The following is a 144,179-nucleotide window of genomic DNA, read 5'->3' as shown; positions in this document are numbered from 1 at the left end:
ATACACCAGATGGGGGAATTGCTGCTAATGTACACAATGTGCAGAAGTACAATAGTCACACTATTACAATAGATGTGGAATCACTGCTAATGTACACAGTGCACAGAAGTACAATAGTCACGCTACTCACCAGATGGGCGAAATGCTGCTAATGTACACAATGCACAGAAGTACAATAGTCACACTATTCACCAGATGGGAGAATCACTGCTAATGTACACAGTGAAAAAAAGTTCAATAGTCACACTATTACACCAGATGGGGAATCACTACTAATGTACACAGTGCACAGAAGTACAATAGTCACACTATTCATCAGATGGGAGAATCGCTGCTAAAGTACATAGTGCACAGAAGTACAATAGTCACACTATTATACCAGATGGGGGAATTGCTGCTAATGTACACAATGAACAGAAGTACAACAGCCACACTATTGCAACCGATGGGGGAATCCCTGCTAATGTACACAGTGAACAGATGTACAATAGTCACACTATTCATCAGATGGGGGAATCGCTGCTAATGTACACAGTGCACAAAAGTACAATAGTCACACTATTATAACAGAAGGGGGAATCACTGCTAATGTACACAGTACACAGAAGTACAATAGTCACACTATTACAACAGATGGGGGAATCGCTGCTAATGTACACAGTGCACAAAAGTACAATAGTCACACTATTATAACAGAAGGGGGAATCACTGCTAATGTACACAGTACACAGAAGTACAATAGTCACACTATTACAACAGATGGGGGAATCGCTGCTAATGTACACAGTACACAGAGGTACAATAGTCAAACTATTGCTACAGATTGGGGAATCGCTGCTAATGTACACAATGTGCAGAAGTACAATAGTCACACTATTACACCAGACGGGGGAATTGCTGTTAATGTACACAGTGTGCAGAAGTACAATAGTCACACTATTCACCAGATGGGGGAATCACTGCTAATGTACACAGTGAACAAAAGTACAATAGTCACACTATTCACCAGATGGGGGAATTGCTGCTAATGTACACAGTGCACAGAAGTACAATAGTCACACTTTTCACCAGATGGGGGTATTACTGCTAATATACACAGTGAACAGAAGTACAATAGTCACATTATTCACCAGATGGGGAATCACTGCTAATGTACACAGTGCACAGAAGTACAATAGTCACACTATTCATCAGATGGGGGATTCACTGCTAATGTACACAGTGAACAGTAGTACAATAGTCACACTATTCACCAGATGGGGAATCACTGCTAATGTACAAAGTGCACAGAAGTACAATAGTCACACTATTCACCAGATGGGGGAATTGCTGCTAATGTACACAGTGCACAGTAGTACAATAGTCACACTATTACAACAGATGGGGAATCACTGCTAATGTACAAAGTGCACAGAGGTACAATAGTCACACTATTCACCAGATGGGGGAATCGCTGGGTTGTACTACAGTCTATACAGCACAATCTGCAATAACAGCTTAGTGAGGTAGAAATGTAGTTAAATTTCATGTTTAAACAGTATTCATAAAAATGTGTCCTCATTGTAGAATGCAACAGATCTGTGGTTATTACCATATTATAATAATGAGGGATCTTGTGGTTTGGAACTGCTACCAGCAGGACCTTTTCTGGCTCACTGTGTAAATTGGAGGAAATGTGCCATTGATATTGCCTACAGTATGGGAAACTCTGTTGTAAATAGAGCTTATCCCACTGCGTAGAGTTTGGACTTTTTTTTTCCATTTTTTTTTTGTTTTACTACAGTGCTGATATGTTGCTGAGCTCTGCTTAACTTTGTATGCTGAGCAACACATCAACAGGAAGGAATAATTTCTGCACTGACAAGCAAAGTGCCATCTAATTGCATATGGTTAGAGTCCTGTCGATTACTTTGTTGGGACTAGCTCATATGTATATAGTGCTGTGTTTGTGACTCGTGCTATTGGATGGGGATCATTTACATGTAGGTCTATGCATGGAATACTATATGATAAAGTTGCATACAAGGTTTTACCTCATTGTGTACATTTGCCCATGAATGACGGATGACTTTGGCATGTCATGACCTGTCATCCCTACTCTATGAGGAACAATATTTATCAATAGTGCCTTAAGTTGTTGGAGCAATGTTTATATGAATTATATGGATGAGATGAACTGTGAACCTGCATAAACTAGTAAATACTCACACTTTTTGTCCCTAACGAAGTGCTGTTTTCCTAAACATAGCTATAAAATTAAGTTCATCGTCAGAAAAAACTGTCAGCTGTCATTGGCCTTACTGGCTCTTAGAAGTGTAACTATCAGCTGCCACTGAACAGTCTTGAAATTGAGGCATCAACAGCAGTTAAACCAGGGAATATCACAACTTTGGCAAGTTAATACTATAAAAGAACATTTAAAAGCAAGGAAACCAAAGAACAAGGCAAAAGCCCTCACAGTCCTTAAGGACTGTGAGGGCTTTTGCCTTGTTCTTTGGTTTCCTTGCTTTCAGACGTTTGTGGACTTTTTTCAAGTGTATAAAAGAACATTTAAAAATTTATTGTGAAAATTAGAAATTGTGTCAGAGCAGAATGAAATGAAACATCATCTCTCATTTTCAGACTCAGACCCAAGATCCCCAGCATTCCTTGCTGGCATTATTATCACTGTATCCTTAACAGTGGCTAGAGAGACAGGTGGTGAGTCGTCTCAGGATAGGCAGTTATTTAAAATATTCATGACAAACATTTACTATTGGTGTGATTATTAAGTCAGGGATACTGCTCAACTCTTAACTCTATCTATCTATCTATCTATCTATCTATCTATCTATCTATCTATCTATCTATCTATCTATCTATCTATCTATCCATCTATCTATCTATCCATCTATCTATCTATCTATCTATCTATCTATCTATCTATCTATCTATCTATCTATATCTGTCTATTTTTTGGGGGAAGTGGACTGGTGCAAGAACCCTTTTCAGTAATAACCTGGACTAAAGATTCAAAGGTAAATATTGCTTATAAAATGAGAAAGAAGTATAAATCATGATTCTACAAAAGGCAGCATAACTAGTTAAAGGAATAAAACATGTACAGATATGAATTCTTAGAAATGTTCAGTTAGCTATTAGATGACAGCTAATATAAATACTCAGACTGGATTATATATGAAACTCTTCACTATACTGTATATGGCTTGCAGACTATTTGAATTATGCTTAATCATTTGCATTGAAATAATGACATTAACAAATTATAAATCCTTCCAAAGCATTGTTTTGAAAAAGCCAATGGTATTCTCATTCCTGATTTGTTGGCCAATCAATTTCATGTAGCTGGGACAATTTTACGAAATGCCTTTTACCTGGCAACTTGGATAACAGTCACCCATTTTAATTTTAGTACCCCAGATCTTGAGTTTTCAAAACATATTGATGTGATTAATGTTTAATTCCAGTGCATGAACTAAAGGGGAGCAAGATTCCAGACAGAAGGACCCGTGTAAAGTTAAATCAAAGAAAAATCAGGGTTACATGGCATGATAGTGACTCCGCAATCTTTTTTGCAGAGAAAGACTATAATATTTGTGATATTCTGAAAGTCAATACATTTATAAATCTTGCTGAGTGCTGTTTGTAAATAATCTGAATTATGTGCAGATGTAACAGTAATCATTGGCAGACATTATTCTAGCTTCACTGTTAAAAGATATCTACAACAGTCGTTCTTGTCTGACTGTAAGAGAAGTAGTGAGCATACAGCCCTCTTTCAGTTGCTTCAGCTCCCCAGCTGCATAGGATTATATGTGGTATTGAAAGGAAAGATTCAGGTCTACCCCAAAATATTAGTATTGATTAACTATTTCAACAGAAATGTTTAATTGGTCAATTATATTGAGAGTTTTAGCTCCAATCAACCTTTGGGATATAAAAAAGTACTGAAGTACTTTTCCATTTTTGGCATCCATTACTAAGCTATTGCAGGAACAAAACAGTGCTAAAGTAATGACTATTGCTTTTCTAAATTCCTTTGTAATTCATCTTTGGCTTTGTCACTTTTGAGGAGGGCCAGGTCATCTTCATGTAAGATTATGATTACATTTGGTAAGGCAAGGCTAAAGTGTTTCTAAGAAGAGAGAACAGAATAAGTCCCAAAACAAAACCCTAGGCATCTCTTAAAACGCAGTTTCCAGCTTCTGAGGTAAAGTAATGTGTACCCATATTGCCAATCCTACCATTTAGTTAGTGCTGATACAGTTGAGTGGTTCTTCACCCTCTTTGATATTTCTGAGTTTTATTATTGATTTGTCATGGCTGACCCCAGAATAGTAACATATATGTTAGAGAAGCCAAAGAGGATGAACACAAGGATGACAGAAGATATGACAAACGTTTCAAGCGATAACCAATGGCTCACTCTCTTGTTGCCTTGCCTGGCAGATTACTTTCAAATATGCCACTTGTACATTTCGAGTGGTAGGCATTCAAAATATTTAATATGTTAATGATGACTTAGAATATCCTGTATTGCACCATTTGCATTTAAAGTTATTTGCCCATTAAGATCAATGTCTAATTCAGTCTATCAAAAATGAAATAAACACATTGTCCTATTTGTCAGCATGAAATGCAACAGCAGTTATAGGCTACACCTGTTTCGGAAGAAAAGCATAAAATGACATAACGGAAAGAAGAGGCACTAAGGTCAGAGCAGTAAAAGAGTGTCTGTGTGATGCCCCATCCTGATCATATTGTGACTGCAAAGTCAAAAGTACAAAGCTGATAATTTCTCTTTTCTACATTTTTTTTATGACAATAAGATAAATTTGTCAAGTCATGTGGTCTGAATAAGGATTATATGGTATCCTTCAAGCAGGACTTTAAAGTACAAGTCAATATGTGTCTTCCACGAATGCCACATGACTGTCATTAGTGGTTTAGAAGTGACTGAAGACACTGCAAATGTCAAATGGACAAATATGGTCAATGTCAATATGGTCAAAGGAGATTAATGGCGAAACCTGACTTGAGCAAGATATCTTCATACCTCAATATGCATAGCTTTCTACAGACCTTATACATTTGCTTTTAATCATCCAGTCATTCACTAACATCTGATATCAGTGTCAAATTGCAATACATATTTAAAAAGTGGATTTGATTGCTCTAGCAGCCTCTCAGTGATATTATACACTGAAGTCAGAGTGACAGCTGGCATAACCTATGTCATCAGGGTTAATACTTATCAAATGTATGGCATTTTGATCAGTGTGGCTGCTATGTATGAGTGTCTGCAAGACTGTAATATTGTGGTACTATCTGTGGCTGTACAAAGAATAACAGTGAATGTTTCAACTTTAGGGTAACTCAAAGAGATAAAAATCCCAGAAAACATTTGCAGAATTAATTATGCAGCCAGCATGGTGAATGAACTAGAACCCCATCTCGGGCAAAGATGTCATTGCAACAGAGGTTTATTTTGTGTTAGTTGTACCATCACAGATAGGCTCCTAGGGACATATATACATTTATATTCTTGAGTAAGAGTAATTTTACCATTAAGCATTCTGATTGGGAGGGAGGGTGGTCTAATGGTTAAGGTGTTTGCCTTACAAACACAACGTGCAGGGTTCGAGTCTCACAAGGGATAATTGGCTAGGCTTAAAATGGCTTGCAAGGGCAGTTAGCTTAGTACTAACCTATGAACCTATGAACCTATGATATACATGTCAAACAGAGCACCTCACAGGCCCTCTTCAAGAGAAATCTTGATGAGTGGATGGGAAATAGAAAATTCACCCCAGGGATCACTCCAGTGGCTTTACTTGACAGAGGCACTGGGAACTAAGGTAGGGTGGCACGATGCCAGGGTAATCCTATGGGCTAGGCTTGTAAAGGCTCCAGGGCCATTAGCCTAGTACACACCTATGAAACTATGATAAAAAAGATACATGTCTTGATTTTGTTTCAAATTGAAGATACTTATGATTTAAGTTTGGAGATGAGTGTCACATTGACTGCTGTTTATATGAAGGTTTTGAAGTGATAAAAGTCCATATACATTGGCTACAGTTTGTTTTTTACAGCATACACTTAAATAAATAAACATAAAATCCAAATAAATGCAAGAAATATGCAATTACAAGAGCAATTCACTGTTATTCATATTAATGAGATAGGTGGTATACTAATAGGAATACTAATAAAGAAATATTTGGATGAAGACATGCAATACAGAGCATAATTATTTTGGGAATAAGTAATGCCTGTCAGCAATGAATCAAATAGTAATCATTCACATCATGTCATTGTTGAACACATGCTAGGACAGATATCAGAGAGATGAATATCAGTCATGGATGCCACAGAAATCTACATATCAGTTATGTCATGAAGGACATCCTTGAAGAGCTTACAGCATTTTCCTATCATAAGGAGAATGGATAGCCTAACTTACAGGACAAGGCCTGAAAAAGGTGGCCCTCTGACTGTGCCATAGTTATGTTCTGTGTGCAAGTCACTGCTGTCTGACAGACAGATGTTACAAGATTCAAACCCATTTATGATACAAGGCTCTTTACAGACATATGTACTGGCGGCATGTGCCGCAGGAGATAGTAGTGGAGGCTGTCACAAATAACTGAAATCAATTTGTGAAGTGAAAATGAGTTACCAATATAATGTCAGCAATTTGATTTGGTCAGAATGCTGAAAAGGAACTACACATATTACTGTCCACACAACAGTGAGAATTACAACAACCATGCTTCCTTACCAAGGAAGTTGTTTCCATCATGTAGTGCACACACGTTCCCAGAACTGACCCACAATCTGTCTTTGTAGGTATACTATACAACTGAGCACTCAATGCACATGCCACAGGAGCACTCACACCACAATGTGCCCTGAATAACTATTCCACTGTCATACAGTCAATATGTGATTATACATCATTGTCCAACATAAAATGGACACAAGTAGCTAGATGCATCAGTGTTTTTATATAATGTTGCCCTTTTTGGGAACTGAACAGTAAGCTATGTAGGTTTACTCACTAATGATGAGTGGATGAAGGGCACCCATAACCCTTATAAATGGAAAGTGCTGTAAACTGTTCAAGGGTGTTTTTCATTAACACAAACGGATGCAGAATTCTGTGGCAACAATGATTGATATTCATCTCTCTGATTTCTGTCCTGGCGTGTTCAAAAATGAAAAGATGCAAATGTTTATTGTGTCATTCATTGCTCACAGGCATTGCTTATTCACAAAATAAGTATACTCTGTATTGCATGTCTTTGTCCAACATTTCTTTATTAGTACAATTATTTATTTATTTTTTTTTGCATTGTACAGCTTTATGGCACATGAGGGCTTACATAAAATGTTTCTTTCAGTATGACATGCTATCAGATCATCAGAAAGTGTGATTGGCCATCTATTATGGCATATTCTTATGTGTTGGTGATGTTGAACTGCCCAGTATAACAAGATATGAGATGTGTGACATTTACTGATGAAAAACTTGAAATCATGAAATGCCATCAGATCGATGCTGTCATTTATCATTTATGTATGCTGAATCCTATTATAGTACCATTTAGCATTAACATGAGTATACAACATATGCTTGTGTATTACATGTTTACATATGATAAACCCCTTTCTTATGGGTGCAGATAACACTTTCTTGCAAAATCCTGCCACTTTATGATGTACATTACACTTTACAGAAAATGTGTAGAGGAGTAGAGGACTTAAACAATTAGGGCTATTAATAAGGTCAATGTTTTCCAGGAAATCTCACATCCTTACTAGTTTATTTATTAGTCTAATGCATTGCAAGGCTAACTTTAGCAATTGTGGGGTCCAATTGGGACCATTTTTGTTGAGAGTACCACACTAACCCTCCCACCTATTATCTCTAACACCCTCTCCACCAACTGGCCTCCTGAATTTACTATTATTTCAGATTGGGAATCAGGAATATATGCTATTACTATGTACTAAAACTAAATAATATATTGGCTTATTAGTTTATATTTTTGTCATAAACATGCTAAAACAGAAGTAGTCTACTTTGCTCCTGAATTACCCATAAAATCAACATGTCCTGCAGTCCATCTATCTCAGGGTCTGCTTAACCTATAATGGGTCTATATAATAGGATGCTGGGACCCTGTGTATTGATTATTTATTGACACGTGTACACCCAGTAAATATGTCCTCAAACTCCTGTAGAAGTGTCATGATGTCCTGAATTTGGGTTGGAGTTAGCTGCTGTTAAATAGTTCTCCTCCTTTGAGATAGTTTGGGAATAATGGCCAACAGACATGTGGTATGTATATGTCTGACAGCATCTAAGTACATGCCCCTCAGTGCTGTGTGTCACCACAAATAAAATGTCTGATTTTATTTTTCCCTCTGTTCCCCCCCATGCACACACATACACAGACTTACACACACACTGACACTGCCTCTGAAGATGTGCAGGCACACAGACATTCACACATGCTCACACCGTGCTTGTCTGAAGGCAGGTTGGACAAATACCAGTTCAGCTAAGGTGTGTTTTGTGTTGTGGAGGAAACTAGAGCATCAAATAGAGACAAGGAAGGCATACATATTCTATACAGTAGGAGCTATAGCCAATAACTTAAACAGAAAAGTAATTCTGTGAGATAGCAATGTTGTTCACTGCAGCACTGTAGCAATAATTAGTTACTGTCACACACAGCCTCACCAGGCAATCAAAGGCAGCTAAGTGCACTACACTTATTGTGTATAGTGCTAGTATTTGACTGTGATAGAAAATGAAATAAATTATGGTAAACTAGTTACTCATAGATACACTGCTCTCTCATAACAAGTGTGCATAAGCCATAGCAGCAATTATTATCTTATTTTATTAAACGGATTACATTGTGTGACACTGCACCTGTAAATACAGTTTGGTGACTATACAACTGTGATAAAATAACAAGGATTAAGTCACATTTATGCACAGACAGTCTTGTACCCACATTATTGACTCTGTGAATGCACTTTGAATGTCTGATTCAAATTAAAAAAAAATGCCACAGCAAACCATTCCAACTTGCTTCTCACAAACACAAACCAGTCCTGCAAAGGCAGATTAATGCCTGTTTAACTTAATCAGACAACAGCAGTATAGATCATTTTCATCTACAGATACCCCTATACACAGCAGTTATATGTATTTTGTTGACTTGAGTACACCTTAGGCATCTGATCTTAATAAAAACAACAATTACTATATCAATTGATTCTACATTTGTGTCATAGTAGAGCACTCCAGCTTGCTTTACACAAATACACATTAGCACTGCAAAGCCAGAATAATAAATGTTTCACATTGACTAACAACATCAGGCCAGGGCCAGTCACCTTCATTCATAGACAGCCCCCATACATAGTGATTACAGGGACTTTGTGAACATCTTTGATGTATCATTGTAATGAAATAAATTTAAAAAATGGCCACAGTAATTTATTTGGGCTGTTTTAAAAATACACTATAATCAGCCGTATCAACTTGGTTCACAGAAATGGCCAGAGAAATATATTTTAGATATGATAAAAATATTCAGTTTCTTCAGGTAGTTGAAGCAAAAGGAAAATGATGTGCTGCATTTCTGTGCTCAGTAGTTTACCACAGATCCACTGCGACATCAGAGAGTTCATTTAGTTGAACAGTAACTCTCTGTGGATACTCAGTTAACTGCATCTGCTTTTACAGCTAAATGAAATCCATGTCTGCAGTCTGCTTATTAATAGGATCATTAGAATGTCTTTCTTTTTTAAAACTGTAAATGATGAATATTCCTCATAATCAGATACACTTGGGAGATATGCATCTCTGGGTGCCTGCTAAATTCTAAAAAAAATAAATAAATAAATCATCTGACCTGATATGTTCTACAAGAGCTACACCCTGATGACAGCAACTCTTGCAGATCCTCTGCAGATCCTAATAGTTCTAATGCCTGCAGGCTCCTGTTCTTGCAACAATTATCAAACATCATTCAAATTTCTGGGTTTTTCCTATGAACTAGACCTTTGAGGCTCTGTGATTTGTTGGCCAGTTTTGTGGGTAGAACCAAGCAGGAAATTAAGAAATGTGCATCACTTTCTTTACCAGGTACTAGAGCCAGTGTTACTTCCAACTGTGTCTCTGTATCAGGGTCCCAGGGTGACCTATGCCCAAGAATGGCCATGGCTGCATGGTCACCTGAGGGATTGGCTTAAAACCAACCCTGATGCATCCAGCACTAGAATACAACTCTAGTTTTGAAGGTAGTCCAAAACTGAGCTCTGATAATTGGAACCGGTGAGGAGAAGATTCACCAGTCTCTTAATTATCATCAAAGTTTAACATAATTTAACTTGTACAGCTTATTATGAAAGATTAACAAAGCTTAACTTATGTAGATTATCATGAAAAATTAACAACAGTTAACTTGTAAAGTAGGATGAGAAATAAACGGAACAGTTGTATAAGCTGCTGCTTCAAACACCACAAAGCCAAATAACTTCTTAGCGCTTTCTTCCACTTTTAATATGAAATGTGAACTTCATCAGAAAAGATTTTCTACAACTGTTCCGTTTATTTCTCATCCTTTCTTACGTTTCGGCTAGTCCGAGTTTTGTTTATTAACTTGTAAAGTATAACACATTAGTACAATAGGGGTGAATGCTAATTGGCCTACAAAGTTTTAAACAATGGAACATTAAGAGAGTTTCCAGTATTTGAATTAAATATGAATGTAGAATTATAGGCACACAGCTTTGAACTTCATTATTGTAAATATAAAAGCTTAAGGAGGGAGAAACTCACATTAGTTCTTAGTCTGATATTAAGAAATAGACCACATATTTATCAAACAATCTGATTCTCTGGGACCATTTAAGACGCTAATAAATAACTGGGTTAGAGGTCAATGTCTTCAAAGAAATACTATGGAGTTTGTGTTCCATGTTGGCCTAGAATAGTCCTGCATGCATCGTACTACAACATATGATCTATGACTTTATTAGGGAATAAGATGGAGGATAAGTTAGCACTGGTGACTGATTGTTTATCTACAAAGTGAAAGCACTGCACGGTATATTTATGGGAAGTCTCAACTATGGATGAGAAAGGATGTATCTTATTCTTGTATGTTGTTTGGAAAATTTGGAGAGAAAGATATGTTTCTTATGTAGTTTCACTTGATATATTGAGGAAATGCAATGCAGTACCTCATTCTATGTTACATGAATTACAGATGTAAGTTTATTATTTTGATTTGATTTTTAAAGTGCATATAAATAAATTTAGATCATACAATAAGAGCCTCTGTTCTTTTTTATATACCTTCTGGCTATTAGCCCCTATGATCTATGTAGCCTTGTGTGAAAGTCATCGCCAGCCCATTTGTTCTTCTTTGAGGTAGCCAATCACAGGCACATTTTTCAGGCAGACATCAGGAACTACCCTCCAAACCACCAAACATCAGGAGCACCTAACACAGTTTCCGAGAGATGCTAGAACTGAAACTCTTGGGTGAGGAACACAATAATTTCCAATCATGATTGCCCCTTCCCCCTTGACATCCATAGCTATACCATGGTAGCCACTCCCTCTGGCCCAGACTCCAGTTGCTGTAACACCCAGAGCTCACAGTGGATGCTGCCTAAGTGGTGAGCCAAACCACCTTCCCCTCTACAGTTTTGGTCTGTAGTATGCTGCTCACACCCATCTTCCCAGCAGCTCCCATGTCAGCTAATCAAACATGGTTACTCTGTGTCATAATTAGGACTTTATCCCACTGTATCACTGGAGTGTGGATGCCAATATTCTTTTGCTTAGCACTGTCAGATCTTTTTCATTCACTCTTTAATGCCTCATCTGAATGAAAGTACCTCAGGAGTTCAGCACCTCTATAATACTCTTCTGTAGTGTCAGTAACGGAACACTAATCAAAACACCTGCTGATGTGATAGAACCCACACCCTCTATAATACTCTTCTGTAGTGTCAGTAATGGAACACTAATCAAAACACCTGCTTAAGTGATAGAACCCAAACCCTCTATGATACTATTCTATAGTGTCGGTAACAGAACACTAATCACAACACCTGCTGATGTGATAGAACCCACACCCTCTATGATACTATTCGATAGTGTCAGTAACAGAACACCAATCACAACACCTGCTAATGTGATGGAACCCACACCCTCTATAATACTCTTCTGTAGTGTCAGTAACAGAACATTAATCAAAACACCTGATGATGTGATAGAACCCACACCCTCTATAATACTTTTCTGTACTGTCAGTAAAGGAACACTAATCGCAACACCTGCTGATGTGATAAAACCCACACCCTTTTGATCTTCTTGACAATAAAATCAAATAAACGTACTGTTGAGCCATGGAACTGTTGTCACTGATATTGATGACAATAATGAGAAAAAAGAGAGGGAAAGAATAAAGGCAACCCCATCGACATTGATGGTCACATAGTTTGGAGAGTTAACAGCTAGACCACATATTAGCAGTACTTTTCACTTTTGCCACTGAACTCATCAGAGCAGCAGCATGTATCTCCATGCAATAATTTCTGTTCAAATCCAAAATGGTAAGCCTTAAAACATGACTTTGACCAAGTATTTTAGTTCTGGTTTACTAATGGATGAGACATTAACTAGCTCAGTTGGCTGCATCAATGCCACCACCAAAATGTGTTTTAAAACCAAGGTCAGGATTCAATAAAGCTTACACAAAGCTAATCTCTCTGTAAGAATAGTGGCATGGCTTGAACACAGAGTTTGGAGCCTGTGCGAGCCAATAAACAAGGCTGGAGGCATGCATGAGCCTCCCAGCACTATTCCAACATGGACACCATGGAATAATGCAAATCACCTGGTGAAAACCATGCAAATGAGGTGAATTAGCAATTCAGCAAGCAGACAGGCATTCGTGTTGAAGCCGTGTCCGCAGCAGAAACGTATTCGGTTACTAACCGTGTACATGTCTGCAAAACACAAAACAGGGGCATATCAGCTTAAAGTAAAGCAGGTATTATGTCTATTAGGCATACCAATGGTGAAACCTATGGCCATTGGCATGCAAAAGTGTTTTAAAATTGCAAAAATAAAATTTTTTTTTTGGCTGATTTCGGCCATTTAAGCAGAGCGCAGCAGCGTGCAAATGGGATTGTGCAGAAAATAAAAAAACAAAAACTGTAAAAAGACAATTAAAATGTGAAACATGAATTTTGCCATTATAAAGGGCAGCATGTAGACTCATAACAATTACAGGTAACAGTGGTTGCTAAGGACATAGGATTTGATGTAGTGGTGTAACTAGTAACTAAGGCAGTGCAGTATGTAAATGAGCTAAATTTATAGAATTGCAAAATGGGAGACTGTGTCTGTGGGTACCTAACTCTTCAGCAGCTATAATGCGGTGGTGTAAGCAGAGGAAGCAGCTGACATGAGAAGGGGGTGTGTCATACTTAGTGTAAGCACATTGGAGATCTGCAGCTCCTATTTGCACTCAGCTAAGCACAGCTAAGTAAGGGTGTGTGTCTGAGGCTGCTTAACTGTGCTTAGCTGGTTCAAGAAATGATCAGCATGTTCATGTCCAGAGGACACCTTTTTCTGCTCAGCAATGTTTACACTAGCTAAAACAATTTGTGCAGTATGGCGTGGGGGTTAAATACAGCAGAAATAAAAAAAAGGAAATAACAGAATAAAGGAAATGAGCTACAAATCACTAATACATACTCTGCCACTCACAGTGGCCCATTCAAACCCCTCAGTAATATACCTGGCAGGTGGAATGTATCATAGTCAGCCACACAGGCAGCATCTGCAGCACACCAGTATAAAGTATACAAACACCTTTCAGTCTGATTTTTTCCAAAACTCTGCATCATTGGTGTACACACTTGGGAATTTTAACTGACAAAATGTTAGGGGCTGCTGCTGCTTTGCGACATCTGTATGTGCTACAGGCTGAGGGTGGTGATGGGAATAATGCTGACAACTGGCCCAGACCAAGGAGGAAAAGAGTGTTCAGTTCCAGGGTAACCTACCAGGAGCTACATGAGCTGGAGATACTAGAGTGCTACAGGGTGGACAGGGACATACTTCAGCAACTCACCAAGCTCTGCCGGCCTCACCTCAGACTCAGAGCCAACAGAGGGGAACCCATCCCAGTGAATATAAAGGTATGCGTAGCCTTAAGAATACTAGCTACAGGTACTTTCCAAAGACCTACTGGGGACATTATGGGGGTCTCACAGGCATCTGCATCCAGGGTACTCCACCAGTTCCTAGATGCCATGCGACCACATGCAGGTGAGCACATTTATTTCCCCAGCACCCCTGAGGAGTGGACCATCAATATGTGTCTCTTCCACCATGTAGCAGACTACCCAGAGTTACTGGGTGCCATAGATTCCACTCATGTCTACATCAAAGCACCACCTAGTTAAGGCAGTAGTGTGTATATCAACCACAAGGGCTATCACTCCATCAAATGTCAGGTCATGTGCAATGGCCATGGCATTATCATGAATGTGTTTGGTGGCAGCCTTGGCAGCTAACATGACTCCCACATCTGGCATGCCTCACAGCTGTACCAGGCATTTGCCAGGGGGGACATCCCCTATGGCCATCTCATGGGGGATGCTGGCTAGGCACTGGACATGTGGATGATGACACTCATCAGAAATTCACACACACCCACTGAAGAATGCCATAATGAGGCACATGCACAAACTAGGAGCATTATAGAGCATGTCTTTGGGATGCTGAAGTAACAGTTCCGCTGCCTTGACATATCTGGTGGAGCCTTGCAGTACTCTCCAGCCACATGTGTGCACATGTTCATAGTATGTGCCATGCTACACAATATAATCCTGCAGAAAGAGCTGTGGCAGGAACATCACAGGGAAGGGGCACACAGCCCCCCACCATTCCCAAGGCCTCCACAGGCACAGGGCGGACCCGGAGGATGAACTCCCTGAGCCTGCACTTATAGGCAAACATAGGCATGCCCAGTATGCCCTGGCCTTGACAAAGAGGCAACACATAGCACATACACTGACACCCTAGGAACCCAGGGACTGAAACCTCTCTCTGATTGCACACACATTAAAATGGATGCCACACACATCACACTACCTGCACCTTACCATGTATAGGCCATGTACTGCATGCATCCAACAGAGTTAGCCCTCAAGCACCATCCTCACAACTGCCACAGGCACAAGGTAAGTCATGTTTCTTAATAATATATGGATGTAGTAGTACATTTTGGTAGCATGTCTCAGGTATTGCTGCATTCATGCAAGGGGAATGGGGTGGCCTACCAGGATAGCAGCAGACAACTGACAGCTATGTGGGACAACAGGAAATGTCTGCCCAATACTGGCTTCTGCAGAGTATGCAGTAGTCGCCAGCTGACAAAACTCACTGCAGTGTATGTGGGGACAAATAAACTGTGGGAGCTCATAGGTCACATGCATGGATGTCAATGTTGGGGTCCCATACTCACCCTGCAGCCCCTCCCAGCAAGTCAGCCATAGAAATCCAGTAAGATATGTCTGGCAAAGGCCCACAAATAGGCACAATGATGAAATAGTCCTCTTAAAGACTTACACAGTGATATCACAGCAGGTCTTGCAGTGGCATGAAGTCTCTGAAGGGTAGGAAGTCTGAAACTCAAATGTTTGCCATTACATCCTAACCTTCAGTCTTTAGTGATATGCCAATATTCCCCAAGAAAGGTACAACACTATGCTAAATGTCATCAAAAAGTAAAGCCAACATCTGCACAGTCTGTGCAAAATGTGTACAGTTGACAGGTATGCCCCCTCACAACAGACCCATGTCCCCATAGAAATGCAGTAACATGTATGTTTCTAGGGTAACAGCAGCAGAGCACACATTCCCAGGCCTGTCCCAATCAACTTGATAACTTGTTGTATGTCCACAATATGCATTGGTCAATACTGTCAGGAAGTGGGCAGCACTTACACTTGAGTGTAGTTGCTCAGTGGCTTAGGTACAGTACTGTGGTCGACATGGTCCATGTTTCAAGACTTTCTGTGCCAACTATTTTGCATGTCAGCTGCACCTAAAGTAGGACCTGTAGACACTGTCCAGAGGTCAATATTCATTACTGCAGGAAAGATGGACAAGTCAGGGACAGGGGCCAACTCATATAGACAGTACACAGCTCAGAGTAACCTACACAGTGCCTAGCATACCGCTCAACTGTACAGATTTTTGCAGAATGTCCAGTTTTGCATCATACATTTGCTGTTTGTCATGAAATTGTGGCTTACTGGCAAGTCATTGGTAAAGCATGAAAGACTAAAGTCAGAAAATAATGAACAGATTTTAGTTTCAGACTTCATACTCTTTAGAAAAATGCATGCTAATGCAAAACCGTTTATTGTAGCAGCTATCTGTTTGTAAGGGCAATATTTAACACCTGTCCATATTTTTGGCCCTTTGTCACCCAATTATTTATGGCTTTCTCCAGATTTCAGGCTGTAAGAGGTTGAGAGGTACGATGCCTAGTAGGACAGCAGGTACCTGAAAATTAGTGTACTGCCAGGTTATAAATGGCTGCCACCTGTTGGTGTCAGCACTGACAACAAGTCACTGGCCACCATCCATACCCCTGGTATGACAAGTTGTCACAGACAGACCACAGGTATGCCATGTATATCTGTTATGCTTGTCCTAACATTGCATTTGCCTGCCAAACTATTTGCAAAACAAGAAAGGTCCATGTCAAAACATCAGTGGCAGACAGTGGAGAAGCAGGCATCATACCCATAAGAAAAAGCAAGCAAATACCAAACTGATACCCCAACTGTCTATGTTTGGCAGAGCATTATTAACACCCTGTCCCCATGTGTGTCATCTGTGTCTGACTGTCATATATGGCCCTGTCCAGATGTCAGTCAGTGACAGGTTGACAGCTAGGGCCAGCATGTAGCCTTATAATAACATAGCAATACAAACCATCTGAGGACCACAGCAGATGTAGTGGTGCAATTATGGACAAACTGCTAAATAGGTACACTCAATGGTGTGAAGCCCATAACCCTGTGTGTGATGTTATGGTGTCTACCCCGCTCACACCAGAAATACAAATACATAACAGCAGCCACTGTGTGCAAAGCCTGTGACCGGACTACAGAAGGACAAATAGACACTTGTAAGGGGAAGGGGAACCACTGGCCAGACAAATGGAAAATGTGCACACCAGAACAAATTGTGCAGTAACATAGGTACCCTGCAGGGCATGGAGTCAGTAAACATCACCCACAACTACACAGCACACACCCAAGTAAGTGGAGGTCCACAACAAAACAAAAACACAAACAAAGGACACCTCAGAGGCAAAAACACATGGGAACTCCACAAATCTACACACTACATAACATGCATAGTCCACACATCAGTGTCTCGCAACCACTAAGAGCTTACCATAAACCCAACATATTACTCATAGGAGACTCCATTGTGAGGCACACAGATGTGCTTCTCACCAGGCTGGATAAGGAGAAAGGCATGCTCACTTGTCTGTCAGATTCCAGAATCCGCCATGTCACACATGCACTCAAATCACTCCACAACAGGTACTGTTATCACTCTGGTGTATTCCATGGCAGTGTGAACGACATCATATGTACCTCTCTGGACTATAGGAAGACAGACATAATTCAACTTGCTGAATATGTGTCCCATGCAGATATGTCCCTAGCCTTAAGCAGCATTTGGCATCACCTGGAATGATGGCTCAGTACAAACAAAAAATGATTGCCGGTAACAATTAAATTACTTAATGGTGTCATCCCAGGGGGATCCACTGCCTGGCAGCCTGGGAACATAGGACTGACAGACCATGCTTCATCTGTCTCGCTTGGCCTTCAGATCTCTGGCAAAAGCCCTTGCCTCACCCATAGTGCCTGTTTAGGGAAAGTCATGGGGTCAATCCTACCAACATATAACACTAAACAAAATGCAAAGTAAAGCCCATGCTGTTAAACACTAGGAGTCTAAACAGGCATATGTACTCACTGGAAGCATTCGTAACCCTAGCAGATGGTGACATTTGTGCACTTACAGAAACCTTGCCCAAATCTGTGGGGAGCAAACCATCCTTACCTGATCACTCATACTATCACACAGCCAGACCCCAAAATGTGGGCAGCAAAGCCAAAGGAGGTGGAATATAAAGATATACTAGACAAACACACACCTCCATGCTGGTCAAACAGTCTGGCACACACAAGATACTCAAGTGCAGTCAACCAATGACAAGACCCCTATGCAAATTATGGGTAGCTACAGGCAAACATATCTGACTCAGGATACCCACCCCACATATCTGGCCCTCTACAAATCTATCAAGATTCAACCCTTTACCCTGATCCTGGCTGACTTATATTATCCAACCACTAATTTGTAAACCAACCATTCCAGAACAGTAATGCACAGAGATTCCCCGATCTTATCAATGCTAAATCTTTAGGTCACCTACTTGATACCCCCACAAGATGTGATACATATGTTGGAGTAAGCAGTAACCAACATTATTACCCACTGTAGCACTCCATTGGTATCATTCTCCCTGGCAAGATCCAGCAAAAAAATGGTCATGTTCAATATCTCCATCCCTCCTGACCTAGCCATGGTAAAATGAAAATGTCCCCAAGCTGAGCACAACCACCAGAGGGATGGAATAAACATCTGAACAGCCCCCTACCTTACTGGAGGCACAGGAACCAATGTTCAAATGTACACAAAAGTACTATACCAGCATATATATATATATATATATATATATATATATATACAGATGCATGGAATCAGGAATACCTGACAGGACAACATCATCGTCCACAAGGGAGAGCAGACCTGACCGCAAACATCTGCAATAAAGGAATTATGTAACAAAAGGATGGCATTGCTGTCTGAGATGGAGAAGGAGCAGCTGCACAATTGGAAGTAATCATCCCTAGCCTGAGCAAGCAAATACGACCACCACTGAAATCCTCTAAAGGCATCTCCAAGTCCAAACTGCCCACATCTAAGATAGACAATCATAAGGCCTTCCTCACATATGTCTGCATTTACAAAGGAAGCTCCCAGATCTGTGCAGAACTGATGGTCAGGGACACCACATACACATATGCTGTAGATGTAGCCAATCTACTGGCTGACAGATTCAGCGGCAATGTCTCTCCTCTGCCCCCCATCAGGAAAGCAGGGCTTCCCAGTACCTGACCACCCAACCCTTATCACTAGGGAACAGGGCATCACTGCCCTCTCAAAGCCAAGAAGACAGCCTCACATGACCTGAACGCATCACAGCTTGCAACCTACATGAACCCAGGCATGAACTGGCAGCATCAGTATGCACCCTACACAACCAAGGCCTGAGTACTGCCCTTGTCAGAGCTGAGTGACGGAGAGCCACTGTCAGCCCTGTACACCAAGGTAGAGTGTTCACTGATCTGGGAAATTAAAAACCCATCAGCCTAACTATCCTGATCTGCAAGGCCATGCAGTGGATCATCATGGACCTCGTTAACAGGGACATTGGCAAACTCCAAATACTTGACCCTACACAGTCTGCCTTTCTCAAGGGGAGGTATGTCAGTGAACTCTGGATGACATCCCTGAGACAGCAAACAAAGGCATAGATGAGGGAACCATGGTGCACTCCAGCCACGTTGATTTGGACAAAGCTTTACACACTACTCCCCACTTGGCCATAGTACATGAAGCCTGTCAACTAGGCAGCAATCTATATGTTACCAGATAGGTAGCAAACTGGTTCATTGATAGAACCCACATGATCATAATAGGGGTAGCCAAACCAAGCAGTACACCCGTAATGAGTGGCATACCACAGGGATTGGTCAGTGGGCCTCTGGTATATGGTATATACTCCCCTGAGGTGCAGGGCAAAAACACTGGCTTATGGCTGACCAACTTGCAAGATGATTGCAAGCTGGGAACAGTCATCAATACCCAAAGAGATGTGGATGCCCCACAACAGGGTCTCACCAATAAAAATTACTGCTGCCAGAAACATGACCTCAAGCTGAATGCCTGCAGATGCATCATCATCCTCATCGGGGAGACTGATTTCCCCACATATTATCACATTAACAACAATGTCCCACCTACACAATTAGTACTGAGGCATTTGGCCACCCAGGTTGATAGCAACTGGAAGTTTGTGCACCATTTCACTTCCATTGTACAGAAAGCTTCACAGATGGCCTAACTCAAAAGTAAGGGTATCTCATCCAGGGACAAAGCGGTCATAAGATCCATGTATTATATGCTTATAAGGCCAATTATTTTGTACAAAACCCCCTTCAACATGTACCTCACAAAGCACATGCAGCAGCTGGAGAGACCACAGAGGTTCCTCACCAGGAGATTCCAGGACCCCAAACACCTACGCTATACAGATGGGTTAATAGCATTGTCCCTCTATTCAGTTCCAGACAGACTCCTCAGAGGTGACCTCTGTCTGGCATACAAAGCAATCCAGACTCTGCTGTGATGGGACTGTTGAACATCTGGAAAGCAAGTCTCACTCGAACAACCTGTAGGTGCACCATCAACCTGGTCTGTGATATCAATAGGGCTTGTTGGTGTGACAGATATGTGTTCCACAGACTCCCCCATATGTGAACTATACTCCCTGTCCTCATCAACTGAGTGCCTCAAACCCCTTGTGAAAAGCTCCCTGTATAAGTGCATGGGAAACCGAAAATACAGTCCTGTAACTCCTCCTGTGTCCCTGCTGGACAGGGGCTCTGGGGGCTGGCATGTCTTAACATGGGCTACACTCTTGTTTTCAAGGGTTATAAGGGCTTCAAGTCCAATAGCCTAATAACTGCATATCAACCTATCAACCTATAAACAAATGTTTGTCAGTGGTTCACCACATTATTCTGTACTGCTCTGCCACTGACATAGCTGGAATATACCACACATACAATGGACATCTCTGCTCAGTAGAATGCACTCTGTACCTACACCAGGATATGGCTTATCAGTTAAGAAAAATACCACACAAGCAAGAAATCTCCAGCCAGTATATCACTGAGGTGCTGGACTGTTTACATAGCTTCATCAGTCAATCAGCTGTAGCCACACCTCTCAAGTGGCCATATTGGGGAAGAATGTTATAGTTTTGCTCACAATTTCAGCCTGTGCATTATACATCTTGTATTTCCCAGGTAAATCACTATGATGATCTGAGGATATCTGTCAGTAAGTAATGACACAATAGATATCAGTGTCAGATGATCTGAGGATATCTGTCAGTAAGTAATGACACAATACATTTCAGTGTCAGATGACATATATGTCAGAAAATGTCTGCTAAAACAAACCCTGTTACCCTAGCATCTTTCTACATTAATAAGAGGGATATTTACAGTATCTCCCTATGTTTGGGCCATTGTCCCCCCATTTCAGCAGGATATCTCCATATTTCTTGCACTAACTGGTTGACAGGTATGGCTGTAGCACACAAAATACCGGACTGGAGTACAACTATCCCTGGAATGGAGTCCCACTATTACTATAGAAGGTCATACTGGGCATGCTCATATACTTAGAGAATTACAGCCCATGTCTAAACCCACATCAGAGTATATAACTGTATTGTGCATAGATGTCTTTGTATGCAGGCAGCTATGTACACCTTAACTGTCTCCATCCACACCCATCAGACAGGAGTACCCTCAGCTAGCTGTATGTGGCCCATATGTGATATATCTGCTTCTGTTGCATGTGATACACATACATTATATATGGGCAACATAGAATAATATTTCAAGCATACACACGCACACATAGACATGGGAAGGAAGATACAAACAGTGATAAAGAGAGTGACACAGGGAGACACTCAAACAGAGTGAGTCATAGACAGGGATACCCTGAAAGGCATAGACTGATGTCCTGCTACAGACAGTTGTATACCAGTTGTAATCAGTTGCATGTGCCAGCATGAAGGTGAGCCCCATTTTGTAATAGTACTGAGGTAGGGGTTGTAATCTCACATCACCTGCCATTCTGTGCGCGTGTGTTTGCAGGTTAAAGTATTATAAGGCCTTACCCCCTCAGTAACATACAAAGGCCCAAGTGTACAAGATCTGCTGATGTCATTCACCTTAGAAGCATCTTTGGACACTTGGCAGCTCTATAAGCTCTCTGACATGTGCAATAACTGTGTAACACTATAATTTTTTTTTTATTTTTCATTTTATTTTTTTTTAACATTTGTTGACCGGGAATGTCCGACTAGGTTCCACAGATCCTGTTTTCAGCAGAGGCCCGGGGAGAAATGCTCCAGAAGCATGTCTTTAGAATGTCTTTAGAATTTAATACAGATAACTAGATAAGTAGGGGTTCTAACCGCAGTCTTACCAAATGTAAGTGTATGTGTGTCTGCAGGCTAAAGAAGTTTAGGCCATTTCCACCCAGTACACTGCCCATTGCCCTGCCTTACAAGGGTTGCTGATGTCATTCACCTTAGAAGTACCTTTGGACAGTTGTCAGCCTTATACTCTCTATGGTGCATATGATAACTTAATACTATAGTACAAATAACTAGATAGGTAGAGGTTCTAACCTCAGTCCTGCTAAATGTAAGTGTGTGTTTGTTTGTAGGTTAAATATTTTTAGTCCATTCCCACACAGTAAATTTCCCAATTACCCTACTTTACAAGGGCTGCTGATGTCATTCACCTTAGAAGTACCTTTGGACAGCCCTCATCCCTGTAAGCTCCATGGCATGTATAATAACTGTGTAATACTGTAGTACCAATAACTAGATAGGTAGGGGCTCTAATCTCAGTGCTGGCAGTTGTGTGTGTGCATGAAAGTGTGTGTATGTTTGTAGATTAAAGTATTTTGAAGCCTTTCCCACCCAGTACACTTCCCATTACCCTACTTTGCAAGGGCCTCTGATGTCATTCACCTCACATGCAATAACTGTGTAATGCTATAGCACAAATAATTAGATAGGAAGGGGTTCTAATCTCAATACTGGCAACTGTAGTAGTGTGTGTTTGTGTATGTACAGCATATCCCATGTGGCTGTTTTGTATATGTTGGTAATACCAAGTTAAGGCCTGTTGACTCCCTCCCTATGGCATTACATTAAAGAGGCAGTTAATGCCATCTGCCTTACATGCACCATGTTAAACTATATAGGCCATTCCGGGCATCTGTACAGCTGTATATGGAATATCCAGATGTTTGCAACCTATATGTGGTCTGTGTCCCCTAACAATGGGCTTTTATGCATAATCATTGCCAAATATGTCACAGTTACCATAGTGACAGACATAGCATCAGACATCATACCTGTCTGAAACATCATGTTGATACAAAGTCTGTTACTCTATCACTTATCCATGTATGTAAGAGACATGTATGAGACAAGTTGCTAATTTGGGTGTTTTATCCAATCAGCAATGAAGGCATTCCCAAGATTACTTGTTGCAAGATGTAGTAAGTTATGTCCCCAGCATATAATCTCTGTGGTGCATGTAATGTGTATGTAGCAGTTTAGTACATACAAGTGGATACGTAGGGTTACTACTCTATTGGCAACTGTGTATATGTTTCTGTATGCATATCCCCTGTGACTGTCTTTACTGTGTGTATGCTATGGTTATGCCATTTTGTGTGCCTCTTCCACCCTGTTAACTCCCCCATTGCCAACCTAGTTGCAGCCCCTACAGATGTCAACCACCTTACAAGCACAGTTACACAGTTTCTAACACAAAGGGACTGTGGTGCATGCAATAGTCATATCACTGTGTATTGTACATAGATAGTTGGGTCATCTAATATGGGAAGTGTCAACTCTGTGTGCATGTGTGTTTCAATGCATGTCCCCATGCAGCAGTATGTGTGTGTGTTTCAGGTAACACTACCATGTTAAAGGCCTCTGAACTCATCATTGCAATCCTAACAGCCCCTGCAATTGTCACCCACTTGAAAAGTACTGTCAGACACTACAACACTACATTACCTCTGTGGGGTTTCTGTTATGTATCTAGCAGTATTGTTTGTAAAATTGGCCCGGTAGAGGTTTGGCTATCAGCAGGTGCAGGTCATGTGTGTGTGTGTGTGTGTGTGTGTGTGTGTGTGTGTGTGTGTGTGTGTGTGTGTGTGTGTGTGTATACCAGCATACCTCTCAACCACTCACAGAAAGACATCTAGTTAAAGCCATATGGGAAGCTGAGGCAAACAGCAAACATCAAGCACGCTTTTCACATATTGCTGTGTCACACATGGGAAATAGATAGCAGAACAGGTCATGCATGTGAATGCACCTTACAGAGAGTATGGGTTGTTACATGATAATATCCGTCATTAATCTGCAATGTCAGTCTGTCATGGTTTTCCAAAACAATGGTCAGAAAACCACAGGTTTATGTCAGATGGAAAGAAATTATGTCTCAGACATCAGGATACCCTGCAGACATATGCAGAGGTCTGAGGTATGGCCACCGTCTGTACTCATACATCCCAAGCTTTTACAGCAGGAAATGTTCACAAAGCCATAAATAATGTGGTGGCAAAGGCCACATAATAGAGACACTTTTCAAATATTGATCCTACAAACTTATAAAGGTGGCAGAAAAACAGTCTTTGCATTAGTATAGATAGTCTGCAAGGTATAACATCTGCAACTCATAATGTCTGTCATTATTTTCTGACATCAACCCGCAATGATCTGGCAACAATCTGCCAGAAAAACACAGGTTTATGAGAAAATGGACCAAAAATATGAGATATGAATCTGGACATTCTGTGGAGATCTGTTCAGCTGAGAGGTATGTCTTTACCACCCTGCAGGTTGCAGTCCATGTTTGGCAAGGTGTAACCTGTGATAACAACTGAAACAATGAAAAGAGGTCCCAAGACTGTAGGACAAGAAATATGTCATACAGTTCTGTACTGATAGCATAGAGCAGTTATTGCACATTAGAAGCACCTTAATGTTATGAAAAATACTGTAAGCTAAGGTAATGTCACACAATGAAGGTGTCATAATAGCAAACCAGAAGAAGTCCTGTGTGTTGCACTTGCCATGGGCATGCTATTTCCTGCCAACTGTCACATTACTATACGTTGTGTGACACCCTCCACATTTGATAATGTCACACGCACATTATGTGTTACCTATGTGTGTGTAATTATGTAGATATGTGAAGGCCCTGTGACTATCTGGTGCCCACAAGACAGATGAATCTGTTAGGGTAAAGTAATGGCTAGGCTTGTGAGGGACCTAGTGCCAGTGCTCAAGTAACCTCCTCTGTATGTATGAGCCTGTGGTACTGCAGAACACCCAGGTGACATGTACGAAGGCTAGTTGGCTGTGTCAAGGTGTATGTATGAAAGGACACACTGTCTGCCCCCAGTGTCCCTCACACACTGTTGCATGCAAACACATCTGGTAAACATGTACATATACAGCTGTACCATGGCTATTAAAAGGTCACTGTGTTTCCACTCTGCCATACTCATCATTAGTAATGTTATCAGGGTCACAGCCTGCAGACACACAAACACCTGGAACACAAACAGAATACAGTACGTGAGACTGCAGTCCATCAGCAGTGCTGGCAGCAGCAATGCATCATGGCTAAAAAGGTACATACACTTCTGTGTGTACCCACAACAATTGCCAGCAGACAGCACCTTACACAGCATTACATTACTACACTGTACTATATTCACCCTGTGCATCAGACCCATATTAGCATGTCCCTGCATCAGTGGTATGGATAACAGGAATGTGGCACAGGTATCATCACATGCACAGGGTTTGATGTGGGTCTGCATGAGGCCTAAACTGGGCCATACAGTTGATATTGTGTGTGTGTGTGTGTGTGTGTGTGTGTGTGTGTGTGTGTGTGTGTGTGTGTGTGTGTGTGTGTGTGTGTGTGTGTGGCTGTGTGCGTGTGTGTGTGTGCGTGTGTGTGTGTGTGTGTGTGTGTGTGAGTCTGTCTGGAAGGGTGGTGTTCAACTGGGCCTTGAAGAGGATCTGTGTGTGTGTGTGTGGTGACCTGCCAGTGATAGAGATATGTTAGTGTTTGTACACATATAGTCAAGCCATGTCATTGCCCAACACAGGGGTATGTTGGACAGCTGTGGACCATACATGACAGGATATACAGTTCACTGTCTCTAGCCATGGACGCAGGAACTGGCTCTGCCAGGAGTCTCACTGGCACCACCAGGCCCAAGGCCAGATGCAGTACTATTCCCTGATGGTGATTGCTGTCTGCTGGATCTGTGTCCCTGATGGGCCTGGCTAGGACCACATGCCCATGGCCTGCTCTGTTGTACTGTGGACAGCACCCTCCATTTGGTACTGCTGGTGGTACTGCCACTACATGAGTGTGAATGTGCACAGCCACGTGGACTCTCAGCTGATCTTGTTGCTGACCTACATCCACATGGTCAACGCCCTACTCCCACCTCATGCTCGGTGATCAATGGCAATGTCTCACCCCACCATCTATCCACGACATCAGCATAATAAAGTATGGCATCACCAAGGCCAGTCCACCAGACCAAGCAGTGTACAAATCCACTTAGCTGGGCTGAATGCCGCTTACAATTATACTTCTTAGGAATGATCAAAGCGGGTAAGCAGAGCTATGCACTGCTAATCATTGCTCAGATTTACATGACGTCCCCTACGTGCTTTTGTCACATTATTTTGGGGTGACAGTACCATCTGGGACACTTGTGTTTACATGGGGGATTTCACATCATGCATCCAGTGACACTATTTTATTATATCTCCTAAATTTATGCATGTCAGTACATTATCTGTTCCTGTCACTGTACTGCATTGAACACTTGTGAATAACTGGGGCTTTTATACTCGGGTCTCCACTGCAAATAAACATCTAGTCAGGCTAGACTACCACAGTTAATATATGTCAATGTACACAAAAGAAATACAAAACATTTACAACATTTCCCTATCATGCATAAAAAAGTTGAATGGCCAGGATTCGACCCTTGCACCTCAGGTACAAGTTCCAGTGTGCTAATCATTCACCCGGTGAGGATCTGCTGTAAAACTAGTATATATACCTCTTCATTTTTCTTTAAGCATTGCAGAGCACCACACCAAGCTGTGTCAACCCACTCATCTACTCTTAATGTTTAAATATAAATGATAATAAAACTTATTTCATAAAACCATTTATGTTATTATAACATAATAAGTATTGTTCATGTCACAGACCATGTGAGGGCCTTGCATGTGAGTTGTGTGAGTGGGGTTATGTAGGCTTATGTATTATGGCCAACTGGTGATTATTGTCAGAGGCTTTGGCTAGGTGAAGGTAGACAGTGTGCACCATCTTCTCCTCGTCCATGTGGTTGCAGTTGACCAGGTTTAACAGACCTGATCTCCCTCTAACAACACCAAACTGTGTTGGCTCAAGCATTTTGAGGTTGTCGGTGTCCCTGTTTATAAGGTCCTTGATAATGACTTCCATGATCTTGCAGATCAGGCTAGTTAGGCCGATGTGCATATGTTTGGCAGGGTCAGTGGATGCTCCATCTTTGTGTAGAGGGGTGACAGTGGCTGTCCTCCGTGCAGATGGGATAACACTGGTGCTCAAGCTTTGGTTGACTACAATGTGTAATGGAGCTGAGAGCTCATGCCTGGGTATATGTAGGATGCAGCCAGGGATGTTATCAGGTCCCATGGAGACTTCAGTTTGTTGCCCTTGAGAGGGCATTATGGACATGCTCCCTGATGATGAGGGGAGGAGGGCAGGTGTTGTGCAGGTCCTCCTTTACTGATGTGAGGACATGGGGGTGAGGTTTTCACTTACCTGTCTGCAGCAGGTTGGCTATATCTCTGGTGTATGTGTATGTGGTGTTACTGACCACCAGTACAAAGTAGATTTGGGTGCTGTCTCTGGGATTGCAGGCATATGTGTGGAAGGCCTTGTGATTGGCCTTGGTGGATGTGTCCAATTTGCCCTCAAAGTTACCCATAGAGTAATTCACTTGTGACTTTATTTGCTTATTCAGACAAAAGTGAGACTGCTCCCAATTTGGAATCTGCTCCTTCTTTGCCCAGTACAGCCAATATTTCCACCCATTATGGGTTTTGTGTATTGTTGCTGTCCACCACAGAGGTTTACTCTACCTTGGGGGAGATTATTCTGTCCAGTCAGGTATTGCTGAGTCCATACAGCTTTTTAGGTGCTCATATAGATGTTTGGTGTAGGCTTGGACACAAAGTCCTAACACAGTTAAACACTTTTCCAACTTCAAGCTAGTAATTATGATCAAACTACTAATTATTTCTGTTTTAATGCAATACAAAAACTTGTTTCTGTAGACATTTATGTCTGTTTGATGAACTGCAACTCAGGTTACACATTTGTAAAACAAGTACAGCATATTTACCTGACATTTTGCAACCATGTCTGTATGATTGAGGCTTCCAGCTACTACTATTGCTACATACATGTGCACAGGTGATACTTGATATGCATTTCTGTTCTTTGTCAGTATGACACACTGTGTTTACACTCTTGCTGCTCAGTCATACCTCTCCACCTGTTAATGCAAGACACCTGGACAAAGGCACACATAAATGGGGGACAAATTCCCCAAAATAGAGACATTTGAGAAATATTGCTGTAACACACTGAAACGGTTGATAGCAAAGTAGGTTTTACATTCACAGGAATACTGTAAAGGATATGACATCTGACATTCAAATGTATACTATTATGTTATGACCTCACTCTTTACTGAGTTTCCAGTGATTTTCCAGACAAAACACAACTGCATGAGAAAATGACTACAAATACAAGGCATACGTGTTGTCATTCTGCAAAACTCTGAACAGTCGAAAGGTATGCGCTCAGTATATAACATACAGTTCAACACACACTTCTGCACCAGTTGTTTACTATGCACATACCCTATATAGGTCTCTTACATTTGTAAGACAGACATATGTATAATAGTAGCATTCACAAGTGACATATGAATATTTACAACATCCCAGAAAGCTGGCCTGGCAGTGTCACAGTCAGTATTGTACAACAGACACTCCAGCAGTAGTCATATGTAAGCTGACCTTTGCTGGAGTGACTCAGGGGCCAGATCTGTGCTCTATGGCACTGCAGACAGAGCCAGCAAGGATGGCCATAGATGCTGGACAGCAACATGTCAGTCCAGCAAGTCTTGTTGAGACCTATTGTTTAACTTCCTATTTCCTTCTGCATTCCATTGCATGCTTAATTGTTTGACATACCGGTTATAGTGCTGTAGTGTTTTCTCAGAGTAATCCAGAAGTGTTGCTTTCTGTATTCACAGTATGTCTTTGCATAGAAAGGTTCAGATGTGTTTTCCATAGGCATCAGCCTGCCTTTTGTAGGTAATGCTCATGAGCAGGTGATGGCCTGTGCACCAATTGGTGTATCCCATTTGCTAATTGCATCGAGCACAGCTGTGTTGTCTTTCCATTACCTAATGGCATTGCAACACAGTGCTATAATTAAGTCCTTCATGTGGGCCTTGTCCCTTTCCTTGCCTGTGAGGAGAACATTATGGAGGTGTGGGAGCCTACAGCATCACAGAGGGTATGTGGAAATACTGTCCACTGTTTGAATTGATGTGCTATGTCCACAGCTTTGCACGCTGTGTCTGCATACCTTTCAATCTGTTAGCACAAGAAATGTGGAGAAAGCCCAACAAAATGGGGGATGAATTTCCAGAATTAGGGACAGACTGCAAATATTGCTGTTATACAGTTAGAAACTTCCTAGATTAACAGGGTTTGTCTGGACCTGCAGTTTCTGCATGATTTGAAGCCCAACACTGATGTGTATATGACATACCTCTCAACGGTCCAGATGTTTACAGAATGTCCGGAGGTTTTCCTCTTATGGTTGGTCTCTTCCTCATACAATTGATTTCTTTGGCAAATCATTAGGATGACCTGAGGGTTGAAGTCGTCTTCATATCCCTCAGAAAATGCATGGTAAAACAAACCCTGTCACTTCAGCAACTTTTTCAGTTTATAACACCAATATTTAAAATATGTCCCTATTTTTGGGCCTCTGTCCCCCAAGTATGTTAGGCTTTGTCCAGATTTCTTGCACTAAGAAGTTGAGAGGATTGATATATCATTATTTAGTGACTTCACTCCTGATGTTATCCCAGTGATGTAGCAAAATCCCAGATATGTTATGAGGAAGAATCCATAAATATGAGCCCAAACCCTGGACATTCTGTGAAAATCTGTACAGTTGAGAGTTGTCTATGTCTGGCCATTGTTAACAGACTTTCAAGATTGTGTAGCAGTGTAGTGTGTAAATGTTTGTTGGGCTGAGTAGGGAGAGGGACAGATGTGAGTGTCATAGATCCATTTCCATCTAAATGTGCATGCTGCTACAGTTGCTAGTAATCTATTAGCTGTATATGTTTGTAGGGGCATACTGAGACTTGTCCTTTAGAACCTCAGGATTCCAAGTACAGTGTGATTTGGGGAAGTATATAGAGGAGTAATGTGTGACTGGCAATCAGGATATGTTAGTTGAAACAGTCGTTATACTGTAGACGTCAGTTGGCTTACTGGTATGTTGCTGTGACCATGGTGCAAATGATTGTGGGTAGACAATTTCTCAATGGTGTCTCTTTTTCCCTACAGTTACATCCCTGTAGTGCATGATATATGTGCAAATGCATGAGCAATTCCCCAGAACTGATTTGATGTAGTGCTGTGTTGGTCTGACTGTAGTTTGAAAGGTGCTGGGTGAACTGGTTGGCAGCTCTCAGTGTTTATTCCCTTCTGTTACATGACTGCAGTCATACCTCTCAACTCTCCAGATTTTCATAGACTGTCTAGATGTGTGGCTCATATTTTTGATCTGCTCCCCATAACTTTTGTGTATTTCTGACAAATCAGTGGGATGATGTGAGCATTTAAGTCACTAAATAATGTCAATCATTTGTCTTTCAGACTTGACATCTATCAGAAAATATATGTTAAAACAAACTGTGATACTCTAGCAACTTTCTAAGCTTATAAAGTCCATATTTAAAACATGTCCCTATTTTTTGGCCTTTTTCCTCCCACTTTGTCAGACATTGTGCAGACGTCTTGCAATAAGAGGTTAAGTATATAGATATATATCTATATATGTGTGTGTGTGTGTGTGTGTGTGTGTGTGTGTGTGTGTGTGTGTGTGTGTGTGTGTGTGTGTGTGTGTGTATATATATATATATATATATATATATATATATATACACACACACACACACACATATATATATATATATCTACACACATATATATACATATATATATATATATGTATATATATATGTATATATATATATATATATATATCTACACATATATATATATATAAATGGATTTACTTCATAATCTCGAAATACTGAAATCTCAAATTTCAGTATCTTGAGACCATGAAGCCGAAAAGCCATAAAGTCGAAACCCCAGAAGCGGGATATTTAAAATCGCGACTTCTATAATAAACATACCGCACACACCGACACAGGCATACACCTCCCTATACATACACAAACACAAACAGCTACCCTACATATAAGCAGGGGAGCAAGCCTCCCTGCCCTTCCCATGTGGGGGGCTCTGCCCCCCCACTCCCCCTACTTAAATATACTAACTCCGAGGTTGCACTACATAGAAAAACACACAAAAAGACCATTACAGAAGCTACATTCCCCTCGCACACACACATCACATTAACAAAACACACAGACACACACTAAAATCCCTACCCAAAACCCATACAACACAAATACTGACCTACATCTCCAACCATCCACTCACACACTGCAACACCAGAACCGTAAATTCAAAATCTCCGAACTTCGGGATTTTGAATTTCGCGCTTCTGGGGTTTTGGTATTCTGCACTTTTGCCTTTCTGGTCTCGGGCTACTGAAATCTGAGATTTCAGCAGTTCAAGATTCTGAAGGGAACCCATATACAATATATATATATATATATATATATATATATATATGTATATATATATATATATATATATATATATATATATATATATTTAAAATTCCACAGGATTTCCCTAATGTTGGACGAGCATCCTGCATGATATATTTACTGCAGCAGTGCTACTTCTCACAGCTCATGTAGAGTAATGGTAGCTGCTGTGACTGGAGTGGGCAAAATGTAGAGCTATGATTGGGGCAATGACTTTTTTGTGGGGCAGATGCCCCTTTTTTAATTAAGGTGAGAGTGAGGTGTTGGGGATGGGCTGTAGGTATGATTGGGGAGGTAGGTTGGGTAGGATAGGTTGCATTCACAAACAGACAAGACACACAAGACAGCAGATAGGGTGATATATGACACATGAGGGGGGGTAAACACCTTGGACGGGGAGGGTTGTTGTGAATTAGAGGCCCATGAGCTCCAAATAGATACAGTGGGACTGAGGTCCCCACCCATGGGCAGTCACCATTGTACCTTCACTGCCCCAAAGTTGGCTGTGCTGGGGGCTGGACAACAGTGGCATCCTGCCACTTGAGGTGTGCCAGGCGGCCCTCCATCTGTCTCAGCCATCCATCCAACTCTCTGTGGATGATGCTGCGCAACATACTTCAGAACTTGTGGGTGACCTGCTCTTCTAAGCGCCTGTACCCAGGGGGATGGGCCCCATCCCCTGAGGTGGTTCCACCCAAAGTTGGTGCAGGACCAGCGGAGGAGGAAGTTCCAGGTTAGGTTCCAGACATGCTAGTGCCTGGTGCCATAGCCAGATGAGGTGGAACAGGCAGATCTGCTGGGATCTGCCTTCCCAAACATGCTATGGTGTTGAGGTTTTCCAAGATTTATTGGTTAGTCATGAACACATGTCAAAATTAGTTATAACAGCATGCATGGCTGTTCGAATTTACCCAAAACAATAGATATGAAATAGTTGCATAGCAAACGGAACACATGCATAAATGGAACAACAGTAAGCATTATAACAGCATACCAGTTACATTGATGGCAACAGGCTACAAACAATGGTATTTGAACAATGCATGTTAATATGTAACCAATTAAATATATGAACAATAATAGAACATAAGTCTCAACAATAGGTTTTGAGAACAACATACCCGTAGTATATGAATAATAATTATTGGTGTAGATGAGGGGTGGGGGAGAGAAAAAAGTCTATGAAGAACTGTATAAGCTTCTAGTTTTCACAATAGTACAACTCAATACTCTACAGGTCTGCCCTCACTTTACATCTACCTATGGTCCATAGGTTCTGTAGCACATACATACCTGCTAAACTGTCAACCTGGAATGGTATGGGGCATCCTGTGACACAAATGGGTACATGACTAGAGGGGACTCCTACATGTCAGGGTTACCTACATGACAAAGACAGGGTATCCTGCACTGATGTGTGAGTGTGCTACTGACATAACTCACCTAGATTCCTATTTGTATCCAAGGTTATTGGCAGCACTGACCACTAGCTGTGATGCGTGACACTTGAGAGACATGTAATAGGAAGAGTGCATGGTGAATGTACCTACCCTGCTGTCATTTTCAGGCATCTGTTTGGACAGTGGAACAGTTGTACATGGTGTATAAGTATACCCTTCATACAGCTACAACAAATATTTCTTTACCTACACTATCTGACTGTTTCTACAAATATTCAAGATTTCTTGAGTGTATATATGCACACATCTCAGTCCAACTCCCTGGATTCAAACCATGTCTGGGTGTGCAAAAATGAACAACAAAGCTATTGTTCATCACACTGAGCTACCGGGGAACTGCTGTTTCTTCTTTGACTGATTTCTGCCCAATGCTCTGTTGGTTAGACAGTCTCTGACCTTGTAATCCTGACATTCATGCATGACAGTGTACTGTGCATTAATACTTTGAAATAAAACAATCTGGAAAGCAAAGGTTAACATAAGTCAATACTGCAGGGGACACACTATAATACATTACACATTACTATTCAGGGTTCATATCTTAGTGCATAACATATTTCATATATCATTTATGTCTTGTTTTATAGCTCCACAATCTACGGTTTTGCATAACAGTTCTCAGACCAACCTAAGTTAATGCATGCTGTCAAAGCCATATTTGCTGTAAATAACCTGTACACATTCTAGTTCTACAACAACATATCAGAGTAAACACAACAGTTTGTAGTAGAAATCTTTATTTTAGTAACGTGACACTGTGCTTTACTGTGGCATATCCTGTAGATCAATATTAGGCTGACAAACTTTATTCAGTAGACACATACCACATTATACCTACTGGCATTAAACAATGTACTCCTTTTTATTTATTGCACTATATACTGCAAGATAGATCTGTATTCACTAGCCTGTCAACACAGCCTTGACAGTCTGTCCATGTGGGCCTCCATATTGCTAACCCTCTCCTCTGCAGCTGTAGGGGGAAAAACAAACATTATTCATACCTGTCTATCACATACACAGGCTAGAATTTGGTACAGCTATGGATGAGATACTTACAAACTACTGGAGCATTCCGTGCCCGAGCATCTTGAATCCACTGGGGCAAGAGCACCCCCTTCCTAAGCTTTAGGTCAGCATAATGATGCCATACCTGCTCAACAGTTCAGGGGATTCCAGTGGCACTGGAGAGGTCATGTGCCAGATGGTTCCAGGCCTCCACTTTGTACTGTGAGCCCTGGTACTGGCCCTGCAGCAGTCTATTCTCATGGTGTTCAGCAAGGGGTCCAGCCATGACCCTGGACTCCAGAGTGCTCCAGTGCTGTGCCCAAAAGCACACTCCCTCTCCAATGGCAGACATGGTTCCTGCACAGATCAAACTACAACAGGTACTGGCTGCATTCCCACATGTGTGGTTTAATTAAGGCCATATTCCCACCCTTTGCTGTCATTGGACCATTTTGAAAATGTTGAGCACAGCTTAGTGGTGCACAAACCTGCTAAGCTGAGTTGAGCAGTGCTTAAAGGGGAAAATGTTGACCAGTGCTTAGCAGTGTGCAAATTTGCTTAGCTGAGCTGACTGCTGCTTAGAATTAACATCTAAGCAATGCTCAAACCAGCTGAGCAGAGCTAAACACTGCTAATCATTGTTCAGTTTTCATTTAAGAAAATATTTCAGAATTGCAAATTAATTAATCATTACTGACATATTATTAAGTATATATGATTTACTTTACATGACGACCCCCTATGCACTTTCATTGTTTTACCCTGGGATGTGACTATACTGTATGGGACACTAGTATTTACTTGGGTGATTTCACATGTTTTATCCCCTGACAATTCCATTTTGGACCAGCTGTACTCCCCTGGTTAAGAAATATCAATTACTACATAATTTAAAAATAAAAATAATTTTAACAGTCCTTTCCCTTGTAAAAATAAAGGGCCTGGTTTGCTACTTGAACCGTAAACTGCTGCATGCAAAGCCAAAATTCTACTACTACGCTATCTCACCATTGAGGACTTTTAGCTGTGCATTTGTATTTAGCTCCTATGAGATGTTTAAGCAATGCTGAGCAGAGGGCTGTGATGCACAAACCCACTCAGTATGCTTAAACTTCACTTATAATGGAAAAAAAAATTTAAAACAAGCACTTTAATTACATGTATTAATACTAATAGTCATTCATATTTGGTAATGCTTACCTGTCATTCTATTCACTTTCCAAGTCTGTATGTGCAATATCAGGATTGAAGTCACTAAATAATGGCATACATTTGAGTTTCAGACTTCTAATCCTTCAGAAAAATGTTATGTTAATACAAACCCTGCTTCTCTATCAACTTTCTAAGTTTATGTGAACTGTACTTAAAATATGTCCCTATTTTTGGACTTTTTCCCCCCATTTAATTGCCCTTTGTCCAGAGTTTGGCCACTAAAAGGTTTACAGGTATGGCTGTTTCTCTGAGGATGCACTTGTACTGTAAAGTGCCCCTCCCCTCTCAACTGTACAGGTTTTCACAGAATGTCCAGATTTTTGCCTCATATTTTTGGTGTGTTTCCCCTAGAATCTGTCACTTTCTGGCAAATAGCTGAAGACTGAAGTCATTAAATAATAACAAACATGTGAGTTTAAGACTCCACTTCCTTTGCTAATGCAAAACCTATTATTCTCCCAACTTTCTAAGTTTGTAAGGGCAATATTTAAAATCTGTCCCTATTTGTCCCCCATTTTAGGCTTTGTCCAGATAATTTGGTGTAAGAGGTTGAGAGGTAGTGCTGTGTGGCACTATCACAATGTAGGGGTTGTGTGACAGTACTCATCACACACCCCCTGCACTGGTTCCCATTAGTGATCATGCTTTCAGTGTCTGCGGACACTGAAAGCATTGTAAAGTGTCGTACAGCACTTTCACAATGCAGGGAGTGTGTCACAGTATCTGCCAGACACCCCCTGCATTTATTTTGATTTCTAATAACTCTTTCAGTGTTTGCAGACACTGTTTAATTTCTTAGCTGTTTTCAGTTTCTGTGGACAATGAAAGCACTTAAAAAGTACCATACAGCACTTTGTGAGTGCAGGGGGCATGTTGGATCTGTGAGAACTACTGCAACATGCCCCCTGCACTCATTTAGTGTTCATATCTGCAGATCTGTTATCAGTAAAGCGCCCTCATGAATATGTAAGGGGTGCTGCTGAGATTGCTATGTGGATGTGAACACCATTCACTCCATGTAGGAATAACACTATTCCTACACAGAGTTTATTGAATCCTGAGGTGACAGTTTTAATGCTATTAGTGTTTTAATAAATGTCTACAAATTGGACAGCACAACAAAGAGAGCTAGAATTTCTTACAAGTTTTAACAAAAAAACAAGTGACAACATGCTATTGAATAAGTGGCAACTCTTTCTTTGCTTACAGCTCTAAGATTGCATTTTATATTTAAGTTGATAATGTGCTGAGCATATATACTTGATTTTGCATGTACTCAATACAGCTTCACACCAGCACTCAGTTTACTTGTGAAAGCAGGTATATTTTAGTAAGTATTGTTTGTATTAGTTCTTGAGTATTTGAATACTTTTGTCTTACTTGTAACTCCTAATTCTTTCTTTTTTCCTGATTGACCCATTTTTTTAAGTTTCTAGTTGAAAATGTAAGTGTAATGAAGCCCTCAGAAGCCATGAAGGCAAATGTAAAATATAACTTACCTCAGGTGCAAACTTTCCTGAAAGCAAAGTATGAGTATCCTAAATACATGAATATCTTTTTTAAAAAAGAAATGTTAATATTGTGAACTAAAACCATAACTAAATAGGCCACAGGGTCTTAAAGCAAAGTCACATTAAAAACATATACATACACAGCTAAACATCCATCACAGGCTTCAGATCTAAATGCTAAAATGATAATTTAGAAAGAATATCCCTGGGATTCATTAATGGCTACTAAGTGTACACCATTCTTAGTGAACAGGCAACACAAGCATAACTCACAGCTTCTTCCTCCTAAATTTAGTTTTCCTACTGATTTTCTTGCAGCATTAAATATCAAGGGGGATTACCACAAAGTGTAGACTACATTTACACTTAGCGTAATCTTTCTCAGTGACTGGAAAGCACAAATTTTGTGATAGGGATGTTCTTGAATATGGATCATGTACACTTAGTGTAGGCATTAATGAATCTGATTTGTATAGTATTGTGTTAAACATATTTCAAGGAGTGGAATATTAGAAAACCACACCGAGAATGAAACACTCTGAACAGCTTCAAGCGCTCTGGCTCCCTAAGTATTTCTAAATGTTTATTGCACATAATACTGCAGATGTCTGAAATAAATAGTATTTAATATTACGTAAATAGCTATAACCCTGAAAAAAATTATAAAACACCAAAATAAAGTTTTCTTCATTGTTTGTTTTTCAAAACTGTCATCCAGTGGTCACATACAATCTTTACAATGTCTAATGTTATTATGTAATCGATAATGTTTTGCTTCTTCCATCATGTGCCTGTGCAGGAACTACACCCTTTATTAAAATACTTTGACGTGCTGATTTTTAAATTCCATATAATATACCCTTTCAAATTTAATATGGCATTTTCAGGGGACACAGATTTTGTGCTGCAGGATATAAATGATCTGGACCACATGGCTCAGATTCTAATTTATTCAATTCAAGAGCCAGATAAGCAGAGCATCCCTAAGCAACCATTAGCCATGGTGTCTATGAGCATGTTGATCCAGTGGATAAATATTTTCTAATACTAAGAGCTGACAAAGTCTGTTTGCCAAAATATAACATTTTGTTTGCACAAATACAATTTTGGAGCTGGACTCAAACCTTGCAATGAATACTGGTGACTAGTGCTATCAGTTACAATTTATTTTTGTTTGAACTTTACTTGATCTATTTTTCATTGGTTTGGTATATTTTTTCATAAATTCGATTACTGTGCATAATCAGATATTGATAATGAACATAAAATGCACAGTTATTTACCCATTTCTCAAAAGGAATTAAGTCTCCTTCTCCATTAGAAAAACTAAAAAACAAATATAAACTAAAAAGCTGACAGTCCTGAACAGGAATTAGTATCATTCAATGTAGTTAAAAAGTACTTTATTGTACAACAATTAGATTAGGGCCAGATTCCATAAAGTTCGTGGAAGCTATTTGTGGACAGCACAGCATGCCAAAGGAAGACTTCAACGTGCCTGCTGCATGAGTGATTCCAGAAGGCATGCTGAACGTAGACTGAGTACTTACGTATTCAGCGTAGGATAATTAGGGATTCCACACAGACCAGTGTGTGATTGCAAAACGCATCACGTGTATGCAATGCAACTCAAATGCAAAAAAAAACTGCACCAACTCTATTTTTGAAAACTCCTTGGCGCATGCATTATGGACCCGAAGGAATTCAAGTGAATACTATGAATTACAGCGAAATCCATAACAAAACAAATAAATAAACAAATAAAATGCAACCTACTCATAATATACTGCAACAGGCAGTAATGATGCAAGCCATAAATATGGCTGTGGCTGTGTGTCCTAGAAGGCAGTCAACTAGAGTCAGAGCAAGGCTAAAACTAAACCAGTTGTCATACCATCAAATAACTGACAAATAGCTGTCTGCAAAATTTGTGCCCCACACATGTCTATGCAGATGCTGCAAAGAAATCCCAACCCTCTTGAAAACAAAGCGTGTCTCAGTCTGGGTCTACTTGCACCTGGGACATTCCAGTGACACATTGTGGAGGCTGTGGGAGTGTCACAGACAGCTATCAGTCATATCCTGGTCAAATTCCTGGAAGCAATGTGCAACAAGGTGGATGACTACATACACTTTCCATTCACCTTCATGAAGCTGAGAACTTAATGCATCAGTTCTATAAAATAGCAAATGTCCCCATGTACTCAGTGCAGTAAATTGCACACACCTACTTATCAAAACACCAGTACATCCAGAAACAAACTGATATAGAAACAGAAAGGGATGCCCATTCATCAACTTCCAAGTTGTGCGTGCAGCAGATGGCAGTATAACAGACATCATGGCAACACACACAGAAAGTGTCTGTAATGCTGCCACCTGAAATGAAAGTGGACTCAAGGCTGCATTTCAGCAAGGTGAAATACCTAAGGGACTGCTACTGGGTAAGTACAGGAACACAGTTTGGATGCTAGTCAAGAATACCTCTCTCAGCATTATCTAGTTTGACCAAAAGTGTTTTTACTCCCCACAACAGCTAACTCTGATTATCCACCTAAGCTGTGGCTACTGACCCCATGCCATGAACCACCCAACCCTGCAGATCAGGCCTATAACAGAGCACATGCAAAATCCAGAAGCACTACAGAGCATGCATTTGGTGTACTGAAAGCTAGGTTCAGATGTCTGGACATTTCTGGGGTGCACTGCAATACAAACCTCAGAAAGTAGCACAGATGATAACAGCATATGCCATGCTGCACAGCTTGCTAACCAGAGCTAGTGATGGTCTTCCAGCTGCAGGTGTGGGTAAACTACCCCAAGAACCACAAATGTCTGAAGAAGACACTCCACAGGTATCAGAGGAGGAGCAGGAGGACATTGGTGGCAGAAGTCCAGGCAAAGGCAACATAGATTGTGACTGCAAGTGCAGGTCCAGGATATACATCAGCATTTAATCTAACCACTGGAGTCATGACAAGTCACAAATACTTGAGTGCACAAACTGACCAGTGATGTCCAGTTATTGTCCCACCACAGCAACACAAATCGCATCTAATAAGTACTCACTAGATGTAAACATTGAGCATCACACATAACATAAGCCTAATATATTCCAACATGCATATATTCAAATGTGTCAGGAAAAACATCAGTTCAGAGCACAACTGACACAGGTAAGGTATGCATACACAGTTTGTTGCATCACTGTATGGTAAACAATAAGGGACACAAATCAGTGCTACACTTATGTACCTGTACAATATTATAACAAAAGAAAAGAGAAAGCATGTACGGCATAATGCAGACATTTTTCTTAAAGATAACACATATCACACCACAGTTGTACTGAAATTATATGAGGCAGCTATGTGTACTACATTGTTGGAGACACACTAACACAGTCTTGGTCAACCTATCTGACATCTCACACCATGGTCTCTGCCCTGCCATGACCATATAGAGACACATTCTGCCATGATTACTCCACAGAGGAGATAGATGGAGGTACCACACCATGTCAAGATCAAGGACCATGACTGCAAGTTGAAGGCCTTGTGACAGGTGCGACTTCAGCAGATGGACCAACAGTTGACACCTGTGCAGGTTGGACCACAGACTTGTATTTCTGATTCCCAATGGTGGTTCAGCAGACAGGTGGCCTGCCTCTCACAAGTTGCAATCTGCTGTGTATAATCATAAAATTCAAAATCATGTTTGTAGTATGACATGCTGTAGTACATAGAGGCCAGGTTTTCCACTGACCATGCCACAGCTAGCAGACTCTCATTCTGAGCAGCCAATGCAGCCATAATCTCACCACGTCCACACTCTTGCCCTTTATGCATGAAACATAGCTGGTATGCCACATGATCTGTGGCATGGGAAAGTGGATGGACATGTGAACGATGCTGTTGCTGTGACCATTCATTTGCCTGAAGCAGGAGATGGACACCCTCTGACACCTGGCCATGTACATCCTCCATTCACCTACATCTACAGCAATGCTGTGTGTCTAGTTGCGTGGATCTACCAGAAGCAGCACTCTCAACGATGATGTGTCAATCAATGGCCTCTCCTTGTGCAAATATCCACTGTGTCATCATCCTCTGAATGTGTTGACTAGTCGACCTCCACATCTGAGGATACATCTGGTGCAACAACAATGTCAACCTCAAGGATGGACTCTCCAAACAACTTAAGGTCCTCAGTACCATTGGCCATACCACCAGGCTGAGATACATCATGAACAGCATCATCACTGCTGGATTTGCTGATGGATGATGAAGATAGTTGATGTGCTACAAGATACAAAGACATAGATCAGGACAATGTGCCTAGAATACATGATGAATATCAAAGACACTTGGCATGTATATATTTCACTGCAATGTTACAAATACTAATTACTTCACTTGCAGTGTACTGAATGTATGTTTCACAGAATGTACATACCATAACTATATAATCTATTAACATGGCCAACATGCATGACATATGTGATGCATAAAATAAGAAAAACATGCCTGGCAAACACTCATGGGATGATATTGTTGTTCCACTGTGATGAACTTCAACTAGTTTAGGGAAAAAAAAAACATCACGGATCACATCATTCATACCATTAATCAGGTAAATAAAGTTAAAACATACAGAATGTATGAAATACACATACCACTCATATGTACACTTGAGGACTCCTGCTATGTAGTGGCTGTGGTTAATACTGTGTATCTTTCAGTGGAAAAGGAAAGAGAAAGGCAGCACAGTCATGTATTTAGCAAAATGAATACTGACGCCATGACATATGCAATGCAGTAATATGGGCTGCAAATCCTCACATGATGGATGCTGCAACTGTATGCCAGAAGGGCCTGTATTGACAAAGATTGACAAAAATGTCAGGCATCACATGTGTTGCACATTGTTAAAAGCTATGGCAATGTTATTGCAATGTACCTGGTCTGTCTGCACTTGATAATGTGTTGCTTGACCCTCCACTGGATGTACCTATAGTGTTCAGTGTAAGTGAACTAACAATATAAGAGTAAACAGCATTATCTTCCAATAATCTTAGAACATGATATCAGTGCTACTTTCAAATATTGATTTTGATACATTAACTGATAAGACCATTGCTAACTGCGAGTTGAGTGCTACCCCAGTGAGCATTTCTGTGTTTTTATGTTTTTCAGATTTCTACTATTTGAGAATCATGATGGCTACTTCAAGGAAGCTGAGACATGTCTGTGCACTTAAGTGGACAGATGAGGAAATTAGCCAGATGTTAATGGGGTACACTGAATTGGAGCAGCAGATGAGAGCTTTGCTATGATGAACGTGTGGAACTGGATCATAAGGGACCATCAACTGAGGATGGGAATCCACGATGCTGGAGTGCGATTTTGTCACTGCTATGATGATCTGAATCAGAGAAAATCAGTGGAGCTTCAAATAAAGGTTAAAGTGGTACAGAGACATCCCGTACATCCCTACAGTAAGTAAGAAAATTGGAAGTATACAATAGCATTCCTACAGATTTTATATATATTTCTTTAAACCAGATATATTACAGATATGTTTTTATTACTATGTTTTAGCTGCTGTGATATTTAGCTCATTGGGGATAACTGCATGGACTTTGTACATACTGCCCTCTTAACTATGTGTTAGGTACCCATTTTTATTTTATTTAATAATTGAATAATAGTAATGTCATTTGTAGATGTACATATGTTTTAAAACATCTAAGTACATAATTTTACATAGCATCTGTTATCATGAATTACAGATGCCTACAGCACCTAGGCCATGGATGACTGTGCATTTCATAGTTTTCCGTTATAGTCTCACTGTGTTACCTATTGGACTATTGCAAGTTGAAAGATGCACATGTATATAACTTACATACATCATTCTTTATAAACAATATACAGGCACATTTATTAAATTAAAATATTAATACCTGTATTGTTGCAGTTATGTGTTGATAGCTGTTATGCAGTCACTATGAGAGGTGTGCAAATTGTATAAATTTTTTGCATTCTGCCACTTATCACAGGATTTCTAATAATCACCTGCAGTATCTGTTTTCTACACCAAAATCCTAGTTGACTGTTAGCTTGGCCTGTAAAGCAACTGGGCAACAAATCTAATTTTTGATATGTTGTGGGTTCCAAACCACATAGCAGAACCTGTTACCTTGGTTAACTTCACCCATATCATTGTTTTAAAAAAACATAGTGCAATACTTTATATTACATTTTATGTTGTGCATGGTAATGACTCATTGATTAGTCTTTGTGCGAACTGTGCCATAATCCATAATGGCATAATAACATCAGTTGTTGAATAATATTGTTTGAAGAGCAGTGTCTATTTGTGTATGAGTAGCTTGTGTGGAGTGTTAGCTCAAGCCAATGAGTCTACATTTTGTGTGCAGTATGCTCGATTCTTGAAAACGTACACATATATCATAAACTGTTATATTGATTTCATATAGTCATAGCATTCAGTTAACTAAGCATATTACACTTATTGATATTAATTTATATTTTGAACATTGTTGCAAATAACTCTGTTATTTATCTAATTCCTACAGATATCTCTGTAATCCATAACATTCTGTTAACATCTGCTATTTAACAGTGGGGCCAGTGCATCTTGATAAATCGTGTTACATACTAAGAACGTTTTAGTTAATATTGCATACTTTTTAAAAATGCTATGAAGGTCCATTCATTTTTCATGAACTAGTGACAGCAATAGAAGAACAAAATCAACCTCTAATGTTGAGGAACTGCAATGGTCACACTAACAACTGGAATAAAGACCAGGGAAGTTGTTATTTTTTAACTTATGATGTACAGTTTAACAAGAAATAATGGTCCTCACGGATACCTTTCTGTGTTCATGAAGTATAGCAACAGATATGGTTCTGTTCACAAAAGCTGGATGTTACATGACATTGTCACACTGTCTGAGGAATGGATGCTCTCAGTTACTGTTAATTTGTATGAACACTTTGCTGATATGCATGTAATTTAAAAACAGTGCAGCTACATTAGCAGCATATGTTCTTACTTTGTAATCCAAAGCCAAGATCATTCTTAGCTGTCTATCCCTCATCAGAATGATGTCATAACATTAATTGTTTTCACTGCCTAGACATAATGTATTTGCAGTTAAAATGTATTAGGTAGGCAGGCAAGTTTCAAGGTTAGAGTTTGGCTGTAGATTGCGTTTGCAGGTTTGAATCACATGCCCTACAATTTGTGGTTAAAGATGTTAATACCTGACTGCTAAAATGTCCACTGTGTATTGTGATTATCAAATGTTCTTCAGAAAAAAAAAACAGTCTACAAACTGTGCTGTGAAATGTATATCATTGCTATTTGTGAAATACATTTTTAAAAATATTTAACTTTATTTTCAGACAACAAGGACCGCAGTCAGAACAAACTGATGTGTATCGAAGGGATGCAAAGGCTTAAAGAGCAGCAAAAGGAATATTTTACATATATTATGAACTAAAATGCATATTCCACTGTTTTCAGGGCTGTAGTTTTCAAATTAACATGTTTTTTAATTAGAATGCGGGAATACCCACCATGTATCAGTAAGGTAAGTGAAATCAGCGGACTGTAGCTGTCATTACAACTGAGTATAAAAATTATAGTGCTGATATATTATGTATTTTTGATTCATTTTTTCAGCACACTTGTTTTACCAAAACATCTATAACCTAAATGGCAGTTTGTTGTTTGGAGCTGTTACATAGGTTTAAAGGTGAATGGTCTGTATGCAAGTCAAAGTGCTGTGGCTATTGCTTATGATGCATTTCACACTTGTATGTCTGGCTGTGTTTTATTATACTTGAGCTGTCACATGTACCTGTTCACAAAATGAATGGGTGTCTGTTGTGTCAGTGTCGCTCTCCTGTTTGCATACTGTAGAGTGTACCCTTCAGTTCAACATTACTATTGCATTTGCTTCACATGCCTTGCTTTACTAGGTCAGAAAACACTAAAGTGGGTGCATATTTGGTAGTAGTAGCTCATAATCAACATATTCTGCAGGTCAGCATTGGTATTGTTTCTGTCTCCAACCTCTTGGTTGTTTTTTATTTTTTTAAACACTATCATAACCTAGGTTTACTGACACAAGCAAGTACTCATAATCAGCAAGCATATTCTCAAAGTTTTGTTTTGTAAGCCTTCTGATTCCTGACTGTTTTGAAGATAATGCATACAGCTGTAGACATGTAATACTGTTAATAACAGATATATTACATTCTGATATGTGTAAATTGGTTTTGATTGAATATATCACATTGTTGTTAGTGTTGCACTTATTACACTGATGTGTGTTCAGCCAAATATCATGCCATCTGGCTCAGAAGGTTGTCATATGGTTTGCCTATTGTCCACAATAATGTCCCATACTTTTCTCCTCATTTTTACAATGGCATGTTTCAGCTACTGATATAAATCATTGAATGCAAACAGTAAATTATATATTTGAAAATTCATACATTTTTTACAAACCTAATGACGTGTGTGTGTGTGTGTGTGTGTGTGTGTGTGTGTGTGTGTATGTGTGTGTGTGTGTGTGTGTGTGTGTGTGTGTGTGTGTGTGTGTGTGTGTGTGTGTGTGTGTGTGTGTGTGTTGTCCATTTTAGAAGTACGGCATATAGGGCTGTAGGTAACTCTGTCCATAATGGATTAGTCTCAGTCCCTGTGTATATTGTCATCATAACAATATTGTGTTGCACTATGATTTTCATGGGAGTGTTCAGCATGACAGATATTTTGTTTTCTTTTCTGTTGTACTTTGTAGTTAATCTTTACATGGTACCTGAGGATGTTCACCAATCCAAAGACATCAATTTGCACATGAAAGGCTTCTGCCAGATTCATCCAAATAAGACAGTGACAATGATGGCGATGATGTCTAGGCACCTGGATCCACCACTGGCCAAGACATCCCACCTGCACCCCAGAGGGGAGATCACCAAAAATGTGATAGTGATGATTTTCAGGAAGAGATCAAGACATCATGACTGATGTGTTCCAAACACAGATGAGGGACATGGGGGGACCTTCTTCAATGAAATGGCACTGGTTATCCAGGATTTGTTCAGCATTATAGCTTGTGAGATCATTCGGGAGTCTGATCCACATCAGCCTGGTCCATCTGGTCAGTAGGTATTGTCTGCATGCTCCACTTCTGTTATGCTACCATCATGGTGATTGCAGTTTAATTGATTTGTCTATTATGCACTTTTGTGCATGCATACCATCCATCTGTCATGCTTATTTGTTATTATCATGTGACATTTACTTTGGGTTAAATGTTTGCATGACACATGTTAACACATTACACTGAACACACACATTCAACTCTCCATGTACTGTAACAGTTAACCCTGTTGATTGTGCTGCAACAGGTAACCTGTAAAATGTATCTTAATGAGAAGACTGACAGACAATGTATGTTGTCCATTGTTCAACAGTAACAGCGTCATATGTTTTGGATGTCTGTTTTGCCATATCAGGTATGTCCAACATAAAGACGTGTCATTACACATGTTTTTGGATGACAGTTTTCATGATGTCCCAATGTCATGATGTGGTGTTGTGTCATGGTTTGGCAATACTGATACCGTGTGGGATCATATACAGGTATATCCTGTCTATGTGCAATCCTCCTTTTCTGACTGCATCAAACAGCAAGGCACATTCATCTGTACACAATGTTATGGATTACACATTCATTCACCATACATTATGTCATGTTTGTTGTATGTAGCATTTCAAAACCCATGATGTAGTAACATTGGTGTACACTTTCCATAAACAGCTGTGCACATTCTGACTGCACATGTGTGTGCACATAGTTGGATACAAACTGACACAGAAATGTACCTTTGACAATTGAGCATTCAGCAATGTTCTGCTGATGTGCCGTTATGATGCTCACAGGAGTATCCACTGCTCCATAATGAGTGGGGTGTTTAACATTCACCTGCATTTCTTTATTTGACATTTGCTTGACAGAATATGTGTATGTGCTTATAATTTTTAGCTTGCTTACCTATGCATGTTAATGTGGCATGATTGTACACCACTGTGCATGTGTGTTTTATAGATGTCCTGAGTCGTGGACATCAGCAATCTATCTGGGAATTTGACATGCTTTTTCCATTTGTTTAAATGTATGTCTGTGTGTCTTTGGCAGCACCCTGTGTCCTTTACACATACATTTGCATTGTGTCAACTTACTTTTTCTTGCTCACCCTGATGTGGTCACAGGTTGTCCACCTTCCTCCCATCTTAATATTTCCCTAGTATTTTTTGCAGGTATGTTTCCCTTTGTTAAAACTACTGTCCATTGCCTTTTCTTACTTTAACACAGTGAACATGTGCCAAATGTACAGTCATTTTACAATGCGGGATATCTGCACACAAATTGCTGGCTAATGCTTGCAATACATCCTTGTCCTCAGTGTATCTGTGTGTTAGGCCGGTGTAGTTTTCTCACATCCGTGTGCACAACCTGCTATATTCATCATGCAATATTGTTAAATACTTTAATATATTATTACATGTCATTGTTGTATGTATGTCTACTGACCTTAATTTCATGTCCATTCCATTTATGCAATGACACACATAAATACACGGGTCTATATTAGAACACCGAACATTCAAAATGTCGAGTGTTCTAATATCAAACCCTACCAATTGAAAATACAAAGCATCAAGTTGCTGGCTAATGCTTGCAATACATCCTTGTTCTCGGTGTATCTGTGTGTTAATGTAGTTTTCTCACATCCATGTGCACAACCTGCTATATTCATCATGCAATATTGTTAAATACTTTAATATATTATTGTATGTCATTGTTGTATGTATGTCTACTGACCTTAATTTCATGTACATTCCATTTATGCACTGACACACATAAATACACAGGTCTATATTAGAACACCGAACATTCAAAATGTTGAGTGTTCTAATATCGAACTCTACCAATTGAAAATACTAAACATCAAACATTCAGAACAGCTAATTTTTTTCCTAGGGAAAAAATTTGCTGTTCCAAAACACATACACACAACACAAGCACACCAAACAAACAGCAATCCACACATATACACCTAAACTCTTACACCTAACCCTACTCTAAACTATACACACACCACTAACTATCCACTTACCTTAACCCAAATCCTAACCCTAAGGTCCGTCACTATCACACACTCACCTCACCCGTGCCCTAACCCTAACTCACCTACCCCGCACTAACCCTCACTCCACACAATCGCACACTTACCTGACCCACGCCCTAACTCACCTAACCCACCCTAACCCTCACTTCCACACAATCACACACATACCTAACCCGCACCCTAACCCTAACTAACCTAACCCACACTCAATCGCACACTTACCTGAACCCGACCCATAACTTTCCACCAGAGTGCTGAAAATACCGAAGCAACAGAAATGGACAACCGAATTCTTTCCCTAGCAAAAAATTTGGTTTTCTGTTTCTTTGATATCTTCAGCATTCACTGAAAATGGGTTGATATTAGAACACTTGACAATTTAAATGTTCAGTGTTCTAATATAGACCCTAAATACACATAAACACCTTTGTGTTGCCATTGACATTGCATATGTGTGTAACATAGACATATTCCATCACATCTGTTTTGGTTGTGTACACCTACTTGTGTATGTAGCACCCTTTGCTGCTCTAATGCAGTATTTCTGTTTGGCACTGTGCTTGGTTGTTTGCCTTTCATATGCATGGTCATAAGTTTGTTTATATCCTCTGGAGTTCTCTACGATTGTTTGATCTGCATTTGCTCATCTGTGATGTTGCTTGGATTACACCTGCACTTCTGACAGACTATATAGATATGTATTTATGTATTCAGTTTGTACTGTGATCTCTACTTATTATCCTCCAACATACATTCACCATTGGTCATACACATACATATAGGTATGACTGCCACACAGTTTGCGATATGTGCTAACATGATAGTGCACAAGTAGATTTGTTTTTCTCTGCTTCACCATGGCTGATATGCATCCTCATTCTGTTTGTCAACTTTACATTGCCTGTGTTGTGCAGTGTGCCGTGACTACCTCTCAGCTGTACCGATTTTCACAGACTGTCGATTTGTGCCTCATATTTCTGGTGTATTCCTCATAAAATCTATATCTTACTGGAAAATAGCTGAAGATTGAAGTAATTAAATAATGAAAAACATTTGAGTTTAAGACTCCACATCCTTCAGAAAATTAATGCTAATGCAAAACCTACTACTCTATCAACTTTTTAAGTTTATAAGAGCAATATTTAAAATCTGTCCATATTTGTCCCCCATCATTATAGGCTTTGTTCAGATTTTTTGCTCTAAGTGGTTGAGAGGTATGGGACCGACTGCTGTCTGTGTAACTTACCTGTCCTTACTGTGTTTTCCAGCCTTTGTCTGTCTTGTGTTGTGTTATTTATTCTCTGGGTATGCCCTGTGATTACCTTCCATTCATCCATCGCTATGTTTACCTTTCCTTCAATTCTTTAAAAAAAAACTGAAAAATGAGGCCTATTCCTACCAAAAAAAATGCCCATTCTCCTCTGACTTTCCCTGAGATTTTCCTCTTCCAACAACCCACTTGTGTGTCCCTCTTCTTCATCCACACCCCACATCTTCTTTTCTGTCTCCCACTTTCCTTGGGTATGTGTATTATTCGTGTTCCCCATACAAGTCTCAAACCCATTGTTATTGACTGTTAGCTACTGTGAAATAGCTGTGATTGCCTTTTGCCTTTATTTTTTTTTCTATTAGAAAATTTATGGATCCCATTGGAATCTGTAAATCCAAGCTGATATTTTTTAATGCTACTTGTATTATGTAGATATTCATGGTTGTCTCTGAGATTGGTGTAATGAGTGATGTGAATATGTATGTATTACAAATAGTCTTGAAGCTTGGAAACACATATTATACATTAGTGGATGTTGTATGGAAATATCTGTGGCTGTCTGAAACATTTCTGTCTGTAATCCTGCAAATTTATGTTACGAATACCATACTTCTTACTTTGGGATACTTGGCATTTATTTATTCCCCAGTTATCAAAATGAAGTCAGTGACATTCCATAGTTGTTAGTAACCTTACTGTACAGATTTTATTAAACTTCTAAAGAACCATAGGATCCTATGATCCTAGGAAGTTACTAGGCTATTGGCCCTGAGGCCCTTACAAGCCTAGCCAAAAATTTAGCCCATATTCCAACAAGCCAGCACCCTATGCCTCTGCCTAGCAGGGGCATAGGTGGAATCCCAGGGGTGTATTTTCTGTTCCCCATCAGGATTCTTGATTTGTGATCATCCTTCCTTTGGTTTGGTAATGTACAATGTTATTGGACAACCTTTTCTTATAATTACAGATTACTTGGGCATTTTTAGAGTACATTGTTATAACTGCGGGACGCCATTGTGTACTGAGGTATTCTGAGTTTTTTGTCATACATTAGCATATTACAATGTTATCCACATGTTCCGAGTTGATATCAACATAATGTGGCAGATTCCATGAACTTTATGAAATTCGTCCCTAGGACTTTCTTCCTACAAATGACTTCATCAGAACTAATTGTAGAATGCCAATCAGATGCTGTACGTAAATTCCAAACATCACATGGTCTGTAACAAGTCACATGAGAAGCAGAGCTAATTCAAGCAGTTATTTATGAACTGATACTAACTATTAATATTAGAAAAGAGAATTAAACAAGAACTACTGAAGACTATAGCTATACTGGAGAAACACATGTATATATTGTGCATAAATTGCATTAAAATGTAGTAATATTCTCCCAAAAATAAAAAAAAATAAAAAATATGAACATTCTAAATTAAATAGAAATGAATCACACAATTATGGCTGAGCTAGTTAAAACAATCACCTATTTATTCGATATTACTGTGAGGCAAGCCACTAAAATTTGGCTGCATACACCTTAAGTATACCGATGATGCTTATGTTTTTATTTATACCTGGATATTCACCAGCATTTTTAACATTAGTTCTAGTGATGTTATAATAGTGTGCATGTATATTTCTTTATAGGGGGCTCTCACACATAGAAGGAATTACAAAAATGACAGAATGCTAAATAAAGGACACCTTTCATATCACAACTGTTATGTTGTTCAGACTTAAATGAATAATCTATCCCATTTAATTTAAGTTATGTACCTTCAAATATATATATTTATATATTTGGGTTCACTACATATGACCAAAAGTTCATATGACCGAAGCCCATCTGACTGAGACTAAATGACCGAAAGTTAATTTGACTGAAAAACCGTATGACCGAAAACTCATTTGACTGAAAAACAGCACTGGCAGGTATATGCCCTGTTCCCCACTGTAGTGCAACCCTGGAGTAAGAATATATTATTGGGGTGTTTGGGGGGTCCCCCACATAATTGCAGTGTATGCACTATTATATACATGTGTATCCATTAACAATACATTAAAACATATAATGTCAGTAAAAACTGGCTGCATAATGTGGGGGGACTACACCCCCCACACCCCCCAATGTGGAGGACTGTGCCCCCACACCCCCCCCTAACTTTATATTCTCACTCCAAGGTTGCACTACAGTGGGGAACAAGGCATATACCTGCCAGTGCTGTTTTTCGGTCAAATGAGTTTTCGGTCATATGGGTTTTCGGTTAAATGAACTTTCAGTCATTTGGTCTCAGTCAAATGGGCTTCAGTCATATGAACTTTCAGTCATATGTAGTGAACCATATATTTATATTATGAATATGTCACACATTTTAGCATACCTTTAGTAATTCTCCTTCGAACAGTCACACTTCCAATTTTTTGCTTCCAATTTTTCCTTGATACTCATATGTCTTTTATAAATAAAGTATGGTGCCTCACAACAGTGTCAGATATTTTATTTGAACATTGAAATACTTTTCAACTTTGTGCAATAACATTTTTATCTTACTGCTCTCAGTGTTATAATTTAAAATCATGGCTTTCTCAAAGCCACAAATATTATTGGTGTTCCCATATCTATTTTTATACTCCACGTCTTCCCCCAATAATGGCATGTATTTATTTCTCCTATTAACTAGCACTTCATAAATAATGTTATTCACTAAGAAAACTGGATGTGTCCTCTGTAGAAACATCTTTGTTAGTAAACATATTTCATCCTTAAGAATTTCATCATTTCAGATCATTCTGGAGTCTCACCATTTTATCCTTAGCCAGTCTGCTCTTTACCTTAATGGATGGTTGCTTTTAATGTGCATATAATAATTAGAAAATCTGGGTTTTAAAATGTGTTAAACAAAAGTCCCTAGTTTTGTTATTCTTATCAATATGAACCTCTAAATAATTTATTTCTTTGTAAGAATAAATATATGTGCACTTTTAAAAATAGCACCATATTTTCAATATATGTCACAAATTCCTTTAGTTCTTCTTTGTTGCTATTCCATAGGATATAAATATCATCCAGAAATCTCTGATACAGTTTTATATATCGATTGCAGGCTAAATTAAACACATAGTTGTTCTCTCAGTACCCTATTACTGGGTTTGCATATAGAGATGCACAAGCTGTACCCATAGCATCTCCACTCAACTTTTTAAATTAATTCCTGTCAAAATATATAAAATTATTGGTTAAAATTGTTTCCATGAAGGTCATAATAACATTTATGTCTTGACTATTCAAAATTCACAGTATAACAATGCCTCATGGAACCAGCGTATATCATGCTGATGGGGTATAATAGAGTACAAATCTACAATGTCTATCATTACTAATATAATATCTCAACCATAAAATACCTTCTTGATATACTCAGAAATGCCCATGAATCCTTTATCATGTATAAATGCTTGTGATTAATTTTTTTAACCATCCATGTATAGAGCTTGGCTATGTGTTTTAGACCATGCTGTTGCTACAATAGGGTGTACGGGCAACTCTTCAATATTTTTGTGGATCTTGGGAAATCTGAAAATAGCAGGGACCACAAAAGCATCAATAGTAAATACTTATACAATTTTGGAGTTATGATACTTTGTGCCTAGCATATTGCGATGCTAAGTCTTTTAATAATGTAAACTTTATATTGTACTGTATTATATATCTCTGCTTTAATATATGTAACTTCTATTATCATTTTTGTTAAATTTGTGTACTTCTGTAATAATTTTTCTCCCTGGGCCTCCACTGAAAATGGATTACTGACCCAGTGGACTTTCCCAGTCAACTGATTTCATTATAGCTAGCCCACCCTATTTATCAGGTTTCACTAATATTATGCTTTTATTTTTAGTTAGGTTAGATAACAAACTCCTTTTGTCAGTGTATAAATTTTGACAAAAAATGACTTTCTAGAACTTATGATCTTCCTGATGTCTTGTTCACACATTTTTTTTCAAAAATATTGATAGTTGGATGTGGTGGGGGAGTTATATGTAGTCTTCCTGGTAAAACCTATGTTATTACCTGATGCCTTAGTATGGTGACTAAATAAGACTGAAATATTTATTTTACTAGTATACAGTTTTAATTCTAATAAGGTACCTGCAATATCAATATAACTAGGGGACACACACATGAAACTCTTTTGAAACAATTGTAAATGTGAAAAATACAGACCTGTAAAAAAATCAGATGCATTTCTTTCATAAAACAGAAAAATTAATCAACATACCTCTCTTCCTTCACTGCTCCTCAAGCCTGTGCCTCTGCTTGATGCACAGAGAATGGTTCCTGGTCTGATCGTCATTGCCTGTCAACAGAAAAAAGAAACTATGAATGATGTATTACTCAAATAACATTGATATACATTACTCAAAACAGTTTTTAGAGAGTTTATTTCTGAAGAATATTAGCTAACCACCATGCATATTTTTCAGTATTCCTTACAGGTTTTAACATCTTTGAAAATTGAATGGAGGACAAAAGGTTCAAACCTACAACTTCAATTTATATTTAAACACTAACTTTGATAATTTCCTACCTAGCTAATCCACCTTGATTTAGAGTACATGTTACAAATGCAGTGACAACACTTTTTATGGGAACACCTGGATAAGGGATGGTCTACGAAGATGGTTCCTGGCTTAGGATTTCAAAGTATGAGCATGTGCTAGTCATGCAGGTAAAGAGTTTGCAGAACTTCATTCATGTCAGCACTGTGTTCGGAGACATTAACAGTAATGGGAACCATTCATTCCTCAGACATTGGGACAGTACCTTGTATCATAGATCTTCTATTAACAGAACCATACAAGTTGATGGACATAAGGGACACAGTTGGATTATGTGTCAGAACCATGCTGTTCCTTGGCAATGTCCACATCACCAAGCATATACATACATCTACCCTGTTCTACATTTTAACTGTAAATCTGCCCATTCCACTCTCTCAAAAGATGAGGATGATGCTGTTCTTGAACTGAATGTAATAATTAATGATAAAACAGAATATGATAGTACTTTCAAAAATAAAACAGTATCAATAAAAACATGTAAAATCGAAAAAATAGCTGGTCAGGCAGAAGTGTAAAACAAACAGGAACTTTAATAAAACTTTACACACTGAATAAAATCAATAAAACAATAAAAAACAGGATACGTGCTTTCGTACACACAGGTACTTCTTCAGAGCCATAAAATACTGCATCCACAGTGAGTTTTGATATGCACAGCCTAGTGTTTCAAGTCACGTGATTTCAATAAAGGCCTAATTGGAATAACTTCATTTAACACTTTACCTTCATTGGCTCTAAGCAAATGCATCCATTTTATTTCAATACATTCTGTCTTAGTTTTTACATAGCCACCTCTCAAGCCTGGTATATACATATCCAAAACTATAAACTTAAACCAGTGTTCACACCCTGCTGAAATAACATGTTTTGATAAATCATTCCTCACATCTTGCTTGCTAATACAATAAACATGCTCTCTAATCCTATCCCTTAAACAACGGTTGGTCTTCCCAACGTAAAAACTTTGACAAACTACACATGATGCACAGTAGATTATATTCTTACTACTACATTCAGCATGTAATCTAATGCTAAACACCTGTCCTGTATCTGGGTGTAAAAACTGGTCATCTGAATCCACATCTACATGCACTACAATGATGGCATGGGAACGTCCCTATCCTTTGGCTAGGGGCTCTCCTCTGACCGTCATTTAGGGGTTTATAACATAACATTTTCTTTACTGAGGGGCGATTCTTAAAACAAAAAGATGGTGTGTTTCCCAGTAGCCCTTTACACTTATTATCAGAGGTTAGAATTCTCCAGTCTTTTCTAATAATTTCACATATACGTCCTGAATCCTTTGAGTATGTAAGGGTCATACGTATCTCGTGAGAGCGCTCTTCATTATGGGGAGTAATGTCCTCTGCTCTACAATCAAAGTAAGGTCTTGTACATGTTTCCCTTTGCATAGCTGCATCATTCTGTGCTATCGCTATCTCTGCACTACTATACCCTCTGTCCAATAAATTACTGCTAAGTGTATCAGAAGAGTCATACATATCGCTATCTCTTGTATTCATTCTTACCATTCTAAAAAATTGTTCTCTAAGGACATTCTGCTTGACGTGTCTCGGGTGCATACTGTATTGTTGGTCTTACATGATTTAACAAACTGTTTTGTGTACAGACCTCCTGCAGTCTTAACTACCATAACATCCAAGAACAAAATAGACTCAGTAGAGCATTCATAAGAAAAATGGAGAAAGCTAGTAGTGTTATTCAGATAACACACAAACTGATCTAAACTTCTCTCTGTGTCCCCCCAAACAAGAAACAGATCATTCACATAATGACCATAAAACAGTATTGAACTTTTGAAACTGTTAATGTCAGAAAAAACATACTCCTGCTCCCATTCCGCCAGAACCAAATTGGCGTTACTGTTCGCACATGCCGTGCCCCTTACTACTCCTTTTTGTTGCAAAAAATATTCACTCTCAAAGATAAATACATTATGTCCCAGTCTAGCAGCGTGCAGACATTTTGTTTTGGACTTAATCAACAAAAACATTGTTCAGACATATAACATTCTACAGCAAGCTTTACTAACCCTGCTGTTAACAGAGCATCATGGACTACGAATATATTTGTAAGAGTTCAACGAATAGCTGAGTTATTCCCAACCATGCACAAAATACAAGATAATATCAATAAGTTGAATACACATCTCCAAAGAAATGGTACCGGTGAAGTAAATCAAAATAATAATTTCAGATATGTTTACACTATGTAGGTTTGAATCCACAGCATGCCAAAATGTAGGCATGTTGGCTAGTTGCCTGCAGCAGGTGCTTCATTTTAACAAACAGGGACTACAGATGTTTATTTGAATTCCTGCAGAGAATGGATGCATTCAAAAACTGAAAACACTTTTTGGACATTTTATTGTAGCAAAATAACAGCTATCAACATAACTGATAACATATGTGCAAGCAGTCGGACAGGCATTCCTTTTGGCTTAAATAAAGGTGAGTGTATTAAGTATGTTTACTTTCTTAGGGTGAGTGCATTAAAGGAGTTATGTATAACATTTTATTCAGACATACAATGGTGCAGTAGGTGATACTGTGGTGCTATAACAGAAAACAAGAAAGTGCTCAGTTATCCATGGCCTAGGCGCTATAGGTGTCAATGACTCAAGAAGACAGTGGATGCGTATGTTGTTATATTTTGTAAAACAGATGTACATCTACAAAGGTCATAATTATGGATATCATAAACATTATTAAAGAAAAGAGCAACATGGGAATAAAATCATCACTTATAAGGGCAGCAGTTAACATGCCCAGTTAATCATCTCCATGAGTTAATTGTCACAACAGCTAGTTAAGGGTTACAAAAAACACCTGTTAACACACATATATATATATATAGTAAATATCAGCAATCAAAAACCCAGAAACAAGATGCAGAAGATACCTTCCCCGGAATAAACACTGTCCAGCCACTAAAAATGAAGTGCAAAATTTCGCTGCTGAATACTCCAGCTGACCAAAACCGTCAATAGGGTTAAAAAACGAAACCAGGAATGATCCAAAGACAACGTATTTAATAGACAAAATCAACACCACAAGCGCTTTCGCCTGGTATTACCAGGCTTTATCAAGTGTAACAAATAATACTTTCACATGGTATATTTAAAGTGCTTGGCTCACAACCATTGGTTAATTACTTAATGACATTGATTAATTATATTGGCATCCATTGAATAAATTTAAAAAATACATAGAATGCATTGAAAAAAAAAAAAAAAAACTTGTTGTAAAATGAATACAAAACTTTTAAGTTAGGTTAAGTTAAAAACTATAACAGTCTGAATACCGATGAACACTTCAAATAGTAAAAAATGTTAAAAATGTGCTATTCAAAAACCAGAAGTCAAATACTGTCAACTAGAGGTTGAAAATGTCTAGTTTAAAAATGCATGCAGTTAATATCAACCCGGTGTGTTACCCTATAGGAGCTGCTTAAACTGCAAACTAAATAAATAAATAGATAGATAGAGCAAACGTAGAGTGGTTCGTGTAAAGCACCATGGCAGAACCTGCCTAAGGTGCCAGCTGAATAAGGGAAGGGGGAAAAGAGGACAACCATCTAAAAGTGTGGCCTCGGACCAGAGAGGAAAAAACAAGTAGGAGGGGGAGGGGGGGGAGAAGGGGGGGGAGTTGGAAATGAACCTAGGGAAACTAGGTAGAATTCAAAGAACATTACTTCTAGCTTTAAGAATGCTGGCTAAACTTAAGTTGTCATTTAAGCCTGGGAATCTTGTCGCGTTCAGTCTCAATTGCCAGAACAATTCCCTTGAAGAAAGTGTAGTTTCCCAATCACCTCCTCTCTGGTCTGGAGAAACTTTTTCAAGGACAAAGAAACGAATGGACATGTTAGGACATACCAAGGAATGCTTGAAAAAGGCATTAGTGTCTTTTTTACTTTTGATGTCATAACTATGTTCGTATATCCTTCATTTCAAAGCCCTTTCTGTTTTGCCCACGTAGAAAGATGTGCAACCCTCACAAAAACCTAGGTATACCACGCCCGAGGAGTAACAAGAGTAATAATCACTAGCTGTTAAAGTGATATTACGAGCAGAGACGTGCACTTTGTGAGTGTTGGCAATGAAGGGGCATTGGTGACATCTACCACATTTAAATGTTCCCTTCCTTTTTTGACTGCTGGAATGTTCTGGCTTATCCTTGGTGTTCGTGTTATGTTCAAAAATGCCCTTCAAATTGGTGTTCCTTTTTCTAATAAAGGAAATGCGAGGAGGAAACAAATTACTAAATTCCTCATGAGATGTAACCACCGGCCAGAAAACCTTCATAGTCCTTTCTATGAAACCAGCATCAGCTGAATAGGTGTAAACAAAACTCTTGGAACTATTCTGGTCTGTCCTTGCTTGAGTTCTAGGGAAAGGTGCTCCTGCACCTAATAATGATGGAAAACACTGGTCCCTTTTAATAAGAATCTCACTAAGGATGCTCTGAAAAAAAGCAGGTGGATAGCCTCTATCCAAAAATAGGGACCTGAGAAACTCTACCTCTTCCAGAAAGAAATCCGTAGTGCTACACATTCTGCAGGCTCTTACTAGTTGTCCCTTAATAATGCCTTTCTTTATGTACAGAGGGTGTCCACTGTCAAAATGGAGGAAGGAGTTGGAGTATGTGCCTTTTCTATGCACCTTTGAACAGAAACCTGTGTGATTTGGATTTTTGATCAAATGAATATCCAAATAATGAAGAGTTGTATTGCTAATGACATAAGTGAATTTAAGGAAACTAGTCGTGTTGTTCAAGTAATCTATGAAAAGGAGGAATTGTTCTTCCGTACCCTCCCAAAGAATGCAGATATCATCAAGATATCTTTTATAAAATTTAATGTGTTGTTTCCAATTAGTAGAATGGATATATTCAGTTTCCCACTTATGTAACACTATATTAGCGTACGCACTAGCGCAAGGTGCCCCCATGGCAACCCCACTTTTTTGACGGAAAAATTTGCCATTAAAATAGATGAAGTTGTTGGATAAGACCATGGTCATGAATTCTACAACTAAATTCACCAAACCGTTACTTAAATTGGATTCTCTGCATAACATTTCACTGAACCATTCCATCCCCGTGTTGTGTGAAATGCTGGGAAACAATTCTACTATGTCAATTGTTACCATGAGTAGATTAGAATGATCAATGTTTTGATCCAAGCAAGTTAGGAATTCCCAGGAATCTTTACATACAAAGGTTAATCTGGAGACATAATTTTTTAGGTGGAAATCCACAAATTTACTCAAAGGTTCTGTTATGCTCCCTGCACCTGCAACAATGGGGCGGAATTTCAAGGGATCAACCCCTTTATGAACCTTGGGTATACCAAATAAAATAGGGGTTTTTGGTTTGGGTACAAATAGGTAGTTATAAGACTTTTCATCAATGGCACCTTGCATTAATAAATCATACAAACAATATTTTATGTTAGCTAGTGCGATGTTTAACTCATTAAGAGAAATGGATTCATAAATGTTGTCATCTTGTAGTAGTTCGTGAATATAGTTTTCATATTCTAACTGGTGCAGTAAAACAATCCCCCCTCCCTTGTCAGGTTTCATTACCCGAATCTTTTCTTTTTTTAGAATGTCTATAACCAACTGTAATCTTTGTGGAAAATTAGCAGGATGAAATGCGTGCTTGTTACCAAGATTTTCTCTTAAGGTACTCTCAATTAACTCTTCAAAGATTTTTAGGGTGGGATGAGTAGGGGGATTGAAAGTGCTGCTTCTATGCAAAGCTTCAGCCTGACCAGTTTGATTTTTAAAAAAAGATGTTAAATTTAAATTCCTAATGAATAATTTTAACTTGATCAAGAGTTTTGGAAGATAGCTGACTCTGTGTGGGACGTAATGTAATCCTTTGGTAAACAACTCAAAGAAATGTGAAGTAGTTTCAAATTCAGTAAAGTTATAAATGGTAAAATTGTCAATAGTCCTAATTCTGCATGTTCCTTGTTCTTCTTCGATAAAAAACTGTAAAGTGTCTACCAAAGCTTCATTGTTACCTTCTATTACCTCCTCTCCCATGGGTTCTGTTGAAACTGATTCGTTTTCCCCCGTGGTCTGCCCTGGGGAACTAGAAAACCCTGTTGCCCGTTATTATTACCTTTTTGAGCCAGGCGCTCACTTCTTCTAGGTATATCTGAATGGTCATAGCTGTATTCTTCATTTGTAACTTGTGTTTCATCAGGGCCTAAAGCATTAACATTTGTTCTTTGCCTGCCTATTGGTGCAGGATAAGCCCTGCCCTCCCTATACTCAATTAAATCCCTTTCAAGCTTTTTTGCTTTTCTATCTAAGACTTTAAAACAATATGCATCAACCTCCTTAAAAGTGTCATCATATTTCTTTTTAAGACTGTTAAAACTGTCATCCTTAGTAATAACATCATGTAAACAATTAAGTTCCTTCAAAATACAATTGCCTTTGTTAATGTAGTCATTCACCATCAAATTTAACATTTCTAAACCAGTCTTATTAAACAAGTCAGTCAACATATATATATATAATTAACATAGTTTGTGTAGGCTGTGATAGCCGATTTATAGCATTTATAAGTGTTTACTGTATCTGTTTCTGCTTGTTTTCTGCTTGTTTTCTGAAAAAAAAAAAATATCTCTTGTTTTCCCGCCTTACTGAGCTAGAATAGTCCAGTTTCAGAGCTTGCCGATCCCTGGGCTTTGTTTGCAGTTCCTGTTACTGATTCTTTACCTAATTTGGAAGAGAGGAAGTTCCCTTGCTTACCAGTGGGAGTGGGAAGCATTGAGCTGCCTGTTGGTCCAGTTTTGTGAGGTTTCAGCCAGCAACTTGTAGTTTATTGGTCGTTTTGGGCCAGTTCCTAGCTTCTTTCAGCCCCCTGATATAAAAAACGCTAAACGCGCGTTTGCGCGATTTAGCGCGATTTAGCGCGATATTTAGCGTGGAGCTGCTACCGTTGCACACTAGGGCAGCGCCGGTCAAGCAGATTTAAACTATTAGGGCTACCTAAATTCCACTCTTCAAATTTTCCTTTAAAACTACCTACCTCGAACTATACTACTGATCTAATCAGCGTATCCTATAACTAAAAAGATCATCTCTACTTGACTCCAAGTAGACTATTCTCTATCGGTTAAACCTAGCACTTGCTACTACAGTACTTATTACCTTGATACGGCACTCTTGTCATAAATAGTACTCCAAAAAGGCAAACCCCCATTTCTCGGTCACCCACGTCCCCCGGAATCTCCTTTAAAGTTTTTTTGTCTATTCCTTATAGCATGTCGAGGGATCAGTTGCTAGTGTCCTCTCCTGCTCAGCTGGTGAACCTGGGAATATTGAGGCAATGTTACAATTGCCTCATGTACACAGACAACCCTCTCCTCCTCCCACAAAACACAAATACATGCGAGAGATGCAACTATACGGCCAAACTGGAGGCTGAGCTCTCTCAACATAGGACTGGCAAGACCAGTCAGGAAGAGAAGGTTACCACACACACTATAGACCCAGTCTCACATAGTACCATCACAACCTCAAATCATACACATAAACACACAAAGGCATACTCGGAGGCTCTGATCAAAAATCTACCAAAACAGCAGAGGCCACCAAAGCAGACACCCAAACATCCACCACCTCAGAACACAACACCTGCAACACATAGACCTCACAGTCAGAGTGTCAAACAGTCACAGCCCTTAAGGCCAAACACAATGCCAGACACACTAGTCATTGGTGACTCCATAGTCAGACACACTGACGTCCCGCTCACCAGACTGAGTAAGGAGAATCTCACAGTAAGCTGCCTGTCGGGCGCTAGAATCCACCACATAACGCATGCACTCAGGTCTCTCAACAGCAGGTACAAATACGACTCAGTCATTGTCCACGCTGGTGTAAACGACCTGAGACGTACCTCCTTGGACTACATGAAAAGAGACATTGAGGAGCTCTCTGATTATGTAGCCCAGGCAGGTATGACCCTGACCTTGAGCAGTATCCTACCCTCACCAAGAATGATGCCACAATACAGAGATAAGATGATCAGCTTTAACAATTGGCTTAAACACTGGTGTCATTCAAAGGGGATCCAGTGTCTGTCTGCCTGGGATGACATGCTGGACAAGCCACGCTGCTTCGCAAGGGACGGCTTGCACCTGTCACCCCTGGGATTCCGGATATTGGCAAAGGCTCTTGCCACCCCATAGTGCCTTTTAGGCAAGGCTCAAATTCTAAACCTACCACCCTAGAACACAAAAAAGAAAAAAAACTAAGGGTAATGCTGCTCAATGCCAGAAGTCTAAATCTCAAAATGCACGCACTCGAGGCCCTTCTCAGTATGGAGAACATCGATGTCTGTGCTGTGACAGAAACCTGGTTCAAGGCTCCTGAGAGCACCCCAGCACTATCAGGTTTTACCTCATATCATGCGTTCCGCCCCAAAATCCGGACAATACCAAGAAAGGGGGTATCCATATTCATCAAGGACACCCACACCTCAAGACTGGTGGCAACGCACGATGCATCGGAGACCATCCAGGTGCAATTAACCATAGGCAAGACTGCTCTGCAAATTGTAGCATGTTACAGGCCACCCTCACAAACTCAGGAACCTCACATGGCCTTCCTGAAAACACTAGAGGGGATAAATGTATCACCAAACACCATCATACTAGGTGACTTCAATTACCCTAATATAGACTGGGAACACTACTCAAGCCCAAACACCTTAGCCCAAAAGTTCCTGGAATTCATAAACTCAAATGCCATGGAACAACTAGTCACCATCCCCACAAGAGGAGATAACATACTTGATCTCATCATCACGAACATGGGAGCACAATGTTCAACACCGAAGTATACCCCTCACTGGTGAGATCAGATCACAAACTAATCTCGCTGGAGGTCCTCATCCCACCCCCACCTGAAATAAAAAAGACCACAGTAAAGAACTTCAAGAAAGCAGACGTCACACTTCTAAAGACTAGTGTGGTCTCCTTTAAGGACCCCGAGCCGGCGGAAAACAGTACTCAAGCCACTGAATCACTTACAAATGCCTTCTACCAGCACCTGCAGGACTGCATGGATAAGGCAATCCCAAGCAAAACAAAGACTCTTTGTACCAAAGGCAAGCGTCCAGTCTGGTGGACCCCAGCCATAAACAAACTCTACAACAAAAGGAGGAAGCTACTACAAGATAGAGCAAAATCCTTAAAAGGTAAGACACCCTTGATCACTATAAGTAAAAACTAAGAGCTCTCATAAAATCATCCAAAGCAAATTTTGAGAGAAAAATAGCTAAAGACTCAAAAGACAATCATAAGGCCTTCTTTAGCTATGTTAGAAACCTGGGAGGAAACTCCCAGATATGCTCAGAACTAGTTCAAAATGATGTGAAGATTACTGATCCTACAGACATTGCCAACATACTGGCTGACAGGTTCAGTGCAAACTTCTTTCTCCCCCCAAAAGGAGAGATATCTATACCAAACGATTGCAGCCCCCCAAATATCTCCAACGCCCAAGTGAGAACTGCTCTCTCCAAAGCAAAAAACACAGCATCCATGGGACCTGATGGTGTCCCCAGCTGTGTGCTCCACGAACTCAATGAGGAATTAAACCCACAGCTAGGACAGCTGTTTAATCAAAGTCTTACCTCTGGATACATACCCAGGGAGTGGCGCACTGCAACTGTGGTCCCACTTCACAAAGGCGGTGCCTCCACCGACCCTGGAAATTACCGGCCCATTAGCTTGACAAGCCTTATCTGCAAAGCCATGGAGATGATCATAATGGACCTCATAAATAAAGACATAGGGAATTTGCAGACTTTGGATCCAACCCAGTTTGGCTTTGTCAAAGGCAGATCATGCCTTTTAAACTTGGTTGACTTTTGAAACAGTCACCAAAGCCATTGATGAGGGAAAGGCAGTCCATACAGCCTACCTCGATCTGGTGAAGGCCTTCGATACAATACCCCACTCGGGTATCATTGAAAAACTCATCAGCTTAAATGTTAACCCATACATCACAAGATGGGTTGCAAACTGGCTGAGTGACAGAACCCACAGGGTCAGAGTTGCTGGCGCCATGTCAGACTCAAAGCCTGTCACAAGTGGTGTCCCACAGGGCTCAGTCCTGGGCCCACTCTTGTTTGGCATCTACTTTTCCGAAGTACAAGCAAACACAGGAGGGTTATGGTTGACAAAGTTTGCAGATGACTGCAAACTGGGCTCCATAGTAGAAAACACATCTGACACAGATATCCTTCAGAAGGGTCTCACAGAAACGGATAACTGGTGCCAGAGCCATGGCCTAAAGTTAAATGCCAAAAAATGCATAGTCATACCCTTCGGGAAAAACAAGGTTACCCCTAGCTACCAAATAGGTGGCAATCCACTGAGCTCAGAAGAAGGGACCTGGGGACCCAGGTTGATAGTAGTCTGTCATTCGACACCCATGTAGCTAAAGTAGTTAGGAAGACCTTCTACATTGCCCACCTTATCATGAAGGGATTCTCATCTAGATCAAGGGAGGTCATAGTCTCCCTTTACTCATCACTCATCAGACCAATGATTGAGTACAATGCCCCATTCGGAATGTATCTGACCCGACACTTGCAGCAGCTGGAGAGGCCACAAAAGTTCCTCACCAAAAGGATAAAGGGTCTCAAAAATCTGTCCTATGCTGCCCGACTGAAAGAACTCCAGCTCTATTCAGTCGCTTACCGCTTTGCTCAGAGGTGACCTTTGCCTAACATACAAGGCCATGTCCAACCCAGATTTGATGAATATGCTTCACCTCAAAAAATCTAGATCCATCAGAGCCACAAGGGCGGGAGACTTAAACCTCGACACGGCTATTAATAGGACATGCTGGAGGGATAGATTCATCACCCAAAGGCTCCCTATGCTGTGGAACAAAATCCCGGTATATGTGAGGCAGAGCACCTCGCTGGCCTTGTTCAAGAGAAATCTTGACCAATGGATGGGAGATTGCAGATATACCCCAGGGATTACCTCAGTGTCACTGCTCGACAGAGGCACAGCAAAATAATGGGTATAGGCACAGCAAAATAATGGGTATAGTTTCCCATACTAAAGGGGTGGCGTAAGCCACAAAACGATGGCCTAGGCTTGTAAATGCCCTCGGGCAGATAGCCTAGTATGAACCTATGAACCTATGAACCTATACTGGTGGTGAACTTGCACTGTACATCTTAGGTGCTCCCATGCAATCCAGGTCCATATGTCAATCATTGCAAAGTTCCTTGATCTGGCTGTTATCTGATGCTCCACTTCAATGTAAATGGTCAGCATCTAGGTGGTTTCCTCCTTGGTCCAGTTCAGTGCATGGACATGTCTCAGCCTCCTTGAAGTAGCCATCTTGATCATCCAATAGAAAATGCCTGAAAAATGCAAAAACAGAGAAATGCTCACTGAGGTCCCTCTCAGTTTGCAGTTAGTGATTGTCTCATCTGTAACTGTATCAAAATCTTTATTTGAAAGTGGCAGTGATGTCATGTTATCAGACCATTGGAAGATAATGGACATGTGCCTCACATGGTACTATTTATTGATACCTATTGGGTGTTTATGCAGTACACCTGGGTGTTACACCGCATGTAGCCATTTTATGAGGATGTGCGCAAATGAGATTCCAAAACCTAGAATTTCAATGAACCTCATTAATTATGTTTGGGGCAAATAGTACTTAAAGTTGTGTGACATTAGGTGCAATTTGTTTTGGTGATTTGGAGTGAGAGGTACATTGGCAATTGGTAGCATTTCTGTTTTGGTGATTATTACCTCTGTTAAAGTCAATTATTCTCAAAGGTACCTGTTTAAATTAATTTTTCCTCAAAATGTGAGCTTTAAAAGAACTTATTGTAAGTTACTGGACTGATGTTTGATTGACCACTATGCATACAGGTGTTACTATTTTAATTAATTGATTTCATTCCCATATGCAGTTGTATAGACAATATTACATTGCAAATGTGAACAGTATATAAAGGCATATTTACGGATCATCCACACTTCTTACTGGTAAATCCTTGCACTCTGTGGTGTTAACTATGGAAACCTACAGATTCTGACACTATTCATCTGTACTATGTTCTGTTGATATTATGGATATTTCTTAATTTATTTTTCTTAACAAAATTGTTAAAAACATGTGCTGTTGCTGTTACCAATATTTCTCTATTGATGTGTTTTAAACACATTGCTAATAGTATGCTTTTTGCTGTTATGGATATTTCTTCAATAATGCTTCTTAACAAAGCTCTTATCACTACTGGCTCATTATACAAAGGCCTACCTACAGATCCTGAGATTTGCCGACGGTTTCCAAATGTTGTTCAATTGTTAGTTTTTGTTGTACTTACTCCTGTGGCATAATGCTGTTGTCTTTAATCTTCCATTCAACATCTATGTAGTATGAGGGGTTCTAATTCCACACACACACTCTGAAGATATTGCAAGTTATATTTATTTTACAAATGTTATTTATGAAGGCATTGTTGTTACTTTTTATATGTCATACTAGTATTTGTCACAGTGTAGTACAGCCCTTTTCATTGCACAAGAATGCATGCTGTTTATGTTGACATAGACTGTCCAGAAAATCAGTTGCATAAATGGACTCATCCAGGAATAGGATCATGTGCATATCATTGTCTTTAAGTCAGCCAACCTTCCTAGGGGTAACAACTCCTCCCCACAGGAAAGTGGAATCATACTCAATAATCTTCAACAACATGGAGGGAGACTTCTTGGCCATTCTGATGATACAGTTTGGAGACATGAAATCTGGGCCAACTTTACCAGCATGATAAATGCAATTGGAGGTCACAACAGATCCCGTGATGCCTGTAGACTATGATACTCAGACATGGTCCTTCATGCAGCCAACAAATTAAGGTGATATGAGAGTTTGAGGGATGCCCACTGGTGGTGGATCACCACTGACCACCGTGATGACATCACAACATTCCTGGCCTCACTGCTTACAGCAAGAGTGGAGCAATGCATACCCAGTTGTGGGATTGAAGCTGGAGATCCAGGCTGAGCATGTATGTCTGTTTTTCCATGACATTGCTGAGTATAGAGACAATCACTGCATATTGCTATGGCATACATATTCATGTATTGTCATTTTTGATTTACAGCAGCAGATTTGAGCCATGCACACAGATGTACACAGGGTGATGATGGTGAACGTATGTTTAATAACATGTATCATACAACTGCAGTACAGACAGAGCAGTCCAACAAATGTGTAATGCTGCCTGCATTAATTTTAACAGAGCCATCTACTTTGGCACAACACCAGGACATAGCAGATGAGTGTCACCATACTGTGTTACTGTGACCACTTCCTCTAATTGCCTCAGCCTCATGGCATGGCACTGCTGCTTACTGTCATTTTGTTATTTCCCTAATATTGTACACTACAGGTACATCCAGTGTTGGCCCAAGCTGTACAGGTTCAAGTTCAGACAGACCAGGTATATTACTGCAGAAGTTTCATAGCTTCCATCAGTGTGTAGCATACATGTGATACATGGCATTAATGTCAGGCATAGAGCCATCTGACATACAGGTGCAATTTCCATCATGTCAGTGTCTGCAGCCCCTGATACTATGTTGTATATGTGATGCTGTCAGTAATGTTTTTGATACATGCATGAATGTGTTGTCTTTCTCTTTACTTTACAACCCACAACTATGTTTCATACATGTTATTGCTGCTAATACTGTTGTTAAAGTCCCCTAATGCTGTGTCCTTCTTCCCATTCCTAGGCCAGTCTGCATCAACCTCATCAAGTGCACATATGAGTGGTATGTGCATGCCAAACCTTCTGTATGTTTTAACTGTGTTCACCTGGTGGTTAATGGTGTCAGTGATGTGATCACTAATGCTGTTTTTTACTATAATAGTTGAAGTTAATCCCTCTTCAACAGCACCATCTTCCCATGAGGAGTTTTCAGGTGTGTGTTTTGGTTGTATTCCTCACATATGTCATGCATGCTGGCTATGTAATCTAATTCTATATTCCATGTATGCACATTTTGTGAAACATATATATGGGAGACCTCATGTAAAGGCATTATTATTTGTAACATTTCAGTGAGATATATATGTCATATGTCTTTGATCCTATCCATTATGTGATGTAGGCACATTGTCCTGATCTGTGACTTCTGTATCTTCTTTTAGCACATTAACTATGTGTATCATCCATCAGCCCATCCAGTGATCATGATGTGGTATAAGATGTGTCTTAGCATGGTATCATGGCCCCTGGCACAGAGGACATTGGTGTGTTGATAGAGTCCATCCAAGATGTTAACATTGATGTTGTTGTAGCTGCAGACTCAGATGTGGAGGGTAACTTTTCTAGCCATTATGAAAATGATGGGACATTAGAAGTTGAACGGGATGAGGCCATTGCATGACCGACCACTGCTGATGGCAGTTTTCCATAACAACCAGAGACAGGGTGTCACAGTAAACTTTGGTGTGCAGATGGTGTGCATTGCCAGGTGTCAGAGGGTGTCCACTTCCTGTTACAGGCAAATGAACATTCCCAGCAAAATCATCCATTAGACATCTGTGCACTTGCACATGCTACAAATTGTGTGGCACACCAGCTACATTAACACATGAAGGACAATAACGCAAACACTCTGAGATAATGGCAGCATTGGCTGGTCAAAATTATAGCATGTTAGCTGTGGCATGGTTGGCAGAAACCCAGGCCTCTATTGTACTGCAGCAGTACTGTAGTACTAGCAGGTGCTGTGTTCCCTGACTGTGTTCAGCTGATTGCAACATGGGAGAGACAGGCCACCTCTCCACAGAAGCCCAACTGCCTATCAAGTATCAGTGTCTGTGGTCCAACATACATGCACGTCCACTGCTGGCCCATCTGCTGTGGTGCTGCCAGTCACAACAAGTTCAACAACTCGCAGTCATGTTCCTTCACTTCAACAAGCTGCTGTCAAGATTAGTCTCCATACCTCTCAACCTCTTAGTGCAAGAAATCCGGACAAATCCCAACAAAATGAGGGGACAAAGGCCCAAAAATAGGGGCATATTTTAAATATTCCTCTTATAACCTTAGAAAGTTGCTACAGTAACAGGGTTTATTTCAACATGCATTTTCTGAAAGATTTGAAGTCTGAAACTTAAATGTATGTCATTATTTAGTGACTTTAGTAGTCACATCATCCCAGTGATTTGCCAGAAAACCACACATTTTATGATGAACAGAACAAATATATGAGCCAAAAACTGGACATTCTGTGAAAATTTGGACAGTTGAGAGATATGCCAGTTTCTTCTCAGGAGCAACCTGTGCCACATATTTCTGCAAGTGGTAGGGGCAGGGATGACTGTGGTGTGAGATGTCAGTGATATCACCCTAGACTGGATTAGAGTGTGTCCAACAGTGTCATAAACAGAGCTGACCCATTGTATTACATTACTACTTTACAGTGATATATTTTCTGTGGCTATTAAACTGTCTCCATTATGTCCTGTGTTGTTTTTCTTTTTTCATGTTACTATATTGTAGAAATAGGAATGTGTAGCACTGATGTGTGTCTCTTACTGTTTTCCATACAGTGATACAATAATCTGTGTTTATGCATACCTGTGTCAGTTGTGCCCTGATTTGATGAACCCTGTTGTGCTATATTTGCATAAGTTCATATTGTAATATATTATGATGATAGTGTTATGTCTGATGCTCACTGTGTACATCTAGTGGTAACTTGCCATTAGATGCAGTCTGTGCTGCTATGGTAGGGTAACACCTGTACATCAATGTTTAATCTGTATCCTCATATAAATGTGGCTTGTCATTACTCAAAGTTGTGGGTCACATGCCGCCATGTTGCCTGGGCTTGCACTTGTGGTCACACTCTATGTTTCCCATTACTGTGTCTTCTCACCCCTATGTCCTCCTGCTCCTCCTCTGATACCTTTGGGATGTCCTCTTCAGACATCTGGGGTTCTTGGGCTAGTTCTCTTTGAAGGCTTTTGGTTGAGGCACTAAGTCTGTTAATAAATTGTTTTCATTTTAAGTTTGTGGTTGTTGTTTTATATATTGTTTTCATTTTTTTTTTTGGTGGTTTTTATTCTTGGAGTAATTCACCCACACCTGCTGCTAAAAGACTGACATGTGCTCTAGTTAGCATGTTGTGAGCATGGGTCATGCTATTATAATTTGTGCTACCTTCTCAGATGTATATTGCAGTGCACCCCCAGATGTGTCCAGACATTTGAACCTAGTTTTCAGTACATCAAACACATGCTCGGTGGTGTTTCTGGATGTTGCATGTGCAATCTTGTAGACCTCCTGTGCAGAGTTGGATGGTTCATGGTACAGTGTCATTAGCCATGGCTCAAGTAGATAACCATAGTCACCTATTGTGGGGAATGAACACATTTGGTCAGGATGGATATTATAAATATTGTTGTGAGGGGTATCCTTTGCTTACATTCTAGCTATGATCCTGTACTTACCTGGTAGTAGTCCCTCAGGTATTTCTCCTTGCTGGAATGTGGCCTTCAGTCCACTTTCCCTCCATATGGCAACATCATGGACACTTCAAGGGTGTGTTGCCATGATGTTTGTTATGGTGCCATCTGCTGCATGCACAGTCTAGCAGTTGATGGATGGCCATCCCTTTATTTTGATTTATCGGTCTAGTTAAGGATGTATTAGTGTCTTGATAGGCATCCATGTGCAATCTATTGCATGGAGTACAAGGGGGAAGTTTGTGATGCTGTAAACCTGGTACATTACAGTTCTCCACTCCATGGGGGTGGGTTGAATGTGAATGTAGTCATCCACCTTGCTGCTTATTACTTCCAGGAATTTTGCCAGGATATAGCTGACAGCTGTCTCTGACACTCCAAGAGCATCCCACATGTATCTCTGGAATGTCCTAGATGCCAGTATACCCAGACTGAGACACACTTTGTTTTCATGGTGGATGGGGTTTCCTCACAGGGTCTAGGCATCTCTGGGGCATACATGTTGCAGACAGCCTGCACCAGTTGTCTGTCTATCTGGTATCTTCCAATTATTTCCTGGTCTGACAACTGGCTTAGTTGTCTTCTAGCTTGCACAGCCACAACCTCATTTATGTCTTGTATCACTGTAGCTTGTTGCAGTTCATTAAAAGCAGGTTGCTTTTTTATTTACTTATTTGCTCTTTTGCTATGGAATTCAGCAAGATCTCTAGTATTAGCTTTTATTCCTTGAGGTCCATTTTGTCAGATTTAAGTTGTGTTGTGAGTGCATGATGAATTTTAGAATCAAATGGGAGTGTGCAGAATCCAAAATTATCCTACACTAAATAGCTAAGGATCTGGACTGCCTTCAGTGCGTCTTCTGGAATCGTGTCTGCAGCAGATGCACCAAAGTCTTCGTACAGCATGCTGCAATGTCCATAATTTGTTCCACAAACTTTATGCAATCTGGTCCAATGTGTGTAAATGGCACACAGGTATGCATTGCATACAGTGGTGCTTTGGGTACCAGTGTCAATGAATCACTATGGGGTATAATGATATTACACAGTGCAGCAGGGAACAGTTACATCATAAGGTCTGCTATGCTTGATATACCTTAAAATGTAACTGATTTCCATTGGGCTTTGTCCACTGTCCACCAACACAAAGATTCATAAAATGTTTCCATTCATTAGGCAATATGTATGGCAGGGCTAGATTAATTAACATAATATGGTAATGAGGGGATCTAGTGTTCCAAGAATTCCCATTGGTGGGTGCTCAGCCACATTCTGTGTAGGAATAGGGCAAATGTGTTTGTGGTAGCAGTTTACCTGCAACACAGGGATCTCTAGTGCTAGAAGAGGTTTTCTTTTTTTGTTTTTGTATCATCCAAAAGTTCTTGAGGATTATTTTGTAGCATCTGAGAGTTTTTTTTTTCCTGACTTTGCTCATCAGTTCTGTAAGCTAAATAATACTGAAGAAGAATCAGAGCAGTCAGACACACTACTCCATCCATAAATTTGTAGTTCTGGTCCCTTAACATGTATAGTCAGGGTAGGTCTGTATACAGTTACTGTAGCGTATCTGAAGTTCTCATAGTCCTGGAGGGGTTGCTTGCATATGTGGTCCATGCAAAGAGTCCAGTGGCTGCACAGTTTGGTTAGACCATGTACAGGAACTTACTTCTGTTTAGTAAAGCATGTTGAAATCTCCTTTCTGCACTTTTGATTATGCTGTGTGTAACTTGGAGGAAGATATACAAACCCCAAAACCCAGTAAATCTTAAACATTTCCTAATCATTTCAAAAAGGAAACAATTCCAATTTGTTCTCAGAATTGTATTAAAATTATAATTTTTAATCTGGATAAATCCATCTCTTCCTTCTGTTGCCCCAGGATGCATTCAAGTTTGCACCTAAAGGATGTCTAATACATCATTATTTTAGGATGCAAAGAAAAATTGCTGAGAGGTCAGAGGACTTGCAAAAGTGACTTCTGTATCTACAAAGTCTACAGCTGGGATTCAGAAGATTCAATAACCAGTTCAGTACTATCTTATACTGAGCTCTAAATGCTTAATCACAAACCGGCATTCAGAAAGTAGGCTCTGAATGGCACTCACGAATACCTCTGAACATAGCTCATAAATATTTAATGAGGCAGTTTGACAAGCTGCATTAACCAGCAAGGAGGTTTAATGTTACCCTGGCTCCCTTGAAATGCATTCATAGCCTAGGAAATAATTCTGTGCATTTCCAAGCCAGATGAAATGAACTGAAACTTGCAAGAATGAAAGAAATATATTAAAATATGATGTGGTAGCACAGCTCAGCTGCAACAATGAAAAAACTGCATCTTCTGTTCATCTTGTGTATAGAAAACGATCTATGTGCTAGAATCATTTGTCACACAGTAGTCTATGTTATGCTCATCTCTATCTAATTCTTTGTAATGGTTACACAATAGGTCACTGACAGCTGTCTGTAAAAAATAGCTTACTTTGATTTGCAATCTGTTTGTGATAAGCAGTATCCAGCAGTTTTCTGAATCACGATCAGCCATTTCTTCTCCTGCTTTGCTGCAATTGTTTGTTGCAACTAAGTGAAAGGTTTTAAGAAACTTGCTTTGAATTTTGAATATGAAAATGCAATAGATTGCACATGGATCAAAAGTAAGAGAGATGTGATTAAGAAAAAAAAGCTGAGTATGCATTGTTTATGATTCAATGTAATTATACAGTGCGGGGATTACAGCCTTCTCATTCAAAATTTATCATTAGGGAATTCAAAAGTTAACATTTGAGAATACAACTCACACAGCATGATGCATTCCCAGTTAAGCACCCTCACTACAATTAAAGACTATAGTGAGTATGCTTAATTACAGTGAGGATCCTTAACTAGGAATGCATCCACACTACAATTAAACACTGCCTCCCACAAGAGGCTACTTAGGATCATAGGGTTGTAGGAGATTACTAGGCTAATGGCTCTGGAGCCCTTACAAGCCTAGCCAAGAGTTTATCCCCAAAAAGGAACTTCAATCAGCACCTGTCACCCCTGTCAATGAGGGACATAGGTGGAACCCCTGGGACAAATTTCTGGTTGCCCATCCACTCATCAAGGTTGCACATGAAGAGGGTCAGCAACATACTTTGTTTAATGTGTGTGGGGGAGTCTATTCCAGAGATGGGGCAACCTCTGGGAGACAAACCTTGTTAATGTCACATATTAGATTTAAACCTTTCAATCGGGTGCTATGCAAAGAGTTAGACTTATGGATATGGAGCATCTCTAGTAGAGCAGAGTCTGAGATTGCCTTGTAGGTGAAACACAGATCATCTCTGAGCAATCTGTACGATACAGAGTAGAGTGATAGTGATTTTAGCCTATCCACATAGGACAAGTGTTGGAGGCCATGGATTCTCTTTGTGAGGTATTTCTGTGGCCTTTCCAATTGGTGCAGGTGTTTGGAGAGGTACATACCAAATGGAGCGTTGTACTCAATTATTGGCCTAATGAGGGAGGAGTACAGAGAAGTAATAACCTCCTTTTTTTCTGGATGCAATTCCTTTACTTATGAGATGAATCAAGTAAAAGGCTTTTCTGACCACTGCTGCTACATGATGGTCAAATGTGAGATTGTTGTCAACTTGTGTACCCAGGTCTCTCACCACCGGTTGTGTATTTAGGGGGTTGCCGCTAATGTGGTAATCAGTAGGGACTGTATTTTTGCCAAATGGTATAATAATACATTTTTTTGCATTTAACTTAAGGCCATGACTTTGGCAACAGTCACGGACTGTTTCACAGTATTGTTAGTTTACTGGTTACAAGTTCGGTGTTTGAAACAGTCATTTGTTGCTGTGAGACCCTCCTGAAGTATGTTAACATCATTTGGGGAGTCAATGACAGTACCCAGCTTACAGTTGTCTGCAAACCTAGTCAGCCACACCTCTGAGAAGTAGATGACAAACAATAGAGGTCCCAAGACAGGTCCCTGGGGGACACCACTAGTGACAGGTCTGCTGTCGGATGTAGTGGCACTTATTTTGACCTTGTGGGTCCTATCTGTGAGCCAGTTGGCCACCCACCTGATGAGATAGGGATTTACACCCATTTATGTTAGCTTTTGAATGATGCTCGAGTGGGGGATTGTATGAAAGGCTTTGGCCAAGTCAAGGTAAGCTGTATGTACTGACTTTCCTTCATCCAGTGCCTTGGTGACAGTCTCAAAAAAGTCAGCCAGGTTCAACAGGCAAGATCTGCCCTTGACAAATCCAAACTGGGTTGGGTCAAGTGCTTGGAGATTGCCTATGTCCTTATATATGAGGTCCATAATAATATGCTCCATGGCCTTACAGATCAGACTTGTCAAGCTAATGGGGCGATAGTTTCCAGTGTCAGTAGTGGCACCACATTTGCGCAAAGGGATGACAATGGCAGTTCTCCACTGTGCTGGAATGAAGCCTGTACTTAGGCTATGGTTGAATAGGGTGCTCAATGGTGAGGCTACTTCTTGCTGGAGATGTTGCAGAATACAGCTTGGGATACTATCAGGTCCCATAGAAGCTGTGTTCTTTGCCTTGGATAGGGCCTTTAACACGTGATCTATGGAGATGTGCGGTGCAGGGCAAGTATCGGGGATGTCAAATGGGCCTTTGGGGGGGACAGGGGGTAAAGTTTGCACTGAACCTGTCTGCTAGCAGGTTAGCTAAGTCAACAGGATCAGTGTACGTGATACCATTAAGAACTAATTCGGAACAAACCTGTGCTTTCCCATGGAGGTTTCTGATGTAACTGAAAAAGGCTTTGTAGTTACCCTTTGTTTCAGAGGCTAGTTTCGATTCATAATTGGCTTTGGAGTTTTTCACTAGTGATCTAATTTGCTTGTTGAGGCTAAGGAGGGAGTTTTTTCAATTGGGAATTTGTACTTTTATATGCCTGGACAACAGTTTCTTCCTTTTGTTGTAAAGCCTGTTGATAAAGGATGTCCACCACATAAGTTTGTGTTTCCTTGAGGAGCAGGTTTTAGTTCTGTTGGGTATGGCTGAGTCCATGCAGTTGTACAGGTACTTGTATACTGCACTGGCATACTGTTCAGCATATTTGTCTGCATCCCCCGAGGGGGGCGGTGGTGTGAAGCTACTGATACCTTCCCTTAGAAGGTTGTAGTTAGTTTTTAAGTTTTTTAGCCTGGTTATGTCTGGGGGGGGGGGGGGTTGGAAGGGATAGACACATCAAATGAGACAGACCGATGGTCTGATCTCACCAGGGAAGAACTTACTATGGTGGTGGTGCAGTGGTTGCCCATGTTGGTGAGAACCAAGTCTAGAATGCTATCTCCCTTGTGGGGGATGAGACAAGCTGCTTTAGTGGTTTAGAATTGATGAAGTCAAGGAATCATTGGGTGAGTGCATTAGAGCAGGAATAGTTCACCCAGTTTATGGTGGAGTAGTTGAAGTCACCAAGGATCAGAGTGTTAGTGGGTGCCTTGGTGGACTCAAGTAGGTCCAGTTAGGGGGATTGGGTGTCCTGAGTCATGAAGGGAGGTCTATAGCTGGCTATAACTTGGATGGGTGTCTTGCCAATTGTCAATTGCACTTGGAGACACTCTAGTGCATCATGCTGGGAAACCAGTCTGGAGGTGTGCTTGTCTTTAATGAAAATAGAAACTCCACCACCCTTAGTCTTCCCAACCTCATTTTGGGGTCAGAATGTGTGGAATGAGGTATAGCCTGGTAAGTCAGGGCTGCAGCCTTAAACCAAATTTCTGAGACTGAACAGATGTTAGCATCTTCCAGTGTGAGGAGAGCCTCCAGTGAATGCATTTTTAGGTTAAGGCTCCTAGTATTAAGCAAGCATGACCTTCAATTGGCTTTTTGACAGATCTTTTATGTTGGAAGATTTGTCTGTGGGACATTGCCTAAAAAGGCACAATAGGGGAGGTAAAAGCCTTGGCCGGAATCCTGAATGTCAAGGATGACAAGTGGAGGCTATTTCTGGCAAAGCATCGAGGCCTGCCAACCATGTCATTCCAGGCAGACAGATACTGGATCCCCTTGGAATGACACCAGAAACTAAGTCAATTGTTGAAGTAAATTATTTTTTGTTGGTATTGTGGTATCATTCTTGGTGAAGGTAGGATGTTGCTTAGAGCTAAGGTCATACCTGCCTGGGACACATACTCTGATAGCTCAATCATGTCCGTTTTCATATAGTCAAGGGAGGTATATCTCAAGTCATTCACACCAACATGAACAATGACAGAGTCATACTTGTACTTGTTGTGGAGAGACTTAAGTGCGTGCATGATATGGTGGATTCTAGCACCTGACAGACAACTGACCGTGATCTTTTCCTTATTGAACCTGGTGAAGGGGACATCAGTTTGTCTCACAATTGAGTCACCAGTGACTAGTATGTTTGGCTTAATGTTGTGCTTTATGGGCTGTGTAAGTTTATTGTTATGCCTTATGTGTTGTCTGCTGTCTGTGATGTGTTTGGTGTTGTGTGTGGAATGTCTGTGAGTGTGTTTTGGAGGTCTCTGCTGTTCAGGTAAGTTTTTTATTGAGGACCTCTGTATATGAGGGTGTGTGCTGTGCTTGGCTATGTGATTTGAGTGGTGTGGTGTTTGTGCTGACAGTTTCGTCTTTGTCAGGGGTACTGACTGAGGCGTGAGAGAGCATGGATTCCAGTTTACTGATATGGATGCATTTTTTGCAAGTAGAAGAATTATGTGGTAAGAGAAGAGGGTTGTCAGTGAACATGAGGCAGTTGCTACACCACATTAGTATGCCCATATCGACCAGGCTGGCAGGAGAAACTGATTGGAATTGTCCAGACATAGTGTTCTGAAACTTGGATGAACTTGGGGAGAGAGGTTTTGATAAGGGTTTGTCCACAACAGTGTAGACCACAAAAACCTTCTTAAAAGTAAAATAACTGGCCTGAAGCCCAAGTGCTAAAACCAAAACTATGAGGGTTAGAATAACAGATGAATGTAATCAGGCTACTAACAAGCCGTAATAAACATAGCAGAATAAAACCTCTTCAACATTTAAAAATAAGGAGGAAGAACACAATAAATAAATGAAAAAGTGTACTTTTTTGTTGTTTTTTTTTTTGTTTTGTTTTGGGGTGTGGGAAGAAACAGAAGATAATTCAAGATTAAGAGACTAAGAAACTAAGTGGGTTGGCCTTCCTAAATTCTGTCTGTACACAGTAGAATGAGCTGATGAGATGGGACTGGGAGGAGTGTCCAAAATTAAAGAAGCAAGGGGGTAGTCCTACCCATATGATCACCCTGTACTCAGTACAGTAAGCAAATGAGATGGACTGTGAGGACTGTCCAAAATCAAATTAACAGCAGGGGTGGACATTTCCAAAGCCACCAAATTTAAGAACACACCAACACTAGGGTGGGAAAAACAAAATGCAGACACGGAGAAAAGCAATCTCAAGCAAGTCAATAAATGCAGCACAGTTTTGTTGACTATCACTGATAACAGAGCTCATTCTTGATTTGAACTGTGTATAGTGCATCAACCTCCATGCTCAGCAAATATTTATCTAATTATTTTAACATACACATATTTACTGTAGCTCCTGGTATAACAGAAGGATGTCTTAATATTTTCCAACAACTTAATTTATCTTGGTGTTACTCTAAACAAAAATAAAAAAGTTTAAAATATGGGAATGATTTTATATCTTCACTACCTCAAAAGTGTGAATTATGGCTTAAAAGAATCAAGCTATATTCAGTTCTTAAAAGGGCACATCAAAATCCGTCATTCTGAAGCAAATAAAACTATGTTGTCTTCTTCCTTACACCTTAACAAAATATTAAATGCAGATTACAAACTACTGATGAATATCGTAACATGCTGAATAACTTCTTTTCTGCATAACATTGTTGGTGGTGATCAGTGTGGAATTAACCCTAAAATGCAAATAGCTCATGCAGATCAGATTGTATTATTATATTTAATTGAAAAAAAAATCATACGCAAATATGCTTTGTGTGCACTCCTTGGTATCAACATACACAATGACATATTAGTTCATTTTTGGAGAAAGTCCTGACAGTTATATGTTTCATGAGAAAATATTAATTTTGGGGAGGACATGGTACTTTAATTCATTTTTGAGTTCACCAAAGCCTGATTATTTGTGCCTAATGGTCTTCAGATAAAAGACTTTTACATGCGATACGAGGCAGAGCAGTACACCATGCACCACTTCACTAGTAAAATTTACATCTGAGGTCTCCAATCATAAAACCCTGTTTCATCTCTGTCTGTTAGACTTGGCTTAGTGTGATTTGCTTATCTCATCAGTAACTAAATGCTTAGACATTTTCCTAGTATAACTAGGTATGATTACAAAATATGAATATGAAATAGTTTGTTAACTGTCAGTGAAAGTCAGTATTAGCCGTGATATTCCTAGTGTTCTTAGGAGTTTCAAGACAGTTTAGTTTCATGACAATCCACCCCTTCCCAATAACAATCCACAGGTTTTGTCCCCTGTCTCAAGGAAGGCTAGGCCAGTTAGTCCAAGAGGAAATCTGAGGGTACACATCCAGTCCTCCAAGTTTTGTTTGAGGTACGACAATGTATCATAGTGCTTTACCTACATGGGGCAGCTTATTATAGAGATGGGGAGGCATTGTATAATGAATCGCTCCCTACTGCATTCTAGTTATCTGATGATGAAGCTTTAGGTCCATGATTCTAATACTTGCTAAGCTATTAGTTATGTGGAGACAAAAGAGACAAGGGAAAAGAGGGTCTTCAATGGCATAATAGGTAAGACAAAGATTACCCTTCAGGAATCTATAAGATTCTGAAGAAAAAAAATAAAGCTTCTTCCCTCTCTTGATAGCTCAAGGTCTTTAAGGTTGATGTCTTCTTAGCTATGAACTTCTGGGATTTCTCTAGCTATATGATCTGTTGTGTGAGGGATATCATGAAGGAGACATTGCACTCTATAATTGCTCTAATCAGTGCTGAACGTAATAGAATGAGGACATATTTATATTTGGATGATATGCCCTTGGCTATTACTTATGCGAAATAAAAAATGTTTCTGACTACAGTTACCACATGATGATGGACAGAGAAAGCACTGTCACCACATGGTACCCATGCCCTTTTCTACATTTACATATAGTCGTGGAGTATTGTATACACTATATGTTGAGCGCAGAGGTTGTTTGGTACATTAAATGATACTATACTTTTTCTCTTTTAATTTCTGTTCCTTTTCAGTAATCAGATCTTAAATGGGAGTGTCACCTCCATTGCTTCTTTTACCATTTATACTGACCATTAAATATGACATTAGTACTTCTGCTTTTACCAAGTCCCCGTTTTCAGCAATTTGTTTTGCTCTTTTTTATCAGTCTCACTGAGCTACCTGTAAACATTTGGGGATGCTTGCCTGAGTAGCCATTAAGTTATTCTTGGGAAATCCAACCTTATGAGACTGAAATAGAAACATCATATCACCTTATAAAGCAAATGTTCCCTTACTGTAGTAATGTTTTTCTCTCTCAAACATGTAGATGCAGGTACATGTGCCTTACCTCTGCAGAATTCCAGTAACAATTAGGACTTCAAACAACAGCTAAGCAACAAAAAGAATGATCTAAATTGATACTTTTCCCCTCAGTTTCATCGGATTCTTATTATGAGAGAGAAGATTCCTTTAGGCGAATATGAAGACTTCGACCCATATTGCGCAAAGTATGTAAACTGCGAAAGTTCAAAACCGCAAAGTTCGAAATGTCGATTCGTTTTGGTTGTCCCATCTGCGGTATAGCTCCGTAAGGTAAGTGTGCGATAGATAGGAATTTAGTGTTAGGATTTGGGTTAAGGTAAGTGCATAGATAGGTAATGTATGTAAGAATTAGTGTAGTGCTAGAAGTAGGTGTTTTTTAAATGTATGTATGTGTTTTATTTATTTTGTTTGGGTGTATGTGTGTAGGGGAAGTGTGCGGTAGTTACGGACCTTAGGGTTAGGGAGGGGTTAAGGATAGTGCATAGTTAGTTGTGTATGTGGGGTTTAGTATAGTGTTGGAGGTGGGGTTTGTTTTTTTAAATATATGTATGTGTTTTATTTATTTTGTTTGGGTGTATGTGTGTAGGGGAAGTGTGCGGTAGTTATGGACCTTAGGGTTAGGGAGGGATTAAGGAGAGTGCATAGGTAGTTGTGTTTGTGGGGTTTAGTGTAGTGTTGGAGGTAGGCTTTTGGTGCTTTAGTTTAGGTTAGAAGTAGGGTTTGGTTAGTGTATGTATGTGGTTTATTTATTTTGTTTGGGTAGGTAGTATGTAATGGGTGGTGGGGTTGGCCGACTATGACAGTTCGATATATTTTTTTTTCGTTGTTTAGTGCGTTTGGGATATTCACGGTTCACGGTATAGGGGTCGATGTTTTGGTATTCACGCATAGGGTGTTTCGCTTTGGTAATATAGACCCAGTTTCATCGTATAGCCCATCTATTTCATCATCCCCATTAGACGTACAGTTTTTTGCCACATAGGTGGCTGACACTCAGAATGTTAAATTAAAAAGATCACTGGCATGCTGTCTTGGCAGACAGACAGACTGACAGAAGAGGGAGACAGAATGTGTGTTGCATTTTCTTCACTTTCTCCCCCTTTTCAGAGTTTTAACAGTCTTAGACTTGGTGTCTATATAGTAATGGGATATGTGGGATTGTCTCCGTGACTGGGTGTGCTTTTTGCATTTTGTCTTGATGATTTACCTAGCAACCTCTCAAGATTTTTGCTGTTTTGGGGTTGAATAACATCAAGTCAATTCAACAAGATGCAATTATTCATAGTGGACCAAAGTGATTTAACAAATTAATCAGTGTTTCTGTCCGTAACCCTCCAAACAACCTGGAAATATGTGTACAATTGCCCTATTTCTTCTCACACTGATATACTTTTAAATGCTGTGCTTTGGGAATGTGCATTTCAACCTTATTAAATATAGCCAGTAGAAAATGGTCATGGGGATAGAGTCTGCTCTATCTGAAAAAATAATATGTGTTATCCAACAGACTACAGGAAGAATACCCAGAACAGTCACCCATTCATATGCATTTTTATTTTTATTTCTGCTTTGAAAACGTCATGGCACAAGTAACTTATAGCTTACTTGATATGGTTGTATAAAAGCCTGCTTCGTAAAATAAATCTGGCGCCGTACATTAACATCTCATCTTCCTTTCCCTGTCAGTGTTCCAATCCAGACATTTCTCTGCTGAATAAAGAAGTTATGTCAGTCATTTTTAGAAAGTCTAGGAAGAAAAAATGTCACTGTCTACTATACTTTGTTCACAACTACATTATACAATTCCACTCTATGGTATAACAGTGTTTAGTGGTAGTCCTCTATTGTTCTTAAGAGGCTTTGATTAAAATTATTGTCTGTTATAGACAGGCATTAACTATCTCTACCCATTAAGTAAATGTAACTCTGAAAATAATAAAAAAATCTTCAAAATCCTCTTTTTCTTAAATCAGTTAAGTTGAAATAATTTAATACCTTATAATTTATTATATATGTATGTCCTAATGTTTATGTATTCCATTATTTTAATAGAATTCTTCCCTTTTATCTGCCAGTATATAAAAAAATAATCATATGAGTATTCACTAAGTCATATCCAAGGTGAAGTACAGAAAGCTACTTTGGACAAATCAGTCCTAAAATCACAGATTTCTTTCAAACATTTTTGTCACTGGTTAAAACCTTTCACATTGTGTCCCCCTCTGCATAGAAGTTCTTTCTGCACCTTCACACTTAAAATACATGTCAGCCCCATGATCAATGTACTGGAGTGATAAATGGGAATTTTCCATTTCAAGTGACACCCTGAGTTTGAATGACTTTCAAGCAATCGTTCATATACTGCAGTTTCAGGTAATTGTTATGCTACTATACAATTTACTGAGTAATATAGATATTTCCAGACTTTCCTTCAAAGAAAACACTTGTCCGTAAAAATCGTCATCCATCTTCCATCAATGACATCAATTTATTTTACTCACAATTTCTTCAAGGGTCAAGAAATCAAAACTAGAATACTTGCAAATAAATTTGACAATACTTTCAGCAAACATTGAGCAGTTATTCCAATTTATTTTAGTTAGTTGTTTATTCATTTTTTCATTCATTCATTCATTCATTCAAGATATACAGGCAAGCACATTTTTTTCTGCACGTGCGTAATTCTCCTAGACTAAGATATTTGAGCACTAAATTAGTGACTCATTTCTACACTTCTGTATATAGACCATTTGTAAAAAAAAATACTTACAGATCTGTAATGCTTGAGTAACATGTATAAATATCAACGACACATGTGGCAGCAGATTACCCTTACTTTTATGCCCTGAGAAGGAAGGGTGTTGCATCTTATAAAAATCATGCTTAGCTGTTTTATAAAATACAGTAGCAGTAAAGGTTTGAGACAGCTTCTGCTCTGTACTAAGTAAGGAAATATGAGGTGGCTATGGCAGTAGTAAATACAACCAAATCAGTAGGTGTAAAATCATCATTCTTACATGCATTTTCCATTACATATTGGTACCTCATAGACATTCATTAACAGACTAATTGGGTTACTTCTGTATACCAGAATAGTCACGTCCTTCATTCTTTAACTAATATTTCTTAAAAAGAGTTGAGGATTTCAGTGAGCATCAATGAAGCTTTCTGAAAACTACTGGCACAATACAGAGACCCAGTTTAGGCTATACATTGATAATATAAAAATAAAATATTAAACTGAGAATAACTAACCTGCTAAATGATGTGCCCAATGATACATTAACTTATTTCATACCTTGCTATTCTCACTTTTAACTAGCCAATATGTTTTATTTATAGCTTTTTTTAGATTGTCTTCTCACTTTCTTCCAGTCTTCCCTCTGTTGTCTCCATAATCCTCTTTATTTTTCTGTGAGGCTCTTCATTCCTTCATTTCTACAATTATAGGGTGGAAAGAAGAAATTAATAAAATCACTGCTGCTCCCAGTTCACTTCTCTGCATTACTCTGGGTCCATAACTAGCAGTAATACCCAAATGGTTTCTGAAGATTACTTATTCATTGCTTGGTAAGCAAGGCCTGGGCTTACCACATTTACAAGACCAATTTAGGGCTGATGATATTAGCTGTTATAACTACTACATTTCTGCCCAATATAGACAGTTTATGAAGAATTCCACTACATATGGTATATCAGATTCTTCCAAAACAAGGCATACAAGTATGCCGTAAGTACACTATCAACACTGTTAAAGTTGTTCTACTTTCATTTTTTGTAAGCCAAAAGCTAAACTATTGCTTAATGTAAGGGTCATCTTTGCCTGTCCATGTTGAAGTTTTTATGTTTCTTATATTGTGGGCAAAAAAAGCATTATGCTCATTTCTGAGAACAATTTATCATGAAGATGTGGAGTCATAAGGCTTTTATTTTAATTATTGTAAGTAACAGAATCCACTAATTCGAGTTTGTCAGGCAAGAATCCAGCCTATTTCCCAGTAAAATATAAAATCGAAGGACTTTTTGGTTCAATTATTTCAAGCAACTTATCACATTAAAATGACCAAAAGTAACCCACACTGTCTATAATACAACAAAGAAAAATATCCCAAAGCAAACTCTGTCAGCAGCAGGAATCACTTATAGTCAGCCAACTCTTCAGTACAAGCTGTCTTTATTCTTCCACATAGAAAACATACAGATTGAGTGCTTTCATCCCCTCTGATGAAGTCTCCAGTTCAGGGGGATGAACGCACTCAATCTGTATGTTTTCTATGTGGAAGACTATAGACAGCTTGTACTGAAGAGTTGGTTGTCTATAAGTGATTCCTGCTGCTGACAGTGTTTCCTTTGGGACATTTTTCTTTGGTGAACTTATCACATTAAGACAATTAACTTCAGAAATACTGAGCACAATGAAAATTTCTAACAGGATACCGTAGGTTCAAGTTCACACATAAAAGCTATTTATTGTCATAAATGGGTGCCCTAAATCAGTTCACTCATTTATCCTTGAATTTGTGCCAAAAATGGAAAGCCACTGTGGAGAAAAGGCTGTATTTCTATACACGGACCTTACTGTTGGCAATACTAGGGACCATATTTGTTCTTATAAATGAACTGTTATTTAATTGGCAGTGCACCATTATTATCATTCTGCACTTTTGTGACTGACAGATTTAGTTATATATATATATATATATATATATATATATATATATATATATATAGGTATTTATGTTATTGCAAACTCCAGAAATTCCTCTCTGATATTCAAAAATATGTCAAAAGCTTTGAGGGCTGCCTCATCAGAAGTATGAAACCTAATGGTATTAGTAATAAAATTTCAAAAATTAAATTGATTCCAAAAAATAACAGCAAATTCTGAAATTCACTTACACCTTTAAAGGAAGCCTTCTGTACCCCAGTATGGAGGGTTGTATCCCTACACTCCTGCTATGTATAACTTTGTGATCACAATACCTAGGCGTAAGGAGGATAGTCCAAACTATAGCACCCTTTGACTTAGGGCATATTTCCCTTAATTCATACCCAGTTCCACTCTGCCAAGGATCACAGTTATGTCCTCAGAATTTTAACAGCCTTCTTTTTGGTGGATGCAATTTATGCTAATCTCTAAATTGTTCATTCGTTCATCAATCACTTTCTTATACCAACTTTATCTTGTTGCAGGGGAGCTAGAGTTGACTACAACAAGCAATGGCGAGAAGGCGATGAACACATTATTGACAGATTATCAGTCTGTTGCAGAGTATGCAGCCAGTTAGTCAGTCACAATAGTATGTACACCTACAGGCAGTTTAGAGGATAGCGCTTCCAACTAATGCAATGACGTTGGATGTAAGAAGAAACTAGAAAACACTGTGAAAATCCACTGGGGCATAGGGATGACAGGCTGCCTCTGCATAAAAGACACTCCAGTCAGGATCTGAACCAGAGAATCAAAATCCCTTAGTTATTCCTTTTGAATACTTATCCTATGTGACATTATCTATCAGAATTATGACAGAATAGGACAGAATTATTAGACTGTTAATAATTGGTAACATATACTGTATAGTTAAAAAAGTAGGATGCTCTCACCACAGATCAGTGACTCTGAAATAATTTGAAGATACAGAAGTTAGATGTGAAATGCACATTCTAAATCATAGGACTACAATTCATGCTAAATGGTATATGTGGTTTACTTTAAGATCTGAAACAGTATAATCTAGGAATTTGAAATTTAGAATTTTTAAGGTGGTTCTGAGCATTTTTAAAACTGAAACAGAGGTAATCCAGAAAGCTTGAGTCAGATCCGGTGTAGATCAATGAGTGTGTATATATCTTTAAGAAGCTATCCAAGGGGTTGCACATGTGTATAAGCACTGAGCATGTGCAAGTCAGACTGCCATTTTACAGTTAGCTGTTGAGACGTGAACATGTATATATGTAAGCTCTGTTTGTTAGTTCATTCATATTTAATAATGCTGCTATCTATCCTGATGTGTTTCTATGTATTAAAGCATCTGAATGAAACCCCAAGTCTACGTATTAGTTGTGTTACAGATGAACGAGCTACATGGTGCCAGAAGTGGTATGTCTAAAAGGACATGATGTTAGAAGTGGCATATCTAAAGGGTCTGAAGTCAGAACCAGCACATCCAAGGGGCAAGAAGCTTAAGATGGTATGCTTAAAATGATTAGAGTCACTTGGTTATGGATGGAGGAATATACAGGAGTGAATTACCCTAAAAGAGGCAAAACTTTGCAAAACAGGTCAGAAACGAATTTTAAATATTAAATCTTGCTCAACACTATTTTTATTCACAAAATACGAAAAGGAGCATACAAGACATTCTAAATGATATTCACATAAACAAATATGTATGATATTGATAAAAGTATTCAAATTACTATGGAAAATGTTTGAAATGAAGTCTGAATTGCATGAAACAAATAAAAAAGGGATCTGACTGCATTTTCGCAAAGCATATGTATTTTTGTATTAAGCAAAGATATTCAAGTTTTCAGAATTGTATAAAGTGTTTGCATGTTTGTGCAGTGTTACAGTAAAGCTATTTTGCAGAAGTATGGCCGTTACAGGGCATCTTTCACAAAAGTATGACCATTACAGAACATATCTTGCAAAGTAAAGTATTTCACAGAATTTATTGTGAATTTGAATGTTGTTACAAGCTCACAGAACAGTTTTCTCATACATAATTACAAGGGCCATATTTTCAGTGTGTTTGTGCATACTTTGTGAGCATGGCAGATGGATTTCAAAAGCCTATTGCACTTGTGTTTGACAGTAATATTGCTGAGAACTGGAGAGTGTTTGAGCAAGAGTATGAAATTTTCATAGAGGTTGCATTTTTTGATAAAGAAGACCATACCAAGGCATTCATTCTTCTTAATTTAGCTGGGTCAGAAGCCATTGAAAGGGAGCGCTTATCTGTATATGCACCTGCTATTTATGCCGGAGAGGGGAGAACTGTCATACTGTTGTACAAGCTGAGTCAAGGAAAGACACAGAGTGTTTGAAACATAAATTCAGAGAAATGTGTAACCCCCAGACAAATGTTACAATGGAAAGACCCTTATTTTACACAAGGGATCAAAAGCCAGGTGAAATGTTTGCAGAATATATAACTGACCTGGGAAATAAAGGTAAAATGTGCAGATTTGGTGACTCAAGGGAAGAGTTGATAAAGGCCAGACTTGTGTGTGGTATAAAAGATGATGGTGTAAAAGTTTGCTTCATGACAGTGATTTAACTTTGAATAAGGCCATTGAGATTTGTCAGATATACAAGCTTACAGAAAGGCACACAAATATGCTTACAAATGAGAGCAGCTCTAGAAGGCACAGTGATAAAGCTCATGTTGATAGTATGCAGCACGTGGTTGAAAGAAATATGCCCAACCACATGGTAACTGTAACCCCTGCAGCACCTAAGGGCAAACCCCAGAATTTTCTAGCATATTCCAGAAGCCGCACAGTGTTAGTGAGGCATAAGAGTGAGTCAGCAAACTCAAAGCATGGGACCTACCGTAATTTCATTGGCAACTGTTGTAATTGTGGTGGACATCATGAATCTAAAAGGGAAAAATGTTTAGTTTTTGGTCAACATGCCACAAATGTAATAAATGGAACTATTTCAGAAAATTTTGTAAATGAAAAGGTCCACATTCTTTCATTAAAAGGAAACATTTTAAGAAATTAGTAGATTAATTAGACAGTGATAGCCCTACTCTTTATGTTGATGGTGTGTCAGTGCTTCATGAAACTGTCAATGCAGTTGATTTAAGGGCAAAGAATGAAGTATTTTGTACTGTTCAGATAAATGGCAAATCCATAGAGCTCAAAGCTGACATGGACTCTAAGTGCAATGTTATGTCTACAGAAACATTTGTTAGAGTGTGTAAAAGTGAAAGGCTTGATTTGGCAATTTGTGTGAAACATGTTGCTTATGGAGGTGAAGAAATTCAGACTGAAGACTCAGTTGTGCTTTCATGTTACTCAGCAGGAAGAAACTACAACTTATTATTTTATGTGGTCAAGAGGCATGTGCAGTCATTATTAGGACTCAGAGACACTTTAAAAATGAGATTACTTTAATTTAATAAGGAAGTTCACCATATTAGCTTAAAAGACCACTACTCAAATTTTGCCCAACACATTTTTTTCTACTGATGATGATCTTTTCAAATACAAACTAAGCAGACTTCCAATTGTGTACTCCATGAAGTTAGACCTAGAGGTTAGTCCAATTATCAGGCCAGCACAACAAGTTCCAATAGCCATGCAGGACAGAATCAAAGCCGAGTTAGCTAAAATGGTGTGACAAGGTGCAATTTGTCCAGCTGAAACTCCAACAGAATGGATATCTTCCATGACAGTAGTTCATAAGAAAAGCTCAGATGACATCAGAATATGCATTGATCTATGAGATTTGAACAAAGGGCTGAAAAAAACCTCATCATCCAATGCGTACAGTTGAAAAAGTCACTGCTTTGATCTCAAATGCCACTATTTTATTTGTCTTAGATGCAAAGGGTTTATTTTGGCAAATTCACTTGACAAGAATTCCTCCTTCCTCACTACTTTTAGTGCTCTGTTTGGCAGGTACAGATTTTTGAGAATGCCATTTAGGATAAATTCTGCAAGTGAAGTCTTTCAACATGCAATGGAGCAAATGTTTTTGGGGTATCTTTGTGCTATCATAGTAGACAGCATACTAGTAGGAGGTCATGATAAAGCAGAGCATGACAGAAACCTCAGTAAAGTTTGAAAAAGGGTGCATCAAGTGAATCTTAAGCTCAATCCACAGAAATGCAAATTCAGACTGCAAGATGTTCCTTATGTTGGTCATTTATTTATGAGTACAGGCCTATAACCAGACCCTTCAAAGCAAACAAACATTCTCAAGATGCCAGCTCCAGACAATGTTCAAGCCCTGCAACGTTTTCTTGGCATGGTCAACTACTTAGGCAAGTTCATTCCAGACTTGAGCCAACAATCAACACTACTTAGAGAGCTAAGAAGTAAAAATGTATCCTGGTCTTGGTCAGATAAACACCAAAGAGCATTTGATGTCCTGAAAAAGAGAATTGCTAGCACTCCAATGCTCAGATACTATGCTGTTCACAAACCAGTTATACTTTCCTGTGATGCTTTGAAATTTGGTCTAGGTGCAGTCATTCTACAAGAGGATCAATCTGTTGCCTATTCAACAAGAATTCTTACTCAAACTGAACAGCAGTATGCAAAGATTGGAAATTGTGTTTGCATAGTTGAAGTTCCATGATTAAGTTTATGGTAAACCTATCCAGATCGAAACAGATCACCAGCCTTTAGTCACAATCTTGAGAAAGCCAACATATTCAGCTCCAGCCTAACTGCAACGTATGATGCTGAGATTACAAAAGTACAATTTCAATCTTGTCTACAAGAAAGGCAAACTTCTTTATCTTGCTGATACATTATCCAGATTGTCCAGAAATACCACAGAACAGAATGAAAATCAAGGTTCTCATTTGATTGATGATTTTGAAGTCATGGAAGTATGAAATTTTTCTTCCACACGTCTTGATAAGCTGAGATCACACAGCCACAGATCCAATTTTACAAAGGCTCAATCACTTTATCAATCAAGGATGGTTGTCAAAGCAATCTAGTGTACCTCAGTAAGAGCAACCTTATTTTCCATGCAGAGATGAGATTCTGTCTGACAAAGGTATCATTATGAAAGGTCCAAGAGTAATTGTATCAAAGTTCATGCAAACTGAGTACATTACTATCTTGCATCATTGTCACCCAGGAACCGAATCTACCAAAAGAAGGGCGAGAGAGATAGTATTTTGACCTTCTATGTCACAAGACAATGAGAGAGCATTTTTATCTTGTTCAGTGAGTAATAGTACAAAACCACATCAACAGAAAGAACCACTTCAGCTAAACTAGATTTCAGAACTACCTTGGTCGACAGTAGCCACTGACATCTTCTAGTGGAATGGTCAACATTATTTGGTGTTAGTAGACTCTTACTCCAATTGGTTCAAGATTGACCTACTTCCTAACCTAGCATCCAGTACAGTCATTACTAAGATGAAGCATCCTTTTTCTGTACATGGGAGTTCGCACAAAGTTATTTCTGACAATGGCATGCAGTTTACAAGCCAACAGTTCAAAAGATTTGCTGAAGAATGGGACTTTACTCATGTCATAAGTAGCCCTGAGTACCTGCAGTCAAATGGTTTGGCAGAATACACAGTTAAAAGTGCAAAGCAGTTACTTGAGAAGTCAAAGCGAGATAATAGTGATGTTTTCCTGAATCTCTTAAATCTCAGAAATGCTCCTCATGACAAACATCTTGGTTCACCTGCTCAGAGACTTTTGTTGAGACAAACCAGAACCACATTACCACTCAGTAGTCAATTGTTGGTTCCATGTGTCAAAAACAACAGATCAGTGAAAAAAAAACTGTTGAGGAAACACCTGTCCCAGAAGTCCTACTATGATATGACCAGTAAACTGCTCAATCCATTATGAAAAGGAGAGGTGGGAAGGATGCAATTATCCAAAGGTTATGATCGCATTGGTGTCGTGAAGAATATTTCTCCAGAGTCGAGACCATATATTGTGAACAGAAGAAGGAATCTTTAGGTGGAATTGGAAGCATTTACTACTTGTATCTGAGCCTATACCAGAATAGATAGCATGTGAGAGAGACTCTTTATATCAGAGTGAGTCATCTGGTGTTCTAATTCCAGAGGACATTCCAATTCCTATGAAGAATCCAGACGTTCCTGAAAAGAGTTGTGCACCACAGACTGTCCTTGTTGTTGATTTTAGTTCCAACTGTTATGTTATGAGATATGTTCGAATCTCTAAACCTTGCAATTGATATGAAGCAACTTGGGCATGAACATTGTATTTTGCTTTCAATGTACACAGTAATACATGTTACTCCAACATTGTTTGCATAAAGGGTAATCTTTTTTTTTTTTTTTTTAAGAAGGAGGATGTAGATCAACGAGTGTTTATATATCTTTACGAAGCTCTCCATGGGCTTGCACAAGTGTATAAATATTGAGCACGTGCACGTCAGACTGCCATTTTACAGTTAACTGTTGAGATGTGAGCATGTATATATGAAAGCTCACTTTGTTAGTTTGTTCATATTTAATGATGCTGCTATCCATCCTGATGTGTTTCTATGTATTAAAGCATATGAACAAAACCCCAATCCTTTTCATTATTTGTGTTAGAGATGAACTATCTACATCCAGTATCCTACTGTGACTAAGAGGGTGATAGGACTAAAAAGAAACAGAGTACAAAGAATAAGTCCACATAAAATCCCTTTACCTAGCAGATCTAGAAGTCTCTCTCTCTGATGCCCTCCCTGTGAGAAGAATAAAGATGCCTTGTTGAAGCTTCAATAGTTTATTCAGTTAAGTAGGAAGTATTCTGTTACTTTAGTAGCCTATATCTGATGCATGGTGTGGTCAGTCTATGCAAGTTATAGCATAGTCTGGATATAGGTTTGCATGCATCATTTTTAATGATCTGTATAATGTTTTAATCTGGACTATTGTTATGAACCAGCTCCTGCTTCTGAGCTAGTGCTACAGTATACAGTGTCTGTCAAAATTTTGCATAGTCCTCCACTGCAGACAGTTCCTCCACAGTCTCTTCATCAAGCATCTCCTGCACTGCTGCCTCTGTGATCTCTTCCTCCTCCTCTGGAATGTCTCTGTTCTACTGAATCTGCTTCTGTATGATGACATTGTATAACACTGCACACACTGCAAGGATTTCACTGTATGTTGCATGGTCATTCTGCAGTGCTCCGCCCAGATAAATGTGGACAATAGAGGCCAGCTTTCAGCAGGCCAAACACAGGTTTGAAGATGACCTGGGTCTGTGACAGTGAAGTATTGTAGCTAATCTCTGCCATGGTCTGTGAACTTCTAATAGGTGTCATTAACCATGGGTCTGGGGCATATCTGGCATCACTAAAAAGATGTTGGTAGAATCCCTCTACAAAATATTAGTTTAGGTAGCACATGTACCATTTTTTAAAGTCATGGGCACAACCTGGATGGCCTGCAGACACATTATATATATGATACCCTGTGTATTACAGACTATCTGGAAGCTAACAGAGTGGAACCCCTAATAGTGTGCGTACATCTGTCACTGCTATTCAGGTGGGGACTGGGCTTTTATTTCAATGTAGTTACAGGTCATTACCTCCTGTGCCTCAGAGACACTGAATAGGTAAAAAAAAGTCCACAGAAGGACTGCTTTCTCCTCTATAGTATGTGGAAACCACATATGTTCCCCCACATGTTGCTACATGATATTGAAGAATTAGTGCAGTATCCTTGAGGCAGCTTCCTAGGATACACCCGCTATGTCTCCCGATAGTCAGGTTAAAGGCTGCTGTACCTATTATTCTCAAAGCTATACATGCCTTGCTGTCCACAGGAATAGGTGCTCCATGCATCCTCTGAGTCTGCATATTAAGGTGGCACATTTCAACCAGCTCCTGTATGGTGTCTCTGTCCACCTGGTAGGGGATCACAATCACTGCATCATGGAGTGCCTGATATATTAGATGCAGACAGATGACTCAGCAAAACTGTAGGTAGCAATGCACATTGCTGTAACTACCACAGCCCAGCTGTAAAAGCCTCTTGCATATACAGATTTACTAGCATAATGTCTATCCTGTAGATGTGTAACAGGAAGTGGACACCCTCTGACACCTGGCAATGCAGACCATCTGCACACCAAAGTTTACTGTGACACCCTGTCTTAGGTTGTTATGGAAAACTGCCATCAGCAGTGGTCTCAAATGTGGTTGGTCATGCAATGGCCTCATCCCGTTCAACTCCTAATGTCCCATCATTTTCCTAATGGCTAGAAAAGTTACCCTCCACATCTGAGTCTGCAGCTACAACAACATCACTGTTAACATCTTGGACAGACTCTATCAACACACCAATGTCCTCTGTGCCAGGGGCCATGATACCATGCTAAGACACGTCTTATACCACATCATGATCACTGGATGGGCTGATGGATGATACACATAGTTAATGTGCTAAAAGAAGATACAGAAGACACAGATCAGGACAATGTGCCTACATCACATAATGGATAGGATCAAAGACATATGACATATATATCTCACTGAAATGTTACAAATAATAATGCCTTTACATGAGGTCTCCCATATATATGTTTCACAGAATGTGCATACATGGAATATAGAATTAGGTTACATAGCCAGCATGCATGACATATGTGAGGAATACAACCAAAACACATACCTGAAAACTCCTCATGGGAAGATGGTGCTGCTGAAGAGGGATGAACTTCAACTATTATAGTAAAAAACAGCATTAGTGATCACATCACTGACACCATTAATCAGGTGAACACAGTTAAAACATACAGAAGGTTTGACATGCACATACCACTCACATGTGCACTTGATAAGGTTAATGCAGACTGGCCTAGGAATGGGAAGAAGGACACAGCATTAGGGGACTTTAACAACAGTATTAGCAGCAATAACATGTATGAAACATAGTTGTGGGTTGTAAAGTAAAGAGAAAGACAACACATTCATGCATGTAGCAAAAACATTACTGACAGCATCACATATACAGCATAGTATCAGGGGCTGCAGACACTGACATGATGGAAATTGCACCTGTATGTCAAATGGCTCTATGCCTGACATTAATGCCATGTATCACATGTATGCTACACACTGATGCAAGCTATGAAACTTCTTCAGTAATATACCTGGTCTGTCTGAACTTGAACATGTACTGCTTGGGCCAACACTGGATGTACCTGTAGTGTACAATATTAGGGAAATAACAAAATGACAGTAAGCAGCAGTGCCATGCCATGAGGCTGAGGCAATTAGAGGAAGTGGTCACAGTAACACAGTATGGTGACATTCATCTGCCATGTCCTGGTGTTGTGCCAAAGTAGATGGATCTGTTAAAATTAATGCAGGCAGCATTACACATGTTTGTTGGACTGCTCTGTCTGTACTGCAGTTGTATGATACATGTTATTAAACATACGTTCACCATCATCACCCTGTGTACATCTGTGTGCATGGCTCAAATCTGCTGCTGTAAATCAAAAATGACAATACATGAATATGTATGCCACAGCAATATGCAGTGATTGTCTCTATACTCAGCCATGTCATGGAAAAACAGACATACATGTTCAGCTTGGAGCTCCAGCTTCAATCCCACCCTGGGTATGCATTGCACCACTCTTGCTGTAAGCAGTGAGGCCTGGAATGTTGTGATGTCATCATGGTGGTCAGTGGTGATCCACCACCAGTGGGCATCCCTCGAACTCTCATATCACCTTAATTTGATGGCTGCATGAAGGACTATGTCTGAGTATCATAGTCTACAGGCATCATGGGATCTGTTGTGACCTCCAATTGCATTTATCATGCTGGTAAAGTTGGCCCAGACTTCATGTCTCCAAACTGTATCATCAGAATGGCCAGTAAGTCTCCCTCTATGTTGTTGAAGATTATTGAGTATGATTCCACTTTCCTGTGGGGAGGAGTTATTACCCCTAGGAAGGCTGGCTGACTTAAATACAGTGGTATGCACATGATCATATTCCTGGATGAGTCCATTTATGCAATTGATTTTCTGGACAGTCTATGTCAACATAAACAGCATGCATTCTTGTGCAATGAAAAGGGCTGTACTATACAGTGACAAATACTAGTATAACATATAAAAAGTAACAACAATGCCTTCATAAATAACATTTGTAAAATAAATATAACTTGCAATATCTTTAGAGTATGTGTGTGGAATTAGAACCCCTCATACTACATAGATGTTGAATGGAGGATTAAAGACAACAGCATTATGCCACAGGAGTAAGTACTACAAAAACTAACAATTGAACAACATTCGGAAACCGTTGGCAAATCTCAGGATCTGTAGGTAGGCCTTTGTATAATAAGCCAGTAGTGATAAGAGCTTTGTTAAGAAGCATTATTGAAGAAATATCCATAACAGCAAAAAACATACTATTAGCAATGTGTTTAAAACACATCAATAGAGAAATATTGGTAACAGCAACAGCACATGTTTTAACAGTTTTGTTAAGAAAAATGAATTAAGAAATATCATAATATCAACAGAACATAGTACAGATGAATAGTGTCAGAATCTGTAGGTTTCCATAGTTACATGAAAAAATGTAAGCCAGCAACAAAGTGGCTGTGAAAAAAGATTTATAATATAAATAACATAAAGACTTCACAAAACAGACCGGTTTCGGCTTGGAGTTAGCCTAGCCTTCATCAGTGTTACAAAATCAGAAAACAGTTCCTGTAACTCCTTGTTTCAGTTGCAGCCAGCAACTCTGGAGTTTGCATCTCTTGATGAGAAATATATATGTTTCTGAATCACTCAACCATATTGTTTTTCACAATTATATTTGACATTGCCCTTATTTTAATACTGTTACTCATTACCATGTCATTATACCTCCATTTGCATATCATGCAAGCCACTAAAATTCTCGGTTTCCACAATCATACTCACTATGATTTTGTATAACCCCACCTGATACGTGGCCACTCTTCATGCAAAGTTGTCTACTGCAGTGCAAAAACTCCTTCTGAATCCCTGTAATAGTTTTGCAAATATTCAGCTGTAAACATAACCAGTCTTCACTTTGCATAGTTCTGTGGAATAGGGTATACCTTAATGGTGTTTCTTCATAGCACAGCACACCTTGCATACCTCTTAAGGTTTATTAACATAGGATGCTTCTGAATCACAAATAACTGGTCATGATAGAGGTAAGAACAGTGGAATAGCAACCAGTACTATGGAGAGCTTCTCACCTGGTACCACTCCCTGCATCAGATAGTCTAAAGTTTCTGTTTTGTCTTCCACAACATGTTCAAACTATAACACCATTTCTGTTGGCAGGTTGATCCAATGGAAGGGTGTGGTATTAGTGAATTGCACACATTTTGGGAAAGTCTTATTTTATTTTTCAAACTTGCATATTTTATTTTACTGAGAGTTTGCTGAAATATCATGTTATTTTTAAAGTAAGAGGACAGCTTAGTTCATAGTGGCATTCAACATTTTATAAAGCTGATAGAAGGATTTTGTGACAGGCTTACAGAAGAAGGAAAAAATGGCCACACTGGGATGCAGGTGAGGCATTCCCATGAAGACTTCCTGCTGCACTATCTTAAGTAACTATATGAATGATTAATAATCCAGGAAGTCATAGTTCACCTTTGTTCAGTAAGTAACTGCATGCATATAGCTCTATGGTATAATGTGCATTGAAATCCATAGCAAAAGTCTCAATACTGGCTCATACTAGAAGTTTGTTCTTTAATAGGCATTTGTATGCTCCAGCAATCATTTTTATGCTTTCCAACTGAAGTACTTAGCTAACTGCATGTAATTTAGGGAACTAACTGAAGTAGCCACTGCTTTTACTACATAATCTGTTTGCTGTTAAATATGCTGTTATGCTTACAATGGATTTTGGCTGGTGACTCATGTAATGCAATGCTCATTAACTGGTTTTGACTGGTTTGTGTACTTGCGTACAGTATCCTTTCCCTAGTTATTTTTAGAAGCTGTAGCTGCACATATTCCAATTATTAAAGCAGTGTTTTAAGTTGCCAGAGATGGAAATGGTTGATTCCTGTTGACAACAGGCAAGCTTCTTCGCCCTCTGTTGATCAGTGCTATTCTCTATTACTTAGTATTACAGTTCTGCATAAGTGTGTGTTCTGTGTTATCTTCAAATGTGTTCTGACCAATTATTGCCTACTACACTGTTATTTTGAGAAATGTTGACTGTATAAGTATGTGTTTTACTGTTACTATTATATGATTTCTGCCTGATATCTAATCCACTACAAGCCCTGAGGTCAGCGGTCTGTACATTATGGTCTGTTGAACTTCTATCTCTCTCAGTCATTACATACTCACTCCACAGGCACCAGAGATCCGCCTACAGCTTCTCTAGGTTTTTTTATACCTCTCCTAACAACACACATCTGCACTCAGTCAGCTCACCCTCACTCATTTTACTTTACTGCTCACTGAAGTGTTGTGCACTTTGCAATAACTAGCCATATTCCTAACATCACTTATTATCTCTTTTTTACAGCACACTTGTTCTGCCTTTATCATTGCAGCTTGGGTTCCCTCCCAGCAACTGCAGTATTGACAAATAAAACCACTGCTATGGTCAGGTTTCTCCTAACAGTTACTTCAAGTCAAGAATAACACTTTTTAATAAGGATATCCACCAGAAAAAGTCTGCATAGGTGACTGGATGTTTACAATTCTTATTATCAGCAAATTTGGTCCTTTAATAGTTATTTTTAAATATTGCGACTGGATGTTTGCAATTCTTTTTATAGCAAATGCGGTACTTTTACTAGTTATTCTTTAAACATTGTTTTGGCCTACATGAAAACCTGCAAGGTCTCTCCCCCACCCAGCAACTATAGCTTTGTTTCTCACAACAAAGTGGCACAAGTAACAATATATTTGCTGTATGTTTTCCCAAATAAATCTGCCTCCACATTGGAATTCCTGTAAAGTAAGGCTAGTACCACTTATTGGTGTATTTTGTCCCCAAATAGATTTGCCTTCCTTTGTTGATTCACTTAAACACCAAGGCCATACAAGTAGTGTTTCTGCAGCTATCTGATTACAGCCCTACCTTTCTGCTTCTACATCTTCCTTCCTTTCACTTACCTTACATCTCCAAGGATTCCACTTCTCATACTGATTATTTTTCTTTGCACTCTTCTCTGAGAGGGGCCAGCGGACACCATTCACCCTCGCTACTACTGGGTTCACTCTGCTCCCCTGCTCTACCCCCATTCCCACCCACCCCTGAATCACCTAGACTTATACAAACACTAACAACTTCCCCTACCTTCACTCAATCAGTAATCACCCTCCATCCGCCAGTCACACACCAATTAACCAATACACTATTTGTCACACTCCTCCCTCTCCTCACACAACTTAATTGCAACTGTCCTTAATCACTCTACTCCCACCACACTACACCAACACTTCTCTGTCCCTACATCTTCTTTATCACACCATCCTGCTAACCCAACATTCCAAAACAAAGAATACACACCTTGTTCTTTTTCCTGCCCACACTCTGTACCCTTACTACTGCCTGCATACTATCCAAAATCCTATACCCATCTATAGATACAACATGTCCATAGCCCCACACTACATTATACTAATACCGGCCACTTCTCACTCTCCTACCTTGCCATCCTTTCCCAACTCTGCAATCACACACCTATTGCATACTTCCACCTCAAATATGTAGTTGTCAGCAATACCACTAACCACTTCAGCAAACACCTTCATGTACTCCCCGAACTATCCCACATGCATGCATACATATTATCACAGATTCTCTGTAGTGGTGATATACATCCCAATCCCGGGCCACATACTGCACAACATACAAACATGCCTACCACCCCACCCCTTCCTCATATTAAAACTTCAGATCTTCTCATTCTTAACATGAACCTTAGAAGCCTAGTTAACAAAATCACAGACTTTCATGCAGTCACTGCACAATACTCACCAGACATTCTTATAGCAACAGAAACTTAGCTAAACCCCCATATAAGAGACCCAGACATACTCCCACAAGGTTATTGCATACACAGGTTAGACAGGATCAGGAAGAAGGGAGACAGGGTTACAATCTTCTACAAAGATAATTTAAGCATAGACAACCTACCCATCAAATACCCTTATGATAACAACTTGAAGTCCTAGTAACATGACTCAGAATCAACCCAAAGAAAAATATTACCATAATAGCCACTTACATACCTCCCAACAATACTCACACTGCCACTGAAGAACTCACAACCTGGACAGCCTCAATCTACACTCACAAAACCATTATCACAAGTGACTTCAACTTAGACCGGAGCACTTGCCCTAGTGATAACCCATCCACCTTCATAAATCTACATGGTTTCTCCCAAACTATCCAGTTTCCCCACTTGAATAGATAAACAAAGCAAAAGGGAATCTATCTTAGACTGGTCACTTATTAACAATACCACCCACAACTATCTCTCCGGATGCCTTCCAAATAATTTAAGTGACCATAGACCTACCTACTTAATCTGTCATCAGCTCCAACCACCTAAAACCATAGTTTACGAAGTCGTATGAAATGCTAAAAACTTCTCCAATGACGCATACTTAGACATGCTCAATAAATGTAACTGGAGACCACTCCATCAACTCCAACTGGATCAGGCCATAACATACTTTAGTGACACATTTCTAGCTATTCTAAATAGCTTAGCACCAGCCTGTACATGATGTGTTAAAAATAAGAGATTGCCCTGGATATCAAAAGAAACTATTAGACTTCAAAAACTAAGGGACAAAACCTGGTTTCAATACCAGAAAACAAAAGATAATAAAACACTTTTTGCATACCAGCAGCTCCGCAATCAAACAAAAAAACAACTCAAACTAGACAAAAAAAAATTATACATCTATGCAAAACAAATATAAAAATAATATCAAAAAGTACTGGCAGGCAATTAACTCACTCTTCCACCCAGGTAAATCCATAATCCCAGAACTAACAACCAATAACCAAAGCGTAAGTTTTGCCTCAAAAATCAACACCTACTTTATAAACACAATTCTCTCCTTAGTTACAGGGAACAATTCTACCCCACCATCTCTTCCACCTAATGTGGAAACTAACAACTCTTTTGACCTCAAACCTGTCTCAACTAACACCATAAGAACAATGCTGAAAAAACTGAAACCTTCCTTAGCAGCTGACCAACTCCCCAAATATTACCTCAAACTTTCAGCTGATGCCATAACTCTACCTATCTCCATTCTGGTAAATAGGTCTATAGCAGAACAATATGTCCCAAATTATGGAAAATTTCTTATATCACCATGCTACATAAAGGAGGAACATCAACAGAATTAAACAATTACAGACCCATAGCCATCCTTTCTCCATGTCAAAATTCTGGAAAAATGTATCCATGCTCAATTAATACTATACCCACTATCTCACAGCCTTATCTCTCCCTGTCAACACAGCTTCAGACCGAAACACAGCACCGCCACAGCCCTAATTAATTTCTCTAACACCATCAACCAACTCAGAAATTCAAACCAGCAAGTAACATCAATCTTTCTAGACATGTCAAAAGCATTTGACACTGTCTCCCATCAGAAACTCCTTAATACGTTTGCCTCACTAAACCTATCAAAGACGTCCCTCTTCTGGGTCCTAAGCTATCTTTCTGACAGACAACAAGCAGTATTATGGAAATCCTAACTCTCACCACTTCTGCCTGTCTCATTCTGAGTCCCCCAAGGATCCATACTAGGCCCCTTCTTTTCACCATCTTCTCTAATGATCTAACCTCATCCACAACAAACACTAAAGCAGTTCAGTATGCGGACGATTCAGCTTTAATCTACTCAGCAGATACCTTACCAGACCTCCAAATAGTAGCCCAACAACCGTTTAAAGATATCAAAACATATCTAAGTTTATTATTTATTTATTTATTAATTTTATTTTACATTTGTTTACTGGGATTATCCAACTGAGCTAAAAGAGCCCTTTTTCAGCAGAGGCTCGGGGAGAAAAGCTTCATATTATATATACAGTTATCCAATAACATGCAATTTAAAACACATAAGATAATACATAATGCATACAAAAACAAAAAAGAAGATTTTAGCAGTATTGTGCTATGAAAAAGGGTATATATGCCTAGGAAGTTACGTAATACATGAGAAGTTCTTATTTAGACTAGTCATTAGGTAGTATATGAACTATACCAGTTTCTCAAAAGGCATTAGCGATCAAAGGGTAGGAAGATAGTTAGGGATAGTTAGTGGAAAAAGATAAAGGGTGATTATGAGAGGGAAAAAGTAGGGAAAGGATGAAGATGGTCATTTGTTAGAGAGAGATAGTCAGGGGGGTGAAAACAGTGACAAGTCCAGTGCCCTTTAAAGTACTCTTTGGTGGCTGATTTAAATCATTTAGGATGTGCAAGGGTTCTGATTTCAAGTTGGAGTTTGTTCCATGCAACAGAATGGTCAAAGCAAAAAGAACTGTAGATACTCCACCAAAGGCTGCCTACCCACAAAAATTCCAAAGGAAAGAAGAAAAAAGCAGGCACTGGCCACCACACTTAACAGCTTCAAAACTTTTATTTAAAACACAATTAGAAACACAGGAATGAGCGCTTCTGGGACCAAGCCCTTCTTCAGATACAAAACTCAAATTAAACTGCAGTTTTTATATAGCTCTTCAGTTAACATTCAGTACCGCACCCTCCTTTTCTTTAGTGTACGTCTTAAAGGTATAACCCCATTTAACCTGGGGTTTTATATGCTGCTAGCTCAATGATCCATTTAGTTTCAATCAACTCTATCTCTTAAATCAAATCACCTCCCCTTTTGTTTTTATTTACACATTGTATAACCATAAACTTAAACTTATGATTTTCATATTTAGAAATGTGCTGGAAAAGTGCATTTTGTTCATGTTTTAATCTCACAGAGGACAAATGGTTCAAAATTGTATTTTTCAGCATGAGTTAGTTTTTCCTACATAGAATGAGCTGCAGTCCTGACAGCCAGGTAAACAACATTCTTTGTTCTACAATCTACATACAAATCAAAACAATATTGTTTTCCTGATACAGGGTGTACATAGGATTCTGCCTCCACAATGTACTCACATGCTTTGCAATTTCTGCACTTTCGTGTACCTGCACGTTGTGTAAAATTGTTCCTACTTTTTTCTGTCTTCCCTTCATGACATAATAAATCCTTCAGATTTTTATTTCTTCTAAAGCCAAAAACTGTTTTTTCTCCCACTACCTTGGCTATTTTTTCATCTGTCAGCAAAACAGTCCAATTCTGTTTTATTATATCACATATTCCCCCCATGTTATTACTATATGTTAACATTAGCCTCACATCCATCGTGAAGCTCTAGACTGAACAAGTGTTCCAGCCTGTTGTTTATGGGAGAACCAAGGCCTAGACCTATTACTTCTGTATTGTTTATTCTTAGTAATAACATCTTTAACTCTATTTTCATTGTATCCCCTTTGACAAAGGTTACTCTCTAACTTGTCTATTTCTTGTTCAAAATGTGTATCCTGTATACATATACATGAAATTCTATCAACCTGCCCTCTTATTATACCATTGAACGTATATCTTGGATGCATGCTGTCATAAGATAGCATACTGTTCTTCCAACAGTTTTTTCTGAATAAGGTCATGTCCAAAACTCCATTCTCATCCCTCAGCAATTTTACATCCAAAAAGTCCAAACCTCTACTAGAATACTGCATGGTGAATCTAAGGAAAGTAGTCGTAGATTCCAAATATTGAACAAATTTTTGTAAATCCATGACCCCTCATAACAAAAAAAGTAATCCACAAAACACACATAGAAAATTAACTTGTTCTTGTATGGATGTTGTCCTGCATATATAACTTCATTCTCCTAGTAAGCCAACACTAAATTTGCATAAGTGTTAGCACAGGGGTTGTCCATAGCCACCCCCTGCTTCTGGCAATAATATGCTTCTTGACACATAAATATGTTATTTCCTAACACTATTTTAAGCAGCTCACTTATCAGCCTAATGTTATCAAGCTAAGTTAGCTACTTGTGATAGTATGTGTTCTATGGCTGATATGCCGTAGGTATTGCTAATGACAGTAAATAAGTTGTTTACATCTAGTGTAACCATAATATAGTTCTGTCCTTCATTCCGTATAATACACTCATGCAACAATGTTAAGAAGTGTTCTGCATCCCTTGGTATACTGGGACATTTATCTGAAACTTTTTTCAATGTGCTTTCTATCCAAATGGATACATTCTCTGTGACCCAACCCCTGCCTGAGACGATGGGTCTCAGTGGGGGGGTCATCCAGATCTTTATGTATCTTGAGTAGTGCCTTGAATATAGGCACCATTGGATGTTCTATCCATAAAAATCTGTGTAAGTCATCTGACATTAGCCCCAATTGTTTTAGTTCAAACAACGAAACCAAAAACTACCTCCAGAGGAAGCCTTAATAGGCAAAAATAGTAAAATGAAAAAAAGGCTTCCACCACACCGAAAAGTTCACACTGAGAAATTATTTTAAAATGTAGGCTTTAATAAAACAAAGAAATAAAAAGCACAAATTGTGCTGTTCAAGTTGCAGGTCAAACAGGATAAGCACTTTCAGTTAAAAAACTTTCTTCAGATCCTAGTGTGTAGATCCATGTGCTTTCTTCCTTTTCAGTTTTGTTGACAATGTCTCCTCCACAGAGGTTAGTAGTCACATTCAAGATAACCATAAAGCTAAATGAATGCCCTGGATTTTCAGACACATGATCATATAGGGCATCGGTTACCACTTTATTCTCGATGTTTAGCAGGTGGTGAAGTATCCGTTCCTTAAACTTTCTATTGGTCTTTCAAATGGATCATAAATCCATACATCCATCGCTCTACTAACTCCTCCCAATACCAACATCATTACATTCAAACCCGTAACCTTAGCAACTTCGACCCCACAACTTTCTCTAACATTTTTAAGCAAATCAACTGGCAAATCCTAAACTCTCTCCCCCTTGACAATGCTGTCGAGCACTTTAACTCTATCTTCCTAAACACGCTCAACTCCCAAGCCCCCCTAAGAAACAAGCGAATCAAAATCAATTCTGCTCCTTGGCTTACCAAAGAGACTAAAAATTCCATGCATCTCAGAGACAAATCCTGGAAACTTTATCAAAAAACTAAACTGCCTACTGCCTGGCTCCAATACACCAAACTCCAAAACCAAGTAAAAAAGCTAATCACCTCAGACAAAAAAATCTACTACAATAAACTTCAATCCAACCATACTAAAAACCCAAAACAATTCTGGAAATCTGTTAACTCTCTTCTCCATCCAGGGTCAAGAAATAACTCCTGCCCTGATCCAAATTTAACTGACAAGGAACTGAGCACTCACTTTAATACCTTCTTTACAGGCTCTATAGCTAAGCTAACCAAAACTTTTCCAGACAAAAATCCTCCCAACTTCCTCAACCCCAACTCCAACATCCCTAATAGCCATCCCTCCATGTTCCAGCTCAAACCAGTTTCCACAATGTATATAAAAAAAACTCTTATCTAAACTAAAGCCATGCTCTAATGCCCCGACAACATTCCCCCCTCTTTCCTCAAATATGCTGCTGAAGGTATTGCTCTCCCGATTAGTATCCTGATCAACCGATCCTTAAAAGAGTCTTATGTACCCAAACTTTGGCATTCTGACTACATTCTTCGTCTTCACAAAGGAGGCAAAAACACCTCCATTTCTAACATCCGCCCCATTGCCCTACTCTCCCCACTATCTAAAATCCTAGAAAAATGCATCCACCACCAACTTTTACCCTACTTAACTCAGAATCAGCTACTCACACCCATCCAACATGGTTTCCATCCTGGCCACAGCACCATAACTGCCCTACTAGCCTTCCTAGAAACTATCAATCAAGCCCGAGATACCGGACTTCTTGTATCAACTATTCTGCTAGATCTTTCCAAAGCCTTCGACACCATCTCCCATAAACATCTTCTCTTCCATCTCTCCATCTCTCCCCCAACACTCTATCCTGGTTCTCCAGTTACCTTTCAGACAGATCTCAGGCTATCAGATGGAAAGCTTCCACCTCTTCCTTCTTACCCACACCCACCGGCATTCCTCAGGGGTCCATCCTTGGCCCCCTGCTTTTCAACATCTTTATAAATAACCTTCACACTGCCCTCCCTGACACTACAGTCATCCAATACGCTGATGACTCCACCCTAGTTTGTTCTGCCTCCAACCCTTCTGAACTTCTGTCCAAAACTCAAAAAGCTTTCTCCACTACTGAAAAGTGGATGCACCAAAACCATCTCTCCCTTAACTCCAGTAAATCTAAAATACTAATTTTCCTTCCTACCAAGGCATCTTCCTTTAACAAAAACTCGTTCAATGTCCAAAGCCTAACCAACACTCCTATAGAAGTGGTCCTTCCATAAAACTCCTTGGCATCACCATTGATGAACAGCTCAAATTTGATCTCCACATTCAACAAAACATAAAGAAAACCCACCAAAAATTAGGTATGCTCTACAGGAATAATCAATTTCTTTCTAACTCCTCTAGGCATATCTTAGCCATCACCTACCTCCTCCCTTCTCTCCTTTATGGTGCCCCACTTCTAACTAATCTTTCTGCTTCCAACACCTCAAAACTCGAAGCTTGCTATAATAAGATCTCTAAATTTGCCACCAAATCCAAAACCTGTACTCACCACTGCCATGCCGTACAATCTCTAAACTGGTTAGAACACCCTAACTACCTTGACTATCTCCAACTAACTACTGCTCACAAATTAATATTTTATCCAGAAAAATGCCCTGCCTTATCTAACATCCTTCCCCCTTACATCCCTAACCGATCTCTGAGATCTGAACACCAAAACCTAATCTCCATTCACAAACCTAAGCATCCCGCTGGCCAGCTCCTACTCTCCTTCTCTCTTGGTAGAAAATGGAACTCCCTCCCACCTTCTCTTAGGACCATCCCTAACTCTGTCTCTTTCAAGACCCATCTTTTCTTACACTTATCCTCCAAATGGAAATGTCCTTGCTTTCACCCAGTATAAATTCTAGAAACTTTCTCCACCTTGACCTCAATTCTCAAGCACCAATCTACTATATACTCTCTTAATTTCATTCTATGTTCCCCCTATATGGTTATAGCTGACTTTCAGTTGACTGTAAGTATGTAAATACTGTTCATATGTAGCAAAAAAAAAAAAAAAAGTTTTACCTTTTTTCTTTGCAGACTCTACATCTTGGACATTGTACTTTTATGATTGTATTTTATGTAATCCTTACTGTATTGCCTACTACTGCATCTCACATATTCCTAACTGTTTGTGACATTGTATTATCATCCATTACTGTATGTAACCTTGATTGTACTGTTTTTGGAGCTTTTCTCCCCGGGCCTCCACTGAAAATGGGTACTTCTTGGCCCAGTGGACTTCCCCGGTAATCAAACTGAAATAAATAAATAAATCATGAACCTCGGAGCTAATTTATTTCCAGGGCTCAACAGAGTAGTTCCTATTAAACCTATTTTGAAAGAGAGAAGCCTAATTAAGAAATGAAATGGAGGCTTAAGGAAGGCGTGCATCTGATTGATGCATGTGATTGGTTGAGCAATTACGGATCTTTATTTAACAGCAGTAAGTCAGGTCTACACACTAGGATCTGAAGAAGGTTTTTTAACTGAAAGCGCTTATCCTGTTTGACCTGCAACTTAAACAGCACAATTTGTGCTATTTATTTCTTCGTTTTATTAAAGCCTACATTTTAACAGAATTTTTCAGTGAACTTTTCATTGTGGTGGAAGCCTTTTTTCATTTTACTATTGTTTTAGTTCTGTAAACCTTTGCTTTACCTTGTCAGCTATATGATTAGCCATTATGGGGGGTATACAAATAAAAGTATGTTCATCCTGTAGCAGTTGTAAGACTTTTCTCTGATAGAAACTCTTATTCATTACTACTACAGCTCCCCCCTTATCTGCTTGTTTTATCACAATATCTGCATTGTTTTTCAATTAATTCAATGCTTGCCTTTGTGAAATGGACAGATTAAAAAACTTGCTACTGCCCTTATCTTCTAGGTAATGCTTTATATCTGATTCACACAGTCGCAAAACAAGTGTTAACAGTAGAGTTAATAGGTGGAGTAAAAGTGCTGGGCTGTCTCAACTCCTTGTTCTGTCGCAGGTTTGAATTACCATATACATTTTTAAGTGACACATTCCTACCATATAACATCAAGTCAAGAATAACCTGAGAATATACAGTTCCTGTACTTGGTACAAATGTTAAGCCTTTGTTAAGAACATATTGTTCATCTGCAGACAAAGAATAGTCAGCTATATTATAAACAATGCAGTTAGTATCACCAGTCAAGTGGATATTCGTCGCTTCTTCACCTCTCTCTGATTGATATGCTCTGTGTCCACTCGCCTTTCTTCTTCACTGGTGCAGGCAGTGACGGAAACAAACCCTTTCCCATCTCAAAAAACGTTTGGCTGTGCTACTAACCGTGCCAAATCATTTTCCATGCTGGAAGTCAAAGGTTGCCCTCCCATGCTGTCAACAGTTGACTCCTGTCCTGGTCGATTAATCAGTTTGGAGGTTGCCATGTTGGTCTCCTCCCCACAAGTATGGTCATCCATCAACTTTCGTGTTATCTCTACTGGTGCTGCAGTTGGACACTGAATGGTGGACCTGACCTGTGTACTGCTCAACTCCTCCCTAGTAGTATTGGAAACATTAAGATTGCATACACAAGAATGAGGGTGCCTGCCCTTGTGGGTAGGTGTTTTCAGTGATTTTTTTCTGGAGAAGTAAATGCTTCAGCCTGAACTGGTTTCTTTTTAGGTCACATAAAAATGTTGCCCTGTTTAAAATCATGATAGTCTCTCATCAGTTTCTTGGTTTTTGTTTGCTTCAATTTCATGTCTAAGGTAGATACCAAGCAATACATCTCTTCCAGTTTATTCATGTAAAAATCACCAACATATTCCAGCTCTAAATCTTTTTGTAAAGTCTCAATTTCTTTCACCAAAATATTCTCTTGTGGAGCATGAAAGTCTAACAATAAATTCATGTATGAGAAACTAGTTTCTAAATTTAAACACTGCCACTTGGCTAAAAGTTCTGGATAGTGCTCACCCTGTGTAGGCATACACAGTACACAAAGACCTCTGGGAACTATATCAAACTGCTAACAGGCCTCCAAATAATGTCTTTGTCACTGTAGATGCTTTAGTTTCATTAATTTATTATGCAAGGTATTTACTAAGTCAGTAATGGCTACTCTTACTTTTTGAGCAGAATCACCCACCACATGTTCACCAGACAGTATCTGTAAATCCAAGGTAAGTAAAGGATTACTTGTAGTTGTCACATTTCTTCTTACTCTCTCTGTCCAGATTGTAGATGAACCATAAAAACTGTGACCTGGTTCCACTACAACATCATGCTGTTCCGCCATAATTTGTGGAGTCTTCACACACACCAGTAAAGTCAAACCAAAAAGAACCGTAGATACTCCACCAAAGGCTGCCTGCTTACAAAAATTTCAAAGGAAAGAAGAAAAAAGCAGGTACTGGCCACCACGCTGAACAGCTTCAAAACTTTTATTTAAAACACAATTAAAAACACAGGAATGAGCACTTTCGGGACTAAGCCTTTCTTCAGATACAAAACTCAAATGACACTGCAGTTTTTATATAGATCTTCAGTAAACATTCAGTACCACACCCTCCTTTTCATTAGTGCAGGTCTTAAAGGGTGGTAGCTATATATGTTGCACCTGGATTTGGTCTTAGGTTTATAGATATGTAATAAGTCTTGGGTAGAGCTCCAGAGATGTCTAGTAAGAGAATAATGGGAGATGAGGGAGGATAGAGATGGACAGTAGGAGGGCTGAAACAGAATAGACTGGATGATTTGGAGCTGAGAGAGGAGAAGCAGGTGAGGTAGTTCAAGCCAATTTAGTTTTTTTAGGGAGAGACAGTGATGGGATTTGTAAGTTTGTTTGGCTGAAAATCTAGCTACCTTGTTGCAAGCACACTCTAGTTTTGTAAGTAGAGAGGAGTTGAGATTTGTGAGAATTTGGGAGCAGTACATTAGGCTGGGTAGGAGGTAAGCATGCAGGTAAATCCCAACTAATCCTCAACCCCAAAAAGAGACAGTTAATGCTATTAACCAGTAGCAAACAATCACCTACCACCCCTCCTTACACCATTCTCTCAGCAAACAACACAATCATCCAACCAGTTGACCATACAAAACACCTCAGCATGACTATTGACAACAAATTCAGATTTGACCAACCCATAACATCACAGTTAAGAAAGTTCATGTCAAACGTGGCTCACTGTATAGAAGCAAGCCATTTCTTACTGTCAATACCAGACTAGCCATATCCAGGACCTTCCTCCTCTCTACGCTCCTATATGCTTTCCCTCTCTTTACCACCTTAAAGAAAATCAGATTTAACCACATTGGAAACTTGCTACAACAAAATTTCCTGTTTCGTTGCCAACCTTCCCCACCAAACCCACCATTTTATTACTCTACATAAATTAAATTGGCTTGAGCTACCAAACCTTCTCCATCTCTACCAACTTAAATTCACACGTAATATCATCTTCCATCCTGACAATTGCCCACCCCTCAAGGAACTTGTTGTTCCCTACTCATGCCCACATAGTGTAACAACACTCACAGTGAAGCCCTATTCTCAAATCAAATAGCCAAATTATGGAACTCTCCACTGCACATCCACCAAAACACATCTGAATCTACCAATTTCAAACAGCTACTATTTGAACATCTATCCAAAATCTGGCATCACTCCTGCGCCAAACCTGACTGACAAGATATCTATAATTCTGTCATCACACTGTTCACTCCTTACCTCATTTTCTCCCTCTCCTCAGTTTTATTACTACTCAAAAAAAAAAAAAAAAAAAAGTAGGTGTTTGAGTGTATGTCAGTGCGTTTGTAAGTTGTACGTGTGGGTTAGGGTAGGCAGGTAAAAGTATGAGTGTTTAAGTGTTGGATGTGGTGGTGTTTGTATATGTGTGATGTGTGTGTGTGTGTGTGTGTGTGTGTGTGTGTGTGTGTGTGTGTGTGTGTGTGTGTGTGTGTGGATGGATGTGATATTCATAGGTCCAGTAGTAATGGCATGGAGTACACAAGGGTGCCATTGTTATCAACTCACAAGTTTCTTCTTCTTTTTAGAAATCCTTCTATTGTGGAATAAATTAAAGTCATAATAAACACAAGAAAGTCAACACATTTCTAATTTTAGAATAGTTCAGCACATAGAGCAGCAGAAAAGTGTCACATAACAAATTATTAATATTATAACAAAAAGGCTTATCAACTAGCTAGTTAAAATCCAATGGATCCAAAGGGAGCCTTAAATATGGATTTTAACAATCTATAAAAGTCCAATATCATTGTGGTAGGTCCCTCAAGAAAACTGAATGTTTCTAAATGATTGAGAAGTCTTCATTAGGGGTAAGTCTTACAGTTTACAGACTGTCTCAAGCAATTTAAAACCAAACAGCAAGATGTGAAACATACGACAACAACCATAACCTGCATGGTAAAACAGGGATAATTTCTGCTCACAATGTGTGTTGTACATCAAACTATTTAAGTTAATATAATCTGCCATAAATTGTGCTTAGAAATCTTCACAAATAATATGGTGGAAACCCTTACGACATTGACCATGGATTTTATTTAAAAAGCATAATAAGGAAATATGTCCCAAACTAAGGCAAAAGTAAAAAAAAAAATGCAAGTTGTTCTGGGGAAATGTCACTAAGGCACTATGCCAAAACATCAACACAGCTGGGAGAAAGAGGGAATAGAACAGGATCAAAGAGAGGTATTTGAAGCAATAAGTAATCTGCATAGGACATACAGTTATGGACAAGTCTTCAGGCTGGTGACTTGGGGGTAGAAAAGATGTTTTGTTTTCTGGAAAGACACTTTTCTATTTTCTATGGCAGATGTGTAGCATGAGAAGTGATAGAAGATATTCATAACAGATTTGGGAGGCAGGGCAGAACTTCAGGACAGGAGGCCAGGTAAGAGATGCACAGGATTTTACAAACTGACTGGGATGTAATGTCATACAGGAGGGGTGCAGAATGAGGCAGAAATGCATACAAATACAGGATGGACAAGGGGTCCTTGAGAGGATGAGACTACACAGTCACATGGACAAATAGGACAGGAACAGAGGTGAGAGGACAGGGAGTTGCATGGTAACAACTACCTTACAACAAGGCATATTTCAGATCACAGATTCCAACTAAGATGTGGCCCCAGCCTCTGTAATAAGTATTTCCTCCACATAACAGGGACAACTCCTGTGGCCTTGTGACAAATGAATCCTGGGCCCAAGCTTTGTGTATTTTTAAGGAAGTATGGAGGGTGGTGTAGCTCAGGATGCAGTTCCCAACCGTCCCAAGTTAGCACTGTATGATAAACTGCACAATAGCTTTCTCTTCCATTATGGGCTGCTGATCAGGATTTTGGAGGTATGATGGTACCCAATTATCAATACACTGTGCTTAATGTCAAACCATAGTATGACTGAGGGGAACTGTAGCCTATGCATAATGAAAATTATGTTACATCAACTTACTTAGTCCGACTGACAGCCTTTCTCCATATTTCATAAAGGATATAGGCCTTATTGTTTACCTCAAAACAGTCAAGAGCTGAAATGGAATGATACCTATGAGTACAGAAGGATGTTATACAATGCCATAGTCTAATACGACCGAATAAGAGTCTACAGTACAGCCAGCTTTCCTCAAAGACAGTAATACTTAACATCCTGTATATACCTGAACTATATACTAGGTAGTCATAAAATGTCACACATGGTATCCCCACACCATTTACATTTAGATTATCTACACTCCACCAGAGAAATACTGCATTCCCATTTATCATCTGTAACATGAATCAAACCATTATTTATTTATTTATTTACATTTGTTTACCAGGAAAGTCTGACTGGGCCAGAGGCACATTTTCAGTGGAGGCCCGAGGAGAAAAGCTCCACAGAAATATAAGCAAAAATACAATAATTAGTACAATAATATACATATAGTAAGATGCAGAATACAAATCATTCAGCTAGTCTATCCAAAGAAGTATTCAATACTGTTTTCTGGAAGATACAAGTTCAAAAAGAAAAACACACAAGCATTTCAGTAAAGATGACTATGAGAAAAAATAAAATTAGTACTATGTGCATATTAAATAATAGTTATGAACGAATGAGATTTCCTTTATATATATATATATATATATATATATATATATATATATATATATATATATATATATATATATATATATATATATATATATATATATATATATATATATATATATATATATATATATACGGTTCCACTTTATAATCTCGAAATACTGAAATCTTGAATTTCAGTATCTCGAGACTATAAAGTCAAATGCTTGAAATCCCGAAACCCGAAAACCGCGAAACACAAAATTGCGAACATAAGCACACCATACACCACACAACACATACACCTTCCAACCCACACAACAAATAAACAAAGAAAACACACACAAACACAAATCAATAAACCTACATTACATATAATAAGGGGGGCAAGCCCCACTGCACCCCACCTACTTATATAACTCAGAGATTGCACAAACAGAAAATGACAGTAAACTCACACCCAGACATTTTACAGTCCCTCACACACACACACACACACACACACACACACATACACACACACACACACACACACACACACACACACACACACACACATGAATTTGCTTGTTGATGTTATTGTCGGGCTGTGGTTTTTATCTAACCAAGTGTAACACATTTCTGGTTATAATGGCTCACAAGACTGTAAATGAACTACAGTTTCATCCCCATGCTCACTACTGCCAGGTGCTTTCACTTTGGACTGTGTTGACTTGTTGGCTTGATAACGGTCACATTTTACTGCACTCTGGATTTTGATCTTTTCTGAAAGCCTGAGGACATTTGTGGACACCTGCTGCATGCTAGACACCTTTTGTGTCATAATGCCTGTTTGCAATGTTCAAGTTCTTTGTTGCTCTACACTGTATTCTAGCAACTTTCTTCAACTTTGAACCCATGGAACATAGCGTCTTTCTGCTTACAAACCTGTTCCCTGGTGGGGGTGCCTGCTGCCCATGGAACATAAAGTCCTTCTGTTTACAAAGCTGTTCCTTGGTGGGGTGGGGAGTACATAACAGTCAGTAAAGTGCAGCTGTTCATAACTCAAAAGGTGGACATAATTCATTTGGTCTCCTGGTCATGTCACCATTCCACTCTTGCTGCACCATTTGCCCAGGGCACAGACTGCCTACATAGCTGCCATCTCACTAGATGCGTTTGCATTTTGTTCTTTGCCCAGTATGCATTCTGTTGCTGCCTCACTGTATTATTCAGCCCATGATGCCTGTGCTGGGCCATAGTATGGTTAGGCTGGGGGGATTTACACCACACTTGCTTGTTATATTCATCCTTTCTGTCATGATGCATCTCTGGTAGCATGCTACACTACATTTCCTTAATTAGGTGGACTTCACTACCATGAACTACCTTCTTTTGTCATGTTCATGCACACAGTTTGTTTATTATGTTTCTCTTGTTTTTCAACATGTGATTGCATTATATACTACTCTGTGTCTGTAACATTATTGTTCCTGTCTGCATATTTTCTCTGGATTGCTCTCTGTATCTATTTATATGTGTGTGCATTTGTATTTTACAGGTGTTTTATCATCGTCATCTCTCTTTTTCCCATTTTTACCTGCAGCTGGGGTGTCATGTTAACTGTCATCATCTATCTTGAATTAGAGCCAATCTCCTACCTCCTTTGACAATCATGGCTGATGTCACACATTTGACCGCAACATCATAATTTGTTTTCCTTTAGAAATGTTTTACTGTTTCGGTAGACTTTATTGTTGCTGCATACGAGTTTGTGTTTTTCTCAAGGGGTCATATCTGCTTGTTGTTATAACAGTGCATTTGATGGCATATACTTAATTTCCTTTCTTCCTCTACTAATTGGTCATATCTAGTAGTTTTTTCTTTTGCTTAACCAGCCAAACATTTTTAAATGGTCAATGCGTTCTGCCACTGTAATTCGTTTAGCATACACTGCAGCTGTTTATGTGTTATAAACAAGCTGACGTATTTTGTTCTTGTGTTCGACTTTCCTGTTTGCTCTGCATACGCCATGTTCTTCCTTGGACTCCACCTACTTACCTGCATGCCATTTGACATATGACTTAGGATATATCATATGGTACAGACACTGCACTGTTTTTTAATTTGTTTTCGCTATTCTGTCTAGGCAACACATGATCAAACCTAATACCAAAAGGTTTATAGACAAGGAAGCTTTAGACAAGTAATTTGTGGATATTGGGTATTGTTTAACAGAAAAGTTATTTGAATTTTCATGGGCTATGAACATTCATAGTTTTTATATTTATAATGTGCATTGACTGCATATTTTATAACTTAATAAAAACATAAAACAAGACAGGATGAAAGCTAATCAAAAGAAACTTTAAAGGCAACAAAAATAAATAAATAGAAACAGAAAGTAAATTCTTTTGATCTTGTGCAGACTTCTTCAGACAAAACTTTAGCTACTTACAGATAAACTGTGATCACTTCACAGCAAATAATGTCAGAATTAAGGACTAGGGGAAGGGCATGTCTAGTACCATGCTACTCCAATTGTAACTAGAGTTGCTCCCTTTGAATGAGGGAAATACTGGACATATGCCATGCTTTTTATCTTCTCCTTTTCCACACTTGGCTCCATCTCTTACCCTGCCTGTTCTCCCTTGCTCCATGCCCATTTCTTGATATAAATAAGTATGGTATCTCACTTCGTTTTTTGTAAGGGTATTTTTTTTTCTTTTTAAGAACCCGCTAACATAATTGCATTGCACTGATGCAGTTGTTGTAAAAAATAAAATAAACTGTCTTAGTGAAGTGGCAGCCTGTGTTATTGTGTTTACTATGCTGAACAGAAAACCTGAGTTTCTATTCAAATTTCTGGACTACCAGATCAGCATTCAGATTTCTGGATAGTCTAGAAAAAGATAGGTGGATAGCATCATATATACTAATAGTTTTTCATACGGGTCTCCTTCTTTTGTTTGAAATTACATTTGTTTGAACAAGAGAAGATCAAGACACACTTTATCGAATGTGCACTTAACTGAAAATGCACTTTCATGAAACTCACTTTACCTATGTCGGACTACATTCTCGCACTTAGTATATATAAGTAGCTAGGGTCTGATCCGGCAAACAAAAACACATTTTAGCAGGGGGGCAAGCACTCCTGCATCCCATCCTCCTGCTACTTACATGTGCTAACTCTGAGATCGAACTACAGTGGGGGAAATGTATATTTCCTTGTCCCCACTGTACTGTGGCTTGGTAAAGTGAGTTTCGCGAAAGTGCACTTTTGGTTAAGTGCACTTTCTCTAAAGTGGGTCTCGATCTTTTCTTGTTTGAGCAAGTGTAATTTCGAAAAAGAGAAGTAGACCCTTTCCCACACAACCTTAGATGCAATTATTTATATTTATAAAGAACCATTAACAAACGAAACAACCCTGTGTTTGATTTTTTTACTATTAAAAAAGCAACTTTATTATAATGTTGTAAATTTATAAATTAAATAAAATGTAAATAAAATGTAAAATACTGCTTGAAGTAATTATTCAAAGTGTGCTGTCTAATTAAACTGTCAGAACACACTAGAAACACAAACATCTAAAGGAATTCTGAAATCTCAAAAGGCCCCATTGGCCATTTAACCAACACATTTCTTTCTTCATCATGATATTGCAATTGCATTGCATTTAGTGACTTCATCCATTCTAAGTAACATTTCTTTATGTCTGCCAAAGCAGTCTTGAATTACATACATTTTTGTCTCCATTACCTTTGAGAAGTTATTTTATCCATCACTTATTTTTCATTATACAACTCCCCCCATTAATATTCAAAAACATGCATGCTGATTGGTCAGCGTGCATGCTGTAAATCAGAGTTATAGTAATGGAAAAAGGTCAGGTCGCCCGGACTTTTTCCATTACTATAACTCTTTTTTTCTCACTGTTTTGCTATGTTAAACTCATTTAACATAGCGAGACAGCTTTAAAAAAAGCAACGGAGATTCTCCATTGCTTTTTTAATGCAGTCTCGCTATGTTAAACTCCTTTAACATAGCGAGACAGTTTGTAAAAAGCAATGGAGAGCTTGCTTTCTTCATTGCTTTTTTCCAAACTGTCTTGCTATGTTAAATGGGTTTAACATACCGAGACAGTTTTTAAAGAAGCAACAGGGATTCTCCGTTGCTTTTTTTAAAGCTGTCTAGCTATGTTAAACCCATTTAACACAGCAAAAACAGTTTGTAAAAAGCAACAGAGATCTTGCTTTCTCCGTTGCTTTTGCCCACAGTTCTGATGTACTGCGTAGGCATACGCATGCGCAGTACATCAGAACTGCTGCAGAATACCAGACAGCTGCGGAAGGGCAGCAAGGAGGCATTATACAATGCCATTATTTAAGAAAAGTAATTTTTTTTTTCTTAAATAATGTCATTGTATAATAGCAATAATCCACTTCTGGGTATGGATAATGCTGGATTTACCCACGGTTGGTTTGTTTGGCCACTCAGACTTTGCCCTTGTGACCAAACTACGCCAACCGTAGGTAAATCCAGCATTACCCACACCCAGGTGTGGGTTATTGCTACAATAGAACACTTTTACATTGAATTTCTACTCACATAACTCAGAGACAATCTTTAAACAATTTTCTGTGCAAAAATTCTGTTGAAGCATGTATCTACGTATATGACATTTAAAAACTAATAACTTAATCTTCCGTATTTCCTTTTACAAGGAATGTAAAATATGTACAGGTACAGGTATTTCAGTACTTTGTCAGTCTTTTTCCTTCTCACTAATACTGTGTTTTTCTTGGGTAGCAGTGCCCATATGTAGATGCACTGCAGTGCATATCGATAGTGATTTGATATTGATAGCAAAACATACTCCCTATTTACAAAGAAGAAACATCTGCTTGTGTAGACTAGCATCCAAAAGGCACTCATCATGGCAAATTGAAGTTGTCACCTTTTAGATGGACTGGAGGAAAATCTCCTGTTTAATGGCTACAGATTCTATTCTAACTGTTCCTTAAATGTATGGCATATTAGGGAAAGAAAAGGTTATATTTCAGAATATTGTACAGACGTGCAGATCCTTTGCAAACTTTTTTCTACATTTTAGATTTAAGGACATACTATTAGAAATGTTTTCTTGCTATTTGCTGCTGTTGCAGTTGGCAAAGAAAGAAAATAGAGAGGAATAAACGTAGTCATTAAGGAAAACTTCAGAAAGGCATTTTTCTTGGCAACTTCATGGTCATAAAAGGTGTCAAAATGTTTCTCTGACAGAGAGGTGTGCCAGCTTTAACATGTTTTGCTTGCATGGGATTGTTCTTTATTTTATTTAACATTCCCTATTTACTGCCTGATGGACTTCAGCCAAAGTGAATGTGAACAAATACTTTTGACAAACATATGTTCCAGGTCAGGTCATTGTTAGGTCTGAATCGTACCTTCCTTTTTTTAAAAAGCAAAAGACTGAACACTGATAAAATTTAGTTTTCATGCTTCTGGGCAGATCCTAACATGAGAAAGTCATAGCCTAGTTAACACCTCATACATCAATGTGCTATGGTGCTATGTCATTAGTGAAAGTGAACAAATTGTCAAAGGTACATGACAAAAAGGGTCATAATCCAAACAAATAAAAAAATGGGAAAGCATTTTTAAATGTAACTGAAATTGCTTAGTTGTAACTCTCACTTATAAAACAAGTTAGAAGAAATCCAAAAACAAATTGCCTTCTCTACAGACAGAGAAATTACAATGCATGCATTGGGGAACAGGGTATATACCAGATGAAATGTCCATGTTCATAGGTTAGTACTAGGCTAGCTGCCTTTGTGAGCCATTTTAAGCTTAGCCAATTATCCCTTGGGAGATTCAAACCCTGTACCTTGTGTTTGTAAGGCAAACACCTTAACCAATAGGCCACCCTCCCAACCTTTGGGATGCTATATTATATTTGCTTTAAACATTTTTTTTTTCTATTTATAAGGATGGTACTTGGCAAAAATGGTTGGACTGACAGTCCAGAGACAGACATGGCATAAACAGAAACAGACACGTGCAGCATTAGAAAACATGGCAGTATCTACTCCAGCCACCCTGCAAAGAGGCTCTGACTCTACACCATTCTCATATATTCTCTTCATTGCAGCAATGCAAGAGCAAGCCTACAAGAAAACACTAAAAATACATTCCCCCAACATCCCTTTCATTGTTTATGATCCTAGGATACACATTGAAAAATTGTACAGAATAAACTCCTTCAAATGCATCCACTCACCACCCATGAACCTCTTCAGTATATACCCAGATACTAAAAGGTCACACCCAAGTAGTAAAACAGATGTCATTTCATCAGAATCAAAGCATGTAAAGTTTTCAATGCTAGCTAAAATTTCAATCCTTTAAGTGATGCAGTCGTAAATAGTCCTAATACCATCCTACTGAAAATTATTTTGTCTCTTACCAGTTTAAGGGGGTGCCCATAATTAAAAACACAACATAATTACAAATACACATACTCACGCATGCCAACAATCAATTTGCAGGCATGGCAGTTCATATATTGGAATGTCCTTAGGTTGCAGGAAACTGGAGCACAAAAAAAAAAAAAAAATGACAAAGACACAGGGAGGATATACTGAAACAAACAAATGCGAACAGCAAAAAGAATGAATGCAGGCTTGAAAAATGCACAGGGTCAGAACAATGCTCAGCATGAAAAAGGAACTACAACAAGTGTAACAAGATGGGACACATTACTGCTGTATTTAAGACTTAAGTAGTTAAATAAATATTTATTTATTTGTCTTTCTTGACAGGGAAAGTCCAAATGAGCTGAACAAATTTTGAGGAGAGGCCCGAGGAGAAAAGCTCCATCACAATACATTTATATCAACATCTGAATTTCAAGCAATTCTCAGAAAAGCAACAGTTACGTTTCTAACAAAATAAATATAATTGCAAGACAGGTATATACAGTAAAGTATTTAATTAACAATTGTAAGTTTACACAGTTGTTCCAGCTGTAAAATCATGCGAGAAGTACAAGGATTGATACCTCAGAATGGAAAACATTGTTTTGAAGACGTTTAGTGTTCTTTCAGTAAAGAAAGGTTTGTAAGGAGTTGAAGATATGTAATGTAGTAAGTTATAAAATTATGTAAGAAAGAAGATTTTAGTATTGCATAGGCTTGCAAAAAGTTCAAGAGATATAACAAAGTATGTTATAAAATTATGCAGGAGGGGAGATAGTAGTCTGTAGGAGGATAACAGTGGTAACAGGTTATGACTGAGAGAGCATGGTATAGGATTGTTTCTCTTTAGGCTGCCTCTTCAAAGCTGGTGTATCTAAAGGTTTATATCTTAGGTGTACAGGAGATGCATGAGAGGGTAAGTGCACTGGATGGGGGCAGTTAGAAAAGGAGCAGTATGAGAAGTGTTGTTTAAGGGGGGATGCATTCATTCAAGTGCAGGAGGAAATGTTGTTAAGGGTGTAATGGTTCAAGTTGAGGAGGGCAAAAAGTTAGTGATAAGCAATAAGAAGTAGGTGCTTTTACTAGTGGTCTCAACCTGGTGATGAACATGAACAGGACTGGGTAAGGTATTGTCTGAGCTGGATTTTATAGCTTGGGAGTTTCTTATTCATTTTTACTTGTGTAGGGATGGTGTTCTAGCGTTATAGTGGGTCCTCCAAAGAAGTATTTGCTTTAGTAGTGCTTAGTAGAAATGTATCACCAGAACAGAGATTCATTATAGGGGTTTAGGGCAATAACGTGTTTTTTAATGCAGGGCAGTGTTCAGGATAATTTATCTGTTTGCCATAAGTAGCTGAGATTATGTTATGTTGTTGTTAAGTTCAAGCCAGTTTGGCTGTTTTAAGGCTTGGCTGTGGTGACCTCAGTATTTTATTTATTTTATTTATTTTATTTTATTTTATTTAGGCCTATTTAGGCCATCTTACTGTCTCAACAACTTACTACCCTTCACCTAATTCTTACAATCCCATTTTAACTACTTTGTTCTCTTATTCCTGCTACACTTTACTTTGTGTGTCTTCCAACTACTTCTAAATCCTTTCTCCCTCTTCTCATACAAAAAAAAAAAAAAAAAAATGTGTTTTTTGTTATATGTTTTGTTACCTTAGAACACATGTAATCATCTCATAATATTCTTGTAATTAACGCTTTAATGTACTGTATCTGTTAGTTTTCTATGTGGAGCTTTTCTCCCCGGGCCTCTACTGAAAATGGACATATATCCAGCTAGACTAGCCCGGTCAACAAATGTAAACTAAAATAAAAATAAAATAAATACTTGTGGTAACTACAACGGAATAAGAGAGGTCCTGTTACCATTTGACTGCTTGTTATCTTCCAGATAGATAACTAAGGAACCATTTAAGGCAAGATAGAGACACACTGATAGAAAAGAGTTCAGTGAGTAAGTGCTGGTGTGATACAGTGTTGAAAGCTTTGGATAAATCTAGAAACACAGTTGACACTGGGTTACCTTTGCTATTTTATATGTTTCCTATGCTGGTTTATAGTGTTGATGAAGTGAAGGAGGGTGATGGTTGTGCTGTGGTGGGGTCTGAAACCATGCTGTGTTTCCAAGAGCAGATTATTTGAATTTAGGTTCTGTAGAAGGTGAGCATGAATACATTTTCAAGTATTTTAGATGGGGGGGGGGGGCTGCAATGGGCCTGTAGTTATTAAACACAGTAGACATGTCACCTTTGTGTAAAACTATAAAAATTGATTATTTTCCAGATGGAAGGAATATATTTTTTTCAGATATAGGTCTAGTTATCAATATACAGACCAGAAAAGCAATTGCAGCTACAGACATTTTTAAGTAATCTGAGTAGGGTTGGCCAGCAGCTAGGGTGGTTGGCTTTTGCTTATGTAGGAGTTTTGGAATGGTGGAAGTAGGTAGTAGGCTAGAGTTAAATAGCTAATAATATTTAGCAGAGGGTGCTGGTACTGAAAGGGTAGTGGAAGTTTGGTGTTTGTGAGGGAGAATATGTTCTGTATAAAAGAGTTGTTAAACTGTGAGGGAATTGAATCAATAGTATTGTTGGATATTGGGGTGGGGTGGTAATTTGGCCTGGATGTAAAAGTTTATTTATGGATGCACAGAAGACTTTTGGATTGTTTTGTTGTTTATTTCTGAGGGTGTTATAATATGTTTGCTTGTCATGATTTATTTGGTATAGTCATATTTCTTATTTGCATGAAAAGTTGAAATGTATTTTATGTTCTTTTTTTGAGCCACTATTTCCAGGCACTGTCACACTGTAGCCATAATTTCTTACTTTATTTTGTTAGCCATGGTGCAGGATTGGATTTGATCCTTTTAATATGTACTGGGGCAAGGTTACTGAGAATTTGTGTGAGACCGCTGAGTCTAAGGGCCTAAATTTGAATATTTCCCAGTTATGTTGTCTTACAGATTTGATCAAAGTGCGTTTACCAATGTTTTTTGAGTTTTGAACGTGGTTGTAGAAATAGAAAAAAACAAAAGGCAGAGCAAAATGTAAAAGATTTTTCTGGGATCAGTGATTGAACAGCCAAACAATGTGGAAAATGTCATATAATAATTCCTCCAACTCATGGAACTCTAGTGAAGTCCAAAATAGATACAGAAGCAGACGTTATATGGATTCACATGTTACCTACAGAAGAATCTCAAAATGCCTGCAGTTCCTTACAGCAGAAACAGAAACACTTAGCCTGGTGGGAAACTCAGATGTAACGGAAACTTGCTTGCAGTACCTGAGTGGAAAGAATGACAATATGAATTTTGGGTCTATGTAAGTATCTGATTATGAATATATAATATGATATATCAGTCCATATATGAATAATCTGATGAGTAGGACTGTGGCCTATGAACTGGATTTAATTGGCAGTATTGATGAAGTAAATGCGGATGTGTTTTGAGATGTTGAACTTCTTAAATGCGAACCAGTTAAAATAAAGCTATAGTCAGGTGCTGTCCCATATGAGCCTATTACACCTAGGAAAGTACCGCTCCTTATTCTCGCTAGAGTGGAAGCTGATTTAAGGAGAATGCAGGCATTTGGTATAACAGAAAAAAATACTTAGCTTGCAGATTGATGTGCCAATGATTAACAAAAATAAGAAAGTCAGATGATGCAGTGAAATGAGAAAGGTTTATCTTGCTTATTTGGCAGGTATAATGCTAAAGTTAGTAAAGGCAAATATGTTCTCATCATTAGATGTATCGAGTGAGGTTTGGAAAATATACCTATATCTAAGCACCAAAGGCTAATGACATTTTTCACACCAGCAGGGAGATTTTTTTTAAGAGAGTTACTATGGGACCGCATCTGCTCCAGAGATTTTCCAGCATGAAATAAGCACCTCTTTAAGAGGTCATGATGGAGGTCATAATGGATGCAGGTGCATGATCAAAGGTTGGAAACTGAGCTTTAGACCATTAAGAGATCAGGGCTCAGGCTAAATAAAGAGAAGTGGTGCTTCAGAAAAATTGCAAATTCAATATTTTGGACATTGCACCAGTGGCGATGGCATCAGGCCAGATGCAAGAAAGTTAGATCTATTGCTGAGTTGCATATTTCTACAAATGTAATGGAATTTCAACATGTGTCCATCATCGTCAATTTCTTCAGCAAATCTGCACCACAACTATCAACAATATTACATCCTGCACCAGGTGTACTGAGACAGGATGCTGAGTGCATATGCAGACATTCCCATGAGCAGGCTTTCACAAAGGTAACATCTATGTTAATGTCCACGTGAAGGCTGCCAGCCTAGCTAGATAGAATTTTGTAGATAATTCTGTCATTTGTAAATATTAATGTAAGCCACGTGCTTGTTCTCTTAAATGTAAGAAAATTATGGTAAATGTTGAACTTCAAAAATGTAACCACATTGCACTCTGCTAGAGGAATGCTGATAAGTCAAGCATCGTATAATTGTTTGATCTCAGAACTCGGAGCCGAGATGTCTGAATGAAGGAATTCTTCCTATTATTTTGAGACAAGAGTTAATGGGTAGAATTTACACGTACAATGTCTTTTATTGCTCTGGTTTCCTGACCAGCTGCAAGATCAAAATGGCTGTTACACTTTGAGTTTCTGTTAGCCCTGGAAACAGAGAATAATGATGTAATCTGAAATGAGTCAGTGGTACTGTGTTATCTTCAGAACTGACAGCATCACCAGCACTTGCTTTGCTCTGTCTGTATGTAAGTAGGATCTTAGACTTTAGTGTTTCTCTTAAGAAATAGATAGAAAATAGTAAGTTTAGACTAGCTGTTTTCTGTATTGATGTCAGAACTTTTCTACTATATTATTTTAAGCATTTCTCTGTGATCTCTGAACTCTTGACTAGCACTGTGTAGTAAGAAGTATTGTCTTGTGTTATTATTATTTATTATTAAATATTTTTAAACCTTTCAACTGTGGCTGTTTTATGTAGAGATAATTTAAGCACTAGAGCACATTGCATGTATATAGTAATATTGTCCCAGCCACCCAAAATAAGCCTTGCTGTTCGTTACACTTATCATTTGGATAATAATATTGCACAGTAACAATTGGACACCCTTTGATAAGGGACTTATTAGTAGCTAATATTAGTGGTTGGTGGCAAGTGGTACTACCGTATAATCTGGGCACAATGGGGCATAGCAGGAGAACCTGTGCCAGCCTTCCCCAGGAGTGCCTGTGTGCTTGTATATAACTCATATCTCAAAGTGTGTGTGTGTCAGCTACTTGGGCAGGGACACAAAGCACTGGTTGGACAGAGACGGTGCTGGAGGTTTTAGCTTGACCACTAGACTGAGATCTGGACTCTATAGCTGTGCCAGTGGGGAGTCTTATTGGGGATTTGGACAGAAAGGGAGAAACTAGCCCCAGACTGACTGTGATCTCTGTGTGCTTTTAAGGGAAATTGTACTTTACTGTGTGTGTGTATTTGTTATCCTTCCCAAAGTAGATGCCCCTCACTTGTGTTAGGGGTGAGGATTGCGACTCCTTGATTGTTGAGCCAGTGCACGGGTGTCACAGTCCACATCATTGATTGCATACTAAGATGTCAATAAATGTACCATACTTAGTGATGATACTAACAGCTAGGGACTAGGTGCTGCTTTAATGCAATTAGATGAGAGAAACCTAAGCCAATTGCATTCTGTTTCAGAATGCTGACCAAAACAGAAAGGAGATATTCCCAAATCAGAAAATTGAATGCCTAATAGGAATATGGACATTTGAATGTGCATGATTCTCTGGATACTTACTGAGACTTGACTGCTTCCAGCTGCAAACAGACCTTAGACCATGAGTACTTCTCATTAACTCTTATTAGTTGGATAATCAGGGATGACTAGTATGATTTGGATGTTTTAGTGCAAAACAGAACCTCTTACAATCACACTATTGCTAAAAAGGCTAGGCCTGAAAATGGCAGCTGACCCATGTAAATATGATGGGAGACATTATTTAGGGCAGCAGCCTACTATTCTGGAGACATGGAAATAATCCACTTACCCACAATCATTTGTTAATAGGTGATATTAAATTTCAAGACAATGGTAGCAAGGTGTAGATATCCATAGAACTCATTGCCAGCAATGGAACTCAGTTTGTATTTGTGCAATTTCTAAACTTCAGCAAAGAGATTGGATTTGTCCTTATCATGTCAAGTCTTCACTGCCCTCAACTGAACAATATTGCTAGAGAAAGCAGTACAGACAGTTAAGAAAGTTCTCAAACAACTGGATCCATACATTACCTGAGTGACAAAGCAACTTCATACAGTGCAACTGGTGTGAGTCCAGCACAGCTAATGTTGGGCAGAGAAATCTAAACATATGTCCCTAGCCTAAAATCAAAAGTACTGATAAAGACTATTCTATACAAAACAATAGGGAAGCATTACCAAAGGACCAAATCCACATACAGTTACTTCTATGGAAAAAGGTATTCTATCAGTCCAATATCTACTGTGGAACATGGACAGAGCAGTTTGCTGCAAGTTATAGAGGGAATGACAACAGGAGATGATCAGTGTGATAGTGGAAATGTGCATTGCACTAAAGTCATACATAATCTAAACAAATGATGGGACTATAGTAAAGTGAAACAATACATACACCTAGGCTGTACCTGAGATATCTGAACCAGAAAGATCAACACCTAAACCAGTGAGACAGATGGCCAAACCAAGCCACATCAAGGAGACTAAGGAGTCTGCCAACCAGACATCTGCTAAATCCAGAACAGCAGTTGCCATTGTTCAAAAAGCAGAATGAGATCAGAAATTGTAAATATGAAATGATAGACCAAGCCAAAGGAAAAGTTTCAATGTAGACTAAAGATACACTTTCACAAATGATCACCCTATTAATGGTGTATCCAGAAGAAGTTTTCTTATAGTTAACCAGACTAGACATGAAACACTGGGCAGAGATGTGTTGAACAGGGCAGACTTATCTACATAGATTATGTTCTTACATTGACACGCTAACCAATTTTCTTTTGCAGGTTCTTAGCCTCAGTGATGTAGGGATCTCTTCTGGTTGAGACCCCCCAGAAGGGTCATCAGACACTTGAGGCTTGGAAAAAAAATGAATCTGCAGTAGACCACTTGCTACAACAAGTGTAATATGTGGTTTGCCACAGCTGAGAGGGACTGCAGAGCACTTCAGTATTTACCAAAAATTAATTATCAGCATTCATTTCTGAATGCCAATAATGAAGTAAAGCAGAAACACTGAGCAGTAATGCAGAAACACTGAGCAGTAATGGAGTTCTGCAAATACTGAATGGTGGTAATGAAGATCACATCAAATTACACTTTGCACCTGGGGCTGCTACCCCCTTTGCCACATCCTAGCTACACCTTTGGCAAGGCAATCCAAATAACCCTGAGTGAACATGAAATAAGACTCACAGTACAATTCCAAGATCACTGACCTTTCCAGAGGTAGGTAAGTAGGTAAATTACTGTCTTTTGTAAATTAATATTAGGGACTCTAAAGCTAAATGTATTTATGTATGCTTGAGTATATTCTGTATTAATGTAAATCCCCAAAAAGTTTAGTAGAAATGATATGCATTTCAAGGGCACACTGCAAAATGTTTAAAGCTGGAACAAATGCTATTTGCCCATGAAATGAATGTGAATGCTAACAGTTTCCAATGCAATACAAATTTTGTTGTCCTGAAAAAATGTAATTCTCTTTCAGTGAAGGAGTGATGTGAAGCCAGATCAATCCAAGGTTTGCATGCTCAGCAATATACATTGCCTGTGTGATCAGCAGTGGAGTAATCATGTCTATCAAGTTTTGAAAGAAAAGCTACTTATCTATAATACATGTGGAAATAAAGATACTGTACATAAAGAAGTTATATACATGTATTTAATGTGTTGATACATTTATGCTGAGTCTGCAAAATAAATGCAAAATATTTCCACCCACATCTACAGGTTTTGTGTACTCATTTATTTAAGCATTTGTATAATAATATTAATCCTCTCCAGAAAACCAGCTACAGGTTAGAAAATCGAGAAGTCAAATGTACGTAAATTGCAATATAGAGCTGAAATACTCTTATTGTGTAAGCTTCAACCTGCAAAAAGAAATGGAACTTTTTTTTCCAGAACCTGAAGTGTGTGAGATCATGGCATAGTAGGGATCAGGGAATTTGCCCTTTCCCTACTGTGGTGTGATCTCAGAGTTGGAATATATAAGTAGCAGGGGTTCTGGGGGGGAGTGAAGGGGGCTTGCACCCCCTGCAAAAGCATGTGCAATCTGTGTTTTATCAGGGGAAGTTGAGCTTACATTATTGTCTCAATCCTGAATGTTTCATGTCTTTGAAATCTTAATTTTCTAACTGGAAACCATATAAAATACCTGCTCAGTCACATCTAAATAGATTACAGATTGGATAGAGAACATTACAATGCTGAACAGTTCCAGATTAGAAAGTCGAGCAGTCAAATGCAAAAACCTTACAAGACTGAGATGAAATGCTCAAATCTTGTAAGCTTGAAAAACACAAAACACATATTACACCTGATTTTAAGAGGGGAGCAAGCCCATTGCACCCCCCACCCACATACCATCTGCCACCTTCAGCCAAATTTAAAATGTCCTGGATGAGGTACAAAAGATTAATAAGATTAAAGCCTGAGTTAGTTATTATGTCAATAAAATGGATGAAGATCAGGATGGAGTCTAAATATTATGACCATCTGAAGGATGCTGACAATAGAATTATAAAGTTATGCAGATAGAATAGTTGAAGATTTGGATTTGGTAGTGGTCCAAGCTGATGTGGAAGACAGAGGAAGAAGAAAGAAATCTACATTTTTCATGGGTATCTGACCAAGTAGAATGTTCAGATTGTTTTGATAATAATATCTTCACGTTAAGCAACTGGTCTGGAATTTTGCTGGATCAGTTTAAAATTGCAATAGAATATCATCTGTTAATGCCTCAACATCCACAGTTCTGATATCTTAGACAGGTGCTTATACATCTGGAAGTTTATTCTGTTAAGAGAAACTTTTGTCAGTGTTATGGTCACCTGGGAAGATAATTAAGAAAGCCAACTCAACAAATTTTGCAAGCATTATTCTTCCAATGGGACTAGGCAGGAGCATTCTTCTCTCCTGTTATACATAAAGTTCTGCAGACAGCAAACGTATAGGACTAGGAAGGTGTACTCTGCAGAGCTAAAGGTACATGTGCTAGGAAGGAAGATAAACTTTTATTTCTCTGGAAGTGGTGACTAGGCTAAACCAGATGACACTAAGTGAAGAAGATTGTGCTTTTGTCTCTCTAGATGTGGCTAGTGTTAGGGGCTGAAGAAGGGAACTGAACAAAGTTGAATGTTTATTATTATTTGCAGGAAGGATGCAGGAGAGACAAATGGTTGCCTTTAGAGTAAGGCAACAATTGAAGCTACTGTACTTTGAAAGTGGATTAGTCAAAAGTGCAAAACTAATGAAGATTAAAATAATAAGAAGTGACGGGCATTAAGACTGTTCAGATGGAAATGTTCTTGAGAGTGTCTTATTGGATTGCTGCTAGTAGTGTTTTATACAGACATGTTTTGTTAATTATGGATGGTGCTTAATCGTCTAATTTAGTTCATGGGACATTAAATATATTCAAAAAATTTGTAAAAATGTTACTTTGCAACTTCTGTAAATTATAATATCACTTTATTTTTGTTTACATGTTTATTGAGCAAGTGAATCTACAGTGCGTTAGTTAAAAAGACATGTTTTAGGAAAGAACCAGAGGAAGCAGACTGTAATGAATAGACATCCCTTGGAAAAGAGGATGGTTGTTGGAATAGGGTATTGAACTCTGTAATAGGGTAGGTTTCTTTTTTAAAGTTTTGTTTAAAACATGTTTCTTTGAATGTACTCTAATGCTGGAACTATTAGGCATTTTAAGAGGGTTAGCATTTAAGAATTGTATCTAGTTGATTGGCATAAGAACCTGTTGCATGTATTTTGAAGTCCCCAGGAATAGTACAATTTGGGGGAATGTCAGTGGAGAACATACTGAGCAGGATTTGTCGCATTTTGGCAATAGAAGAGGAGGTATGGTATATACTGCATCAAAGTAGAGGTTCAATTGACTCCTTATAGTGGTACAGTATCCAGTCTTTAATATCAGTGGGATTATGTTTAGAATGTTCTTTAATAGTAATGGAAACATTAGTTTTAATTATTAGCCTGGTGCTCCTTCCATGACTGCATCCAAGTCATTGATCATGGTACAGTTATTGCATATATAGGTGGAAAGTCAGAAGTTGTCCTTAGTTCAAGTTTCAGTTATATGTAAAATATGTGGCTGTGCAATTATCCAACATGTCTCTAATGCAGTCCATTTATTTTTTAAACTACATGCTGTTTTAGAGTTTAAGGGACGGTCTCCCAATAACATGATCTCGATTAGGTCTCCAATAACATGATCTCAAATAGCAGATAGAAAAGTTTAGTAAGTAGGTCTTTGAATTATTCTCTGTGGTTAATTTTTTTTTCATATTAACAAAGTCCGGATATGGTGGTGAGACACTGTGGTGGTGGTGCTGTGGTAGTGTTGTCACCTCACAGTAAGACATTGTCTGGTTCGATTCTCAGCTAGAGCGTCTTCTGTGTGGAGACATGTATGAATGGGCATACCTTCGTTGAAGGTTGTGCATCAGGGCCAGCAACTCAGCATGTAAAAATCTACTGCCAATTATTAGCAGATCGGAGTTCTGCTGTGGGGACCCCTAACCAGGAAAAGCCGAAAGACACAACAACAAAGTCTGGATAATGTATTATCTCATTGTTATGTAAGTTACTATCTTTGCTTAGTTGTTATTTATAGTGGCAGTAAATATAATGATGTAGGAGAAAGGTGTAAGAAAAAGACACAACCAGCATTGAAAGGGTCAGGCTGAGGGATAGTGATAAACTAAGAAGATAAAAAAGATATATTTGAGAAAGAGTTAAAGGTTAAATGCTTAAAGGTCAGACAATATGTCATGTTTTTCAAAGTTATGAGTATGGGAAAAATTGAAGAGCTTTTTCAGAAAGGGGCAATATAACACAGGTATGAAAATGCTTAAACTGATCTATTTGAATATGGGAAGGGATAAGGTAATGAGAGTTGAGAGTAAGGAATAAGGTGACTGGTAAAGTTATTAGAGTAAAGCGGAGTCTAGATATTGCAGTCTAGCTGCCTCCTAAGTTGAGAAGGAGAGAAGGAAAGAAAAACCCTCTCCATCCCTATGGCAAGAGAGGAGAGGCATCTATGAGTCACTGTCAGTAAAAAAAGTTTTGAAAAGGAGGTGATAGAAATTCATCCAATTTGCCAGCAAGGCTGAGGACATGGAAAGGAGGGATTAACCCTGTTGGCTACTTTGACCTTTACCCACTTTTTGTATAGCCTATCTGGATGGTGAAAAGGAAAGGAGATATAAGGCCTATCCTCCTCTTTGGTTGAAAGGGGAGAGCAAAATAAGATCTTACTGCCTCCTAGACTGACAGAAAGGGCAAAATTATTGTGAAAGTAGTATTACAGGTCAGAAACTGTGGTATCGCTGTACCTAAGCAGTTAAATTGTTTGCAAAGACAGCTAGGAGTTGTATGACTCTAAGTTTCAGCCTGAGAAGGATAGATACATTGGTCTCCCAGTTTAAAAGAATAGTAATTTGAAGTGTATAATAAAAGGGTTTCAAAATATGTAATTGGAGTGTGAGTATGGGATGAGCTTTATTACAGGGAGGAGTGTAATACTTTAGGTTGGCAAGATGTGTTTGAGTGACAGTGGCTAATCTATACATGCAATGATATGGGGGTAGTTGCGAAAGGGGGTAGTGTGGATATGGATGAAAACTATGCATAGTTTGACTGACTGAGTGGTGTTACCACCCCCCCCCCATTGTCTGAAACAAAAAACACAATCAGGAAAAAGTAGTTTCCAATCATGCCAGGCAGAGCAATGCTGTGGTTGGATATAGACTGCTAAGGAAAGGAGTGGGGAGGGAGACCAAGTAGGTCAAGTATGGGTTAAAGGTAAAAGTGATTGACTTAAGAGGATCAGTGGGAGGAGAAAGCAGAGCTAGAACAGTGTATTAAAGTAAAGAACTAGTTAGTGTAAAGGTTATTAAGTTAGAACAAAAATAAGGCAGAGAGAGCTGGAACAGTGAGTTAAAGTAAAAAGTGGTTAGTGTAAAAAAAAAAAAAAAACAAGATTAGTATATTAATACGAGTAGGCAAGCAGATTTTGCCATCAAGCTAAGGGGAGTGGAATTCAACAAAGGATGCCACTTCTAACTGCTCCAGCAATGAACTAGCCAATCTAGGTAAGGCTAAGTTAAGACAGGAAGAATTATGAGATCAGACACATAAGTTAACATTAATAGATGTAACCACCAAAACTGTGATGATAACTTTTAATGAAGGCAACTTCAGTGCCCTGCTCTTACTTAAAGAGTAAAGCATTAACTGTGATTAGGTATATACAGTAAAGATTGTATTGCAATGAATGCGGACTTACACCTGTACTGCAAGACATGCATGCTGCTAACTGTAGTGCCATAAGCAGGGGAAGCATTAACCATAATAAAGTATATGCAATAAAAGTTTGTAGTGCAATAACTGGAATTACAGCTGTATTGCAACACCTGCATAATGACAACTGTTGTGCAATAAAAACATGAAACTATACCAATAACTGATTGAAGGTTTCTCTAATAAAGTCTGTTGTACAATGACTCTGGAAGTATGGCTGTTTTGCAAGAAATCAATTACTAAAACTGTTCTGCAATAAAAACACAAAATAGCATCAGTACCTGCATAAAGGTATGTCCAATAAAGTCTGTTGTGCAATAGGGCTGTTTAGTAAGAAGTCAATCATTACAACTATTATGCAATAAAAACACAAAATAGCATCAGTATCTGCATGAAGGTATATCTAATTAAGTCTGCTGTGCAATAAGTGTAGGTCCAGAGTCGTTTTGTAAGAAATGACTTATGGCAACTGGTCTGCAATGACACATGGATCAATAGCAATAACACCAAGGTAAATTGTGTACAGAAGGATTGTATTGTTTTCACCATTGCATGTCAGCTACAAGCATTCAGGCTGTGTACTAGTTGTAGACTGCAAATAATAACCCATAATCGGATACTGATTGTTGACTTCACAAATATTTCAACACACTAACAATATAATGTGTACACCTGAATTCTATGTAGTAATGTATACTTAACCTAGTATCTCTGTCATGCTTGAATGTCATGCATGTGTGTTCAACTATCACTGCAGTCAAGTATAAAACTGTACCTCTATTAGCAGGTCACATTTTAGTGCCAGGTGAACTCTAGGAAAATATCAGTCAGTCAGTAATCATCAGTGAATAGTAGCTCAGTTTGCTAAATGCTGTGCATGAAGTGCATTTTTGCCGCACACAGACCAGGGTTCAAATCCAGTGCTATGTACATCTAAATATTACAGTATCAGTCACGTAATGTTTACAGATATTCTCTCTACAGGAACTACAGGTAAATGGGTGAGGCATCCCATATTATGAGTACATTATTGTGTGTTTACATGTCGCAGACTATTATAATCATTACCAGGAATGTGAAAATCCAGCACAAAACACAGGAAATAAGTGTAATAATAATAATAACATAAAGTAAAAGAAATAAAATGTATAAGCTTTGGTATGGCTGCATGCCTGGAGTGTGTGTTAAATGCTGATGCAGTCAATTAATACATTTCACGCAGATGTCCTCTGCAGTCACTGATATTGGGTTCTATCCCCATGTCTGCCAAGCAAGGCGTGATAGTTGTTTACTGTCTGTACTGTGCACATACATGTCTCTCAAGTGTCACGCTGTCACGGATATAATTACTGTTGCATAATTCATCTTTCACAGCTGTATCCTCTACATGATTATGTAAATAGCAAAGTAACACTACATCAGCCCACAGTACACCTTGGTAGTTATATAGGTACGCCTGAAGTCCAAGTGCTCTGTGTAGTTGTGTACATGCAGTTGTTACTGCTTGACCCATACTGTCCCATGTTGGTAGCTTGAGAGGAATGTATGTACTACAGCAGCTGTAGGGAACTTTTACACATAAATAAAGAACAGACCTGTAAAGTAGGTGGTTACCTATCAAAACATCTACTCTTCATAACATCTAAACTCAAAACATCAAGACCATAACATCTAAACTTCAAAACATCTAAAACTCATAACATCGAATCTCAAAACATTGAAAACTACAAAGCAACTATAAATAACATCCCACAGAGTTTTTACTATGTTTATGCAGGGGTGCAAGCCCCCCTGCACCCCCACACCCCCTCCAGTAAATTAAATATACCAACTCCAAGGTCGCACTACAATGGGGGAAAAAGTTAATTTCCTAACCCCACTGTAGTGAGACCTTGGAGTTAGTATGTTTAATTTACGGGTGGGGTGTGGGGGGCAGAGTCCCCCACTTGGGAGGTGCAGGTGGTCCCCCCCCTGCATAAATGTAGCAAACAGTGCGTGGGATGTTATTTATAGTTGCATTGCAGTTTTCAATGTTTTGAGATTCAATGTTATGAGTTTTAGATGTTTTGAAGTTTAGGTGTTATGGTCTTGATGTTTTGAGTTTAGATGTTATGAAGAGTAGATGTTTTGATAGGTAACCGAGTAGGTAGCAGTACTTTTGTCAACTATCTAGCCCATAATGGTATTAATAGACTGTATTTCTCTCTCTCCCCACACCTTATATTCAAATATTTATTATTGTTATGTATTGGTTATGGTTTACTTTTAACATACGTTGTTCCATAAACTTTATTTTGGTGCATGTATTTTATTATTGTTATGTATTACAATGGTCGCATATTAATGTAACTTGTTGAATTACCTATTCTGTTGGCCATATGCCATAACCGTTACTGGCATGCTGTCATACTGACTGTTCTGTTTTTCATTGTTGTGCTTCACATACTATGCATTGAAATGTAATGGGGTTATTTCCAATGTTCTGGCATGCTATTATTACTAACAATGATTTTGTTCATAACTAACCTAAATGTATTGCTTCACCTCCATAACCACAGCACATCAGGGTAGACCAGTTCCTGCTGATCTGCTTACCCTACCTCAGCCGGCCATGGCACCGGTTCCCAGCATATCTGGGCCACAAGCCGGTGGTGCCACCTCTGCTGGCCCTGCACCACCTTTGAGTGGAACCACCTCAGGGGACGAGGCTATTCCCGTGGGAGTGGTTGTGGAAGGGCGGTAGTTACCCAGGATTGACTACTGGCCATGGTGCACAAGATTGTTTATAGAAGCTATGAACATCGCTTGTGCCGGATTGAGAAGAGACTTGACAACCTGATGGGGAAGCCTGGCCCTGGCACCCAGACTCCAGCACAGCTACCTTCAGGACAGAGAAGGAGCAGTGCGGACTTTCCATGAGTGAGGACCTCAGTTATGTTGCTGCCATCTGGAAGCACATCTACTTCAGAATCCACAACACCCTCCCCACCCAAGGTGTTTACACCCCTCATGTGTCACAGACCACCCCCGGCTGCTGTTCTGTCTGTCTGCAATTGCATTCTTTCCTACCCAACGTACCTCCCCACATGTACCTATATCCCTTTCCCAACATTCCACTCTTTCCTTATTAAAAAAAAATGTCCCAAAAAAAAAACATTGCCCCATACATAGCTCTCCATTTCGCACGTGATCACTGGACACAACTAATTTGGTCCAATTGGCTTCACAACACATTTATGCTGTCCTCACCCTTCTCTCTGGGGTTTGAGAATCCAAATTCATCCACAAAATCTGTCAAACTGCACAGTCGTTGCTGTACAAGAAATGGAAAGCTATGGTTCTTCCCTACACCCATCTTGCATATGCCTACCTGCATTTTACTGTTTTCCCCCTGCTTGCCCCCATTTCACCACTATCCTATCACCCCCTTTTTCATTTCTTTTTAAATGTTTTGCACAGGTTTGCGTGGAGCTAGGTGGAGTGATGCGATGTGAAACATTGTGCAGCACTGCACAAAGCCGCTTAAATGAGCTTTAATGTGCATTAATGATCCTATGTATTTCTCACAGTGTTAGGCACATGTATAAAATAATACCCCCTGCCATTTTTCATGCTGAGGCCCCTGTCAACAACAGCCTACTGCACTAACCCACTAGGCCACACAGATCTTAATTAAAGCAGGTGTTTCCAGCAATACATGCTGATTGTCACTGACAGACAAAAATCAAACCTAATGTGACAAATGGGAGTGTAACCAGGGACTCTGATGCAAAAATACACCAGTAGACAGCCATATAAAAAATAATGGAAGTATATGAGGCCTAGGGTAGCAGGTAAATGTTTACTTTTACCTGCAACATCTTCAAACACACCTACTAAGGCATCAGTGGCGCAGTACATATGTTCAAACGGGACACTGCTGCAGAACAACTGCCTTTAAAAGCCATGCACATACTGATTGATGCGGATGTGTGTCACAGCCTGTATGTCAGCACATATATCTGGAAAATACATCTGCTGTAGCACTGGTGCAGTATCTCAGTCTGTTAAATGCCTTGCATACAGGACATTTTGCCGCACACAGTCCTGGGTTTGAATCCAGTGTGTTGCACTTCAATTCCTAAGTTGTGAACACACAAAGTAATGACTGAGTTATGCAGTTTTAATCCCCATAAGTTACTGCTACTGAAATATCAGCTATCCAGTTTTGCAAGTCGCACGCTTGCAGGTAGGGACATACTGCACATATTCATATAGCCTAGCTACATCTCACCTACTACTCTGCTATTGGCACTGTTGCATAACAGATGTACCTTAAGCACATGCCTCAATTGGACTGTGATGTACCCTTACCCTCACTCTGCTGTAACAACAGGGCTACCACAGCTGCCATAGTTCCATGTACATCTTACAGGCCTCTAAAGTTTTCACACTACCTCCATTGTGTCCTAGGCTGCAGCAACTGTATGTTAAGGTAGCTGCTACAGACAGGCCATACCTCCCAACCCCCTATAACACATGATCCAGACACAACCATACATAAAGGGGGGGGCAAAGTCCTAGAGACAGGTACATGATTCACAGTTTTCCCCCTACAAAGACAGTAAGTTGATAGCATAGCAGCTTCTGCATTAGTATGCATATTCTGATAGGTATGAAGTGTGACACTCACATGTCTCTCTCTCCTTTCTGAACTCAAACCACAATGTTTGCCAGTGACCTGCCAGATGACCACACTATCATGGGACACTGACCAAACATATGAGGCAAAACTGTGGACATACTTCATCTCTCTCATCTACAGTATTTGTACTTACCCCCTGTGATGCTGTAGTCTCCATGCCTCAGTAATGTCCATCTCAAAAACTAAGAAATGATCCAAGGCCTACATGAAGGCCTTATATATTGCACTGTGGTGCCATGCCATTGGCTAATGATAGTGCAATTGAGCTGCTTTGGATGTAATTAGCAATTCTGAGTCACAGATTTGTGCATGAGCAATTACCTGTTACAAAAGGCAAGCAACTGCTTAAGGGGAACAAGTCTGTATGTGGTTTTACTCACACAGGCAGCATATGTGCAAAGCATTTGCTGAGGAATTCTTCAAAAAAGGAATACATCACCCTACCAGATATGTACTACATTTCTCCATAAAATGGGATGCAGATGGGAGGATAGAGGTATGGGGAATAGGGCTTAAAACAGTAGGCTTGTATTAGATCTATGATAATGTGTGTTAGTGATACCCTGTTGTCCAGCACATACAGGCATTCTCAATTGTCCCTGCTTTAAATCACATTTCTATTGTGTCCCTGTCCATCCCACCTACAATGGTCGGCTGTTGTAGTAAAGATAGTGGATTACATGTAAGACATAGTGACACTAAGTAAGGGTGAACACTCCTGTAACATCAAATGATGTACTGTAATTCACCTCTTCTCAGTCTGTCAATGTCACACATAAATAGTACTAACATTGTAAACGTGTCCTTGAATGTTCCTGATGTACTCTGACTAAATCCCTGTTTCATGGATATTCATCCCTGTCTGATTGTAAGTTATGCCTAACATACCTCTAAACCTCCTACAGTAAGAATCCAGACCAAAGTCATATTTAATGGGGGAAAAAGGCCCAAACTCAGTGAGAGAGTATGCATATTGGCCATAAAAAGTAAGAATGTGATTAGAGTAACAGATATTACCATAGCATAAGTGTTGTCTGAGGGGTTTGATGGGTGACAGATTGTGTGTCAGTTTTCTGACAACCATCAATCAGTTGACAACCACTTGTCAAACATCCACAAGTTTGTGCAAGAAGAACCTCATCTCTGAGGCAAACATGGTGACATTCTGCAAACATCTGCATAGTTGAGAGGTATGATGCCTATAGGGAACATATACTACAGCAGGTTTGTATTGCTATCTGTCATTGTGGCACAACGGTGTTGCTGGACTGTCTCTACATAGTTGTTGGAATAGCACACTACTATTTGTACAACAGTGACCGTATCACATATTAGTGGGGATTTACCCTTAGGGGACACACAACAGTACACTGCCATGATGGGTGTAGAGCCATACAGCAGAATCTGTCACAGGACACAGAGACATTACCTAGTGTTGCTACTATCTTGGTGATAGCCACACACGTATTGTGTGGGGTATGACGTGGGAGGGAGCAGTGGATAGTGCAGGCCATTATGGGTGTGTAGGGTCTGTCCATAGTGGACATCCATGTATGTGGTCCTTTAATGTGTTTCCCTCTTGTTGTCTTGTAGGAACAATTTACTGACGATGACATTCTCCATTTTCATCTGCAGAAAATTACACTATACTGGATGCCCTCAGACTTAACCATCACATCCTTGTTTAAAGGGGTTGCCACAATCATGAACAGTGGGCAGCATTGTGAGCCGACCTTGCATGGGCTGTAAAAAATATTTGCCAACAGGACATGACTTATGATCAGGTTAGACACCGGGCTACAGACATGGTCAATGCTGCACGTCCAAGGGCAGTTGCTGTTGCCAGGGATCGTGCTGCCGCCAGTGGAGTGCCTGCAACAGAACAAACACTCTTGGCCACACAGGAATTCCTGGCAAACATAGGATCAACCAACAGCTCCCAACCAACCATCATGCCATACAGCCTGGAGGTGGGTTCCACAGTGTCCACATCAGAGGAGCATCCAGGTAAGCTTACTGTGTTCACCAGTATAATACATTACCAGTCATTGTGGCAGGCTCTACAGACCAGTACTTGGGTGTCAGGTCTATCTGCATGGGTAGGTTTGGCTTTTACCCACAGTTGTACACACATACTTAGAATGTCAGTAATATAGCTAGTATCGCATTAGCTACTGTACATGTGGATATACACACATATTACATTGTATCACTGCAATATTTGGTGTTGCTGACAATACCTCTCCCTCACCTTTTCATAGGTCCATCAGGTGTGGCCAGAATTCATGGTCCTGTACCTGGTAAGTGTTATACTATTGTTTTACAGATCATATATACCCTATGAATGTTAAGGGCTACCATGTTGCCTTATGCACAACTGTTGTGCATAGCCACATTGGAATAATTTTATGTTCCATTTCCGAGCAGTTAACTACAGTGCATAGCCTAGGAAATGACATGTGTCTATTTGTACAAACAGTAACATTTTTGCACTTATAGTTATGAGCAACGATGCAGCCTGCTGTACATGAGGCAATTACTCCAAGATGCCCATTCAAGCACAATAGGGAGAAGGTACATACCTGTAGCAGTGCTACTACAACTAGCATATCATTGTCAAGATAGATGTACTGGGTTTTATGTGTAGTTCTGTCATATACACTATCATATTGCATACCTCACAGGTGTATTGTACTGACAACGTTACCTGGATGTAGGTGAAGTGCATGTTATACAGGGTTTTGCTTGTCTGTGCATGTTTTGAGTTTGTGTGTTGTGCATGGGATCAGAGATGAGAAGATGTGGGACATGTAATTCAGTTGTGGATCCTCATCTGTATGAGTCTGTGTGTATTACCATACATAATAGTACATGTGGTAATGTACTGCTTTTGTCTTGCTTCTCACAGGTGAACAGGGGAGTTAAAGTCTGCCCCCCTAACAACCTGATGTCAGTGTCTCATTGGACTCTGATGATGATGGTGGTCATAGTGAGGCAGAGACAGGGTTGTTGGTGGCTGAATCTGTCCCAGAGGTTGGGATCCCTCTTCTGTCCTCATTGTCCCACACATAGTCAGCATCCCCACACATACCCAGTCACCAGAGGTCACAGATATTGGACAGTCAGAGGGTTGTGACATAGTACAGGACAGTGTGAGAGCTATGGCTTCAGTGAGTGTAGACACTGGCCATAGCCAGACAGCTGGCAAGGTCCCGCACAGGAAGATTGACAGGAGTGCTTAAAAGAGGACTGCTGCCTATCCACCTCCTGTTGCAGGTGTCACATTGCAGGTCACTTGCATGTTTCGAGCTGTCATGGAGGTACAGGCATGATCTTAATGCAGCACCAGATGGATGCTTAGGTTTATGGAAGCAGCACTGTCTGACATCCATGACTGCCTCCACCAAATTGGTGACACTGTGGAACGTTTCATTGATGTAGCAGATGGACGATGGGCTGAGACAGTGTCTGTCTTTGAGTGCACATTGTCTGTGCTGGAACATGTCGTTGGGATTGGGCATCAGACAAGTGGACATAGGCCAGCAACACCATCTGCTGGGAGTCCACGTGGCTGTGCACACTCACATTCCCATAGTGTCAGTACCTCCAATGCTACAGAGGGAAGTGTGCTGTCTGCACCACAATGTGGCAAGCCATGGGCACATGGTCTTGGGCAGTCCTGTGGGGTACACAGGCCCAGCAGACTGTAGTCACTGTCAGCTACTAGTACCACATCTGACCTTGGGCCTGGTGCTGCCCATGCTACTCCTGGTGAAGCCAGTTCCCATGTTTGTGGCCAGAGATGGTGAACTGTCCACTCTACCATATATGGTCCACAGCTGTCCACCATACACATGTGTAGGGCTAGCACTGAACTTGACTAAGTACATGCACACACTCCTTCACATGCAGGTCACCTACAGACACACACGGCATCTCTCCATGGCCCATGTAACCAGCACCCCTTCCTGACTCACACACATGCTGTCAACTGTTTGGCACAGCCTAGGCCTCTGGCACCCCCACACCACACACTGTGCATATGATGATGATACCTGTGCCACATCCCTGCCATCCATGCCATAGATGTGGGGACCTGCATATATGTGTCTGATGCACAGGGTGACTATATAACTTTACATCTGTTTGTGTAGTGCAGCAGTGTTATGCCATGGCAGTTTTAGTGGGCCAGGACAGGTACTGTATGTCAGGACTACATATCAAATGTTGTGTATCTTTGTTTCCTTATGGTACACTGGTGGTAGTCCTACAGAATGACAGGTGTGTGACAGAGATATGTATGTTTTTTGTCTCAGGAGTCTGAGCAGTTTAACTATGGACACATGGTGGCAATACAGCGACACACAATGGCAAGTTAGCACAGCAGAGATATGACATCAACAAGGTATGTCAGTATACGTGCATGGCTCTCTAGGTGCATATGTGTAGAACAGTGAGTCAGAGACAATGAGGACAGTCAGTGTCATCATGCTTTTGTACCCTGTGACACATTTTACTACCCTTGATACATGTCACTCAGGTATTCTGCACATACAACTGTAGATGGTGGCGGACATGAATTATGCCTATGTAGAGGAGGGCTATTTAGGGCCAGTGGCTAGTCACAGGGCCATAAAATGCATAACCAATGCACAGGGGATAGGTCACACAGGCATGTCTCTAAGGCCATAAGGGGACATATTTACACACACAAGTTGGAGGTTGTGAAATTAAAATTCCTACCTATCTAGTATTACACAATATAACTTGCAGTACTTACTGCATGCACCACACTGTTTATGTGATATTGCCCTGTCAGCCAGTGCTCTTAAGGTGGATGACATAAGCAGGCCTTGTAATGGAGGCCAATGTTGAGGCCAGCAGCTAGTCAGTGGGCATAAAATGCATAACTATTGCACAGAGATAGCCCAGAGAATGCTCAGCAGTCATTGTACATGCCCCCATAGAAGATCATGGTCAACACAGTGGTGCGCCATGCAAACACACTCACAACCATGGAAACATGCACTCCAAAGGTAAACAAAGCTTAGCAGCCAGTGTACACATCACCTTGCTAAGCAGGGTGGCATGCCACACAAACAAGCGCCGCTGTGCTCCAATGGACTTAAAATTATGCGGACACACCCCCCTTTTGATGTCAGCTACCTCTTCTGTGGACACCAACATGGTTCTCTGTCTACACAGCTGGGGTCTGCAGACACAGATAAAAAGCAAAGGAGCAAACACCAAAACTGCTTTAACTACTTAACCAAATTTATTGTAAGCGCTTTCGGAAAACCAAATAGCTTTCCTTCTTCAGACAAACTCCATTTAAAAATCAAAGCTATATATACTTTAGCCTAATAACATAATAATCAACTTAATTACAGTTACATATTTAAAGCAACATAACATCTATAAAAATCTTTTCCTATAAAAATGAACTTTAAAAAGCAATGCAATAACCATTATATAAGTATAAAGTAAAAATAAAAATATATTATATTTACATTTACAAGCACAACCATAACAGCCCTACTTAAATATGTAAGTTTTAAACTAAAATAAATATTTTTTCATATTACTATCTTCTTAGTGCAATATGTTTTAACACACAACGAATAGATGTGTATTCGTTAAGACCAGGAAATAAATGTGCTGCAGTTCTAATCTGCCAGAAAAGTTCTTCATTTTCTAACAGTATTTGCCAAGGTCCTACTCTAATGTCCTCATTTATATGCTTCAAAACCATAAATTTAAAGTTATGATCAGAGCATTCACCAATATGTCGTGCTAGAGCATTTGTTAGGTCTTTTTTGGAAATGGCATATGTGTGTTCGTAAATACACGGTTTTAACTTTCGCTCCGTCTTACCAATATAGAAAGCTGCACATTTTTGGCAGTTTGCCACATAAACAACTGATTTGGTATCACAATTAAAATTCCCAATAATTTTATAAATCCTGCCATTTATAGTAGCATTAGCACCAACATTAATTAAACTACATTGGCGACAAGCACCACATTTTGTCATCCCACAACATTTTTTGTTTGTATTAATGTTATATCCCCTACTTTCTAGCAATGTTTTCAAATTAATGCCACGCCTGTATGTTATTTTGGGTTTTGGCCCAAACTTATTGAGTAGCTCTTTATCCTCTAAAATTAACGCCCAGTTTTTATATAAGATATTTCTAATAAGTACATGATCTAAATTAAAAGTACACAAAAAACTGGTTCTAAATTCTGAGGTATTTACATTATTTACTACTGTTCTTCAGTTATCAGAACCAGTATTATAATCTCCGCTTTGAACAGATAAAATCGGTTTAAAATGACCAATTTCACATTTATGCATAACCTCAGACCTAACCTCAACAATCAAAGAGTCAGGATAGTCTCTGTTAGTAAACATGGATGACAAGTTGTTACATTCATCAATAAAATCACTTATATCAGTTGTCATCCTAGCTGCTCTTACCATCTGCCCTTTAACTATTGTTTTTTTCTGATGGTAAGGATGACAACTGCTAAAGTGCAAAAAAGCATTTGAATATGTTGGTTTCCTATATATAACACTTTTATATCTACAGTTGGAACTATCTTTCTGTAACATAATGTCAAGAAAATTAATCTTAGAATATTGAATGTCATATGTAAATTCAAGAAATTCTGTTAACTCGGAAATTCTAGAAATAAATGTAGTAACAGCTTCCATGGAACCTTTCCATAATATAAATATGTCGTCCTGGTATCTAGTATACCAGGCGACGTTAGTTTCAAATAATGGTTCTTTAAAAAGTAATGAATTTTCCCAGTGTGCCATGATGCAATTCGCAAAGGCACCGCCACATGGGGAACCCATGGCAACACCTGAGGTTTGCAAGTAAATATTACCATCAAACACTAGAAAATTATAAGTCAATACTAGTTCTAATAAAGTTTCAACCAGATAGATGATGTCATCACTAACTTTCCTAATTAACAAGAATTCCCTAATCCATTCTAATCCCAATTTTTGTGGTATGACCATATACAGTATACGTAAGTTGAATTTGAAAGCACTTCTAGGGGAAGGATCAACTCTTACTAGTTCCTTTAGATTAGCTAGCCTAATTAAGCCACCCTTACATGATTGCTTATTGTGCTTTGAAAAACTTTGTGAGATGGATTTCAGAGCATTGGATAATAACAAAATCAAACAAAAACATAACAACCTTAATATTAGTAAAGATCAACGTGATTTTATTAAAGTGTTGGGTGAATGTAATATCAGGGTTATGAAACCCGATAAGGGTGGAGGATTGGTCTTTATGGACCAGCATGTATATGTGACGAAAATGATGGAACAACTTAACACAGGGTTTTATAGGTTGTCAAGCATCAACGAGGTCAATATTGCATATTATAAGATTAGGGGTGTTTTGGAAGACCTAATTTTAGAAAGGTTTATAGATATTGACCTATATAGATACTTGAACATCTCTGCCCCTAAATTACCAGCACTTTTTGGCACACCAAAAATTCATAAATCTGTGGATGACCCTCCGTTCAGATCAATTGTGGACGGTAGGGGGTCAATTACTTATGCGTGTGCTAAATATATAGATAGTGTTCTTAAACCTTTCATCGAACATGAACCACAGATCTGTAAGGATTCATGGAGTTTCCTACATAACATTAATAGTATTCCCTATAATCCCAATTATTTTTTTCTTACAATAGATGTAAGAGACCTGTATACGGTCATACCACAAAAATTGGGATTAGAATGGATTAGAGAATTCTTGTTAATT

This window comes from Protopterus annectens, chromosome 3.part0 (assembly GCF_019279795.1).
Source record: "Protopterus annectens isolate FY-2018-M chromosome 3.part0, PAN1.0, whole genome shotgun sequence".
Lineage (NCBI taxonomy): Eukaryota > Metazoa > Chordata > Ceratodontiformes > Protopteridae > Protopterus > Protopterus annectens.
This window is presented reverse-complemented; position numbering follows the sequence as displayed.